The sequence below is a fragment of the Juglans regia genome, chromosome 2 (assembly GCF_001411555.2).
Source record: "Juglans regia cultivar Chandler chromosome 2, Walnut 2.0, whole genome shotgun sequence".
Classification (NCBI taxonomy): domain Eukaryota; kingdom Viridiplantae; phylum Streptophyta; class Magnoliopsida; order Fagales; family Juglandaceae; genus Juglans; species Juglans regia.
The window spans coordinates 25,905,153-26,049,331 of record NC_049902.1 but is presented as its reverse complement, the minus strand read 5'-3'; the positions used below and the strand labels follow the sequence as shown (position 1 = coordinate 26,049,331).

At 34.9% G+C, this 144,179-nt stretch overlaps 9 protein-coding genes across 14 annotated transcripts; 5 read left to right on the top strand and 4 right to left on the bottom strand.

Moving 5' to 3' along the window:
• Window positions 1-47,361: 47,361 nt before the first annotated feature.
• LOC109006139 (homeobox-leucine zipper protein HDG5-like) lies at window positions 47,362-53,712 on the bottom strand. 2 transcript variants are annotated; one of them, XM_035687344.1, is made up of 12 exons: window positions 53,553-53,712; window positions 52,854-53,053; window positions 52,594-52,757; window positions 52,351-52,468; window positions 51,680-51,871; window positions 50,782-51,267; window positions 50,428-50,529; window positions 50,029-50,244; window positions 49,647-49,815; window positions 49,140-49,408; window positions 48,883-48,978; window positions 47,362-48,446 (listed from the first exon to the last, which is right to left on the bottom strand). In XM_035687344.1, exons 2-12 carry the CDS (start codon window positions 52,995-52,997, stop codon window positions 47,964-47,966), a joined length of 2,439 nt encoding a protein of 812 aa, XP_035543237.1. In that variant the 5' UTR covers window positions 52,998-53,053; window positions 53,553-53,712; the 3' UTR covers window positions 47,362-47,963. The 2 variants fall into 2 exon arrangements, with proteins under 2 accessions (XP_035543237.1, XP_035543238.1); XM_035687345.1 differs by lacking the exon at window positions 53,553-53,712 and having other exon boundaries at window positions 52,594-52,767; window positions 52,854-52,915.
• A 5,644-nt stretch (window positions 53,713-59,356) lies between these two features.
• LOC109020175 (protein FAR1-RELATED SEQUENCE 5-like) lies at window positions 59,357-61,771 on the top strand. The gene is made up of 3 exons (XM_035687718.1): window positions 59,357-60,659; window positions 60,786-61,084; window positions 61,478-61,771. Exons 1-3 carry the CDS (start codon window positions 59,357-59,359, stop codon window positions 61,769-61,771), a joined length of 1,896 nt encoding a protein of 631 aa, XP_035543611.1.
• Window positions 61,772-93,417: 31,646 nt separating this feature from the next.
• Window positions 93,418-95,779, top strand: LOC108982618 (probable calcium-binding protein CML18). Of its 3 annotated transcripts, XM_018954054.2 has the most exons (3): window positions 93,418-93,646; window positions 93,718-94,398; window positions 95,350-95,742. In XM_018954054.2, the coding sequence occupies exon 2, from the start codon at window positions 93,883-93,885 to the stop codon at window positions 94,372-94,374; it is 492 nt and encodes a 163-aa protein (XP_018809599.1). In that variant the 5' UTR covers window positions 93,418-93,646; window positions 93,718-93,882; the 3' UTR covers window positions 94,375-94,398; window positions 95,350-95,742. The 3 variants fall into 3 exon arrangements, with proteins under 3 accessions (XP_018809599.1, XP_018809598.1, XP_018809600.1); XM_018954053.2 differs by having other exon boundaries at window positions 93,418-94,398; window positions 95,350-95,779; XM_018954055.2 differs by having other exon boundaries at window positions 93,418-94,398; window positions 95,341-95,742.
• A 437-nt stretch (window positions 95,780-96,216) lies between these two features.
• LOC108982615 (dolichol-phosphate mannose synthase subunit 2) lies at window positions 96,217-101,084 on the bottom strand. 3 transcript variants are annotated; one of them, XM_018954048.2, is made up of 7 exons: window positions 100,922-101,082; window positions 100,516-100,606; window positions 98,703-99,148; window positions 97,861-98,340; window positions 97,690-97,778; window positions 96,797-96,910; window positions 96,217-96,665 (listed from the first exon to the last, which is right to left on the bottom strand). In XM_018954048.2, exons 6-7 carry the CDS (start codon window positions 96,884-96,886, stop codon window positions 96,513-96,515), a joined length of 243 nt encoding a protein of 80 aa, XP_018809593.2. In that variant the 5' UTR covers window positions 96,887-96,910; window positions 97,690-97,778; window positions 97,861-98,340; window positions 98,703-99,148; window positions 100,516-100,606; window positions 100,922-101,082; the 3' UTR covers window positions 96,217-96,512. The 3 variants fall into 3 exon arrangements, with proteins under 3 accessions (XP_018809593.2, XP_018809594.2, XP_018809595.2); XM_018954049.2 differs by lacking the exons at window positions 97,690-97,778; window positions 97,861-98,340; window positions 98,703-99,148 and having other exon boundaries at window positions 100,922-101,084; XM_018954050.2 differs by lacking the exons at window positions 97,690-97,778; window positions 97,861-98,340; window positions 98,703-99,148; window positions 100,516-100,606 and having other exon boundaries at window positions 100,922-101,083.
• Window positions 101,085-101,343: 259 nt separating this feature from the next.
• Window positions 101,344-106,161, bottom strand: LOC108982617. Its single transcript, XM_018954052.2, has 2 exons — window positions 105,899-106,161; window positions 101,344-102,122 (listed from the first exon to the last, which is right to left on the bottom strand). The coding sequence occupies exons 1-2, from the start codon at window positions 106,027-106,029 to the stop codon at window positions 101,657-101,659; spliced, it is 597 nt and encodes a 198-aa protein (XP_018809597.1). The 5' UTR covers window positions 106,030-106,161; the 3' UTR covers window positions 101,344-101,656.
• A 9,851-nt stretch (window positions 106,162-116,012) lies between these two features.
• On the top strand, window positions 116,013-117,036 carry LOC108982616. The gene has a single exon (XM_018954051.2). The coding sequence runs from the start codon at window positions 116,118-116,120 to the stop codon at window positions 116,958-116,960; it is 843 nt and encodes a 280-aa protein (XP_018809596.1). The 5' UTR covers window positions 116,013-116,117; the 3' UTR covers window positions 116,961-117,036.
• A 1,200-nt stretch (window positions 117,037-118,236) lies between these two features.
• Window positions 118,237-119,244, top strand: LOC108982613. Its single transcript, XM_018954046.2, has 3 exons — window positions 118,237-118,584; window positions 118,675-118,719; window positions 118,828-119,244. The coding sequence occupies exons 1-3, from the start codon at window positions 118,314-118,316 to the stop codon at window positions 118,965-118,967; spliced, it is 456 nt and encodes a 151-aa protein (XP_018809591.1). The 5' UTR covers window positions 118,237-118,313; the 3' UTR covers window positions 118,968-119,244.
• Window positions 119,245-126,068: 6,824 nt separating this feature from the next.
• LOC108982620 (binding partner of ACD11 1-like) lies at window positions 126,069-131,183 on the bottom strand. Its single transcript, XM_018954057.2, has 5 exons — window positions 131,028-131,183; window positions 129,490-129,593; window positions 129,301-129,376; window positions 126,960-127,043; window positions 126,069-126,881 (listed from the first exon to the last, which is right to left on the bottom strand). The coding sequence occupies exons 1-5, from the start codon at window positions 131,031-131,033 to the stop codon at window positions 126,321-126,323; spliced, it is 831 nt and encodes a 276-aa protein (XP_018809602.2). The 5' UTR covers window positions 131,034-131,183; the 3' UTR covers window positions 126,069-126,320.
• A 1,957-nt stretch (window positions 131,184-133,140) lies between these two features.
• LOC118347690 lies at window positions 133,141-137,038 on the top strand. Its single transcript, XM_035687717.1, has 6 exons — window positions 133,141-133,408; window positions 133,627-133,711; window positions 133,848-134,043; window positions 134,205-135,981; window positions 136,356-136,492; window positions 136,727-137,038. Exons 1-6 carry the CDS (start codon window positions 133,141-133,143, stop codon window positions 137,036-137,038), a joined length of 2,775 nt encoding a protein of 924 aa, XP_035543610.1.
• The last annotated feature ends 7,141 nt before the right edge of the window (window positions 137,039-144,179 follow it).

Below are 144,179 nucleotides of genomic sequence, written 5' to 3'. Positions count from 1 at the left end.
ATTATTTGTTAAAATAATGTTTTTTTGATATTTAGATGGAAATAAAAAAAATTAAAAAAAAAGCCCTAAAATGGTAATTATCAAACCTAGAATCTATATAATATGGTAATTTTAGTTCAGGTGGCCCAAAAAAGGAGGAAAAGAAAGAGAGAAACATTCTTAATTCTAAAGACTGGATATCATCATCCCCCACAAGTTTCGTTTTCAGAACAGGATAAGTACACATGATAATATTATCCGGTCAAGATATTATTGATTAACAGAAGAAAACGTGCGAACAAGTACAAGGTTTTGAAACTGATGGATGAGGTATGAAAAGCTACACACGTACGTCTCGGCTGAATTAAACAATCAAAAGACAGCTCTCCCCAAACAACCAAACAAAAACAGCCGACAATCTGTACAACAACAATCCGTGCCCAAATTAAGAGACCAATTTGTCTACTCGATCCGACCCTAAAGTCTAAACGCACGCCATTTTACCACCCCGGCAGCGGCATGCATTCACACGGATCCAGGAAAATAAGTACCCCTTATCGCCTCTGTTGGAAAAGAGTCTCAACAGAACTTCATTCTGTCGTTTGGAGGTTGAGCCCCACTCACCAAATCTTTTGATTTTGATTTTTTATTTTTCATTTCCATGCCCTTTTGATCTTGTTTCATATCTAAAAGTATTTTTGTTGAGGTTATTATATTATAGATATGAGATTTTTATTCATATGAGATTTTATCATCTATATACATATGAGATTATTATATTATAGATTGTTAGATTGTGAAAATGAAAATGAATATGATTGTTGGAAGTTATTGAAGATTATGAAAATAAAATAAAAATTAATTAAAAAATAAAAATAATAAAAATAATAATATTTTATTGTTATAAAGAGTGTGACGACTAATGCAATATAGACTTCAAGTTTTGAATGATTAGCTAAAAGTAAAAAAACTATATATTAATCAAAATTTGAAGAATATGATGGCCAATCCAATGCTAATATTTTAAGTTATTATAAGTTTTATTCATCAGACTCTAGACGAGTCAATTTTTTTTCTAATTTTGAGAACTTAAGGTTGTATTTGGATATTGAGATGATTTCAGATGATCTGAATTGATATGTGAATAGTCGTATCTTGTGAGTTTTATTGAAATATGTTTTAATATAAATAAGTTAAGATATGTATTTAAATATATGAAATAATTTACAATGAGTTTGAATTTTTTATTAAAAATTAAAAAAGTAATACATCTAGTTGAAATTATGTTGACATTCAAAGATAGCTAAGTTGTGCAAGAGAATTTTGAGTGAAAAGGTTAATTTATTCCTATTTTTGATCACGTGTTCTAATGACATTTTTTTTTTTTTTATAACTTTTAAAAATATATTAGAATATGTTCACAATCACGTAGTCAATACGTCTAGTTTTATTTATTTTTAATATAATGAATTTACATATTAGAAACTAAATATTAAAATGTTTACTCGATCAATGATATATGATCCTCCTTTCTTTTTGAGTTGCAAATTATTGATCAATATTTTGTAACAAGTTTTATTAGTATATAATACTCAATAGCTGATCATAGTACGAACAATTTTTAGAATATTTATATTGGCAAATTCCAGTTGAGAACATGTTTTTCAATAATTAATTTAATTGTTCTTGTAATATGATCTGTTATAAATATGAACTTTAATATTCATTTATACCATTTTTCCTATTATCCAAAAAAAAAATCACTTAATTATATTATGACAGTATAATATGTTCAGTTCACAATAATTCTTTTACCACAATAATTATTAAATAGAGATCTTTAATTTTTGAGAAGTCTGCGCAAATAGATTACACAATAATAAACTCACTAACTAATGTGAGTTTATGTGATTCGTTAGATCTATTTTATTATAAAAATAACTTTATAATCTGACATACTATATCAAATTATATCAATTTGTAATTTTATTTTTATTTAATTTTTTTATGATTAAAATATTTTTCTTAATTTTTTAGACACTTTCTTTATGCAAAGGCATCCAAGCCTACCAATCTACCTTGGTCCTTGGTCCTTGGCCCTACTCAAATTACTTTTTTTTTTTTTTTTTAAATGGAATTGTTGAGGATACGAGAATTTGAATTTTAGATATTTATTTATTCCTCACCATCTTGAGTAAGAAAATTAGTTAATATTATTAGACAAAAAATGTTACAACTACAAAAAAATTTTATAAAAATAAATTTGTAAATTGAAATAATTTTATGTAATATATTAAATTTACTTTACAATTTAACATATTACATCAAATCATATTAATTTATGGATTTAATTTTTAAAATTCTTTAAAGGACAAAATATTTATTCTATTAGATAACAAAATCAATAACTACAAAGGCATCGTTTGAATATTGAAAGAAGAAGATAAATTTGTAAATAATAGTAAAATAATAATGATTTGATAGTATGATTAGATGAAAAAAATTTAAAATTTAAAATTTAAAATTAAAAAGTTTAAAATGAGACAATCTTACCATCCAAACAGGACCTAAGATTTCTTGATAAATAGAAAAAACAAAAACGAAAAAACATATTTCATGCATCATATTAGATATACAGCTCAGCTCTTGTTGGATCGTTAACGTAAATAATGAGTATTTGGCTCGTGGGTCAATGTCTTTCTCTCGACTTTTCTTTTTTACGGCCATGGAAGGCACCACGTAAAGACTTCCGAAAGAAAGAAAATCAAGCCGAACTTTTCTACTTTAATATATATTTTTAGAAGCCATAACCCACGAATGGGTTCACATTGAGTGTGAAACCCACCAAAGTTCTTGTATTTTAATAATCATCTAACTTCGTTTAGAAGTTGAGTTAATCTCAACTCATCATTATAATTTTTTCAAATTCTAATATAAAATATAATAAATAATTCAACTTTTTCAAATTCTAAAATAATAATAATAATAAACAATAATATTCTAATAATATTTTATTATCTCAACTCAATTCAACTCAACTCACTTCAACTCAACTCACTTCAACATCCAAACCCACCAATACATGGTCAGTGGAGTTGGTTCAGCAACATAATTAAAAGATACTGTTAAAAAATTTATTAAATCATTGGAGAGAGAAAAAAAAATTAACAATCTTAATGGAATTACAACTATATCCATACAATAAAAAACTATATATTTAAAAACCAGCACATGTCTCAACATGTTAATTTATATATATAAATATGTGATTACATATGCAAGAATTTTCACCTAAGAAATCTTTCGATGATTTTTTTTCGAAAATTTTGAAAAAAAGAAATCTTAATATAACTTTAGAGTTATGTTACACAAAAGCTTTATATTTTGTACACCACTTAAAAAATATATGATTTTACTCTTTTATACTCATATTTTATATTTCATGAAACATAAAGATAAAAGAATAAATTCACATACTTTTAAATAATGTGCAAGAATGTGAGACTTATGTATATAATTTTTCATAATCTTATCATGTATTATGATAAAAAGGAAATATCATAATGAAAAATTATTCATCCATGAAGAAATTTAAAAATAATTTTTTTTATAAATTAATGGTATTTAATGCGCTAGATTCTCGTGTAGTTATTATTATAATAAAATAAATCTAATATATTATATTAAGTTATATTAATTTATAAATTTATTTTTACATAAATCTAAGCTCTTCCTTGAAAACATAAATAAATAAATTAATTCCTTCCTGTTGTTTTGAGCTCAATTCAATATTTAAACGGATTAGTATGGTTTTAGACCTAGTTTATTTTCATAATCATTTTTAATACATCACATTTCATTTCATTTAATTATTATAATTTTTTTAAATTTTAATACAAAATAAAATAAATAATTTAATTTTTTCAAATTTTAAAATAAAAATAATATTAAAAAAATATATTCTAATAATATTTTATTTAACTTTTAACTTTTATCTCAACTAATTTCATCTCATTTCGTTAAATTTCCCAAAAAAAAAGATGAACTCTTACCTAATACAGTTCAGTGCCAACTCTGGAAAGTTGCACGTCTTGGTATACACTTTGAAAATGGAAAGTGCCTTTTTAAAAAAAAAAAAAAATTAATTTAATTGGGCAAACAAACATATAGCTCAGTTTCGTGTAAGCTTCCAATACAACATGCCGATTCCCTAATTTGTCACTTTGTCGGTGTCTGATGACCTTTTTTTTTTTATTAATTCTTACTAATTTCAACGTTCATACACATTGTTACTATAATACGTTATTTGATTCCTTGACACCTCAACTTGTCTTGCCCTTTTCTGCCTCACACCTTATCTATTTGCTCACACCTTCTTTTAACTTTCTCTCCTTTTCTTAACAATGCTATTCCAATTGTTTGTTCTTCTTCTTCTTTTGGTTGTTTTGTTTATTTATTTATGGTGAATCAAGAGTACCATTTATGCTTGATGTGTGGCTGTATACACATATATGCAAGTTGGCAACAATGGGATTGGGGTATAAGTCTTGGATTGAGATGATACATATTCAACAATTTTTATAAAGTAAAATTTTATTTTCAAGTTGGTGCGTAACCGTTGATATACCAGATGAAAAATTCTATTATCAAATTGATGTGTAAAGCAAATTCAGTAAAATGTTTATATAGTATAATTTGATTTGAAAAATTAATTTTATAATTTGAATATTACAAATCAAGTCTTAAAATTTAAGTGATATCACTAAATGAAAACTGTTTATTTATGACCAATTATTTACTGCGAAAATGACTATTTTCTATTAAAATGAATCTGTTTTCATCGTAAATAGTCATTCTCGCAAAAAATAATCCATCACAAATGTTCATTTTTCTTGTAGTGTATAAATGATATGTTTTACACACCAATTTGAGAATAAAATAATTCATAACAGATTGAAAAAAAATCTAAAACTTCTTTTGTAAATAAGGTTTTGTAGAACTTGTAAGTAGAATATCATCATGATCTCTACCTTAATTGTATAATCTTCTTTTTTTTCTTTTTCGAAATCTTGTTTCTTGCTTCCCTTTGAAGAACATTAAAAAAAAAAAAAAAAAAAAACAGTATGTTGCCAAACTTACATTTATAAGTAACCTCATTTAGGGGAAGCATGTCTACCCCTAATGCCTCGTAATCATATGATTGGTAAAAATTAACCTTATTATAAACTTACATGTGGAATTAAATTAGTTGTAAACACGGCTAAGCTCTAGGGGTTTAGGGCTTTCATTAATATTAGTCTAAGCTTTTACTTCTAGAAGGTAATATTTAGTAGTGGGGCCGGCGATGAAAAAATAGAAAAGAAAAATTCATTAGTTTTGACCAATTAAGAATCCCTAGTAATGCCTCGTGAGTTTAATACCTTGAACCCATCCAGAAACAAAATTAAAGACGACGGTTGACCATGAGGACATTAGCATTTTAATATCACATGCACTTTAATTTTTTTTTATAGGCATATATATATATATATTATCATACTTTAAGAAAAATGATTTATTTAATTAATTAATAGGAAAGTTAATTCAATCATTATAGTTTTGATTTGGACTGATTCAACCCCAAAAAACGAGGTTTGAACTCGTCATGGTCTGCGCCTAACATCACCATCATCCACCAGTCAGGGCTCATGAGCTGAAGAAGGTTCAGTATTTCGGCCTCCATCTATCAATTCTCATTTATCAGATCTCCCAATTCACACTTCACGGCCAGCTATTAGAATCCAAAACAAAACTCGCTTCTAAAGATCAGTTCACACTCATTCATCATTAAACAAACAAACCAACCCTGGGATCCATATTCCATGTGCTGCAGATCATCCCAGGTTCTTCTAGCTCGATCGCATGCTATTCCAGCGCCAACAGGAATATCATGCAGAAATGTTTCCACTTGGCCGGGGATGTTGGCCGCATGTTGTTCATGTATTGATTTTTTTATTTGATCTTACACATAAAAACAGTTAAAAGGATGATGTTTTGGTAAACAGATACATCGATCTTAACTGTCATTTTAATTAGCCCATGAATGATGATGACCACTAGCTTGGTAGGATGTGGATAGGCTGTCGGTTTCAATCTTGGCCCAAAAACTTTGGATTGGGTGGGGATATGCCGCATGCCATGTCCAATAATATTGGGAAGACTGCTATATATAACGCGCTATTATATATTATTCAAGTTTGATTTTTCTTCTTTTTGTGTGACTCTTTACTAATCTAATCAGTGGAGTAGTGATGCACATCATGAAACTAAATTAATGTAAACAGTTTGCTTTAGATATAAGATGATCATCATCAGCTATCCGTCCCTTCTTCTCTCTAGGTTTTTTTTTTTTTTTTGTCTATGACTTGATGGGCTTATTTCTCTGATTCTGAACTCCTCTAAAATGTGGATGTTTTAAGAAAATATGTTATATGTATATGAAACACGACAAAGCATATGCATTCAGATGAGGTACGCATATTTGCAAAAGCTTTATATAAGTACTATTCGGCTGCATTTAGATGTTGAATTGAGTTCTTTATGAATAGTAATGTGTTGAGTAGTGAAGAGAGTTATGTAGGATCCATCTAAACTGAGTTTAAAGTGTGTTTGAATGTTAAGATGAGTTTAATACTTTTTATGAGAAATTGAAAAAGGTTGTAGGTCACACATAGAAAAATGTTTTAAATTGAAAAAAGTTGTGAGTCCCACGTGTAAGAAGGTTTTGAGTTGAGATGAGTTTAGTAATTTGAAAATTGAGTGTTTAGATGTTAGACTCAACTTAAAATTAGATTGAACTCAATTACTGAACTCTGTTGAGCTCAGTCTAAGTTCAATAACCAAACGGAGCCTTAATGTATCAATTATCAAGAAATTAATTAATGGAGGACAGACCTTATAAATATGAATATATATATATATATATATATATATATATGCTATTTATGAAATTATACTGAGGAAATAATGTCAACTTCTGAAAGTTGTAATTCTAACGAACTAAAACTCCAAGTTTTATAAAATCAAGAATCTTTATCATAACGTGGAATTATGGTCTTGTCTGTTGCATTGTCTAGCTGCCTGCTTGGTTGGTATATATTAGGGTGAATGCATTTACTGTGGCAGCTGTTTGATTGGGTCTTGTGGAGCCGATGCTGCTGTACTGGCGATTGATTAATGTTTGTTCTTTTGGTGGAGTTGCGGCCAAGTTATTTAATTAATGTGGTTGTTTTTGGCCATGTATTTTGTGGTTCCTCTTGTTGATCAGTACTGGTTGTTTCATTGTAGTAACATCTTTTTAAGTTTGGCAGCTGCTAGAGCTATATACCCGAGGAAATCCACCAATGATTTCTACCGATTGTGTAATTTTTTTAAACGTTTTTTTTTTTAAAAAAAATTACAAATTCATTAAAAAATACTTCCTTAACCATTAAGTAAAAAAAAAAAAAAATTTTTTTGATACAAAATTTCGGTGTATGGATATTCCTTACTCATGAAAGTTGGACCAAATACCAAAATCTTAAAGATCAAATACTCTCTCAAACACTCCCTCAAACTTCAATTTATGCCTTGATAATGTAATGAGAAGGTTTACATGGAGATCTTATAAAAGTAAACTTGCAAATTAACATAGCTTGATCATGTAAATTATTAGATCTATTTCACAATTAAAAAACTTTATAATCTGATGTCTCATGTCAAGCCATGTCAGGTTATAAGTTTTTATAAGATTTCTATACAGACCAAGCATTTCTCCTCAAAGAAAAAACCACGTAAAATAGACATGAACACCCACCAGCCAGATTCTGAATCAATCATTCACTACAAAACAGGCAACAGACAACATTCAGATACTCCAACAGTGATGCAATGAAAGCAAGTCCTCCAACAGCAAAACACAAAGAAGCTTCGGACATCAATCAAGACGATGCCCCAACCAACACGGCAATTACTCCAATCAACAAACCCAAGCCACAACCAGAAACCCACCAAGCCATAACCAACCAACACAACTACTCCAATCAAGAGAATAATCGCCAACCAAAATCAGAGCTAGCTGCAGAAACAATCATCTCATGGCCAGAATAGATAATTCGTAGAAGCCCCAAGCTACTTAAGCAAAGCTATATTTCCTCGTTAGGCATAGAAATTAATTAGTTCAAGTGGCTCGGAGGCATGTGCGTACAAGATACAAAAAATAGAAGTACTTGTTTACTCTTAGAATAAGAAATGTCATTTTTTATTGGAAGAAACATGGCAGTTGAGGCCTTTGATACCATATGAAATCTGTAGAGATGATTTTTTCTTTTATATTTGTTTAAGGAAGAGAGACAGTACCCCCAATTTTATTAATAGTCATCACTTTCGGTGAAGGAATATAATGTACAAAAAAAGAACTTGGGGGTTACAAAAATCCCAAACCAAGTCTTAAAAATAATTCTAAAAACTATATTAACTATCTATGCAACACTAGAATGTAATTAGCAACAATACAAACACTAGAGCGTAAAACTATATTAACAACTTATTCAAAAGCAATGAACATGAAAGAAATCTAACAGCTGCAATCTATGTCTAAACTTTGACAGGCCATTTAAATCCAATTTTAACTCACCCCATGCTAATCTAGGCAAAAGGGGAGACAAGAAGAAAACTTCAGACAAACCATTAGTACAAGCTTTTTCTAGCTGATCAGCAATAGATCAATACCTTCTCTATAAGTGTGTTGCAATGAGAAAGATAAAGATTGACCAAAAACAATTATATCATCCCAAACCTCTAAAAACTTTCAAGGCAGAGAAGAAATATGGTCGAACCAGTGTACCAATTCTATAGAATCATACTCAAATACAATATCATTAAACCCAAGCTGTAAACAATATGGTAAACTTTGCTTCAATGCCATTACTATAGCAAACATAATAGTTTCCTCTCCTAAGTGGAGGGAGAAACAAAAAACAAAATGTTGAGGGAAAATTAGTTAATTGGCATATTATTGTGAAAAACTGGTGTAAACCTGTGTTGTAACAAGTGTGTAGTGTGTGAAAGTGAAAAAGGGAGGGCCAACTCAAGTCAGAGAGTTCGCTCGAAGTGGCTCGACATTTCGCTCGAGCGAATCTCAAGTCAGAGACTTCACTCGACATAGCTCGACACTTGGCTCGAGCTAAATTCAAGTCCGAGAGTTCGCTTGACTCGGCTCGACACTTGGCTCGAGCGAACTTCAACTCAGAGAGTTCGCTCGACATGGTTCAACACTTCGCTCAAGCTACATTCAAGTCAGAGAGTTCGCTTGACTTGGCTCGACACATGGCTCGAGCGAACTTCAAGTCAGAGAGTTCGCTCGACATGGTTCAACACTTTGCTCAAGCTACATTTCAAATCAGAGAGTCGCTTGACTTGGCTCGACATTTGGCTCGAGCGAAACTAAGTTCGCTTGACACTTCGCTCGAGCCAATGTTCTAGAAACCTAAATTTCTTAGTTTTGAGCGCCTCTTTCCTTATTGGTATAAAAGGAAACCTTTTGGTCTATTCTTTGGTGTGGAAAAACAGAGCCAAAACCTAAAGTGTTCCAAGAGCCAAAGAGAGAAACCTTTTCCTCACCTTGTGAATCTCTCTTGGACAAACACATATCCACTACACCACACTCAAGATAAAATCTCATTCAAAGTCCATTGAAGTGGACGTGTTGACTGTCCGGAAGGTTTCCAGAGCTGCTGTTGATGCAAAGATCGAGAGGTTCTCGTGGAAAGCTATAGAAGGTTGGAGTTCCGACACTACATGCGTGTAGAGATCGAGTGGGTCACTCGTGATGTTGGAAGCCAAGTTTAGGAACTACAAAGGTTTTGTGAGTGTCTCTAAATTGGTTGTAATAAACTTTTTCTATAGTAGATTTTAGGTGGTGGCTTACACCCGGAGTGGTTTTAGAATTTGAAGACGTTTTTCAAATGAGTTTCCACTTCGTGACCAAATCTCTGTGTTGATTATTTGTATGATTTGTCTCATCTTTTAATTGCTTACTTGTTTTATATTTTATTAGACAAGAAAATTTGAACTGCACCTATTCACCCCCCTCTAGGTGTTGTATGGGATAGAACCACTGCTTTTTCACAAAACCTCCACCATCATCTCTCAAGACACCTGCAAACCCAATCGGACCTGGGTTTCCAAGAGATGAGCCATCAATATTAAATCTCATTTTTCCTACTGGGGGAAGCCTCCAGTGCACTAACAAGGGCCTTCTTATTTTTACTTGCAGCTGATGCACTTGCAAAGCCAACAAAGAGCAAGAATTATTATCTCTTAGGACCTCTTTTGAATTTAAAAAAACTATTCAAACCATGTAACCAATTAGTAACATGATTTATAACTACTTGAGATCATGGCAAGATTCCATTAATCACATAGTTATTCCTTCACAGCCACAATTCCCAGAGGATAATCATTGGTACCAGATGGACCTCTTCCATGGAAAGCTTAACAGGGAGGAGTAACCATAAAGTAGTGCAAAATGCTCCCATACTTCAGTAGCTAATCTCTCATTTTCAAACAAATGCTATACAGATTCTATCTTTGGGGAGTTAGGGAAGCAAACACATTTGGATACCATGGGAATCCACACCCTTGTCCGCAACATCAACTGGTACTGCATTATGGTAAGGATAATGCTAGTCCCGCTCCCACCGCTGGCAATTTTTGTTTTTTGTTTACTTCGTGATTAAGAAAGTGGTTTTTTAGTGATGCTGTGAATTTTTTTTTAAAAAAATATTTAGAAGTGTTAAAAAAATACATGTAAAAAAAAGCAAGAAAAAAACACACCAAAATAATTAGTAGGAACCAGTGGTGGCTGTAGTGCCGCCCTAAAAATTAAAGAAAGTGATACTCTCACCACTGATTCTTACAGCTCGATGTTACCGCTAAAATTTTTTTATTTTATTTTCTAATTTTCTTTTTACTTAGTGATTAAAAAAGTATATTTTAATAATATTGTGATTTTTTTATTTATTTTTTAAAATATTCAAAAGTGTCAAAAAATACATGTAAAAAAGATAACAAAAAGGAAAGAAGACGAATTATACCTAACGGTAGCTCCCAACGGGAGTTGGGAGCGGTAGACGTAGCACCGTCCTTATGGTAAAGCTTCCCTCCAAAAACAGGAATTTTTTGAGGCAAAATATGGTTTCATAAACAAGTAGAAAGAGGAAAAACATCATGTGGACTACTAATTAAATTTCAAGCAGACTTTATAGAAAACTTACTAGAGTAAGATGATATCCAAACTCTCAAATCTTTCCTTGTTTTAATCTGAACTTTGGACTTCAAAACAACTATTTTCAGTTGGTTTCCACCAAGCTGAGAAATGAGATTGATATTTGGCCCATTTGGTGTCCAAATATCTTTAATCCTTAGTTCCGGCTGACTAATGGTAAATCTTTTTTTAGATAGTGAACCATCATTTCCCCAATTTTCAAACAGAAATTAACTTCATGTGTTAGTATTTTTTAATATATAGAATTACTTTTAAAGTTTTTTTAATGTCTAATAATGGTGGTTTCTTGAAAATTAGAAATCTTCTCTCTATAGTTCTCTCTCGAGAAGGTAGAGGTGAAGTAAAACGTCACTCCCTACTCTTATAGGGTAAGGGCGAACTGCAGTCATCAGTCATGGCGGTTGTTCGTGGTGGAGGGGATGGAGGGTTTAGAAGAACAGTGGGACAAGCTACAACTACGGAAAGGGAGTATTCAATTATAGAGGTGGAAGATGGAAGATGAAATAAGATTCTAAAGTGCTTGCCAACAGACTCAAGAAAGTTCTATATGTTATAATCTCATCAAATCAAAGTGCTTTCAACCTTGGAGGTCTCATAACAGACAACATAATGGTGGCATGTGAAGTTCTTCACACAATGAAGACCAGACAAAGAGGAAACACTGGTAGCATGACTTTGAAGCTAGACATGTCTAAGGCCTTTGGTCAAATAGAGTGGTCTTACTTGGAGACTGTAATGAGGAAACTAGGTTTTAGTAAAAAGTGGATATCTTTGATAATGAACTGTGTCACCTCTGTCTCATATTCCGTGTCGATCAATGACAAGCTAGGGGAACGGTTCTTTCCTTTGAGAGGTTTTTGAGACAAGGAGATCCTATTTCTCCTTTTTTATTTATATTGTGTGCTGAATGATTAAGTTCAATGTTCAACCAAGTTAATACAAGAGGAGAAACTAGAGGAGTTTTAGTGGCAAGGGGAGGCACTAGAATTAACCACTATCGTTTTCTGATGATGTTTAGCAGAGCAATGAGGGAAAAATGGAACAAATTACAAGCCATTCTTTACATCTATGAGAAAGCTTCTGGTCAAGTTCTTAACAAGGATAAAACCACCATATTTTTTAGCTCTAATATAGGATAAATAGACAAGAGGAATATCTTAATAGCAACATGAGCATTAGTTTGGGGAAGTTATGAGAAGTATTTGGGGCTTTCACATATGGTGGGGAAATCAAAATAAAGGAGAAAGTTTGGCAGAAGATAAGCAATTGGAAGAACAATTTCCTACCTCAAGCAGGAAAGGAGATCCTTATTAAAGCAGTTTTACAAGCTATCCCCACCTATACATCCTTATGTTCTCAAGCTTTTGGTAGGGTGACAAACAGATGGGGATGTAGAAAGCAAAAGGAGGTTTGGGTTTCAGAAACTTGGGGAGTTTTAACTTAGCCATATTGGCAAAACAAGATTGGAGAATACTACAAAATCCCTCCCCGATGTTTGCACAAGGTTTTATAGACAAATATTTTCAGAACACAAACCTTTTGGAGGCAAAATTAGGGAGCGGTCCATCTCTGATACAGAGGAAACGAAAACAACATAAAAATTTGGGGCCACTAGTGGCTATCAACACCTTCTTCTTATTATGTACAGTCTCCCTATGAAGATTCTTAATGGTGATTCTAGAGTAAAAGATCTCATCAATGAGCAGACTGGAGAGTAGGATGAAGCATTTGTTCAAGAAATTTTTGTGGAAGAAAAGCTGAGCAAATATGCAGTATCACCATTAGCAAGATCGGAGTTGAGAACAAATAAACTTGGGGCCACACTAAAGGTGGCCTTTTTTTTGGTAAAGAGTGCATACTATGTGCATTTAATTAGAAGAAGCAGAGTGCATGGAGAAACCTCAAAAGGAGAATACCCAGGATGAAAGATGGAAGAACATGTGGGAGTTGAATGTACCTAGGATGGTGAAACCGTTTCTTTGGAAATCAGGGAATAACATTTTGCCTACAAAGAAAAATCCTTTTAGCAAGAAGATAGTTGAAAATCCCTTATGCCCTATATGTAAAAAAGGTGAGAAGACTGTGGTGCATGCATTAAGGAGCTGCCTAACTGCTAGAGATGTGTAGATAATAGACTCTAGTCCAGTTAAGAAATGGGCCATCTCAAAAGAAGACTTCCTCAATGGGAGAGTTTGATGAGGAAGCTTAAGAAAGGCAGAGATAGAATGGATAGCAACCACAATGAATTCATTTTATGATCAATTTCATAGCCCGAGAAAGGTGGTTCAATTAGCCAAAGAAAGCATGGAAGAATTGTCTACACAGGTGCTGTTGAAGGGGAAGCCAAAAACAACAGCCACATGGAAGGTTGTGCATTCTTGGAGAAAACCAGCAAGGAATTGTGTGGAAGGCCAACTCGGATGTAGCTTTAGATCCTAAAAATAGGAAAATTGGGATATGGGTCATTATAAGAGATGATGAAGGGGAAATATTGGCTTCTGTAGGTGCACAAAATAGGAATGTTACTCAACCTGTATTGGTCAAATGCTATCCTCTTTTGAGGGCACTAGAAGTTTGCAATGAATTAGCCTTCAGGAAGGTGATTTTGGAAGGAGACGCACAAGTCATCATCAGTGCCATCAACTGAGTAGAGGAAGAATTATCTTGGTATAAGCATATCATAGAAGACATTAAATGTTTCTTATTTGGCAGAGCAGACTAGAAGGTACAGTTTACTCCTAGAGAAGGAAATATAGTGGCACATTTGTTGGCAAAGTGAGCTTTGTCTTATGAAGTTGAAATTATCTTGGAAGGGCTTGCTGTTTATATTTAGTTCTATAATGAGCGATAAACGTTGTATTGTTTGATTGATTATGGTAATGAAATTAGCTTGTTTTTTTAAAAAATAATGGTGGTTTTCTTAAATTCATCATGTAGTCGGTTTGGAGTTATATTAGATTACTCGTTTGGATAGTGAAAATGTTTCATATCATTATTATATATTTTTTAAATTCTCGCACAAAATATAATAAACAATTCAATTTTTTTAAATCTCAAAATAATAATAATATTATAATAATATTTTATACAACTAACTTTTAACTTTCTTCTAAAACTATCTCAACTTATCTCATTATTCAAACCGCACTTAATTATTGGCCATTGAGTGCATTTTTATACTTGATCAGTTGTTGGTCAATTTGTAGCTGATTTGATCTCATTAATTAACTTTGTATCTCTCGTTATGTTTGGAGAAAGTAAAATGCCCGTACAAGGGTCCGAGTAGTTTTAGCTTTTTATTGCCTTTCGTATTAACGTCACCTGCCTCAATTGTTTTATTGTCGTTGTCTTTCCATTCTAGTAGTCTTTTCGTTCTAGTAAATGAACGTTTTACGTTCGGTATTAAATCCTCATTATTGGAATAGAATTAGCGATGGTGGTGTTGATACTTGATAGTCGATTGGAATCTCTTTTACATTGAGGCTTTACTACCTGGCAATTAGTTCTGGTACTATTTGGTGAGAGGTCGCCTAGAGAGATTCACACTGATGACTGTTTTAGAAGCTTGAACCGATTGACTATTTTTCATATGATATAGAGAGAAGTTTTATAGAATAAATAAAAATAAAAATGTGTAGATACTCTTGAGAATTTTTTCCAGATAAGATATAGGTGTTTTTTCTTGTGAAACTTTGGATTCAACCACTTGTGTAGGATTTGTTTGAGGTGTACGACGATCAATTGAACTGTTGTATTCTGGAAGAGACAAAGTTATGATGAGGTCTGTTGCATCAGTTCATTTGAACTTTATCTACCGCAAAGAGCTTGAATCTCCTTAAAGAAAGTGAGATTTTTGTGCCTTAGTCTAAACTGATTTTGTCTCAATTTTAATTTTATTGTAATTTTAATTTTATTTATGTGTTTTTCACCAACAATTTTAAAGAGATTTTATATGAAGCCTACAATAAATAAATACATGAAAGCGTTGGAGATCTCAATAAGCATTTCTGTTTCAAGGAGCCTATTTCAAGAGATGGAAATACAAGGTACTGTTTTTTATAAGCATTCTCAACATCTCCTACATTCTCACGACAAATGTAAATTTAATTTCTGCAAAAGATGGCTTGCCCAAGGGTTAGAATCCAAAAAATAGTCATTTGAAGCAGCCAAAAAAAAAAAAAAAAAAAAAGTAGACCTCACAAAATGGACTTTTCAAGCTAAAAGAATAAGAACCAAAAACTCCCTTCATAACGTCAAGAATGTTTTGTAAGTGAAAAAAGTGAGCATTATGCTCGAATTTGCAAGTTCCAAAAGCGAAAAAATAAGCCTCAAGTTAAAATAACTAAGGAGCCATTTGTAGTAATGATTACAGACATTAACATGGCTCAATTTGTTGAAGGGTGGTGAGCAGATTCTGGTGCCAATAAACATGTCTGCTATGATCAAGATTGCTTAAAAAACTATACTCCATTTGAAGAAGGGAAAACTATTTTGCTCAGGGATTCAAGTAAAATGAAGGTTCTTTGGAGTGGTAAGGTCGAACTGAAATTCACCTCTTGATGTATACTAACGCTTAAAGATGTGCTCTATACACCTTCTATATAGGAAGAATTTGATGTCAAGTCTTTTACCCAACAAATTTGGCTTCCAACAAACTATGAAATCTGATTTATAAGTAATTACATAAAATAGAGTTTTTGTAGGCAATGACTATGCTTGCGATGAAATGTTTAAATTGAACATTGAGAATAAAGTATTGAATGAGAAAAATTCTTCTCATCTTCACTATTTATCACACCACACTCTATGAAAAACATCACATACTCTATGAAAACACCCCTATACCCTCTGAAAAAGGTATAGGTGCGGGTGTGACAGTGAATAGTGGCTGATGCATAATAAATTCCTTTTGTTTATATACTTTCTTCTTTAAATTTTGGCATGCATGTTTATGTCATATTAATATTAGATATGTTGCAATCATGAGTAGTTTAGGATTAATTTCCAAACTGACAAAAGATTTTAAAAAAATGTGAAGTTTGTAGTCAAGCAAAAATTACAAAACAACCTAATAAAAGCGTTGAGAAAATACCAAATTATCAGATTTAATTCACACTGATTTTTGTGAATTTGAAGGAATCTTAACTCGCAGAGGAAATATATATTTTATCACTTTTATTGATTATTTTTCAAAATACACTTGTGTTTATATATTAAAAATAAAAGTAATGCTTTTGAAAAATACAAAGAATTCCTCAATGAAGTTGAAAATCAATTTAGCAAAAAGATTAAAAGATTTAAAAGTGATAGATGCTGAAATTATGATTCAAATGAGTTTTAATCCATTTGTCCAATTATTGGTAATTATCCATAAAACTACTACACCATACTCACCAACATATAACGGTGTGGCTAAGAGGAAAAATAGAACGTTGATTGAGTTTATGAATACTATACTTATTGATTCAGGCAATCCTTTACGTTTTTAGGGTGAAATAATTTTGGCTGCTTGTTATATTTTAAATAAGATAAAATTTAAAAAACTATAACATTTTGAATTATGAAAAGGGTTTAAGCCAAATTTGGGATATTTTAAGTTTAGGAATGTTTAACATTTGTAAATTGTAAGGCTAACAGATCCTAAAAGGCTCAAATTGGGTGTTAGAATTACCACTTGCGTCTTTCTTTGATGTGCAAAAAATATCACATCCTATAGATTTTTTTATATTGATAATGTAAGTTTTGAATAAGTTGATGCAATTCTTAACAAAGAAAATGTTTCTTTTAAATTCAAAAATATTGGGGATCAAGAATCTAGACAAAGTATTGTTTCTTGGACTCTTGCACGATCAAGAAAGACTATAAGTCAAATGAGAGTGATAAATATATTTATAATAAATATTGGGATAATTTTCATGTTATTATTAGGTTATATGTGGATGACTTATTGATATTTGGTTCTAATCTCCATGTCATAGATGAAACAAAAAGCATGTTTAGTAACCATTTTGATATGAAAGATCTTGGTGAGGCCAATTTTATCCTGTGTTTGAAAATCACAATATCTTGTGATGGTATTTTTCTTGATTAGTCACACTATATTGATAAGATATTAAAGAATATAATATGATAGATGCAAGCATTTGCTTACTCCTTTTGATTCTAGTACTCATTTGTTTTTTGTTGAAAATGACAATGATGTAGTTAATCAAGAGGAATCTGCTAGCATGATTGATAGTTTACATTATGTGACTAATTGTACTAAACCTGACGTTGCTTATGCAGTAGTACTTAGTAGGATTACTACCAAGTCAGGAAGAGACCATTGGTATGCAATGGATCAGACAATGAAATATTTATCCGATACAAAATATTATGGCTTGTTTTATAGAAATTATCATGCTGTACTCTAAGATTTTAGTGATGCCGATTGGAATATCTTGAGAACTAAATTCAATGGGAAGAATGAATCATTTGGTAGTCGTAAGAAATGCACTATATATTTTATTTGGTAGCTATTTACATTCATATGGTGTAAGTGCATTCTTCCTATAATGATTGAGAGGAAGAGTTTTATAAAAACTCTTAATGAAAATCTACAACTCTTATGAGTAGGGTGTTAAAATTACAGAAGCACCTTTGACACCTATGTAAGTGTGGGGAGTAGGCCTGCTTCCAATGAGAATTGGACTTGTTTTCAAATTCAATCACAAAACTGAGATTAGCACAAGGTCGTAATGTCCTATCTAATAAAGCTCATGTTAACACTTGGAATGTTATGCATGAGCAATAATATTTTATTTCCCTTGACAAGTTATAGTTCAAGTTTGAAACCATAACTAACTTTAGAGTAAAAATTATTATTTCGCTAAGTGAAGGTTCAACACAGATTATACCTTTACGATGCATAATAATCTTTTTTTATCTGCAAGTATCTCTCTTATTTATATTATTTGTCTTATTAAAATCTAGTGGGGGAATTTGTTATTTTTTAATATATATATATATATATATAGAATTATTTGTAACGTTTGTTTAATGTCTAATAATGGTGGTTTTTTGGAATTCATAGTCATTAAGGTTGGGAATTATATTAGATTAATTGTTGGCCATTGAGTGCAATTTTAAAGTTAAATCAGTTTTTTAAAAAAAGATTTATGAATGATAACGTTGGTCAATGTCCAGCTAATTTGTTCTCGTTAACTTTGAGCCTCTTCTTATTTTTTGAGAAAATAAAACGCCCGTACAAGCCTCTAAGTAGTTTAGCTTTTTATTGCTTTTTGTATTAACGTTGGCTGCCTCAATTATTTTATTGCTTATGTCTTTTCATTTTAGTAAATGAATGTCTAGTATTAACTCATTTCCTACTCCACTTTGGAGGACGCTCTCTCCCCAGGCGAAAAAAACCATTTCTCTCTGTCTATCTCCAAGATTCAAGCCCCTTCCCTGGGACCTCCTCCATTCTATCAACTTTTTATATATTCTGTTTTAGGGTTTTCTTCACAGCGTCACAACAAGTCGATCTCCTACTTTCCGGCATCCTCCGACCAACACGCTCGTCCTCCGACCAACAAGTCGATCTCCAATCGCCAATCTTCAAGTTCGTGGAAGTATTTCACTAATTTGCTCGGCGCGTTCCTCACACGCGCTACTTAGCCGAGCGCAACATCCACGCGCAACCATGTCCTGGAGATGCTTCCGATGACATGCGTGGCTCCCCCGGCATCAGAGGCGTTGGATCCTCTGGATCTGACCCTCCATTCCATTCCTATGGCGGTGTGCGCCGTCATAGCCCGTGTTTATATTGGTCCTTTGCTGGCGACTTGACTTTGTTTCGAGCTGTTATCCTATGTTCCCGCTTTCCTAAACATAGGATCATGTGGAAGTGGGCGTGACAACCTTTTCCAGCCAGTCCAAACCAACAAGATGCTGCACAACCCCTTTTACTACGGCTTTAAGTTGCAGTAGTATAGTATGTTTTATCAGACTATACAAAAACCGCCTCATGCGGCATCCCCTAGTGGGACATGGGTGAGAGCCAATTTATTGGCTCCAGATCCTTCTTTTTTCTTTTCTATGTGATGTATCTGTTGGTTTTGGAATGATTGTAGGGTACTTCCACCCCACTGAAAACTTGTATTCTGTAATCTTTTAGTTTATCTATAAAATACTAAACTTGCTTAGAAAAAAAATGAACATTTAGTATTAAGTGTATCTTTGAGATTGTGGTGGGAAATATAACTTATAGTGTTAAGACTTATAATTTATAGTTTAAGTCATAAGTTCTACTGTTAAAAAATTATTTACTATTTGGTAATCATATATTTAAAACACTTTCAAATATGTTATATTTTTTTGTAAACAAATTAAAAAAATAATTTCTGAGGTAGAAATGACGATTATTTGAATTTTTAAAAATTATGACTATATCTTTGAAAGTTTGAAAGTTGTAATTATTTGAAAGCTGTATGCGTATTTTCGTCTATTGACAATCTTTTTAAAATTTGAATTGTGTTCTTCATTATCTGGAAAAGCATGTTTGAGGAAAAAACGTATTTTTTAGCTTATTTGAGATTAAAAATGCTTTAATATGTAACACCCAAAAAGTATAATTTTTCTATTAAAGAGCTTTTAAGATTATTTAAACACTTTTTAAGACTCCTACCGCAATCCCAAACAGACCCTAAATCCTCATTACTGGAATCTCTTTTACCTTTATTGAGACTTTACTGCCTGGCAATTAGTTCTGGTATTTGGCGAGGTCACTTAGAGAGATTCACACCTATGACTATTTGAAGAGTTTGAATCGATTGACTATTTTTCGTACAATATAGAGAGAAGTTTCATAGAGAAATGAAAATGAAAGTGTGTAGATATTCTAGAGAATTTTCCAGACAAGCTAAAGGTGCTTTTTCTGGTGGTGGTTTGAGCTTAACCACTTGCGCATGGTTGGTTTGAGCTATACGATGATCAGTTGAACTATTGTATCCTGAAAGAGATAAGTCAAGAGAAGGCCTGTTGCACATGGTTTATTTAAATCTTTATCTACCTCAAAGAGCTTGAATCTCCTTACAGAGAGTCAGATTCTTATGCCTCGGTATAGACTGATTTTGTCTCAAATTTAACTTCATTGTAATTTTTATTTTATTACTCTGTATTTTCCTAACATCACCTTCACTAATTATTCAAGTGCTATGCTCCATACTGAAAGGTAAAAGGGGGAATACACAGATGTCCACAAATAAGAGTGAGATTTCTGCAGAGGATATTGATAATGAGCAACTAAGTTTTTAGCATACTTTTGATGAATTAAATCAGTCCATAAAGATGATGAATTTAAAACTAGCTAGGCAGGTTTACAATGAAGGGCCCTGAAGACATCTTGCAAACTTCTTAGCCCAAGACCACCATCTACCATCGGTTTACAAATATGAGCCTAAGATACTCATTTCCTCTTTCCACGCCCTTCATAATCACCCCAGAAAAAACTTGAGAAGGTTTGATGAAGCTGATTGATAAAACCTTTAGGAACATTCAAGCAAGATAGAATGTGTATAGGAATAGATGACAGCTAGCACATGCTTCAACAAAATCAATCTACCCCCTGAAGAAAGTAATTTTCCCTTCCAACCTGCTATCTACTTTTTATTTTATTTTATGTAAAATTAAAATAGTCTCCAACATTGCAACTGTAAGCTTTTTAAAATGTATAGTGCTCCTAAGTACCCTCCCTAAAAGAAGTTACTGATTTTATAATTGTTTTTCTGGAATGCGATATAGAATTGTTTACCAAAAAAGAACTCTTTTGTGGATTTATTAACTGCCTCGATGTCTTTTCATATTTTGCTAGGAACCTGAACAATTTGGTAAGGATACTTCTTGATCCATTTATGAAAATCAATATATCATCAGGAAAAAGCAAATGTGAGATAGAAACACAACCTATTGGTACTTTGAAAGGAAGAATCACTCCATCATGGAGCATTTGAGACAAGCCCCTGATCAAAGCTTCTTCACTCAAGATAAAAAGCAATGGAGAAAGAAGATCTCCTTATCTTAAACCCCTGCCCAAGCTAAGAAATCTCTATGTGTTCCATTTAAACAAATGGAAAATTTTGGTTCTATGAAATATTGCTCTATCAACTTAATCCGTTGAGCAGAAAATCCAAAGTGAAATTAAACTCTGGAAAGATAAACCAATTTACCCTATCAAATGCCTTGGCCATGTCAATTTTGAGAATAACATTCCCCTCTCTAGCTTGCTTAGCTAAACTATAGGTCAACTCCGGGGCCAAAGCAATATTCTCTGTGATAAGCCTTTCACTTACAAGTGCACCTTAATTAGAAGAAATGAACTTTGGTAGTAAATGAGCCTATCTTTCCACAATTACTTTGGAACATATCTTGCATGAGACTTGACACAAGCTAATGGGCCGAAATGAAGAAAACTCTTTGGGTTTCTCCACCTTAGGAAGGAGAGTAATAAGAGAGGCTTTGTAGTATGTAGTCACTTAAGAGACCCTGCAAAAACACTCACCTGCAACCATTAGAAGATCTTAAACAACTACAGACCAACAATATTTATAAAATGCAGCAGAGAACCCATTAGGGCCTAGAGTGGAATCAATAGGAATAGGAAACACAGATTCTTTAAATTCTTTGAAAGTTGGAGGAGCAATGTACATCTCATTATCAGCATCAGTAACCAACTTAGGAATAGATGAGAAAAAATCTTCAGGAATTACCACCTCTTCATTTGATAGAATATGCTGAAAATAGCTTACAACTTTTTAAATGAATTTCTTCTTTGTTATGAGATTCCCTACCATCTGGGAAAATTAGGTTTGAAATGTAGCTTTTTCTTCTTATGTAGGCTAGCATTTGATGAAAAACTTCAAATTTCTATCACCTTCTTTAAGCCATTTAACTATGGATTTCTGTTTCAGAAATATTTCCTCTTGAAGTAACAAATTGTGATATTTCTCTCTCAATACAGATTACTAAGCATGTAATGTATTGGAACAATCTCCTTCCAACTCCATATCAGTTTCCTGAATTTTATCTCTCATTCTAGCCAAATTTTGAAATATGTTACCAAAAACTTGGAAGGTCCAAGATTTTAGTGCAATCTTTAACCTTTTGATTTTAAAGGCTAGCCTATCCAACCCTATTAGTGAACAATTTTGATTCCAAGACTGGTTCACACAATCTATGAATTTAGGATGATTGTACTCCCATATCCTTTGAAATTTAAAAGAGGAAGGCTCACATGTATCAACATATTGAATCAACAGAGGTGAGTGATCTGAGCATGCTCTTTCCAAAATTAAAAGTCTACTATCAGGAAAATTAGAAGTCCATCTAGAGTTTATAACTGCCCTATCCAATCTTTTCCATGTTCTTCTTCCTTTTTTATTACTAAACCATGTGAATTTAGAACCCATGTAATTCATATCAGCAAGCCCAACTTGGTGACTTGGTCAATAAAATTGATGAATTCACTTCTAACTGCAAAAGGTGAACTACCCCTAGTTCTTCATCTACTGAAATAAAAGCGCTAAAATCACCAATGATTATCCAAGGCTTATGCTCAATCTAAATGCTAGATAAAGAAGACCAGAGCTGTATTCTTAATATCCTGCAACATTTTGCATAAACCAAGGAAACCAAAATTTCTGGCCTTGCGCATAGTAGAGAGCATGTCAGATGCTGATTAGTACCACAAACTATAATGAGTTCAGAATCCTCTTTCAAGAATAACCAAATCTTGCCTACTTCTAACTCATTTGAGATCACATTAGGCAAACCAAGCATCCTTCCCACTTTTCTAACTTAAAAAAAAATTCAATCATTGGCTCCAAAATGGCTACAAACTCAAGCTGATAAGTTTTTGTCAAATTTCTCAGACGCAAGAGGTTTTCCTACTTGCAATTCCTCTTGCAGTCCACACCAGGGAGTTATCCATAGATTTTTATGAGATTTGGTTTTGATAACCATACCAAAACCTTTGTTTTGCCTTTCTTCTTCTTCATAACCAAATTTGAAAGTGTTTCCTTATCAGAAAAGGATTCTTGGAATTCAACAATTTCCTCTTCTGGCTGAGCATCTATATTCAATAGTTCAATTGGTCCGTGAGAGTTTCCAAGGAATTCCTCATGAGAATGAGATCTTCCTGCCTAGAAGAATCCACTTCAACTTGAAGGTGACTAGCACTCTTCAAAGAGATCTCATTTACTACCAAGGTTGGAACCAAAGGAGGTTCAACAGACAACTGCTCCTTTGTAGGGGAAATTACTTCAATCATAGAGGAATTTTCCTTTTTCGGCATGTATTTTGAACCATTTTCTACAAAATAAAATCAAGAATCTTCTCTGCTTTATCATCTACTAACATTAACTCCTCCACACCAATAGCTTTTTAAACAACTTCTGTACGGAGTTCTTCTTCAACCGAAGCCACATCAGTATCTTTTGGTTCAGTGAGGACCTGAACAAGTTGGTCCTCAGTTAAAGTTGACAAGCTAACTACACAAGGAAAATGTCCTGTAAATTTTGGTATGAGTCCATATGCAATAAGGTCAGTCGATGTGCAGATACCCAAAATCCCTTTAGCTGCCGAGTAAAATGATCTCAAACTTAACCACAAACTTAGTTACAATGATGGGCATAAAAACTGTCAAGGTAAGCAAACTTGCCAAAATAAGAGCCAAGATGGCCATGTAGGCTTTGTGGCCATGAAACCATAGATGGACATGTCATAAACTAATTGACGAGTAACTTTGATAAAGTCAGATCCGCAAGTCCATGATAACGGAATTGGTGGTTGCATTATGAAAAAGTGATGGCCCATTGCTACCACCAGAACTAGGCATTTTTTAGCAGACAATACATGAGAGAAGTGTAGAGAAACTATGAGTACACTAGCCAATCCCGTAGAGAGAATACAAAATTCAAGAAGTAATCCATCAGATGGAGGTCTCCTGTCCTGTCAACAAAATTAGCTGGTCATTTAAAGTTAGCAGATTCTATGCCTTGTACAACTTTGACAACTATCTTCTATGTTTGTAAATCTTTTATTATTTCCTTAATTAGGATATACTAGCTGTAAGCCATCTTTAGACAGATCTTTTTATGGTAGTTTAGCTGATTTTAAAGGCTGAAGATCAGCTTGTATTCTATATATAATGGGAATTCTCTACCAAGAGAAATATACTTTTGCTCAAAGCTCTCTAAGTTTACATGGCATCAAAGCCACAATTCTGAATCCACACGTCTCTTATCCAACTCAGCCCTAGTTCAGTCTTTGTTCTTCTCACGTCTCTTGTTCTCAAGTCCAACTCAGCCCTAGTTCAATCCTTTGTTCTCGGTTATTCTTGATCAAGTTCTCTAGGCTGCATGTCTTTAGATAAGTTTGATGCCTTCTTGGTTCTTTTTAATGGCAAAAAATACTCAGCATGGGCATTCCACTTCATGATATTTGTCAAAGGCAAGGATCTATGGGGCCATGTTGATGGCAGCAACCCTGCTCCTGACAAAAACAAAGACAAGGATCAGCACACCAAGTGGGAGGTCAAGGATGCTTAAATCATGGCGTGGATTCTAGAATTTGTCTAATCCAACATCATCTTGAACCTTCACCCTTCAAGACTGCAGCCGAGATGTGGACTTACCTGAAGAAGCTTTACAGTTAGCACAACACTGCTCGTCGGTTCCAGCTTGAACATGACTTGGCCAATCTCCAACAAGACATTCTCTCTATCTTTGATTTTTACTCTAGCTTCATGAATCTTTGGGCTGAATATACTTATATAGTCTATGCTACCTTACCTCCTGAAAGTCTTAGTTCTATTCAATCTATCCATGAAACTACTAAGAGGGATAATTTCTCATGAAATTGAGATCTGAATTTGAAGACCCCATGTCTAATCTTATGAATCGAGAACCTGCCCCCTCCTTGGATGCATGCCTCAATGATTCTTTTTGTTAGGAGCAGCACCTTCTCACTCAAACCACCATGGAAAAATGTAGATCCACCTCTGTTCCCGTGGCTTATGCAGCATAAGGCAAGCCAAGAGGCAGGGACATGAGCATTGTTCAGTGCTTTTGTTGCAAAGGATTTGGCCATTTCGCATCAAACTGTCCCAAAACATTCTGCAACTACTGCAAAAAGGATGGCCATATTATCAAGGAATTCCCTACCTGACCCCCCCCAAGAGATCTGAAACATCATATACTGCCTCAATTGCCTCTTCTAGTACTGGTAGTTCTGTGGATACAACACCTCTAACCCAAAGTGCTCCTGCTCCTGTTCAACCCTTGACCCTTGAAATGATTCAACAAATGATCATTTCTACATTCTCCACTTTAGGAATTTTAGGTAAACCCTTATCTACATCACCTCCTTGGTACTTTGATTCTGGGGCTTCCCATCATATGACAAACAATACTCATTTTCTTACCAATATAAACAAATATTCTGGAAATCTCAAGATTCATACTGCTGATGGCAACAATTTACTTATTACAACCACCGATGATGTTTCTCCTTCACTAACCGATGTCTTTGTCTCTCCTGGTCTTACCACTAATCTCGTTTCTGTCGGTCAGTTGGTTGACAATGATTGTAAAGTGGAATTCTCTAAATCTGGTTGTGTTGTGCAGGATCAACAATTAGGGAAGATAATCGCGATGGGGCCTAAAGTAAGACATCTTTTTCCTCTCCAATTTCATTTGTATCCATGTTTCTCTTTGCCCTTTGTCACTTGCAATTCTGCTCATGTTGATTACCGAGCATGGCATAAATGTCTAGGACATCCAAACTCTAATGTACTTTATGATTTGCTAAATTCTGGTTTACTTGGGATTAAAGAGTCACCATCTTAGTGTTGTTCAATTTGATTACAATTCTTGTCGACTTGGCAAAGTAAAACTCTACCATTTCCCACTCATAAACCAAAAGTAGTCCAGCCTTTTGATATGATACATAGTGATGTGTGGGGTATGGCATCGGATACTTCTCATGCTAATTACAAGTACTTAGTCACTTTTATTGATGGCTATAGTTTGTTCACATGGATTTATTTCCTGCATTCTAAAGATGAAATAATTTCTATTTTCAAGCTCTTTCATGCTCATATTGAGACTCAATTTTCTGCCAATATCAAAACCCTTCGCTGTGACAATGGGGGTGAGTACACGTCTCATGTGTTTCAGAAATTTCTGCAAACTAATGGCATAATCTCTCAATGGTCTTGTCCTTCAACCCCCTAACAAAATGGGGTGGCTGAAAGAAAGAACCATCACCTTTTCGATGTTGTTTGCACCCTTCTTTTAGAGTCATCTGTGCCCTTTCGATTTTGGTGTGAAGCTCTCTCCACTATTGTCCATGTTATCAACAGATTGCCTTCTCCCTCATTGAACCACGTCTCTCCTTACACTTGGTTTTTTGGTCACACTCTAAATTATTCTAACATTCGTACCTTTGGTTATGTGTGCTATGTTCATCTTCCTGCACATGAACGCACAAAACTCATGGCTCAGTCAGTCCAATGTGCCTTTCTAGGATATTCTGTACACCATAAAGGTTTTCTTTGCTATGATCCAAATCTGCATCATATTCGAATTTCTACAAATGTGATCTTTCTAGAAAACCAATATTTTTTTCTCCACTCACCACAATCCCATTTCTCTTTCATTTTTTCCTTTTTCCCTTGTTACTAACTCTTCTACAGATCCCGTACCTTTTAAGCCTCTGCTAGTGTATCAACGACGCTCCTCCGCTACCTCAGATCAAACTTCTGCACCTCACGAGCCCCCTCAACTTCATTTCCCCACTTTTGATTCTGTTCTAGCAACTGCACCCGCTCCTCTTAAACATAGTACTCGGGTTCGTAGACCCCCAGATAGGTTTGCTTTCACCCCTCCTTTATCCTTGACAGCCACCTTGTCTTCTACTCCTATTCCCTCATCTTATAAACAGGCAGTGGAGCATGAGTGTTTGCAGAAAGTTATTGAAACAGAACTTCTCGCACTTGAAGAAAACCAGACCTAGGATATTGTTCCATGTCCCCCGTCCGTGAAACCCCTTGGCAGTAAGTTGGTGTTTTCTATCATGCTTTGTTCCGATGGATCCATCGATCGTCACAAGGCTCAGTTGGTAGTTCTTGCCACAAAGCAAGAGTATGGCATTGACTACGATGAAACCTTTGCACCGGTAGCCAAGATGCCCACTGTGCAAATCATACTAGCTCTTGTTGCATCTCAATCATGGCCTTCACATGAAATGGATATTTAGAATGTATTCCTACAAGGTGATCTCAAGGAGGAAGTTTACATGAAACTTCCCTTGGGTATGCCTACTTCCTCACCTAATGATGTTTGCAAACTAAGACGCTCTTTGTATGGTTTGAAGCAGGCACCAAGAGTATGGTTTGAAAAGTTTCGATCCACTCTCCTTGGCTTTTCCTTCACTTAGAGTCAGTATGACTCCTCCCTTGTTCTACAGAGGACGTCTAAGGGCATAGTTGTTCTCCTTGTTTATGTGAACGATATCGTTGTCACTAGTTCCGATATGGAGGCCTCTCTAAGATTCAGAAATTGTTGCATTCTACTTTCCACATAAAAGACCTTGGCCAGGTTACCTACTTCTTGGGGTTAGAGGTGCATCATCGACCACAAGGTATCTTCTTGAATCAACACAAGTATATTTAGGATCTAGTTCAGTTAGCCAGACTCACAGACACTACTTCTGTTGACACCCCCATGGAACTTAATGTGAAGTATCAACGTGAAGAAGGGGAGCTTCTTAAGGATCCTACTTTCTATCGGAAGCTGGTTGGTTGTCTTATCTATCTAACCATCACCCGACCAGACATCTCTTATGCAGTCCACACCATCAACAAGTTCATGCAAGCCCCTCGACATCTCCACCTATTCGTAGTTCGACGTATCATTCAATACATCCTTGGCACACCTAGTCGTAGCTTATTTTCCCAACTGGTTCTCAACTCCAGCTACAAGCCTACAATGATACTGATTTGGTTGGCTGCCCAGACACCAGGAAATGTACTATCGGATGATGTATGTTTCTTGGTGATGCTCTTATCTCTTGGAAATGTGACTATGTCACTACAAGAAAAATGGCATTTTGCGGCGCTTAAATTCGCCGCTAATAATCCATAAAATCGCTGCTTATAATTATTTGCAGCGATTTACGCTGCGCTGAAGGTTCGTCGCAATTGTTGACTCATTTAAAATTTTAGGTAGCAAATCCAAAATAACGTCGCCAATAATTTTTTTTGCAGCGATTTTGTTCGCTGCAATTACTCTAATAAAATGCCGCAAATGTCATCGGGATTTCAGATTAATATCACTGCAAAAGAGTCTTTGCAGCGTTTTAGTTAGTCGCGAATACACTAAAATCGTCGTAGAAACCTGCTTATTAATTACAGCGTTCTAAAAAAATCGCCGCAGCACTAACTTGCGGCGACCTATTTCGTAGCAAATAAGTTCCAACTACATTTATTTTATATGCAGTGAAGCATAATTCGATGCAATAAGTGTTAGTTGCGGCGAAAAAGTCCGCCGCAAAAACTAATTTTAAATCTTGTTTCTTTTCATGTCCAAGTAAGATCGCCGCAAAAAAAACACAATCGTTGGGACTCTCATTAGTGGCGACCTGTAAATTGCCGCAAATGGTCTTTTCATGCACGTTTTACAGCATTATACAAAATGAGATATTTTGCAGCCTGTGGGTACCTAATTTCCTACTCCAACTCATTCCAAATATATGCAAGTAGTACTTTCCAATACTGGAATTTAAAGGACTATTTCAAGTTCAAGTTTCCAAATATTAACCATAAAAGCATATATATACAAATTCAAGTTTCCATCCATGCCAATACATCATTGACTTCAACCCTATACACTGGCATATGGTGCATTAATGGAAGGCAATTAAGTACTACATACTTGGGAGCAGCTAATGTCTTTTACAAGCTTTAAAGTATAGATCAAACATCCACATGCAATATAAATGTACCGGTTAAAACAATACATGAAAACAAATGAAAGGTGGAGTTCATCCGCAACTTCGCACATTGTTGGTTGATTTGCCATGACCTGGGGATTGAGCGGCAAAGATCCACCTTCAATTCCAAGGTAATCAAGTAATTGTTTCCCAGCGTTCTACATTCGCTGTGCAAAAGAAATATTCAAGGTAAAATTCTCCCAAGTGACAATTCATCATCAATTAAAGTGCCCAATAAACAATAGCAGAATTTGGTGGCATGCATTTGATTTAAAACCTTTTTTTTTTCATTTAAATTTGGTTCTGATTCAACAGCTTAATTACCAAAGAACATAACATGATATCCCCCAGACCTAACCATGCAAGACTAGAAAACTGAATGTAACAACATGCAGTACTGCTCCACATGAGAACAAAGCATCTATACATATGCAAAGAACATGACAAACATATAAAAAGAAGACCTTGGTTCTTAAGAGCACATTTAAAATTAAGTACGATATTATATATATAGCTTTATATTTTGGTAATCTAATTAACAAAGGTATTAAAATGGAAATATATCTAGGTATTCATCTTGCATATGGGTTTCTTGGTAGTGCCACAATAGGCTGGTCGGATAATGAGAGGGATATTGCGTACGCTCAAGGCATGTGACATGTTGGTGGATGAGCTTAGGATCCCACATTTTTTGTACCAATTGGAAAACAAAGGTTTGGTTCGTAATGGTCATGGTAGATGGGTAAAACCAACGAGAATATCACTTTGGACATACCTTCACCAGCTTACTAGTGAACAAGATGTCCATGCTCTTTCGCTTGGGACCCAAACACAAGATCATGATCATGTACTTAAAACACAATATGTTGTATAAATTTATAAGCCCTCCTCATGTTCAACACATCTTACAAGATCTTCTCTATCAACAAATTAGCTTCCTTGCACAAATTATAACGTGAAGGTGCTCTCATAATATGATGGCCTAGATCATGATGATCACCTCGGATTTTCGCGAGATTAATGAATAACCCGCAATCATTTTCTGTTTACAAGTGAGAGGTTTTAATAAGTACTATGGGCGGTGATAGGTAGCTAAAAAAAGAAACTTCTCTTCAAGAGAAATGTGCTTAATTTTAGCAAAGAAAGAAATAAGGAAATAACTAATAGATCGGTAGAGAAAGTGTAATGGGCTCCACACACAAAATATGCTATCAGAGATTGAATTGAATAAGGTAGAGGGCTTAAAATGAAAGTAGGAAAGGTGCTTAATTCTAGGTATTCATGTCTTTACTTTAAACTTAGTTAACCCCTAGTATGGTAATATAAACATAAAAACTATCACATACAAGCTATTTAATTAACAAGCTTATATACATTGGGTTGAAACTTACTTGGCTAGGGTTCTTGAATTTGAAGCCTGTTGCTACATCAATATTACTGAACTATGCCACTGCATGTAAAAGCCTGCCACATAATTGAAAACATCAAATAATTACAACCATGTCAATGCATATTTTAGGACTAAAATATTGGATCTTACAAATTTGTGTCTATTTTGTAAATATGCACTTACTTATAACTAGTTATTATTAGCTCGAAATGACTTACCCTTCAATGAATGTAATCTAGCCAACTTCGTTAGAGCTCATTCCATGGCAAATTCAGTCAAAGACAGCATAGCTTTGGTATCTAGCTTGTTGGGTTCCTTGGTTTAGACATTTTCAGCGGACAACACAACAGTAGCATCAAACCCGACAAACTACAACCAAACCGATCTAACAACTTCCTCATCACCCCACCAATGACCTTGACACCTCCCGGTCTAGCCTGCTACATCAGTTTTGTATGTACAAACCTATGAGTACCCAATATTCTGACAAATTTTATAATGGATTCTTTTTTCTAGATAAAGCTGTATGCAAAAGGAAAACCAAAGGCATGGCATGTTGATTATTTATAATAACATGTTTAAAAATATCAAGTTCCTTAAATTTTTTCCCATAACCTTAAATACCACAATAGAAATCTGTGTTATAATATTTGCCATTTTTAGGGAGTTAGTGAAGAAACATTATAAGTTGTATTGGAGGTACTTTATTTTATTTTCTATCCCATTAATAAATAATGTTCATATATTCTCACATAAAATTTGGGTTTAGGTGTGGATTGTTGCTTTCTTATTTGATAAAAAAAGGGGATGGCATGCATAATTATATATAACATTTTAACACTCCTGGATCATGAAGGGCAACTTGCAATTGAAACAGAGAAAGCAACTTCCCAAGATCATTCCCATGCCAAATACTTAGCGTAAGTAGGCCTATCTATCCTTGAGTTATCGATCATAAATAGCATATCATGTATAAAAATTACATAAATAGCATATCATTTGGATAGAAGTGCATACTAGTTATATGCTCGCATAGGGGAATGAATGCATCACCTGCTCGTTCAGCCTCCCATGAATTTGGGCTTCGGAACCATTGCCAAGCATCAAGCATAACACAAAAACTTGTACCACGTACCAGATCACAACATAACATGCACATGGAAGATACTTACAACCAACTCCAGGACACGTATTAGACTCTGGCCAAATCCGACCCCTCCTATTCTACCATGTACATACATGGTATGAATTAGCCTGCACAACAAGCAACCAAATGTTGGTAAGCATGTCAATGAAGTCAATCGATATGTATAGTGAAGGCGGTGGCGTAGATACTTACATCTTTGACTCATGTTCAGTGAACCCCCCCAACATCATCTCATAAAATTTGTACATATTAACATAAGTATTTAAGGATATATCTTGGGCCAAAACATCTGCTTTTCCAACTCAGCTTGCTCCCACAAAACATTTAGATATAACCTCCCATTGGATATATATATATATATCTTCCCAACCCACCATCTTAGTCAAAAAATGCACCCAAAAATTACCACAAAAAAACCCAAACCATCATTTCCCACAAAAATATCTTCACTGAGTCTCTCCAAGAGACTCAATGAGTGATGGGCACGCAGCGAAGATGGCCCTCAACATACGATCGGTTTCGTTTTGTCTCTCCATCATAACCTCCATGTTTGCCTTCATTGACTCCATCTCACTCTTGGAGGCTTCAACATCTTTCTTATGTTTTTCAATCAAGGCTATGTACTCTCTCTCCCGTGCCAATGAGCGTTGTCTCGTAGACTCCTGGATCACCATCTCTCCCAATCCTCTTGCATAACCCGGTCGATGCCCAAGTACCTCTCCGAAGACACCCGCTGCTGCTTCGTCAGTTCGTTTATCTAGTTCAAGAGTGTCTAGCTTTCCCACCATATCCTTCTGCAATAGGACATTAATATCCACTTATGGTCTTTTACCAAGTAATGATAAATTTTTAAGATTCAATCGCATAAAATAGGAAATAAAATTGCATTTAACAAATAAGTCTTATGCTAGAATATACTCACATAAATGTCTTTAGTGGCAGGTGCACAAATTTATCTTTCTTCTTTGACCAGTGGATTTCCTTGTAGAAGTCCACCAAATTTGCATTTTCAGAGCGCTACATGTGTGCCTGTAAATCAAAGATGTAATAAATTTGTGACATGTGGCATGGATAGCTTAATAACTAATAAATTAATCTAACCATTCATGCATGCTATACAAGAGTTATCGCTCATATACCACATAAAACATAGGGATATAGCATACCCCTTCAGGAAAAACACAAATCCTAAATTTAACATCATGTGAGTGTGTTTTTGCCATGATATGAGTTTACAAATGGGAAATGTGTTGTGTGGGGAATAATTTACTTCAAACCTTATACCTTCTGTTCTAGCATCCCCACAAAGGATTTGCGACCTGTTGTGTGGTTAATTTTCAACATATTTCTATTCTCCCGATTTTTACTCGATATTTTCTGCCATTAAAAACCATCAATTTCAACTTAAGTTAGAAATTCTTAACCCCACATCAACTTATGGGAGTTATTACCCAAATTCAAATTCGTTTCAATTGAACACATAGAATGCATACCTGGAAGGCCTCGCTACCCCATCGTTCACAGAGCTTAAACCAGAAGAGGGGGCTGACCAAACTAGTCCCAGTCGCCAATGCCTCGTCGTGGCTACCATATGACATATATATCTTATGCAGTTGGTGGTGGAAGGCATTAAACCGCTTATGAAGCTGTTTAGTCATAGCTAAACGATGATTCTCTAAGTCCCAATCCAATTCAAAATCACCCTGCATAGCCCATTAAAACACTCAGTTTTCAGTAGTGAATTATTATATATAGTCTACATTTTTAATGATCAACATCAAAGTAGAAAACTCTTACCCGAACACGATCGATTAATTCATCCTTATGCGCTTGGGGGTACATCTCTCCATCTAGGGTAGCTCATGTTGCAATGGTGTTTAATGATCCAGCTTAAACGTGTTGTAAACATGTTTGCATTCTCGCAACATGGTGCTGTTTCTCCAGGATTTATCTTCAACAAAACCTTGCCATGCTTATGGAATTTTTCAAATTCAGAACACTTTGCCAGCCCACGTCCACGTCTCGTTTGTGCCTGGTTAGGTATAGGCGCAGACGAGACGTCCTCACCTATATGACTTAATAACAATAAGGTTGTGTTAGGGGTCTCATTTGATTACTTCAATCGTACTTGTTTTAAGAGAAAACTCATAAAATCAACCCGTATCAATGTCAAATATACCGATTTGATTACTCTGAACTGGCTCCGATTGTTCCCTCGGGGAGGGTTCTCTATTTGCCTCAGGTACCAGAATTGGGTTCACACAATGAGGCTCCCATGGTTGGCTTGGGGGCAATGTTTCGTCATCTGAACTGGCGTCGCCAATTCGGACTCCGCTTTGCCTCCGTGCACTACATCTATACGGTACAAATTTCTTGGGGCGAGAACCTCGTAAACTGGGAAGTGATCTACCTGGGCCGTTCATACTCCTCATTCACTCATAATAGGATAAAAGCTATGGACAGTTAACCCAGCCTTTTCCCGTCCACCTGCGATTCAACAATAGCAAACAGTTACTACATTAAACTATTTTAGTCATAACAATAAAAAAGGTTATTTGATAACATTATTAGCAACTTCACATAAGTATCTTCAAAAACTATGCTGAGTCCAGGTTGGACTCATATTAGACAATAGCATTCCTAACTTCTGGGATGAACACTAACCTAATCAACTTAAATTTAGTCTCAGCCATGGAGATCAAACCACATAAAATGCCAAAGATTTTCACCTCAAAGATATTATATCCTTTATTTTATATCTAACTATTTCATTGATGTGAATTTCAAATAAGTGGACATACAACTTCATGAGAGGAATCAAGGATTTTACGCACTTCTGTGTAGAACAATTGGCTCGGTGTTCTAAGGGAATCTCCATCCATTAAACACATGCAATCAGATAATGCATTAAAATAAAACTTGTGAAACTATATATATTAGTGCGTGTACCCTCATCAAGTTGCCTATTCTGACTCAGATTCTTCATTGGTCGATAGGTCCTCTTCTTCTGAATATTCTCAATCACTATAACCATCTTCGGAACCATATGGAACCATTACATCATCAATAAAGTCTGTTGAATTGCTGCATTCACCACTAACTGCCAAATGGCCTCGTGCATCAATGTGGATAGGTTCTATATCAGTCATACTAACTGGAGTTGATACTGGACATGCATCACAATGTAAAAGTGGATAATCAAACGATAGCTCATTTTCTTGGTCGACATCATCATCACTTGATTCGCCATCAAGTTCGTCCATAACACTTCGCACTGGTGGAATGTCATACACATTCCTATCATTATATTTCTGCACAACATACCAATTCCCCTTCAACCTTATATCTCTAATGTAAAAACACTGGGAAGCCTGGCATGCCAACACAAACGGTTCGTCCTTATACCAAGTTATGTCCATGTTGAGACTAGTTAGATGATCGTCTACTCGTACCCCACGCTTCTTATCACCAACATCAAACCAAACACAACTAAACAAGTACACTTGACGACCTCCCATGTAGCATAACTCCACAATATCATTAAGAACACCATAAAAGTCTACATTATTAGTATCTTTGTCACCAATTACCAACACCCTTGAATTTTGTGATCGTCAACGAAGTTCAAGCTGCTTTGTATGGAATCGTTTGCCATTTATAATGCAGGCGGCATATGATGCAACCTCAGGGTCAGGACCACAAGCTAACGCATACAAATCAGCGGATACACTTGGTGGGTTTCCTGTATGTTGGTCCTGAACCTACATGAATATCAGAATAAATTATGAACTTAGAATTTCACACACATAGCATCAAGAAAGGTTAGGTTTATTATAAGTAGATGACTAGCCCAATTGTTGGGACTTGAACCAAGTTGGAAACTCAGTTTGATGCGTACGATCGACAGAATTTGGGTTTGACATCTTACATTTGTCGTAGTGCTCTCTGCATTTGGAGAACATAATCGGCAATCAATATTCGTTATTTACATAATGGACTATGGATATCAAGTTGGTCGTTTAAAAAAAGACGTTGGAAGTCATGATGATTGCTTACTCGAGATAGAGTCCAATCTCAGTGCAGTTGTTAAGGACGTACCATATGGCTAAGGTATGAAGTCTATCTTCTAATTGCACCTTACAGGCTATACCCAATGGACGAAGTTTCTGGTTGAAATTTTTGAATCCATTTATAGTATCCTCTTCTCCACCATCAATATTGAGGTCCGCTCGATTAAACTTCGTCTCAACACCTCGGAGATACATCGAGCAAAATGTCAAACACTCGATGTGAATATAGGCTTCTGTTATTGAACCTTCTGGACGAGTTTTATTCTTAATATACTGCTTGAATTTGCCGAGATACCTTTCAAAGGGGTACATCCACCGAACCTGGTACATAGACAGCTAGGTGGACCATAATATCAAAAAAAGGAGGGAATATCATCTCCAATTTGCATAGAATGGTGACGATATCAAGTTGAAGCTGAGATAAGCGATTCACATCTAGTGTTCGGGAGCACAACTCTTTGAAGAAACTGCTAAGTTCAGTCAAAGACAATGCAATATCACTCCTTAAGAACCCCCCAACAACAATAGGAAGCAGTCATTGCAAAAAAACATGATGGTCATGGCTTTTGAGCCCAGAGATTTTGCAATCACAGATAGAAACATAGTGCGTGACATTGGCAGCAAACCCATTTGGAAATTTAACCTTTGCGAGCCACTGACAGAATTTATTCATTTCATCTCCATGTAATATGTACGATGCATGTGGCATTGTAACACGTATACCTTCACGCTTAAGATGTAATTCTTTTCGGAAGCCCAAGTTCTCTAGGTCACGCCGAGAATTTATGTTATATTTTGTTTTGCCAGGAATATCCATTAAAGTGCCCAATATGTTATCGGGGATGTTCTTTTCAATATGCATAACATCTAGATTATGTCGAAGCCGCAACATTGACCAATAAGGTAGGTTGAAGAATATGCTTTTCTTTATCCAGTTCAACCCATTAGCAGTGCGTTTTCTCTTCCTACTTGTTTTCCCAAATTGGACATCTCCAAGCATTTCTAGTTGAGTTAAGAGACCCTCTCCTTCAAGCAAATTTGGTGGCATGTGATGATCTTCTCTACCGTTGAACAACCATTTTCTTGTCCGCCAAATGTGACTTGCCGGTAAGAGACGTCGATGTCCCATATAACATTGTTTTCTGCCATACTTCAACCAATTGGAATCTGTGCTTGCATTGAAAGAGGGACATGCCAATTTCCCTTTTGTTGACCACCCAAAAAGATTCCCATAAGCAGGGAAGTCATTAATTGTCCATAATAACACATCATGCAACATGAACATTTCCTTAGTGGAAGCATATGTAGGTACCCCATGTTCCCAGAGTTCAAGCAACTCATCAATTAATAGCTGCAAATACACATCAATGTCATTTTCCGGTGATTTTGGGCCAGGGATAATGAGCGATGTCATGAAGAATTGGTCTTTCATGCATAACCATAGCGGCAAGTTATACGGGACAAGAATCACTGGCCAAATGCTATATGGCTTTGCCAGGTTGTTGAAGGGATTGAAGCCGTCGCTTGCCAAACTGAGTCTAATATTGCAAGCATCCCTAGCAAACTAACAATGGGCTTGATCAAATGTCTTCCACTCCTCAGAGTTAGCAGGATGTCTCATACTAGTATCATCGGGTACCCGTTGCTCCTTATGCCATCTCATATCACATGCGATCTTGTTACTCAAAAAGAGACGCTGCAATCTTGGCTTCAAAGGGAAATGTCGAAGCACTTTTTGTGGGATCACTCGTGACCCATGTGTATTTGGCATCCAACGCGAAGCCTTACATATAGGGCACTCATTAAGATTAGCATATTCCTTTCAGAATAAAATACAGTCATTGGGGCATGCGTGAATTTTGTGGTTGTTGAAACCCAAACCTCGCTCCAATGACCTTGCCTCCTCATATGAATTAGGCAATTTAGCATCAGGAAAGGCAAACTGCAGAAGGCTAATGAGCATATCAAAAGACTTAATTGACCACCCTCCGAGCGTTTTAATGTGTAACAACTTCACGACGAATGAGAGCTTTGAGAATTTTGTGCAACCATCAAAAAGAGGACGTCGACCATCCTCTAATAGTTGGTCAAAAGTTGAGTTTGGAGAGGGTTGTGGTATTGATGGCTGAGTTAGCGATGTAGTGTTGTCTTGAGGAGCATCTCTGAATGTGCATGCCCGTATGTCATCTAACATACAGTCCATGTCATCAATGTACTCTTCATCGACTCCAACCCTAGAATTTATGTCGTCATCAATGATGGGAAGTGTCTCCTCCTCCCCATGAAATATCTACTGGGTGTAATTTGGATTGATCCCTTTTATGAACAAGTGAGTCTTCACCTCAAATATAGGCAAGAAGAGGTTATTACAGCATATACGGCAATGACACTAAATGCGATCACTTCCCATGGAATGGTTTCGTGCCATTGTGAGGAAATTCTTAACCCCTTCAGCATATGCAGGTGATACAAGTCTATCACCCAAATTCATCTAGCTTTTGTCCATCTTGCATATAAAAAGAGGAGTCGTCAAATTCATTTATTTGACTCGGTGAACGATGATATGAGAGGTTGTTGGAGATGTTCTATGTACATATGGGATAAGAATGTGTAAAGAGAGATTTATGAGGTGCATGTTTAAAAATCGCCTATTTGCTGAGATTTATTCGCATACTTTAAAGGCATGGTGCACAACTACCAGTAACATATACTTGTCGTTGAAGTACTAGACAAAATCAAAAGAGTAATCCTATACTTGAATAAGAAAAAAAACAGCTATAAACTTGTCATGCTTAATCAAACATAGATCTGGCTGTTCATGCTAGAATAGTTTTCAGCAATTGATTGAACTCATCATGGTTGAACATGACATCATAGGGAACAAATTTATTGCATACTATGAAGAATATTCAAATTAGCTTACTAATTGCTTAAGTTAATTTGGATATTAAGGAACCAATATTCCTTTTAACCTTGAATTTAAAAGATGACCGAGAAAGGAATGTGAAAGAGTATGTAAGAGAATGATCATAATTAGTACCATGCAGGCACAAATAAGTGGCAGGTTTATGTGTGGCCTTGAATTTCAAGTGATTGTAAAGGAACTAATTAAAGAAGTTTCTCATGGTGACTTGGTATCACCAACTAATACATGGTCGTTGAGTATTAATAATTAGCTACTTTGTCCTCTCTCTATCTTTCTAGATAAAATTGTTATTCGTTTGAATTGATCATAGCCATCCTAGCCATCAATACTAATAATAATTATCTTTTCAATTTAATGACAAGGGTTGTATTATTTGTATTTCTTAACAATATATAATAGGTTGCAATGCAAGAGGGATAGACTTGTATATAGGACCACAAATTTTATAATAAATATTTAGGACTCGTTTGGATGTTAAAATGAGATAAAATAAAATAAACAAATAAAATAAATTGTAATAAAATGATATGTGCATGAGTAATAGTAGAATAATATGAAGGAGGGATATTTTATGAGGTTTTAAGAAAGGAAAGAGCAAATTTTGAAAGAACAATATTATTTATAATATTGTTAGAATATAATTTTTATTTTGAGATTTGAAAAAATTATCTAATTGTTTTTTTCAAAAGTCGAAAAAGTTGTGATAGTTATCATGTAATGATTAGATAATAAATTATGGTGAATGAAAGTTAAAGGTGCTTGTAGCTTAGTGATGTTTGAATGTTGAGAAAGATGTAATAAGAAGAGATAAATTGAGAGGAGATTTATCATCTCATCTCAACATGGGATATTGGTATATACTCCCGTGGTATGATGATACCAAAAACCAAAAAAGAAAAGTAACTTTCATATATATATATATATATAATATTTTAAATGAATAGTTATTTAAAATATGTTACATTACGAGGTTAATTAATGGAGATAATAAAATTTAGGATAAAGCACATATTTTCTTAAATAAAAAGACACTAAGAGATATTCTGAAACAAATCGCCGCAATAAAATAATCATGCATGTTTTGCCATAATTAAGGAAATCTGAATCTGTCTTGCCATTAAAGAACTTAGCTTGTTTTGTATAAAAACATCCAAGGTAAGCACCCGCTATGAGTGCTACATATGGCTATTATATATATATATAAATATATATATATTTATATATAGTATATGCTTGTCTTGATTATTATTTATCAAAGCTTAATAATTAGGTACTGCCAGACACCAATTACTATAAATATTTTGCATCAGATAAATGTAATTAATTGATTAAAATACCATAATTACCTATGTCAATACTAGATTCTCTTATCTCATACATCTAAGTTACACACACGTACACATACATAAAAACATATAGATTTGTCCAATAGATCGGTGGATATTAATGAGTTTATGAAAAAATTTAAAACGAGCTTAGAAAATGTTCTTAAAAAATATAAACAAAAATACAAAAAAAGTCTACACCATTCGGCAGAAAAAGGTGTAGAATTTTATATCTAGCACCACTCTCTCTCTATATATATGTATACACACACACACACACACACACACACACACACATATATATATTTATAGCTTCTTAAGAAAATAAAATCAGCTTGTATCAACAATTTAGTCTCAACTCCACTATCACTAGCTAATTCTTACCAGCTTATTCAGAAATTCATTAAATAGAACCATTTTGAAGAGATCATTTCCTTTCAAACATCAACCGTTTTTCTAAGGAGTTTAAAGGATGATCAGATCAAATAATATTTATATAGAATTTGAAAACAAATCAGTTCATAATGTAGCAAAAATGTACTAAATACAACGAGAAATTCATAGTTACAAGTAGTATCACTTTATGCAGTAAATTCTACTACAAGAAAAACGCTTATATGTGATCAATTGTCTGCGATGAAAATTATCGGCCTTTTATCAATATATGTCCATTCTTGTTGCAAATAACTCATGATCACAAATAATTATTTTTCTTGTAATACAATTTCATTCTATTTTCAATAATAGCGTCATTTATCTTTGCATAGATTCAAATACTATTAAAACAAGAAAAATTATATTCCTCATCCTCACACCACACACCACACTTTTTGTTTTCTCTTACACAATGTGTGGTATATGAATGATGAGTAGAAGAATTCAATTAGTTTAAGAAGAATAAAACCCAAAATTTTTTTTTAAAAAAATGTGTTATGTAGTGTATGGGGATGATGAGTTTGGAAACTCTTAAAACAATTCACAAGGTCATATTAATAATCAATGTTCATGAAATTAAGGTTTAAACTCATCTATTGGATTGTGGTACTATGTTGAGAAGAATTGGAAGGGTTTCTTCTTAGAGCATTGAAGATGACCAAAATATCACCTTAGCTTTTCCTCTCTATATATATATATAACAACTTTGTAAAAACACAAATACTACAAAAAAGCTATTTCATAACAAATATTCAATTAAAAAATCTGATATAATTTTAAGAAAATTCAACCAAATATTAAGTCCATACATCATACATGTCCTTATAAAAACTATGGTGATGGATTAATTCCTCATTCGCCTTATGGTTTTCTTAAAATACATATAGTTATTCAATGTGAAAAAGACAAAAAAATATTATAATTAGGTTTCAGTCAGTTCTACTCTACAATCAATTAGTCGGCCAGAATTACATCAGAAGAACTCTGATCAGTTTCCCAAATAGAAACCAGCCTTTCTTATTACCAAATCAAATCGTTCCCATCATGTTGATGAAGTATTTCTCATATTCCTTACGAACAAATAATGATCATGGGGTTCCATATATATACACTTAAGAGCACATACGAAGTGGTCCATTTATTTGGATTCCTATAATCATCAATTAAATATAAGAAACTTGATCAACAATTCATCATCCATCATCCAACCGAATGAGCATAATTTTAACCCATTTCATGTGCTTACAAGATGCTAATGTTGTTGTATTAGGTAAAAAAACAACATCATTGGGTTTAGGAGGAAGTGCTTGTAACTCAAGCATTCTGAAGTTTGCCAGAGTCGAAGAAATCCATACAAAAATTAATATTCCAAACATGATGAAACACTTCCTCCGCTCGAGATTGTCAAATGTGTGTGCTTCTCAAAACCCTAACATGTTTCTACTTGACCCAAACAATTTCATTAAGAACAATGAAGACATAGAACAGAGTAAATTACTTTCGAGACCTCGACTCCAGCCGAGGGGATCAGGAGACGAATGGGACGAAAAATCGACTCCAACCCACTTTGATTAGGAAACGGGACCACACGATGATGAAGAACAAAGCTTTAGGGTGTCGAAAAATTGATACTTTTTTCACTGGTGTGGACTCGGCATAAACTGAGGAAGATGCCGATTAATGGGTTTTCAATGGGGTGGAGTCGCATACATTGCTTACGCTCGAATCACGGGACTGGAGCAGTGGCAATGGTAGTGGTTTTCATTCGGTGGAAGTTGATCCCCAGAAATTTTCAGTGGGCAGCGATTAATTTGAAACTAGAGAGATGGAGAAGAAGAAACTTGGGGACAACAAAGGAGAAAGCGGGATTTGGGGGGAAATGAGATAAATTTTTGGCCTTTTGGCGCCGTGTATCTTATAACACTATTGCAGCGAAATTTTGCGGCATCAAAAGGTTTTCTTCTTTTGCGGCACTTAAATTAGCTGCTAATGTCATTAAAATCGCTGCAGATGGGTAAATATATTTTGTAGCGAACTTTAACCGCCGTAAATATCTTTAAAATCATTACAAAAGGTAAATCTAAATAGCGCCCATTTCGAAGCAGCGTCGACCCACAAAATCGCCGTGAAAATTTGGTTATTGCGGCGATATTATTTGCAGCAAACAAAAAATCGCCGCAAAATACCGTTTTTCTTGTAGTGTGTCTCCAAGTCATCAACTGAGGCAGACTACCATGCCATGTCTGCTGCATGTTCCGAGATCATTTGGCTGCATGGTCTCCTCATAGGGCTTGGTTTCTCCCAAGTCCAACCTACTCCACTACATGTTGACTACACTATTGTCATCCAAATTGCTGCCAACCTTGTTTACCACGAACGCACGAAGCACATATAGGTTGACTGCCACTCCATCTGGGAGGCCTATGACCACCAGATTATCACCCTCCCACATATCTACAGTACTCTATAGATTGCGGATATCTTCACCAAATCCATGACATGTCAGTGCCATAATTTCCTTGTTAGCAAATTGATGCTTGTAGATTTACCAGCATCAATTTGAGGGGGGGTGTCAACGGATTTAGCTGGCCATTTAAAGTCAGCAGATTCTATGCCTTGTACAGCTTTGACAGCTATCTTCTATCTTGTAAATCTTTTATTATTTCCTTAATTAAGATATACTAGTTGTAGGCTATCTTTAGAAAGATTTGTATATGGTAGTTTAGCTAATTTTAAGGGTTGAAGATCAGCTTGTATTCTATATATAATGGGAATTCTCCACCAAGAGAAATATACTTTTCCTGGTATAACCCTACAGATAAGGGAACCCCAACATCCTTCATGCCAGCAACAACACCCAAAATCTTATTCCAAGGCATAACCATTTTCCCATACACATTTTGAAAAATATAACCAAGGCAGTGCATTATAACCAAGACCCTTACTGATTCATGCTAAAAAATGTTCGAGGATTGGATGTTGCCATGAACAACCTTTCTGCCATTCTTTGAATGGATACAAGCAATACCTCTTGCTGCACCTTTATGCATTGACAATTCTGAATAAGCCTTTTTTGTGAAAGTCCTCACCACCATCACCTTTCTCAGTATATAAAAAATCATCATCCATAAAGTCTGTTTCGGAAACTAAAACTTTCCCAAGATCCTCGGCAATGGTGCCAAGCTTCTTAGACATGACAATGGCCTCTTCCAAACTCTTTCTACAAGACACCTTAGAACTACTATTAATTATTATCTGAGTCATCTTGCTTGTCAGAAGCTTAGAGGAGTAGCCAATTAATATGGTAGTTTTTGGCACCCTTTGTTGTCGATTACCTCAATACTAGATGCACCTCATATGCAGAGATTGTCCCTCATTCTCCTCCTCTCTCCTCTTCTATAATCCCACAAGCAACTACAATCCAGTAAAATATCACAAAGAACATCAACCCCAAGAGTGCTAATAGACACACCTTTAACACCCATTTTTTGGAACATATTTTCAGCATAATTCAAATACCACTTAAAAGCAAGAGTAGTCATTCCTAAACTTGGTAAAAAATCAAAATCACCACAGATGTTTCTACCTGGTAGTGCTCTTAAAGCCTTCTCTACATCCAAACGAAAATCAAATACTACAAACCCATCTCCATCTTTCTTAGGTTGTACACTGTGCCCAAACCTTTGGAAAACATTTTCAAGTTCATCTGGCAAGAGTGTCTCACCCATTGCCAAACAAACACAATATCCCCTAAATAAATATACCAACAGACAGTGAGTGACTCTTTCTGGCGTGCTGGGCTCGCGAACGAGAATGATGACGACCATGAGTGAGAGATTGGCACCCAGAGCAAGGTGGACAGAGCCAGCGTGGTGGTTAAGGGCGGCGTCGCAGAGCTTGATGCAGACTACAAGAACAAAGACGAGGTGGTAGGACTCCAGATGCCGCTGCAACGACTTCAGGTGACTGTAAAGGTCATCTTGGTTGGATATCTGGTCCATTGAGATGCCATGGAGGTCTGATCTGGTGGTGAAGAATTAAAAGGGTGGCTCGGACAAAGGCTTTGGGTCCATTACCATAGTAGGGGCTACAATTACTAGACGTAATTTGGGATTTCTTTTGTTCTAGTCTTGGTGTGGGAAATATGAATCGAGATAGAGGGTGTGCTCTTCAGCCAACGGAAGAGTCAAGAAACCCCATAAAGTTTGGATGGACTTCCATGGAGGATGCCATATCAGACGCGGTCCTTTGTTTGGGATCCCTAGGAAGAATTTTTTAGCAGTAGCAGATACCTTGGTGAGGTTTGTACCTAATGGTGTGTTGATTTCAACGTGGTCATTGCTGCATGCTCACACAAGAGTATGTGATGCCGAAATCCATCTCGAATGCTAGCTTTCCTCCTCTTCCGGCAATTGAAGGAGAAGTGAAATATGAAAATGGAGAAAATAATTTTGAATTACTGAGAATAGAGGGAAGGAAAATCTTGGCGGGATCATATTCCTTGGCTCATTCTTCTTCTTCTTGTAACACATGAAGCTATTGCTCCATATTGTTAAATGTTTTTTCAGAATCGTTCCTGCCATGAATTACATTTTGATGGAGAATTTGGAGAATTTCTTGTATTTGTTACATCAACTCTTTGATTTTGTTGAGGGATACAAGAATTTATTTCATGATAGCATAGAGATCGGTGTCTCTCTAATACACTTTGTAACACATCCCAGTTGTTTGCTTAAATTGCTCAGTGACCTACTCACTTCAAGGGTAGTAATCCTCCAGAAAAAGAGAGGGAAAGAAAATAATCATTTTGATTATGATTTTGCCTGCCTTACAAGGTCTCGTTCTTCTACATATATTGATAAAATCAAAATCTTACTCACTAGTGGGCCAAGGCCCAGCACAATTAAAACAAAAGGCAAACACCCAGTCAAACACAACCCACAAGAGGCAAAATAAAATGCAAAGATTTGGACATGGACCTAAACATAACCAACAGGGTTGGGCCCAATCCAAGGCCCACAGTGACTCCGGTTCACTCTGGTAGATGTATTGGATTGTGACACCTCCTTTGGAGAGAAGTCACTGAACCACTTGAATAGTCGAAATGCTCCCTCCCCTCCATTTCATGCAAATCGCTAGTCCAAGCTTTCGCAAAATCTTCTACAGATTGAAATTTCAGAAGCACATGACGCTAATCAATTAAACCAATGACAGACATTTTTTCAAGATTCCACTTTGTAGCAGTATGCAACTTGATTGCCTACATAGAAGGCCTTCCCCTAGAAAACCTCGCAATCAATGAGATTTGCATGGGAGATTCCAAGTGCTTAAACTCCAATGGAGTGAAGAGAACTGCTAGCTTATTATCTTTGGACTAAATTTGTTTATGATGAATGAGAATATATATCAATAATAGAGATAGCGAGAGATCTAGCTTATTTGAAGAATTAACTATAGAAGCATAGGATTTGCCATTTGAATGTGGCCTAGGTTTTCATTTTGTTCCGGATGAACAAAAACTTCAATGAGTCTCTACAAAAATTCCATGAAGAATCCGCTAATAGCTATGAAATTTCAAATGACGATGGAGAAAAGGTTTTCATTGGGTAGAGAGAGCGAGAGAGAATGCAGGTATTTGTTTCTTGCCTTTTCGAAATCTACAGAGTTTAGGACTTGTTTTTCAACCTTACCAAATCAGGGTGAAGACGCTTGCTTTTATAGAGTAATGATTACATGAGTTACTAAATAGAACTATGAGCTAAAATTGAAGACAACTATGGGATGAGATGAGATGAGAATGAGAATTTTGTGAATAATAGTAATATGGTTTCTGAATAGTAGTGAAATAGTTTGAATTAAGCATTTATTGGGTTTTGAGAAATGAGAGAGAAAAAGTTGAATAAAAAATATTATAAAGTTAAAATATTGTTAGAATATTATTTTTATTTTGGAATTTGAAAAAATTGTATTTTTCTTTTTTGTTTTTTGTTTGAAGATTTGACAAAGTTGTAATGATTAGTTTGAAAATATTTGTGTTTGAATAATGTTTGAGAATGAAATGAGAAGAGATGAAAATTGTTTCTAAACATGATCCCCTTGATCAATACGACCACAAGAGATTATAGCAATTGTTATCATGATAACTTTATCTCATCTATCATAATCTTGTCTTCAAATCTTATTCTAATCCTTGTTGATATTCATGATCAATAGGTTCATGTTTATCTTGATTATGAAGTTGTTAGACAGCCACTCATGAGTCAAGTCCTTCCAAGACCGATGCATTCCAAATGATTAATTGCAATATTGTCATTCCATGTCTCGATATTTTGAGGCCTATACCTCCCTTCCAAGGGAGACAATTAAACATCTTTCGGCCACTCCAACTTAGTTCCACCCAAACTTAGACTAGCTAGATAGTACCATTCAGATAAAAAAGCCTTTGCGATTTGTTTCACTCCTTTTGTTTCAAGGACCAATAAAACTGGATAGGAAAGACAATAATTTTGGCAAGTTGCAGTCCCTCTGCATAAGATAATAACAAAACACGTCCAACTCTTTGTCCTTGCCACAATCCACATTTGTCTAACCAGAAAAAAAGCCATGAAAGCATGCACGTACGTATAATCAAGAAGCTGAAAAATTATATCAAGATAGGGAGTTATATATCAATTCGAACACATACGTGGTAGCTAGAGTGGTAGCTAGAAGAGAGAGAGAGAGAGAGAGAGGTATAAAAGTTCTGGATCATGAACACTTAAAACGGTAATATTCAGAATAGCATTGAATTCATAAAAAACAAAAAAGGCCGACAGACAAGCTAATAGAAGTCAATACCCGAACCACCACCCTTGCTGGCTGGTGAGGCCCATCTTTTCTTCTTTTTCTTTTAATAAAAATAAAGAAAAACAAAAGCCTTACCAAAAAGCAAGGGTCATATCTGGTGCGCTCTTGACTTCCCTTTTGGCCTTCTCTCACCCACACACGTTCTCTTCCACTACCATCTTTAATTAATGCAAACCAGTACTGCTACGTACAACGAACCCCACCCTCACCCCCCTCCCCTTCGTCCCACCACTTAACAAAAGCAACATCAACCAGTGTCATTTACTTACAACTTCCCTTATTTACCAAAATACTACATCCCTACTCCTATCTTATTTGACGTCGACCCTTGCTTGCTTTCCCACACTAAATTACCAAGAATTCCCCACTCTTAATTACTCCCCAATCTTCATATGTAAAACAAAAAGATGGATGCATAGTAAGAGCCGGCTGGTATCCTGCAGCTCTTTCTTCTAGGACGGAAAGTGGGAGGAAATTCTGGGTAATTTCTACATTGTGCACCTCCTTAAGCTATTAATGCTTGGGTGGTGCACTAGTGGGTTCAGTGCAAGAGCCTAGAGCACTAGCATTATCAGGGCAGCTGGTTTTGCTGATGGTGCTACTGAGAGCAGCAGTAATCTGGTGCAATGCGTTACACAAGTGGTTGTTGATGGAATTAACGCTCGAGAGGTTGAGCTTTGCTGATGGAATTGTGCTTACAAGATCTTGGACTACAACTGTGAGGAGACAGCCCGAAGAAGTAGGCGAATTTCTCTCTTCGGATGATGGGATATTTGGGTTGCCATCGCCAGAAATATTAGTGGTTTCTCCGGTGGATCCAACTGGAACGATGACAAACCCCATGGGTAGGAGGGGAATGCAGGAGGGGTCCTCGCCGCTCATAGCGAGCTGAATGGAGTCAACGTCGATGGTGGTGTACACAACGAGGCTCCCGGAATCGTCGGTGCAGCTCTCTTGGAGCATTAGCTCTACATGCTGGGATGAGTTGCTGGCCACCTGCATGCATGCATGCAAATAGTGAACAGAATATTCTTTAGTTTATACTAGGAAGGTTTTAAGATAGTGTCTATAAATAATCTATTTTGGTTATGAACATGCATCCACAATGAATTGAAAATTCTATGATGATCATCTGAAAGCACCATATATGCATGCACCAATTGATATATAGGTACCGTACTCGATCTTAAAGTCTCACAGAAATTTGGAACAAGTGATATTGAATTCGGCCTTGATGTGATGTTTGAAACATTTGGAATTCATTTTTTAGGGAAATGCAATGACTGATTAGGCAACGCCAAACAGGGTATCTAGTGGGCTCAAGCTCGACCAGAGCTTTGCTCGTCAAACTCGATCGAGCTTGTCACACCCTACTAATTTAGGGCTAGATTAATGAGAAAGAAACACTAATCACAGTTAAAAATTTCCTTACGTTGATGCGAAGAAGAGAGACGCAATTTCCTGGATGAGAGCCGTTTGCTATATGAGCCACCTCATGCAAGGAATTCCCATTGGAGATAACATCCAGCTGTACAATATATATATATATAGTCAATAAATCATCTTCTTAAATTGGCCAGTTTGAAGATTGGGGTATACACACAAAGAGTGAGGATTAAATAGAAGATTAAAAGGTTGAGGAAAAAAAAAGATCAGAAGAGTGACGAAAGGGTTGCAATCAGTCTAAACCTGAGATCTACGGCGTTCATCTCTCAAGAGACCAAAGACATGATTATGAGGGTACGGCAGCCAAGTAGAGGATACAGCACAGAGTATGAGCCCGTTTGGCTGTCCAGGCTCTGTGATTTTCCTCGTAGCAATTCTAACAGTGTCATCAGGGGAATCTGATAGAGCCGTCCAAATCAACCCACTAGAAGTGCTGATGTTGACGCAGAATGTTCTTACCATTCTTTGAGCCAGCTTCATCAAGTTCTTTCGTGCTTCCGGAGAAGGTATCACTGTAGATGGCAGCATGAACAAGGTTAAATAAGATAATGAAGTCACATGTCCACTTTAAACAAGTAATTTTATAATTAATCTGTATGAACATATTTTTCGATCAATTGCATTGATAATTTTTGTCAGGTGATGTATTAACGAATGCAACTATACATTCAATGACTCGCATGCATAATTAATATATGTTATATCAGAGACACATGATGACAGATAAAGAGGAAAAAGAGTTATAAGAACCTCCAAGGTCGGAGATATTTCGCGCCATCAGGCTTGCTACTCTTTCACATTGTCTCTGCAAGACAGCTAACCAGCGCTGTGCTCCAAAGGCCATTCCACTATAGACGAAGTCGCTAAAAAATTGATGTACCGGTTTCTCCTCTACCTCTGCATGTTCTATCCATGTAACCTGCATAGGAAACCGTACATGAATATAGTGAAGGAGATTCGACACATTGAAAAACCAATAACAAGACAAAAATATACACACATATATATTGACTTAGTTTTCATTATGCATGATTAATGCTAGCTCTTAGTAAAATTATTTCAGTAATATTTCCGAGAAATTACATATATTTTGTAATTAAGCTTTAGCTAGATTTTGAAAAGTAGTACACACCCTTGAGTAGCCATTTGGCATATCTTGAATTAGGCAGCCAGATGGTCGTCTCTTGTATCTGGGAAAGGAAGGCTGAAGGCTATCATGAAAGCTATCAATTGGAAAGTCAACAATTGCCCATGTCCCAGCTTCCTCGGTATTCTGTTGGCAATAACGAAGGAAATGACCCTCACGAGTGGGTACCAAAGGAGAGAGAACTTGCAATTCCGCATACATCTGCCCAAACATTCAAGTAGCTAGCTAGTAAACATGAGATAGATGAGAAATTAATGTGCAATAAAAAAAACTATGGCCATATATAGAATTTTACAATTCTATATACATAGATTCAAACAACAAAGTGCAAGAACAGATGGTACGTAAAATATTTAAAAAGTTACACTAGTAGATTCAACATACCAGTTGAAGAGAGCCACTTGCATGACCAGAATCTCCTGATGATAGAACTTGAACAGTTTTTGCTCTTGAAACAATTGAAGGAAACAATTCCATCCACTTATTCTGAAATCCGAAGGGCGGAAAATAAGTTCCAAATTGATCAGATTGAAGTATACTAAATTATAAGATCAATACATCCAAATTATGAATATTTTTGGCTAAGCTAACAATTTATAATAATCCAGTACCAAATTATGAATTACTGTATATAAAATGTATATAAAATGATCTTATATATAGCCAACCTATTGATCATCGGGAATTAGTGCATGCTTTAGTTAATTAACTTATTGTTAAACAAGGTAGGGGACTTACAGCATCAAGGAAAGCATCGACCAAGGTGATGCTATTCATTATAACAACGGCACTATCACGGCTGGCTTCTGTCCTGAGCTCATTCGAGTGGTGCCTGAGGTTCAAGGGCCATGGAAACATCCTTGCATGCTCCTCAAGATTAAGCACTTCTCTTCCATTTTCGTTGTTACGGATCCAAAGGGGTTCAGTTCCTCGGCACATCTTCACAAGTTCATCCATGGATGAAACGGCAAGCTCCAATGCAATTGGCTTTTCCTCTTCCAATAATAGACCGGCTTCAGGGAAGTGATAAGCTGTTTCCGGAGGCATTAACATGGGCACAGGAGTCATGTCTGTGCATGAAGCCATAGGGTCTTGGAAATGCCTCGAATAGATATTCATATCTAAATCCAATGAAGGGGGCGGCATAAATGTAGCAGCTGCTTGCATTGCTTCTATTGGCCGGCCAGCATATTGTGAAGCGAGACATGAAGAAACACGTTCTAGCTGTAAATTAAACATTCCAATATTTATAATCATCATCAGTACCCCTTAAATATTTCTGCTCCGACTCGATCGAAACTTGCAGTATTAATGGAACCCGCATAAAAACAAAATTTATACAACTTCTAGGATCGAGCACATGACAAATAAGTACTTATCTGATCTATATATATACAGTATGTGAAAGGAATGATTACCTCATAAAAATTAACGATTATGAGAAGTTATTTGGTCTTGATTTTTTAAGTGGATCTTAAATGATAAAAACAGTTTGTAAATTATCTTCAACGGGATGCTAGTTTTGAAGATGTTTTCTCGATATGGTTAAGTTTGATACACAGAAGCGTCAACAAAAAGAGTACTTTTTTCCTTCATTAATTGCTCCTAACGAACAACCAGTACCATACATATATACCTCTTCTCTGAGCCGGGAGTTTTCAAGGCGAAGTTGCTGTTCGTCCAAGCCCATCTCCCCACCTATCATACATGGACCTCCACAATTAGGGCACACGACATTACTCAGCGCCCTTTGTAGCCGGAAATTCTCCTGCCTTAGAGTCTCATTCTCCACTTTAAGGATCGCATTATCCGTCCTGTCTTGCTGTGCCTATCAAATCATAGCAAAGTTTTAAATAATAGACACCTTGCAAACAATATTTAGCACTTAATTCCATCAAACTTATGAACACACACTAAAACCTAGCTAGAATGAAAACTAATATTGTTGTAACCCTAAACGGCATAGCATTCAATGATTCTTGAGCACTCTTTGGGAAGCATGTGTATATTGTTGTACCGGCGTGTTTAATTGCGCGCATCAATGAAATACAGGCTGTACGTACACAAATTAAAACTATATATAAGAAAAAAGTGACCCAACTCAGTAATTAATGAGATCCAGCTTCCTTATTTAGTTGTTTAGGGCTTCAAATATTTAATGTGGCCGGATCTAATCAACGCGCTTCCTTGAGAAAGGTACTAGCTCTAGCCTCTAGGCCAAGGGTTGGCACTTGCAAGGGTTACCATTGAAAATAAAAAGCTTTAAATGGATTTGCGAACTGCCCGCAGTATTCTGATGATCAGTACCTTCATCTGAGTTCGCCGGTTTTGGAACCAGAACTTGACCTGGCGAGGTTTGAGGCCAAGTTCTTGGCTGAGTTTCAGCCTCTGCTTGTCATCTGGGTGTGGACATTCCTTAAACAAACTGTAGAAGAAACAGTTATGGCGTGAAGTGCAGAGAGGATTAGAAATTAGTTCAAATTACTATACATATATATATATATATATATATATATTTATATAACAAGAGGGAGAGAGATCAGTGCGTACGCTTCCATTTCTTGGATCTGGCGAGCGGTGTGCCTGTGGTAGCGTTTGATCTTCTTGGGAAGCTGTTCACTCTCGTGCTCGTTCCCTGACTTTTCTTCAACTTGTTCACTCCCAGACCCACTCTCCATCTCATCCTTTCCGCTCAGAAGCCCGTTTTCTTCTTTCTGCAAGAAACTTGCACCAAATTCACCATATATTCCATGGCACACCAGAAGTCCAAGAAGGGAAATGAAAAAAAAGATATATAATGAAGAACTTACAGCAATCATGGGAGGGAAAGTCTGGAAAGGCATGCCAGGCATGAAGTTGAAACTAGGGTTTTGGATCGGCGGAGACGAGAAGAGTGATTCTGAGGAAACTACATTACCTGCCATGGTTGGCATTACTTGGCAATCCCCATACATTGTTCTTCACTAGCTTCGAAGCTATATGTAACAGAATTTATCCACTTGTACCTGACCTGTGTTTTAAACACAAGATTTTTCAAGATCAGAACTTAAGGGGGAAATTACAACTGGAGTTCTAGGCAAGTGTTACACCGAGGAAAATAGGCTCAGAATGGAAAACCCTGATGCAAATATTAACATGCAGTCCATGATAAACTCGAGAAAAACTCCACAAAACATGACCAAAACGTTTGTGATAGGTCCGGATCATTTTGTAATAGAGAAAAGATGAAAACGGAAGGGATAATGCATGTTCCAAAAACGGCGAAGAGGAAGAGAGATTGTAGCACTCTTGAAACCAATAACATTACCTCTAGATCACAAATGTATTAATACAAAACCAAATTCAAGGTCACTTTGTTTTCAAAAACGGCCACCATGTATAGAGGAACAAAAAACATTAATGCAAAAAAGCTAAACGAAATTTAAAACATTAATCAGTGAAGAAGAAGAAGATCGAGAAGAAGAGTACTGAGAGTAAATTAATTCTAATACACCCTCAACCACACCCACCTGTGTCGGTGTTCTTTTAAACTTCGGAATAACGAAAGAGAGGAAGAGAGAAAATCTGTCCCAGCTTTGCCTCTTGAGTCTTGATCAATCACCCTGCAGACCCCCCCAAAAACACACACACTCTTGCTCTCACAGTTCCTTTTTTTTTACTTTTCTTCGTCCTGGCTCTCTCTCTCTCTCCCTCTCTCCCTCTAGAATTTACAGCTCTGTGCCATAAATCTGGTAATTTATTGATTTACTGTGGCGTGGTAAATGCATATTGACAGAAACGGACCGAACCCCACTTACCAGTCGGACTGTTTCTTCAACACGTGGCAGTTTCTCTATGGAAAGGCAAGCGTTTCTGTCAGCTACCTCAAAGTCAAAACATCTCTGCCTCTAATTCGAACCCCACTCCACGGATCAAAAACAACCCCTGCGAAAACACTACACGCGAGGTTTTAACTCGTTCGTGTGCTTCTCTCTCTCTCTTTGCGCGTGAACATATATATATATATAGTTCTTATATCTGCGAGTTATAGCTAGGGTTCTACTGAGGCGGTAATTCAACGGAAGCTAAGTTTAGGGAAGGGTAATCTTGACGTAGGAGAGATAAAGAGAGAAGATTTCAAGATAGAGAGAAAGGTCAAGAGATCGCAGGTCATGGAAAAGTCAAAGGATCGTGGCCGTCCTTCTGCGTACAGAAAATCTAATTAGTATTAACATACATATATAAGTATTATGGTCATGGAAAGGTCAAAGGATCGTGAGCATGCATGCGTTGGGATTAATTTATAAATCGCGCGTACGTTATGGTTTTCATGATCAATAGATCATATTTAAATATTGGTTACTCGTCCATCTATGCATGCATGGGAATATATTGCGGAAATTAGAAAAGAATAAGAGAATGTGATTATAGTTCAACAATTCATATATATATATATATATATATATATGAGATCATGAGGTTTGACTTCTCCAATAATATGCATGTGAAGTTCCAATGATTTCCTTTTTAGCTGATCACCAAAATCTTCTTTACAAATAGATTGAGATTTGATTGTTTTTCCTTTCCAACAAACAGCTTATTAGATCTTCTGGCCATGCATGATCAGGATCGATGTTCTTTTCAGAATATTTTAGATTGGGAGTACTGAAAATCGAATTATAATAAAATATTCTAAAACAAAAAGATAACTCTTTTCTTCGATCTAAACAAAAAGATTAATTCTGATCCAGAGAAGCAGAGTAATATCTTACTGTTCTATATATGATCATGATCTGCACCATACATGCATGGAGTAGTAGTACGTACAGACGTTGGTCGAGAAGTACTTGGGATATTTCCCTTGTGTGTGTGTGTGTATATATATATATTAATATAAGATCAATATCGCGTATAAATTGATAAATCTGCACATGCAAGAGTAATAATACATACATGTTCCGCACAATCTTTTTAAAAAAGAATATAATTTATTATTAAAAAGTTAATTTTTTTCATATAAATATCATATATTAATTTACTCATTTTTTTGAAAAAATTTAAACATTCTATAATTACAAATATCATTTCTCCGGTTTAATTCATCCCATATTTTTTAATTCGGCTTTGAGTTTCTAGTATAGACATAATAAAATGGTGCATGATCAGGTTTTATTAAATCCAAGAGTGGCTGCTGAAAGTGCTTTGAGTTTGATAAGGAATTACACAGAAGTCAGATTGAAGACAAATGTACAGCTGAAGAAGCATTTTCGTTGGGAAACCCCCCACAGCAGGTTGGCTCAAACTTCATGTTGATGGGGCTGTTTTTGTTGAGTTATATTGTAAATTTGGAATAGGGTGCATTCTGAGAGATGATGATCAAGGGAAGGTGCTTATATATGGCTGCTAGCAAGAGTGAGAATGAGTTTGAGGAGCCCGAAGTTGTTGCGTTAACACTGTTGTATTCCGTGGTCTCCAATTATGTGCTAGAATGGGCAATATCTCACATATTCAAGTCGAATCTGATTGTTTGTTCGTAGTTGAAGTGTTGCAGCAGCAGAATTCTATGGAAGGATCGATATTGGGGCTGTTATATAAAGAAATCATGTTACTTTCTTCACACTTTATTGAATGTAATTTTGTTTCTATTCATAGAGAAGGAAATATGACAGTCCATAGATTAGTTCTCGTTATGCGAAGTATGTGGATGATATTAATATGTAGCGCGCGGGATTGTATTCTAGATTTTATTATCCAAGTCCTTTGACTTGATAAAGGTCTTTAATTTTATTTCTTTATTAATGAAAATTATGTTTTTTACAAAAAAAAAAAAAATGGCCTCATATTTTCTACTTAAGTGTGCGCACCTTAATGCGGAGTTTCGCTCATCATGTAGGACCCACTGATACATAGTATTCTTTTTTGAATAATGCTACTCTCACCACTCCCGGTCCCGCTCCCGGTCCCGCTACATTTTTTTTTATTTTTTTAATATATATTTTTTTTACTTAATGATTAAGTAAGTGTTTTTTAATGATATTATAATTTTTTTATTTTTTTAAAAAATATTTTATAGTGTTAAAAAAATACATGTATAAAAAAATAAAATAAAAAAACACTACATTTTACACTGAGCGGGACTGAGAGCGGGAGAGGGAGCGGGGGCTGTAGCACGGTTCTTCCTTTTTTGGCCAGCTAGTACTGTACCTAATTCAATGATTTTTTTTTTTTTTTTTGAAAGTACCTAATTCAATGATCTATCACAACTAACTTCATTCCTATTTTGAATTCAAGTTTAATGAAGTCCTTAATAATATGTTATATGAATCTTTTATATATATATATATATATATATATATATATATATATATATATATTATATCTTCAAGACCGGCCATTTCTATATCAGTAATGTTATATATGCTTATAATTTTATTTATAATTTTAATACAAAACTTATTTTGTTATTTTTTTTAATTTTATAATTTTCAGTATATCAATAACTGACACACAGAAAAATAAGTTTTTTTTGTAAATTTTTATTAACTACAATTAACATTTTTCTTTCTATATACATATATATATATATATAATATATACACACATATATAGATATGGCAATCTATGGCACACAATTATTCCCGGGCAAAACTATGCTCATCAGGACAATTTAGTTTCCAGTTCTTTGTTCTTTAGTTTCAAAAAGAAAATATATTGGTTAAGAAAAAAAATTAATGATACCAATTCCAATTCCCTTTCTAGTCGTTTATTTAGTTTTATATATATATATATATATATATATATATATATATTATGATCGATCATATTATATTGATGTGATATTGTCTATCAACAAAAAATAAAAATAAAATAAAGAGTAGATGAATATTAATGTTATATCAACACTGTAAGAAAAGAATGAGATAAAGATGTAATAAATATTTATTTATTTTTGATATATAAAAGGGATCTTTTATATTGTTTATTGATTTTCATGAAAATACAAAGATATCTAACTACTGATCCGGTCCACAGCTTGATATTGGCATTGCGGGTCCACATCACAACTGTCATTTTGATGATGATCATGTACTGTTGATCGAGCTGGGATGCAATTTGTGGATACCCAAGTTGCCAAATTCCTTTTCATTTTTCTTTCTTGAGAATATATATGTCTTTTGAATTTCTAATAAAATTCTCACGTATGAAGAACCTCGCGCAACGTAATTGGTAGTTGAAATTGCTGTAGTCTCGGACAACTCCCAAGGCCCCACCCCCAAAAGGTGCAAAAGCAAAGCGAGATGGAAAGAAAAGAATAGAAATTTTCGGTCCCCACAGGATGATGCATGAGTCACTGTTCCATATCAAATCTGCACCACCAATACTGTATCGTGTGCACTTCACTTCTATCTCATTTTTTTTAATAAAAAAATAATATATATAATAAAAATTCTACGTAATCATTTTTACATATTTTTTATATATTATATTAATGTGATTAATTATATTACTTTTTTTAATATAAAATAATTAATTTAACTAACCACATTAGTAGAGTGTATAAAAAATATGTAAAAATGATTATACGTAGCAGAACTCATATAGAAAATATATGTGAATCATACGAAAGTATAAATTTCCGATTAATTAGTATAGAAAGTGATGGGAACTAAGGTGGGTCTAGTCAGCTTAAAGATCATTTACAAGTTTCAGATGGGCCAATTACAAGATCAAGAGCTAAGAAAACCAAGAAAGTAATGCAATGATTGGTGCAATCAACTTGGGACGAGTTTAGCAAGAGTCGAATATTCAATATGGGCTTGAGAGAAGGGGATCCAGTGATCATCCTTCTGAATATTCAAGATGGGCTTGAGCCGAACATGAAATTCCTTAATCATTAGTTACTATGCATGCCCTTTGTACTGATTTAAAAAACAGTTCCGCTGTTAAGCGGTCGGACCGATAATTAAAGAATAACAGCCCTCTAATGATGTGTTGACACGTCAGCAAATCTTGGAAAGTAACGGTAGACTCGTGCACATGGGATAGTTGTCCTTCTTCATGCTTCAGCAAAACTATTCTGGTTAATGCGATTGTTGTGGTCCGTTTGCTTCAGAACGAGAACTCGCCTCCACGTCCAGAGGCAACTGCCACCAGTCCACCACGTCCATGAGTTCTCCGTCAACCACTACGCAACTGCAACCGACCGCAACCGAGTTTCCCGATTTTAGCCATACTTTCCTCGCCACTGGTTCGTCACCCAGTAATTTATTCCACGAGTTCCTCGCCACTGGTTCGTCGCCTAGTAATTTATTCCACTACGCACCGCCATTCCACCGCCCAGTAACGGTTGTCATGGCTGAGTTCAGTGGCTTTGGTGTAGCTCAGGTATTTCTCTATATGCTTTGGTTGTTCATGGCTGACCATGTGTTTGAAAAAATGTTTGAAAGACACATCCGGTCCAGACTAGCATTTGAATTTATTGTGAGATTGCTCTTGGAAGCTAATGTAAGATCTGGGTTGTAGGTAGTGGAATCTCTTTAATTAATGGATGTTCAAGAAAATTCCAATGGAGTTGCAAAACTAGTACATCAATACCACGAAGAATAAAAATCTTTAAGAAGTTATTTGCAAAAAAAAAAATTTGCAAGGCAGAGAAAATATTATTTGTTTTCTTTAGTTTGGGGATATATATTTTTTTTCATCCGGTATTGGTAGTTAGGAATGGTAGATAACACATCTCTAGATAATATGAAGCAATCACATGGTTCGACAAACCTAATAAGGAACAATATTAATTAGTTTGAAGTAGCTCAGGTATTTCTCTCTGTCTCTCTTTGTTTCTTTCATCTTACTTCGGCTACTCTCTCTTTTAATCATTATAGTCCATCAAGAAAAGAAAAAAGAGGAACCAGAAATCCACCAAAAAGAGGCATATGGTTTTCCAAAACTTGCTTGTTCATAATCATGTGGTTTTGTATGGTAGGAACCAATTTATAATATTGATAGTGATGAGTTTGAGGGTGAACTTGAGGCTGAAAGTGTTGAGGTACAAGGTGATGTGAATGTCGAAGATGGGGTTAATGTCGAAGTCGAAGATGGAGTAAATGTGATTCCCTCTTCGAGTAGTGCTCCGTTGGAGCCATTCATTGGTATGGTATTTGAGGAGGTCGAAGATGCCCAAGCATTTTATAAGGCATATGCAAGGCGACAAGGATTTGCAATCTGGACAAATCATACTCGATTGTCGAAAGATGATTAAACTCGTTGTGCAGTAGACTATATTTGCACAAGAGAAGGATTTCGGCGAGTTAGTCGGAAAGACACCGATCGAATAATGCCTGAACCTGCTGAGACGAAGATTGGATGTAAAGCAATAATGAGAATAAAGAAAGATGGTGAAAAGTGGATAGTCAACAAGTTTGTGGTTGGACATAATCATATTTTGCTTACACCGAGAAGTACTAGTTTCCTTCGTGGACATAGGGGAGTTAGTAAAGTACAAAAGAAACTTATTATGACCTTGAATGAGTCTGGTGTACCTACAAGGAAGATAATGTCGGTATTGAGTAAAGATTCAGGTGGTGACTTTAGTGTCGGTTGTATTGGGAAGGATGTAGAAAATTACTTGGGAAGCCAAAGAAGAAAAATATTTGAAGAGGGTGATGCACAAATGCTATATTCCTACTTTCTTGATCGACAAAACAAAGAACCTGGGTTTGTGTTCTCCATGCAAGTTGATAACGATGGGTGTATGGGAAGTTATTTTTGGGCTGATGCGAGATCAAGAGCTGTATACCAATATTTTTGGGATGTTGTTACATTTGATGCCACTTACTTGATCAATATTTATAAGATGCCATTTGTACCATTTTCTAGAGTTAATCATCATCATCAGACTATAATGTTTGGGTGTGCCTTATTAGTTAATGAAACGGCGGAATCATATATATGGTTATTAAGAACATGGCAAGAGGCAATGCTTTGGCGTGCCCCTTCAACTATAATTACAGGTGATGACAAGGCAATGGCTAAGGCAATTGTTGAGGTACTCCCGAATACAACTCATAGGTTGTGTTTGTGGCACATTTTACAAAAATTTCCAGAACACTTAGCCTATGTATATAACAAATTTCCAGACTTTCAAAAAGATTTTCGTCATTGCATCCATGAAACAATTACTACTGATGAGTTCGAGCAAGAATGGAATTTGATTGTGGTGAAGTATGACCTAGGAGAAAATACTTGGTTGCAAAATCTTTACAGCCGACGGGATAAGTGGGTACCCGCCTACTTGCGTTCAACATTCTATGCCGGTATGTCAACAACTCAGAGGAGTGAAAGCATGAACAAATTTTTCAAAGATTATGTTCGTTCAAGCATTATGGTTAGTGACTTTGTGCATCAATACGAAAAAGCTATAGATGCACGTTACTTTAAAGAAAAAGAGAAGGATGTCCGGAAAAAATCTACCCGAGCGATAATGAAGACACCTTTTAAAATTAAAGAGGAGGCATCATTGGTTTATACAAGAAAATCTTTCATGATCTTCCAAGATGAGTTGTTTAATAGTCTACGGTACCAAGCAAGAAGATTGTCTCTAACTGGTGAGGCGAAAACATATGGAGTGACAGTTCATGGTAAATAAACACCTATTTACCATGTGATATTGGAGGGTAGTGGAGAACATACTACATGTACATGCCATATGTGGGAGTTTATGAGGATTCTTTGTAGGCATATCTTGTGTGTTTTTGGCAAGAAAGCGAAGTTAAATAGATTGCCAGAGCATTATGTTCTAGACAGATGGACTATTAATGCTAAGAGTCGACCCATTCTCCACATTCCGTGTTGTGATGCACAAGTGAGCGTGGAAGTAGATGAGCCTACGATGAGAAGAAGCAAGTCAATGATACAACTTTATGACATTGTAGAACTTGCATCCCAATCAGCAGAAAAACACAATCATTTCACACTTGCATTGGAGAAGGTTCACAAAGAGATGCTTGCAATGGACGAGCATGTAGAATGTTCACAAGCAGTGCCGGCCAATGATGATCAAATAGTAAGAAGCCAAGTTGTATTGAACTTTTCACAAACGGTGCAAGATCTTCCACGGGTACCCACAAAAGGGCGTCCAAAATCTTTGAGAGTAAAGAACCCAAAGGAAACACAAATAACAAAGAAAAGACGTTGTAGCATTTGCAAGAATGAGGGATATGTTAAAAATAATTGTCCTTCAATAAGGTATAGTAGTCTTATAGTTATTTGTGTTTTATCACCTTGTAATTAAAGAAGCTAATAAAGATTGTTGTTCTTTTTGTAGGGATTTTGGGCCAATAACAACTGACAACATATCGGAACATTTGGATTCATAGTGCATGCAACTTTTATTATAAAGCAGTATGTGATTTCTTCCCTCTTTTAGCTAAATTAAATTGGTGGGAATATTTGATAGGACACAAATGTCAAACTTACTCTTTATTTGATGCAGCAGGATGCGGAAACTAAAGGTTTTGAGTCATACGAGGAGCAGCTGAGGAAGGTATTCGAGTCATATGAAGGAAGCTATGCCATGGTGTTTGATGTAGCTCTATTGATTTTTCCCTTGGTGACAAATAGAGACACATTATTTGTTATCATGGCAGCACTTCACTGCCATTTATCTTTGTTATCATGGCAACACTTCACTGATATTTGGTGGCAGTTTATATTGTTTATAGATATTTGGTGGCACTTCATTTCCATGTGAAGAGTGGTAGATATCATATTGGTTAGGTATAGGTAAATATATCATGGCAGCAGCAAAAAGAAAGTTTTGAGTTTCGGTATTACCTTCCTTCTTTGCATTTCTGATTAGTTTATACTTTGCTGCAAAGACATCCACATATGTCAGGGATTACTGCTTTAAATTGCTCGAGCGGAACCTTCCAGAGAGGTTCGCTCGATGGGCGCTCGACCTGGCGCTCGAGCGGAACCTTCCAGAGTGGTTCTCTCGATGTGCGCTCGACGAAGCGCTCGAGTGGAACCCAGACAGAGTGGTTCGCTCGAGGTGAGCTTAACGTGGCGCTCGAGCACAACCCATCCAGAGTGGTTCGCTCGATGTGCGCTCGACGTGGCGCTCGAGCGGAACCCATCCAGAGTGGTTCGCTCGATGTGCGCTCGACGTTGCGTGCAAGCAGAACTCATCCAGAAACGTTCGCTCGACCTTCGCTCGACACCTCGCTCGAGCCAATGTTCAAGACAACCTAAAATTCATGTTTTGAGCGCCGTGACTTGCTGGGACTATAAATAGAACAGATTATTTATGTTCTGTGGTGTGGAAAAATAGTGCAAAACCCTAAGTGTTTCAAGAGCCAAAGAGAGAAACCTATTCCTCACCTTGTGAATCTCTCTTTGAAAGATCAACATGTGCCGAGTGACGTTCTGATATGGCCAGAGATCATGTCCACGATTTTTAATTCCTTTGTTTTGTTTGGAACTTGATGCTCATTATCAAATTTGCCGAAAAGTACTCGAAATATAATCAAGTGTCTTCTATAACAGTCCATGCAACACGAGACTGACGAGTTTTTTTTTTTTTTTTCTTGTCACAAGATCAATGCAAACCTCCAAGGTCCAGTGCATAAAAAAGACACTTCGATTATAACAACAAACCTCCAAGGTCATCAATTATAACAACAAACCTCCAAGGTCCAGTGCATAAAAAAGACCTGTCTCATTCCTATTAAAATAAGATTGAAAGCGAATGAACATGTTAAGCTGAAATTCAATTCGGTAGTACAAGGACAACTAATATCACATCCCTGAGTAAGCACAAAGTAATTACAGGACCAAGTATCAAAAAGAAAATAGTAACTACATTAAAGTGTTACAACAAGTACAACGGGTTACATGAGTTGTAGCACTGACCGAGATACATTGTAATTATTTGGATTCATAAAAATTACCCCACAAACAAAAATAAAAAATAACCATGATAAAATTAACAGCTTCAAAACTCCGTTGTATTTCTTCTCCATTGCTTTCAATTTGGATTCTTCTATGTGTAGCAGTTCATGAAGAATCCTGTCGTTTCTCCGTTCAGCTAACTCCAATGCCATCTTACAGCAGCTGTTTTGCTCACTTTGAAGATCAATCCACTCAAAGAAGTCACATTGTTTTTTCTTCTTATAGTTTGGACAATTAAAAAATCTTTTTCCAAAACTATTTGCTTTTCCAGAAATCCGTAGCTTCGCTTGGCAGCCACAATAGCAAAGTGGTCTTTCCAAACTACCTTGGTCTTCCCATCTTACACCCCTAGAACTTGACCCGGACTGAGAACCCGAACTCTTCATGCCCCATCATAATATTGAAGAAACTAAGCAGAAATCATGCTATTAAAGAAAGCCCCCATATCAGTAAGAAGCTATGTTAACAAAAACACATATGCTGACAATTGATAACACGAAATTATAAAAAGTATTAGTGCCATTAAACACCATCTCTTCTTACATTAAAAGTTTGAGTCATATTGAAGGCCAGCCAAAACAGAAAGCTTATCTTAACCAAGCCAACCAGGCTTTACACAAACGGATTCCATATGGGTTCTCTAGATGAGGAGTTACTTGGGAATTTTTTGTACCAAACTGATATCTTTTCTTCCACCACAAAATCAATTGGGAACGCTGTTTACAGATGAAGGATGTTCTAAAATGGGGTAATCTTATCAGGCAGCAATACAAACTTCCTTGTCTCAAAATGCACTAAGCACATGCTTCCTAACACAATCAATTTATCAAACCAATCCTCCAATGTGCAACAATCTTGGTCACGTTAAAAAATATTTGAACATAAAAATAGTAAACCAAGCTGTAAAAATTCTACTCTAATTTGAAGTAAATATTTGTTCAGCCAAAATTATGAAAAAATCCGTAAACAACTCTATTTCAGTTGTACCCGGATTAAGTAAAAAAACTAACTAAATCACTACATTTTGACATTTTGGAATAGGATCAAACACTAGTCTGCTGCATACTAGAGAATAAAAATGGAAAGGTAACACGTACAATGCAAACAAAAAATAGCATTAATCCAAGAGAGCAGATGTTGCCAAGTTTGCAGGAGACCTAAAAAATGCATACAAAATCATACCAGAGACCTAGGTTAGGGTAGGGCATACCAGAGAAATTCCACGAGTCACGGCGTCGAGGGACGTTAAGGAGTGAGGATTAGCCGTGAGGCCGTGCGACGAGATCTTGCAAAATGGTGAGGGTTTGCACTGCGAGAGGGGGTGCGAAATTGGGGGTACTGCGCAATTAGGTGAGGGTTTCGTCGGCAAAATTGGGGGTACTGTGCAATTGGGGAAACTGGGTTAGGGTTTGCGAAATGGGAAGGACTTACGAAGGGAATGAACTCGGCAAAATGGTGGGGGCTTGGAAAAACATATGAGAGTCATAAATTCTGATGCGTGATATCCACATGGTATTTACAGTCTGACTTTACGTGTCACAATTTTATTCGCGGGCTGTTATTTGTTTAAAACAGCCCAACCGGCGTGCAGGTTATCTCTTTAAAAAATTACAACAGCAGCAAGCTTTATTAATTTTTTTAAGGGAAACTATCATCATTCATTCATCAAGAAACTTACATCCATGAACGGATATATTCTGAGATGTCCTCATATCAAACATGACATCATAAACTAAAATAATGCATTTGGAGCTCCACAAGTACACTATTTCCTTTTGTGACTAGTTCGGTCTTCACTACTGTTGATACTCTCTACAGACAAACGTCCAAAAGACAATCCAACCTCACTCTTCATAGAAGGAGATGACTCAACCTCTATAGACAAAAGTTCGAAACACGAACTCTTTTTTTTATTTTAGTTAACAATAAGAAAAGCAAAAAGGAAATCAGTAAGATAGATGTGAAAAATGACGGAATACAGTTTGTATAAACTCCGATAGACTTTGAAGTCTATCTATGATGGCGCATGAAGGCAACACGCTTGTCTCTTTTCAACCACAAATGTCATATCTAAAAAGATCTGATGGTGGTGAGTTTGATGATAATGATCTGATGCGTGTGGCGAGAAGAGCTGCCGCAAGGGGTGGCACTTGAGGATCATTCATGGTGATTTTTGCAAAACCTTCACTTTCCTCTGAACGATTTGCAGCTTGAGAGTCTGCTTGTGCCGCGCGTGACTCTAGGAAGTTGTCGGATTGCTGTAGATCTATCTTTTTTGGCCTTGAATGAAGCAAAATAAAACTAAGCCAAAAGAATTACCTTGACAGATAAGGTGAGTGGATGGAGAAAGGAGGCGAAGGAGAGGGAGAAGAAAGAAGAAGCTGAGACCTCCAATCCTTCTCCTTTGGCGAAAATCAGATTTGGAGTTCTTGATTTTTTACGAGAGAGAGAGAGAGAGAGAGAGAGAGAGAGAGAGAGAGAAGGGGAGACGGCTAGGGCTTTTTGATAAATAAATAGTACTAAAACGACAGACTACTTCTTCCTCTCCTTTTTAATCTTTTTAAAGTGCAAGTTTAAATGTAATTTGATACCGCAAATAATTATATGGGATTAATTTTTTTTTTTAAAGAAAAGACAGATCCTAATTTTATAAATAGTACTCATTACTTTTGACAAGAGAATATCATTTACAAGTAAAAGAATTTTGGGTTAAAAATTTTCCAAAAGCAAAACTCTAGTGAAAACCTATCTATACTATACTATGAGGAGCACCACAACCATAAATGAGTTACATAAAAGTAATTTCAGAAATTGAGAAGTCATGTGATCCATTAAATATACTTTATAATAAAAATAACTATACAATCTGATTAATCATATTAAGACACATCAGTTTGTGAGATTACTTTTATATAATCCTTTTTGTGGTTAAAGTATTTTTCATACTATATATGCTAATTACATCAGTGAAAAGTTAAACAAGCATATAAGGAATTAATTAAAAAGTATAACATGATGAGTAATGATCATTTATCTATTTGAAAGAAGACCATAGAACCCTATTTGATGCAAGAACGCAATGATAGTAGAAAATGGAAAATGATATAATTAAGGAAGTTGTCCTTCAAATAAACCAATACACACCAGCCTAATTTGGAGATCTCATATATGAAATAAACATTAAAGCTAGCTAGCTAGTACTTTATGCTCGTATATAGAAATTTATAACTGCGAATTATAAGGATCGATATTTCTAATTCTTGTACCATGATCAAGATTGTCTTTTATTGTAAATTAACCTGATAGATAATATATATATATATATATATATCATCTCGATCTAGCGCGAGTGTCCCTCTTGTTAAGGAAGATCACAGTGATCTGATCACTCCTCATGTACTTATGGTATGTAATAGCAACGATAATGGACAAGAATCACGTATGTGATCTCTCAGCCTCTATCTAATCAAGGGTAAGATGGCGACATTCATGAAAGATAATCTATAGAAATTATCTGCCAAGATGGCAATGACCAGTACCTATATATCCGGCCAGAAGTTCATTGAGCTCGCTGAGAATAGAAATTTTTCTCATTTTGGAATATTGTAACGATCTGTCTTTAAATATTGTTGATTGCGGCTTGAAATATATCATGTGTACGTACTTAAAGTTTTATATTATATACACTGCATTAATGTACATAAAGTTTTAATTATTTTCTCTCCATTTCGAAAGTAACCTTTTCATGGTATTTTAACTTTTAAGTACAACGTACTACAACAAATTTGATATTCTTAATTTGGGATGGGACGAATTTTCTTCGTCCCCAAAGGTCACTTTTAGCAATGAAATAAATCGTTTTTCTTAGAAAGTCCTAACAGCAATGGTAGCACATATTTCTGTGCGAACAATATCAGCAAATGCAGCACGGATCTCTGTGCTCACAATATCAACAACCTCATCTTAGTCATCTATACTTGTAGCTATTATAGTGGCGGAAGTACATCTCCCTGAGGGTGCAACACTCGTGCTCTCAGTAGGCTCTAACTGCTGCCTAGAATGGAGGTGACCCGTGCTTTTACCCAAGGTGACGATATTTATTGAGCCGATGCTGATGCTCAAACCAAGTAGCCTCCACTCCTGCAAACATAAGTAGTCTAGAGATTGTTAGTGTAAATGGCAGACTACTCACGGGCAAGTACTTAGACCCATCTATAATCCAAAATAGGTAATATAGGGGCAGATCAATCGGATAGTCTCTTGCCAATCGCAATATGAATCTAGCCCGATCGATATTGAAATTCATCGTATGATTCCTTAGGTCTATGTTATATGAGACAATCAGCGCCAACATCCAAAAGAATGTTGTGTAGTCAACCCACCTGATGGCCTTACTGCCATGATAAGGAGGAGATGTATCCTCAACCATTAACCGACATACCTCCTTATTGGAAAACTTGTCCTCTGGGAAAGTTTGCTCCACGAGCTCCTCGATTCCATCGCCTTTTTGAACCACTTCCAATGCAGGATATGCACCGAGCTCACGAAGGATGTGAAGAATCTCAGCTATCTTATTAGTTGAGAATGTAATACTCACCCACCGTACAATGAAGGTGAATACCTCATCTGCAACACCCATCTCATTAACTCCATGATATAACTCGTACACTAGGTTAGCATAGCCAACTCTCAGCTGGTCACAGATGGGACCACATCCCCTATCAGTGAATATAGACTTCAGGGTCCTGCCCTCCCAGATGATGTTGTTGAAGTCACTGAATTTAATGGCCCTCTCAATAAGTATCTACCTGGGAGGTCAATTCAGTGCAATCAACGATGTTCCCTCTAATGACCTAGCACATTTTGATCCAAAAGTAAACATCATGTATAAAATCTACGAATTAAAGAAAACAAACGTTAAGATCAATAAATACTCTAAGCATTCTGAGACACTGGTGTTTTAAGTAGATTTTGTATTCTGGTTTGTGTTCAAACGGACAGGAACGTAGTTCGAACAAGAGATAGAATTCTATTAGACCTTGAATCCAAACTTGAGTTGTGTTTGAACTAATATTAACTTCGTTCGAACAACAAGCAATATGTAAAAAAGTGGGAAGTTGAACACTTATTTTATGTAGGTGTTCGAACTATCAGAGAGTTTGTTTGAACAAAAAAAGTATGTAAACAAGTCGTAACTTGAACACTCATTCAGGTTGCTATTCGAACGAACGTAGTCTTCATTCGAACAACAACCAGATTGGAAAAAATGGAAATGTTGAACACGTACTCGAGTTGGTGCTTGAACTAATGTAAACAATGTTTGAATAAGAAGCAATATGTAAACTTACTATTAACTTGAGCACTTATTTGGGTTGTTGTTCAAACTAATGTAGTATTCGTTCGATCAACAAGTAGTATTTGATCAAAAGTTATTCTTGAACCAGTATTCGGGTTGGTGTTCAAACTCTACTACTTAGTATTCGAATGTATGCAAATAGTATTTGGCAACTTTAAAAGTTCAAACATTTAGAGAAGGTGTTCAAACGTTGGATTTGAGAAGATATCAATGGCTGAGTCAACAAGTTCCCGGAACTAAAACCTGGGTTCTCTCCCCTAAAGAACGATGGGAGTGAGTTTATTCCCTCATTCACACAGTCATCCACGATGTGTGGCAGCCGAAAAATAAAAGAACGGGGTTTTGATTCACAAACAAGATCCAAACCCCATTAGCCAAGTGGTATACGAATATTAAATACATCCATGAACAACGTACCTTTTGGCAGCTAGAGAGGTGTGTGATGGTGGCGGTGGCAAATATGATGGTGAATGATGGTTGGATATTTAAAAAAACGTGAAAAAGATGTGAGAGAAGTTTGAATGATGTGCGTACAGAGGGAAGTATACGAGTATTTATTCACACTAGTTTCCATCCAATTGGATAATTTAGTGTTCGAACATCCAATCGAACTTGTTTGTTTTCAAATATGAGATGAGATAAATTGAGATGAAAGTTAAAAATTAAATAAAATATTGTTAGTATATATTTTTTTAATATTATTTTTGTTTTGAGATTTAAAAAAGTTGAATTGTTCATTTTATTTTGTGTAGAAATTTGAAAAAGTTATAATGATTAGATGAGATGAGTTTAGAAGAGTTGTGAAAACAAATAAGATAGGTCATTCGAACGGTATATTAGGAGTTCGAACATTATACATTACATTTGAATAGTATAGTTTATTTTCGAACGGCATAACATAATTCTCATTTCTCTATGTTATGTACCTGAATCTATTAATCTAATTTATTAATCTACATATATTAGTTAACTTATGATAGAAACTAAAGCTATCGAGTATATGTTTTAGTATATTATAAATATATCTATTATATATATAGTACTAGAAATCCATCAAACTAACTATTATAAATTTAACTATTTAAATTCGTATATTTTTAAATTGCAATAATATAGCATATCATAAGAGATGTATGATTGTATACCATTCAAATATTCAAATCCATTGACTAAATTATCCATAACACAATTGTCCAGATTTTTATCAAACCACATACTAAAAATATAAACAAAATAATAGTCTCATATATAGAAAAAATTCCTAATTAGATGGTGGAGGTATAAGTTTTCCTGACATCATCATCTGCATCTCATTAAGCAAATCTTGGTGTTGAATTGCTAACTCCTCCATTCATAAATCTTATCAAAAGAAACAGAAAATAGCGTTTGGAAAAATCTTTTTTCAAACTATAAATCAGGAGAAGTAGGTTTCTATAAATGAGACTATTATTCCGATAAGTTTTATGAATAGAATATTGATAAATTATCTAAATAAGAAATTCTCAATACAATGAATAAAATGTCTATGGTTGCTAATACTTATATTAACCATAAACTTACTCATGTTGAAATTGTTGACTTGTTAGCCACTGGATTTTCCGGTACTCTTTGTCATTGGTGGGATTAGCATGTTACTGATGATTCAAGACAAACCATCAAAGTTGTTAAGCATAATAATGATGGTATGCCAATGTTTTATAATACTATCTATAAGAGTATCCCTAATGGTATTAACACTTTGATTTACGCTATTGTTAAACATTTTATTGGTACCCCTTCTAATATTATTACTCGTATAAGTGATTATTTGAATAATTTAAAATGCCCTACTATGTCTTATTTTAGATGATATTAAAATGTTTTCATTTCGAGAATAATGCTAAGGGAAGATAGTTTGAAACCTTATTGGAAAGAGAAATTCATTGAGAGACCGCTTCATCTTTTTGTTCATAAGGTCAAATTTGAACTTACAAATGCTACTGGTTGATTAAGTTTGATAATTTCACGTATGGAGATATTATCAGTACTATTAAAAAACTTGGTATTAGCATGTGTAATAATCAAAAGATGTTACAACAACAGCTGAAAAATACCAAAACAGCTAAATATGAATGAGAAATTTTTGTTAACAATTTGGCTTACCTCCTATTGCCATTTCTAGGCAAAAAAGGAAAAACCTTGTTTACAATAATCCTGATAAGTTTTATAAATCCAAAAAACATAGGTCTAAAAAACATGATGATTTTTACAAAAAGAAATATGTTTCCGAAAATCACTTTACTCAAAATCCTACTAAAGGAAAATGTTCAATAGTGGTAAGTATGGTTACCTTAGTAAAGACTGTAATAGCAAATCTGGCAGGATGAAAAAGAGGATAAATCAGCTATACGTTGATAACAATGTTAAGGAAGAACTGACTCATATTTTGGAATCAAGATCTTCTGAATCATCTGGTATCGATAAATTCAGTATAAGCTATTCTAGCTATTACTCTGCTACATAAGAGTCTAATTCTCCTAATTTTATGTTTGGTTGTGAAGGTTCTTGTTGCAAAACCCTTAATATTCTCACTAAGGGTGAAGAACAATAAAATCTTTTGATTACTTTTATTAGCCAAATGACCAACCTTGAGCTTAAGAATGAATATCTCCAAAAACTCTAGAAAATCATGGTGAAAGAGTACCATGAGAAAACTGTTAAAACCAAAATTAGCCTTGATGAAATTGTGGAAAGATTCAAAAAGAAGAAATTCAAAGAAATTTCTATTAATTATCTCCAACATGAGATTGTTTTTATTAAAAATATAAATTGTTGAACTCAAGAGTGAGTTGAACAATATTAAAATTGATAATAACTCTATTAAACAAGAGTTATTGCTTTTGAAAATTGAAAAATAGTTTTATCAACACAATTTTTTCGATATTGATGAGGAAGATGATGGTATTGGCCACAGTCATCAAGAACCGCTTCATGATACCGATAAAATATGTTTAATTGATCGCTTCATTCCTTTAAAATGATTTTTCAAAGTAAAGATTGTTATTTGCCATGAATTTGAATTCAAAGTTACTTTGATTGATTCAGGAGCTGATATGAATTGTATCCAATAGGGTATAATTCATAGTAAATACTATGAAAAGTCCACTGAAAAATTATTTTCTGCTAGTGCTTGTCAAATGAAGATTAAATATGAACTGGATAATGCTCACGTTTGCTAAGACAAATATAGAGTAAATTAGCAATAAACTATTCATATATTGTTGATTTACCCTCCTTGATATAGGATAAATTAACAATATGTTTCTTCCTATGCCAAAAAAGCATTAGGAAGATCAACAAATTTCATCAACAAACTTTTTTTTTTTTATTAAAACTATCAATTTTTTATTATAAAAATTTATCACATAATTGTTCAGATTTTTTTTTGTATTTGATTCCTTGCTTTAGGAAATTCAAATGTTTAGTTTTAGTAGAGATTAAAGCATTCAAACATTTATCAGCATCAATATCAAACTTTGAAGCAAACTCAAACTTTTTTTTTTCTACCCAAAAGGGTTAGTAATAATGCCATCATGTTTAGTAAGAAAATGATATAAAGAAGATATAAAAGGAATGCAAAGAATCAATTTATCAGTCATATTTTTAATAAGAGAAAAATTAATTTTAAAACCGAAGTTGTCTTAACAAACATTAGCATTATTTAATTTATATTTAATCTTCATTTGAGAACAATTAGCATAAAATAATTTTTCTATAGACTTTCATAGTATTTAATAGACTTTCAAACATTGTAAGAATTTGAATTTGTTTGCAGTAGATGTTGAAATGGATTCTAAAGTGGTTCTGGCATGGTTAGATAATAAACGCTGTGGTAGCTGGTATTTGGAGGATTATTGGGAGGAATTGCAACTTCAGATCATTAATATGGATATACGGTTTATGCACATTCATAGGGAAGGAAATGGGGCTGCGGATTGGTTAGCTAAAAGGGGGGCAATTGATGGTGATGTGGTATGGCAGAGTATGGGTGAGGTTTCTCCTCTGTTACGGGGTTTGATTAGAGTTGATAAATGGGGACTTCCTTCTGTTAGGCGGAAGAAATAGATGAGTCTTGTGATTGTTTCTGGTTTTCGTTTCGTGCGGAGTTGTTTTGCGGTTGAGTGGTTCGGGGTTCGGTCTTGTTTTTGCTGGTATAAGCAGGTTTTTTTTTCTTTTCCAGTTTTCGTTTTGCTGGTATGGGTCTGTAGTTTTAGTTGGATTTGTATTTTGTTTTTGGATTTTGGTTTAGATACAAGGGATGGTCTGTATCCCGAGTGTCAGTTTTGTTACCAAGGTTTTCCTCCGCCATAAGTGAGGTTGATTAATAAAATTGGGACGGGGCCGCTAATGGACAGGTGGTTTCCGGCTCTTCTATAAAAAAAAAAAAAATTAATAGGAATTATACCCTCTTGGATACAATTCATATTAGCTTCTGAATCAATCAAGGTACTAGAATGGATTAGCAAACTGAATTCAATTAGTTTTGTAAATAGCATTGGCATGAATCTTAGGAATACTCCATTTATGGAAATCAGGGCAATTAAATTCTTCAATAGAGTAGTCTTCCTTATTAATAATATCAGGGGATAAACTAGATCTGGAGCTAACAGACGAATTGAATCTAAACATCCTATTCATTCTCAATCACGCTAAAACCCTAAAGTCAACACTTACTTATCATGTTTTCTCTTAGGTCTCTTTGCATTTCATATCACATACCTTAATTAACCATATACTGCTCGTGCTCTACACTCTAAACGGGTTTTACTGATTGGTGGTCGGAATTCACTTTATAACTAGGATGCGCAACAGTGACAAGAAATAGACACAATAGAGTAAATGATGAGGATTGAAAAATAGAATATAGAAAATGAACATAAAGAATAGAAATAATATGACTATCACTAGCCAAATTGAGTTGGCTCTGAGGCGGAAGTAAGAATGAAAGAAAATGACCAGATGACTGGAGTTCAAAGGGACCAAATAACTGGATTCAAAATAAAGAATGTGAAATTAAGTAAATACTGGGACCAGATAACTTCAGTCCAAATGGACTAGATGACTAGAGTATAAGTTGTAAGTAAGTAGTAAGTAAATAATGGAAGTAGAAAGAAAGTAAGCAAGATAAAATACTCAAGATACTCATGAATTCTCAATTGAAACAGTCATATTTCTTCATTTAAGATGAATAACAATACATGAAAATATTTAGGAATTACAATGGAAGAGCAAGAGGGCAGGAGAAGAGAAAGGCTCTTAGGTTTTAAACTTCCTAAGGGTTCTTGACAATAAAGTTTTGCCTTTCGATAGAGCCAAGCTCTCCTTAGATTTTAGAGCATTGGCAATGGTGCCAAGTCCAAAATTTGACTAAAAGTTGAGATTTTGACTAAAGCCAAAACTATTGGAAATGCTAATCCATATTGGACTATCAATCTAAAAGTTAAAATAATAATATAATATTAGATATTTTAATAATAATTTTTTTTATATTTTATAAATACACTCAATATATTAATTAATAATTTAATCTTTACGTAAAATTATTATTTCCCAGCTATTTTTTTCTCAACCTAATTATTCAATAGTAGTCATTAGGAATATTTTTAGAGTAAAATAATATTTTGGAGATGAATAGTAGCTGGTCAAATTTAGAGAAATGAATGAATTTACTATAGCTCAAAAGTGAAGCCTTGGAGTTGTGACTACTCCAATGCAGACAACTTTTGAGCTACTTAGCCTAAATTTGGCTAAGCATTGGCATTTGGCTAGACCAATGCCAATGCTCTTATATAGGCAAAGAAAGGCTTACTAGTACAATAATTTTTAGGATGAAAAATAATGACTAGTAAATTTGACTTTTTTACTATTCATTTGACCATAGAAAAGCATCAAAAGCAAGGATAAAGTACTGAAAATCTGTTCGAATGTAACAATTTGTTAGACCATCCATTTGAATCCATAACATATGGTTCGAACGGCAATTGCCCTGACATCAAGCGCAAGCAAACTTGCGTGCTAAAGGAAATTTTTGCTTTTGAATGGACAAGTAAGGGTTTGAATGCTGAAATCACATGGCAGGGGTGGAGAATCATATCCATTTTTCCCTTTATCCTCTACCCGTTCCCCACACCGATAGATAGGAAGATCCATTCCTTAACACATAATCGAGGGCTTGTCTTTTCTTTTGCCTTTATCTTGTTTTCTATAATATATTACTTATTTGGTTTTACAAAGGGATCCTAACATTGCCTTAGAGAGAGAGAGAGAGAGAGAGAGAAAAAATATCTTGACATGATGGTAAATTGTATGCACGTCAATGTTTTAAGGTACCTAGAGTAATTTCATGCACACTCAGAACAACTTTTGTTAAAATTTTAGACAATACATAAATGGAATGATTAATTTGAGAATTTAGAAATTAGAGTTTTACTTCTCCCTTCCCTTAATTTTTTGGTGTGACTTGGGGATTAGAACCCACGTCAATCTACCCTTTAGTATAAATGGAGGACTACCAATTGAACTATAATTTTCACAAATACTTGCAAAGTTTAAAGTACGAACTGAGGACTCCAGCTTTAATATCATGTAAAATCACGGCTTATTCCATAAGGTTAAATTGATGGAAATAGGTAGATTTTATTATTTATTTTATCTCTTAATAGACAATCACTTGAATGATTATTTATATAGAAGAAAAAAATAAAAATCTCAAAGTTTCAGAGTGTGGCCTAGTTTGGATGATGAAAACATTTCATCTCATCTCATTTTATCTCATCACATTCTATCTCATCTCAATATCAAAAAACCACAAACATTTTTCAATTTTAAATTTTCAACTGTTTCATTTAATCATTTACCTAATCATTACAATTTTTTCAAACTTCTACACTAAAGACAAAACACAATTCAATTTTCTCAAATCTCAAAATAAAAATATTAAAAATTATATTAAAAATTATATTTTAACAATATTTTAATTTTATATTATCTTTATTCAACTTTTTCTCTCTCCTTTCTCAAAATCCATAAACATCTCAACTCAAATATTTTATTACTATTCACAAATCATTTTACTATTATTCTCAAGTCATCTCATCTAACTACAAGAGATTGAATTTTTTGAGACAAAAAAATTTTTCTCAACAAACCCAAATTTCGTCTCAAAATATTTTTGGAGATGAAAAATTTTTTGTCTCTATTTTGTATCGAAAAGATTGTCTCAAAATATTTTTGGAAACGTCTCAAAAAATTATTTTTAGGAACGAAATTGGGCGGAGCCAGTTGAAACTGTTTGAACGGGACTTTTTTTTTAGACGAACCTCAAAACATTGTTTGAATGAAATATTTCTTAGTTCAAACCGACACGTCCATTCGAACAATATGAAATTTTGATTCAAACTAATAACCATATTTCATATTGTTCGAATGAATGAAGTGTTCAAACATATTTTATGCGTTCGAACCAATAAATTGTTCAAATGACTTTTGTTCAAATATAAATTATGTCCATTCGAATAGACATTTTATTTTGGGAAATTCTATCTTTTTGAGCTAGATTTTGCATATTAGTGTTGTTCAAAGAAATATTTTATTATTCGAACAACCGTACAGACTGTATTTCTCAGTTGTTGTTCGAATGAGTTAGTTTTTGTTTGAATGAGTTTGTTTTTATTTGAATGGATTTATAAATGATAATTTATTGTACAAACTAGTTATTTAACCTTTGAATGGTATTAATCATATAGAACAGAATTTAATTAAAAATATCATACTAATATTACACAAATTGTAATTCAAACGTCAATTGTTCAAATTTTTTGGAACATCAAAATATAAAGACAATTAAAGAAAAAATAAATTTTAAGATTGTGGTGGTGGCATAGAGTTTTGGGATATCAGGATTTATTGGAATTGTTTAAACATTTTTTGGTTATTCAATTGCAGTCTCTCTTCTAATCTCGCCTCTAAATCCGTTGCTAAATCTAATCAGGTCAGCAACTCTTTTTCCTTGGACCTCAATCGTTCTATCTCAAGTGTTGCTTCCTCAAATTCTTTTGTCTTGACGTCATTCAATCTGGCTCGAGAAGAGGATGATGATGTTGATGATAGCTTCAAGCAACATCCTAGGCACCTCAAATATCCAAAACGTGATCCAAGAACTTGAGAAATTATATGAGCATCGTTGACAGATGATTCATCAGATGGATCCACAACAGTTTCCTTAAGAGATATCATCTTGTCCTACAAAAATAAAAACATTAAAGTTAGTATAAGTAACAAAAATATTATTAGACAATGGAATTAAAGAAATTTAAACTTATATAATTTGTCTGTACTTCGGGACTGGTCCAAACACCATCACGATTTTTATGTATTTTAACATACAATTGGGTCAGATCATAGTCAGCAGAACTTTCTTTTTCCTGCAAAAGGAAAATTTATATTAGAACTTAAATCAGAAAAGTGTATTATATGTTAATGTTTAACGGGGACTAGAATAACTTACTACTTTTTTAGACAAATGATGAAAAGATCGAGAGCCTGCAAGATGGTGTATCGTTAATTTCGATCTATTTGCTTGGTTCACAGTATTCCGTTGGTAAAAAAAAATTATGTCTATATTTTTAATACATCTATCATATATTATAAAAAAAATATAGCAACAAAATTACCTGATAAGCAAGATCTTCAAACATATCACAAACATTCTCTCATTCATTTGGTGGCATTGCTTGGAATAGATTTTGGTGCACTTATGGTGTAGTACTAAACTTTTTATAGTGTGCATGGCATCGACCTTTGTACTTTCAGAATGCATTTGACATCAGTTCCACAATCGTTAATTGATCCTTTTGTCGCCCAAAATTAAGTTCAAATTCGTCCTTTCAAAAATTATAAATAATTAGTATAAACACAAAATAACTTTAAATTAACATGTTATATACTTAGTTGCTTGAGATGTAACTTATTACTAAGCAATGATTTTTAATGTGATCTTTCACATCTTAGGAAACTTTAGACCAGGAGGATGTACCCATCGGTGTATACGTGCGAAGCATACTAACATAAGAAACAAGCCACGCTGCCGAATCTCTGAAGCCACCGATGTGATAAACAAGAATATCAACTTTAATTTTACTAATTTTCCTTACTTTCTCTATGTAGACACCCCTCATAATGCCTCGACCTCGCGTTGGCTTATAACATCTATATATACAGTAATTAAAACATATATTTTAATTAGATTATTTTATTTTATAGATATATATTACTTAAATTGAGCATAAAATGTGGTACTTAATTTGATAAAATACCTTATTCTAGGTCTGGTATGTTGACCCACTTCTGATGGCAGGTGAACCACACGGGGAGTCGGTAATGGATGGAGATGGCGCACATGTTGCTTTGCGTTTGGGAGGCATATTTGTTTGAAATTGTAACAAATTATTATTCGAACAAACATTACGGATATTTATAAGAATAATACTTACAAAAATATATGTTTGAAATTCATTCACTATCAGTTTTGCTGGACCAGTCGCCCTCATCCTCACTAGACACTTCAGTTAATTCATCTTCTTTTGACATTTCACCATCAATTACTTCGTGTTAAGCATCTTCTCTACACAATGAGACCTATCATACTGGTTTAGATCAATAAATAAATTGATGCCTGATTCTTTTTTTTGATATTAGTATTATTATACTAATAAGTATATATATAATTATAATATATATTTATATATAATATAAATATATATAGTATAGCGACTATTTTATATTATAATTGATAATATATAATATACTTTTGGTCTAATAGTTAATACAATACTTATACTATATATAGTACTTATTAATATATAGTACTTATACAATACTTAGTTATTATTATATAACTTATATGAGTATAATTATCATAACTTATATAGTTATATAGTAACTATATATAATATTATACTATACTTCTAATAGTAACTATATACTATACTTGTTACCTTATTATATAACTTATAATAAATATTGTATAGTTCTCATAACTTATAATAATAATAACTATAGTTAGTCACTACAAGAAAAAGCCGTTTAAGCTGCCAAAGAAAATTGTGGCGAGCAGCAATTGGATGGCAGAAATCCTTTTTAACTGTAGTCGTATTTTTCTTCTGGAGAGCGGGTAAAGCACCGCTAAAAAGGCTATTTGCAACGATAATATGTTGCCGCAAATAGAATCTCCCTTTACATCCTCGATATAGCACGTTATTCGCTTTGATAGCGACGTTTTCGCTATATTTGCGGCAATTGTTAACTGCCCGCAAAAGATCATGGTAAAAACCTATACGCGAATTCTCTCTTCTTTCTTTTTCCCCATCTTTCTTTTCCTTCTCCCCTTTTTTTCTTTTTCCCCAGCTCGATACTCCCTGTCTGCTCTCTGTGAGTTTGCTACTGCCCTTCCCAAGCCGTGCCTACTGCCATGCCATCGCCACCTCGCCGAAGAGGTGAGTCTCTCAATACTCCGCTTGTTTCTTTCTCTATCTTCTTATCTATGTGTCCGCGTCTCTCTCTCCCTCTCCTTTATCTCTCTCCGTCCATTTCTCCCACTCTCTATTTCGCCCTAATAATCTTTCTCTCTGATCTCGGTTCTATTGTCGTATGTGGGGGATCTTGACCGGAGAGTGGACGAGGGGCTGCTGCTCAATGAATGGGTCTATGTTTTTCAAAAAAATTTCCTCTCATTTTAGGTATATGTATTGCAAGCATTTCATCCAAGCATAGTGCTATTGCCTTCATCTATGTTTGTTTTGATTTTGTAGATTTGGAGTTCCTGTGTACTGTTTGGGTAAGTTCACTGTTTTTTGGATGTTTTCCCTGACTGATTGTGAATCTATTATGAATTGATTGTAAATCTGTTACAAATTGTAGTGCTTTATCTACATTAGGGACTTTTTGATGTTGAAGGATTGGTTTAGATCAGTTTTTAGACACTGATTTAGAATGGATTGGGGGTTTTGGGAGCTTTTTTGAATGTTGTTTTGGGTAATATACATCCGAGAGTTCATGAAAGTGGTTTTATCTGTATTGCTGTTGAATTTCAGATTTTAATATAATTTCCTTCTCCATGAATTTTGGGATTGTGCTACCTCTAGCTGTGTGAAATATTTAATTCATATCTAATCAAATAAATGCACCTGAGGAGGGTAGTTATCTCTGGAAGTTTGGAGGAAGGGAAAAGAACTTAGAAATTAACCTGGTAGCATCATCGATGGTGATGATCTTCTTTGACAATCATGAGGATTTAGTAAAGGCTGGATGATGGAAAGGATTATTAATGTAGCCAAGATATAAGGCTTTCTAAGAATATCTGAACTAAGAATCTTGTTTTAGTATGGATACCCCTAAACTTGAGCCAAAGTGTATGGTTGCATGCATGCAACCTCAAGAAACTGGATCAAATTGGCAAAGGAGACATGCAGGAACTGCATTAAATGAAATGTGGATTACAAAATGCTAATTAACTGAGTCCATTTCAGAATTTTACATGTATTATTACATTTTCCATGAGTCTTTTGCTCATGCTTCTGTAAGTAAACATAGATTTTCATTTCCTTTTTTTAAAGCTTATTACATTTTCCAAGAAAATAGTCATTTTTTTTATCATGGATGATACTTGGTGGCTACCAACTATGTAGTAAACATTTGACTTGTTTCTAGGCATCCTAATGTGCTAAACCTAATTCCATTGGGGTTCCTTGGTGACTTCTAGGACCCTCTAATCCATGGTTTGTGTACTGATCTTTGTAGAGTGTAATGCCACTTTTGAGCCTCATGTTTGGATCTTTTTTTTTTTTTTTTTGGCTATAATAAAGAGTTTTAGAACAGGTTTGGGGGGTAAGATGAGAATTTTGTGTTTTGTTTTGAAGTTTAAAATATTATGTTTTAATATTATTATTGTTTTGGGATTTGAAAAAGGTGTATTGGGATTTGAAAAAGTTGAATTGTTTATTATATTTTGTATGGAGATTTGAAAAATGTGTAATGATGAGATGAGAATTTTGTGTTTTGTTTTGGTTACCAAACCTGCCCTTAGAGTCTCAAAATGTTGCAACCAACCCTGTGGTGGTGGAATTTTACCCAATATATACAACTTCAATACATGTTGTGTTACAACCAGCCCTGCTGTGGTTGAACCAGCCCTGTTGTGTCTGAACCAGCCCTGTTGTGGTTGTGTTTGAACCAACCATGCGATGTTATTCTCATGGAAATCAATATGTTACAACCAGCCCTATTGTAACATATTATTGAGCCATTGATACACTTACACACACACACACATTGTGTGTGTGTGTGTGTGTGTGTGTATGTATATATATATATATATATATATATATATATATATTCATAGAGATGGATACATAAATATCTAATTCCAATTAATGACAAAGTTTTGCAGTGAATCCAGTCCAAGGAGTGTCCAATGCCATTGAAATCGATGTGAAACAAGGGAATTATTACTTCATTCTCCATTAGCTTTGTGGGTTGGTCATGGCTTCCAATCCAAGAGTTTTCAAGGCCTTGGAAGCTATGAAAAGGTCAAACCAGTGCTGAAGCGACTATTGAAACTCTATGATAAAAATTGGGAACTAATTGAAGAAGACAATTATCGGACACTTGTATATGCATATTTTGAGCTAAAGGAAAATGGTAAACATGATGGTGGGATTGAATTATATGAGTCTTGGTATAATTACTTGATCAATGTGAAATGCACATTATAGCTTTGATGTTGTTTCTTTTATTCATCCCTTGCACTTCTTTACACAGAAAGCATGCAGAGCAAAACTTATCCAAGATTGCATTTGGTGAATCTATTGCAAACATATTTTTGAGGATGTTTTGTCAATGATACTGGTGAAATCTATGTGTCATGTTTGCATCTTCAACTTTTATATGATACCTTTTAGAGGACATTTATTTTTATTCTTTTGGTTAATTTTTATTTTGCTTGGGTTTTGATTGAATTTCCTTGAAATATAAAATTAGTGCATGGCTTGGATTTTGATGAATACGTTGTTTTGCATTTATATTTTTTTTTGGGAAAAATTGTTCTTTGCGGCAAATCCTAATTCGTCGCAGATATATATTTTTTAAAAGGTTTATCATTATTTGCGGTGAATACACCGCAAATAATTGTTTCTGGAGAACTAAGCAAGCGGCAAAAATGATTCTACCATGTGTGAACTCGTTTATTTGCGGCGAAATGATTTCGCGGCAAAAGATATCCTATCCGACGAAATCTGAAGGTCACCGTAACTAATCAACCCAGACGATTTATTCTCGGCCAATTTGCTACGAATGAATATCGGTTGAATGAACTCTTTTGTGGCTGAAAGTATGACTTTTGCGGCGAATACTATTCGCCGCAAAAGAGCATATTTTTTGTTGTGAGTGTTATAATATTATAGAACGTATATGAGTATAGTTATCATAACTTATAATAGCTATAGCTATATAGTAATTATATTAACTTGTATAATTATCATAACTTATAATAGGTATAGCCATATAGTAACTATATATAATACTTACACTATAGTAGCTATATAATTAAGTATTTATAATATATACTAAGTACTTAATATGTTATAGGTAATAGAATAAGTATATTACAAATAATACACTAAGTATATTAAATACAAGTATTATAATACTATTATTAGTATTATTTTTTTACTTTTTTACTTTTTTACTTTGTAATATTAGTATTATTATATATTAGTACTAGTATTATAATTAGAAAAATATTAGTGTAATAACCATTCGAACCGATTTCCTGTCAGTTCAAATAACATTTATTAGTATAATAACCATTCAAATGGATTTTTTACTATTTGAACGAGACGTCACGTACATCATATACCCAATTCAAATAGATTGTCATTTATGTTCCCAGTTCGAACAAAAATCCATCGAGAACAACCAGATCGCCCATTACTCCTCCGCCACTCATCCGTCGTAGCAAGCACACGTTTGAACTTCTAAGAGGTATGGGTCAAATCTCTTATTCTATTGTTTCTTTTTTTGTTCGACTGGGTTGTGTTTGGGGGGGTGGTATGCATTTCGAATCTGAAATCCTCAATTTTAGTGTTTTCCGACCAACTAACACAAAAATAATCAGTAGAAATGATGAGACTTCATTTCTTAATCATTTCTACCGATTAAAACAACGGATAAAATCTAGATTGAGTTTTTTCGTTCAAGGCTGAGTTGACTCAGCCATGGCTGTTTGGCGTATTCCCGTTCAAACGCTCAGTTGCTAAATAGATATATTTCTGTTAAACAAATTAAATTTATTTGAATGAACACAAATTTCTTGTTCGAAAGAACAGAACATTTCGTTCAAATAGAGATTTTCCTAGTTTGAACTATGAAATTACATTACAATGGTTAGTTCGAACAGAATATGTTTCGTTCGAACGAATTATTTCAATTCAGTTTAATATAGTATAATTATTCAATAATATAATTATACAATTATTTTAATTATATTTTTACTTTCCTTTTGGTTAAATAGTATACTAATGGCATCCAGCGGAAGAAAATCTACGAGAGATCAGACCGGCCAAAGTAGTGGAGCAGCTCACGCTCAGGAGACGAGGCCTATACTTGTTGAGCGAATATCATTTTGGATGACTTCTGGATCTTTCATGGGAGGAACGAAGCATACAATCCATCATCACTGACCGGGGATGGACACCAATCTGTCAGTAGCAGGGGACTGCATATCCAGATATGGTCAGTGAGTTTTACCGTGTCATGGGAGAGCATGGCGCTAATGCTTTGTGCTACACCTTAGTGGTTCAAGGAGTGAGTATTACTTTCAATCCCTGCATTATTGCTGAGTTTCTTGATTTTCTGCTCGTGGTCTGCGCATTTCCTGCAGTGGCTACAACGGGAGCAGCGGCTGCACCATCTAATTTGGACACACTAGCCGCATCCTCATTGCTAGCACCAAATGTAGAGCCAGATGCTAGTGAGGATGATGATCTACCTAATGATGGTCTCACAAACGATCAAGTCCGTCAGTTAGTGCGAGACCCTTCGGCTCCTCCATATGATGGAAGCAAGGTGATCCGACATGCCAACTATATAGCATTTTTTAGAATGCTTAATTTGATTGTTGGGTGTAACATCGATCTAAAAAAACACAAGATTGATTTCGGGATCGATCGAGCCAGATTTTTGTTGCAGATAGCACGGGGGGACCCGATTGATCTGGCATTGTATTTCTTCGTCCGCATTCGATCAGAGTCACGCTATTCCAGTGGAAGTAGTCTACCATTTGCACTGTTAATATCTAACATCTTACTCTGATGGGGGGTTACAGTGGGACTAAGCAGAGGTCATCAGTGATGGGGCCCCTTAACAAGATCACATTCAGCAAGAGCAAGGCGCACTTGCATAAGATTGCACCAGAACAACTTAGTGGCACGCCGACCGATCTAGCTTCTAGTAGTACTTTTGGTGTTGAGAGACAGCCTACTAGGGCTACTTTGGATCAAATACGAGCTCTGTTTGTGGAGTTCGTTGAGCCCATCATGGAGAAGGTTTGGGATCTGGATAGACGCATTAAAATGTTACAAGAAGATTTTGATCTGCTTAGCAAATAGATCGTTTTAGTTATTATTTTACTTTTTTATGTTGTATAAAACATTATATATTTGGGATGTAATTAATGTATGGTTTTTATTTTTCGTGTTTGCTACCTTGTTTATTTTTTTCATTTTATTTACCGTTCATTATAATATAAAAAATGACATTATCTATAAAGTTATATTTATATAAATTTAATATAAAAGAAATCACTATAAAATTTTGAAATTAATTACATAAAATTAATTTATGAATTTATAAATATTTTAACTTACCATAAATCATAGTATATAATATAAAAACATTTTTTATATTTTGAAAATGATAACAAATTAATGGAAAAAATATATACACAAATTAATTATGATAAACAATTTTTATATAATTTCCAGCTAAATTAGTCGTTTGAATGAATAAATATTGTGTTCGAACTGGTTTGAACAATATTTTTTTTGTTCGAACGGTAAAGGAACCTTGCCGCCACATTTTCCACCAAATCTCATCCGTTCGAACAAATAAATTTAATTACATGATCGCTCACGTTGCAATTTGCATGAATTAATGAACAATACACCCAATAGATAAAAATAAAATAAATAAAAATAAAAAAGAGAATCACCAAGGAATTGAACAGTACCTATTCCCCATGAACTTCCCATTTCTTGCATCAACAAAAGAAACATTAATGCCAGAGCAAGAAGGATTCAGACTTAAATCCCATCTGTCTATTCCTTTAACATATGCCAAAGACTGCATATTCATTTTCAAACTCAAACGAGTCACGCTACCTTTCCTTTTCTCCTCCCTAATCTCGCTGAGAACATGCTTCTCCAAGTGTCCGTAGGGCTGCCCTCGATCTACACAACCAGTAGTACTACTCGTATTGAACCCAATAGAAACCCTTTTCTGCTGCTTCTTTTCAAGGTTTATAGATCCCACCAAACCACACGAGACTGCATAACGCTCGTTGTAGTACACAACAACTTCAAAGGGCTTTATATGCAATTTACAATCATCATATTGGTTTTCAAACGTAAAATCTGCTCTCCATTCAGCTTCCAACAATTTCGAGGCTCTGATTCTGAAGTTTGATACAGAAAATGAGACCAGATGTATCACCAAAGGTTTTCTTGATTGTGGGCTGTTCTTTGATATGTAAGTATACAAGAATGATAAAGTCGGTGCCAACAGCAGCAACACAATGATGATGGAAAGAACAACAGAACTGTTTGAAGCCATGGTCGTTTGTGAAATATTCAGAAAACCCCACAACGAAGTTGCCTTTCCTCCCCTCGTGAATATTCGTTCTCGAATTGGAAAATGGAAAGCACATTTCCCTTTTGGCCATGCATGCAGATGATTACGAAAAAGCCAAAAAACAAAGGTGTCTAACAACTGTTTCTGGTGTTATATAATTATGAACATTCCAAGCAACTAAAACAGTTTTGACCAAAGTTTTGTTTTTTTGAAAGAAAAATATTATTGGCTATTTTAATTTCCCTTTTAAATTACCACCGGTACTGAAGGGAGGGATGCCAATTATCTCTAACCATATCATAATATGAAGTCAATTTAATTAAATTGAGACCGTTGATTTGTCAGTCAAAACTGCATGTCTTTTCTAAACCGAGAGCTCATTTACTAGAAGAATTTAGATATGGTCCAGTTCATGACAAGCAGTCAGTTAATTAGTTTCAATTTCATGTGATGGCTTCATTAATTGCTGTCTGCTCTGTATATTCACCACAAGTGTGAGCTGCCAAATATAGAATGAGGTTTGAAATTGATATTTTTCACAGCCTCGATCCTTTCATTTCATCGTTCTGCATGTGTCAACCTTGTCCTCTAAATAATTTCCCCGTCCATATAGAAGGATGATCAGCTAATCGTCAATCCTTCTCTGACGATTAGATCAAGGCAAAAAGGGGTGCTAGCTAGCTACTAGTTTGTTGCAGGTTACTGCCACAAAATTGGTGGATTTGGCCATCTTGACATGTAAATGGTGCTATTTGCATGTTATTCTTGACAGAGGAGGGGATGATCAGTGGATTGATGCGAAAATGGAGGCTGGGAAAATCTCAAATTCAAGCCTCGATCTGCTCTCTACTAATTTTAATCAGTTATATATAAGAGGAAAGAAGATGGAATTTTCTTAATGAAAGAATTAGAGTACGTACTAGTGCTCTTTACGTACCAGCTTCTTTCGTAATGATCTTTTAAATTATTTTAAATTTATGATTATTTAAGTACACAAAAATGAATGATTTTAGCCCAATAAGAGTAGAGCTATTGATTCGATAATTATATATAAAGAAACAAAAGACGAAATGTTATAAATAAAAGAAGTCGAAGTGGTACGTACTTTTAAACTTTTAAATTCTATGATCTTTCATATTATTATTTTAAATTTATGATCATTAATTAACATGTGAATAGATAATGTGGCTTAACACGAGCCAAGTTATTGCTTGGAAAACTATATATATATATATAGAGAGAGGTTATATAGATCATCATCTACATGATGTAAAATTGGACCCATATCAAACCTAATTATGTGTCAAGTCCAACTAATCTACTACCAGATGTTTTAGAAACATTGAAAGTAATGCACCAAAAACTTGAATTAATGCACGTACGCTGAGTATAGTAATGATACAGTTTAATTACAATTCTTTTACAACTTATTTTATAATTAATCAATGTGATTATCTCACTGCACTAAAAATAAATTTTCAATTTTACAAAAGTATCCTCTTATACAGATTAGTTATAAAATAAGAAACCTGATGTAGACACAAAGAAATTATACAAAAGTAAACTCACAAACTGACATGGTTTCATGGAATCCATTAATAGATCTACTTTACAATAAAAATAACTTTACAATCTGACGTATCACATCAAAGTACGTCAATTTGTAGGTTTACTTTTGTATAATTCCTTTGTGTCTAAAATATTTTCCATAAAATAACTGTAAAAAAATATTCTTACCTTCTTAAATTGGAAAAAATTATTTGTGACAAGAAATACTCCATGCACCAATAATGCATAAATCACAAATGTGGTTCATATATTAAATGGAAATTATAATCACCTCTTCAATTTCAAGTACTTCTCGACAATGCAAACTTCAACATTAAATTATTCTTTTTTGAGTAAATTAAAATAAATGAGACAAAACATTTATGATCAATCCTCTTTGATTACTAGTAATAACACAATTAAAACTAAATTGTAGCAAATTATTGATACCTCGAAAGTGTCACGATACCATTATTCAATTTTGACAATCTTCTTAGTTTGGCTTGGATCATTACAAGAAAAAAGAACTATTGTGACGATTTTTATTTGGAATGAAATGAAAATTGTTTCAAAAAATGAGATGTAGGGATGAATTTCAAATGTCAAAAAACGCCATACGGGGTTTACTGTCCGAACACATTCGGATGGTATCTTTTGGGACGAAAACTTTTGTCCACAATAAGATAACCATTCGAACATCCAGAAAAAACATTCAAACAAAATAAAATAAGCATTCAAATGGAAATTATATATGGTCGAACACTAATTTGGCGCATTTAGTGAAAAAATTTAGCAGGACATTGACTTAAAGTTCGAACAGCATACAAAAACGTTCGAACTTTAAGGTTAAACAATGTTCGAACATATATTATTTATGATCGAACAGTAAATTGGCGGGTTAAGTCAATAAATCTTGGCGAGACATTGACTTACCGTTCGAACATATTACTATATCATTCGAATGGTAAGTTAATCAATGTTTGAACGTAAAATAAAGTGTTCGAACTGTAGTTAGAAGAATGCTATTTTACATATTTTAAAATTTTTATTTTTTTTATTTTTTTAATTTTAATTTTATTTTATTCTTGTTAAACTAATTGAGTTGTTCTATTTATCATCCATACACCATATATTTGTTATAGGAAAAATAAAAAAATAATATAAAATAGGTGAAGTGTATGGCGTGTGTGGCGTGTACTGAGGATGATAAGTAGAATTATTCTTATATTAACTAATAATTTATATAAAATTTATCAATTAAATAATAGGAATAATATAAATCAATAATTAATCCAGAAAATATAAAATAGATTTAATTCATAGTTAAATCAAATTTACAAAACACCAGATATTGTCCATACTAAAAACAAAAAAATATATATAAATAAAGATAGAAACTACTATGATCCTAACTTTATGCAAACATCCTCGATTGCAGCTAAGCGTGTATCTATCTCTGTCAGTCGAGTAGTGATCGTGACCTGAGTTGCAGTAATCTGTGTACGTAACTCAGAGATGCTAGCATTAATCTCTGTACGCAACTCAAACATGGCAGTACGGGTCTCTATACGCACTGCATCGATCACCGTTGATGTGTGTCCGCCGATCTCTGCACACAGTATGTTAGCCATATCCTCATGAGTAGATGAGCATGATGCCTCGACTTGAGTGGATGCCTCACCAGTCGATACTTCAGGATCTCCCGGCATCTCTTTGAATATCAACCCGATCTGAAACAGGTCCATAAAGACGAAATCTCGAGTGTCTCGTAATTCGTGACAAGGTGGTGCTGTTGATCGGTCTCATCAGCTCCCATTTACACTCAGCAACATTTGGCACAACCCCAGCATATAGCAGAAATAGGATGATCATAATCCCGAATGGCAGTATATTTGTCGTAATGTATCGGGCCTATGATAGAATCATATCGAATATATATCCCACAAGGTCAATAGGAACGCCACGAGCGAGGCGTATCATAAATTTCATCTGATTCATACCAATCTCTATCTTGTGCTACCGATGATCAATATTGTTGGCGATTATCAAATTCAGGATCTTGAAGAAAGAAGATAGATGTGCCTACTTCATGCTCTTCGTCACTTCATGCTCTTCGTCCCATCATGCAAAGGAGCATCTAGACCAACAACCAAGTCCATGACCTCATGATCAGCGAGGGCATCGAGCTCATCTATATAAAATGATCCATCGTCCTAAGCTGTCTTCGCATCACCCGAAGGATCAGACTCTCTAGGCACCAAGTTCGGATAGGCATTGCACAGTCTAGGAATACCGAGAAATTCAACGAGTCCGTCAGCTGAAAATATAACTGGAGCTCCTCGAATAGAGATTGAGTATGCCCCTCCGTCATCTGGGCGGCACCACTGAGCCATTTATAGAACTCATCAACGATGTCAATATAAGATACGAGCTCTCATGCTTCTTCCCTCTGATCTAGGATTAGTGTCCAACCACGATCGTTGAAGACTAATTGTAGGAAATGACCCTCCCAGATAAGAGTCACAAAATCAGAAATCTCTACTTGCCAAATATTGTCATTCAAACGCTAAATGAAAAGTTTAAACCTTTCCAGCCGCCGTCAGTCCCTCATTTCCTCTCTTCTCCTTCAAATTTTGCGGCACAGACTCCATTTTCTCTCTACAATTCTCGATTTTCTTCAAACAATCCTTCATTTTATGCACATTACAAAAAGGGATGCACACTTATATTGATTAAATGTATGACTTTTGTTAATCATAATTGTACATTAACTAATTTTCAAACAAATTATTGATTTTATAGTTTATATATATATTGTGTAGGTGTTTATTGAAGTGTTTGGAGTTGCACACCAATTATTTGAATGTATGTTCATGTTTTGTATATATAAATGATGTTTTTGTGTGTTTATTTCTATTGTGAATTGATTTGTGATGTTGTGAATTGATTTTTGAGATTGTGTTTTGTCTTTGGTTCGCGTCTGGAATCTAGGTTGCAACCGTTCAAACACTATAATGTTTCGTTCGAATAGATTTTCCTGTTCAAACAGACTTCTACATATTCGAACGATTGTACTCCTGATTTATATATGCCGAATGAAAAAATTATAAATAATATTTAAAAAAATAATTAATACTTAAATTAAAAATAATACTTAAAAATAATTACTGAAAAAATTATAATTAGAGATTAAAAAATAAATAAATGTAAATTATAAATAATACTTAAAAATAATAAACATAAAAATGATTAGTACTTAAAAAATACTATACTTAATAATAATAATAATAGTAATTAATAATAATACATAATACTTAAAATACAGGCATTTTGTTGTATTGTATAAATGTATTTTCGTGTCTTGCATTGTTGTTGTGTGATATTGTCGCATCTTGTATGTTGCATCGAAATAACCCTTAGACTCATTCGAGAGTTATCAATCATATTGAACGGTTGATTGATAACTCTTGAATTGTCCATAGTGGACAGTTTGAAATTGTAAGATCATTATCGCAAACTATCTAACTGTATCTTTTGCGCCCAACATCATGATTTTGGTAGTCTTCCAATATTGTTCTCTGGATATGCAGTTTTGGTTATGGTTCATCGACGTATTATTCGTCGGTGCATGTGACCAAACAAGCATATTTGGAGAACTATGGGGGGATGCTGTCGAAATTTCGTTGGATGTGACAGATAGTAGTTGGTAGATTGGCGATTATAATCTTACAATTTCGAATGGGATAGGACCAACTACCCCGTGAAAGGAAGAAGTTGCACAATGTTTGATAAATGCTTGCTTGTTGATGCACGTGACTGTTTGTAATAGGGTATTAGATATAGATAAGAGTTGGATGCTAGTTAGATATCATTTGGGTGAGGATTACAATATATATGCTGAAGTTAAGAAACTTTTGGAGTTCCCATCCTGTATAGTTGATAGTGAAGGTCGTATTATATGTCCATACCGACAATACAAGAATTTGCATTCTCATAAGATAGACTTAGTGAGAGAGCATTTGTTTGTCAGAGATATTGGCCAAGGTTATACTAAATGGGTCTTACACAGAAAATCATATCCAACATCATTCGAGTCTCGACACGAAGAATAAGACATTGATGAAGATGTACATCCAGAAATTGTTGGTGATGAATATGAAGAGGATATGGAGTAAATGTTGGGTGACATTGGTGCATGAATATTTATGGATGAAGGTGATACAGACGCATCAAATTCAAATGATTCAGGTCGTAACAATTTTACAAGCTTGTGGAATGATTCACAGCGTGAGTTATATCCAGGATGTAGAAGGCACATCAAGTTGTTATTTACAGTTAAACTACTTCATATAAAATCCATGTGCCGAATATCTATTACAATTGTTAATATATTACTCGAGCTGTTTAAAAAGGCACTTCCATCAGACAATATTTTATCTCACAACTTCTATGAAGCAAAACAGTTATAAAGAGGACTCGGGATTGACTACAACATAATACATGCATGTAAAAATGACTATATGTTATTTTGGTGAGAGAATGAACAGCTGAATGAGTGTCCCATTTGCCATGAATAAATATAGACAACTGAGAAGCAGAATATGCCGCGAAAGGTTGTACGCCACTTTCCATTGATACCTAGATCGAAGTTGAAGATTCATCATGCAGGCTCAAGATCTTTCTATCGCCTCTCTATGAAATTGGTAATATCTTTTTTATTTTTTATTCTATATAGTTTATTTTTTAGAGGTACTAATTTTAATATTGATTTTATATCTTAACAATGTCTCTTGTAGCAAGAGTCGGGCACCAATTATGATCTGACAAAATTATATGTTGTATCACATACTGATCGTAATGGAGAGTGGACTCATCCTGATGCTCATGAAAATTATGTGAGTATTATAATCTATTTTAATTAAACATATTTGAATATTTGTGAACATATTAATTATTTATGTTGTGTGTAGGATAAAATGGTTACCCTACGTGCTGAAACTGCGTCAGATCAAAATTCATCAATAAGTGATGTTGAAATTTTTACTCAAGTTTTAGATCAACGTTCAGGATATCTGAGAGGTTTGGGTCGCTGTGTAAAACCTTCTAACTCTTCCTCAATGTCAAGTACCTCTATAGCGTTAGAGAATGCGAATTCTAGGATTAAAAAATTGATTGCAATACAGCATGAGTTAGAGGTTTAATTGGCGAGACAAGCAGACATGAAGATGCACATCAAACAGCAAGAAGAATAACAAGAAGAGTTCAAGAGAGATATGCAACTCCAAATGCATATGCTTATGCAACAGTTCAGGCCTCCAAATAACTGATTTTCGTATTTTGCATACATAATTTTGGGATTTAATTATAAAGGTATGTGCATATGACATTATTACTATTATTACTATTTTATTTATTTAGTTTGGACTTATGTTTACTTTTATTTGTATTGAACAATTTGTAATGTATTTTTTTAAATATTATTTAATTATACCTATTTTGTTTTAAATTTTTTGTTAAAATAAAACATTAACCGTTCGAACAGGATACATCGGAAACAACCGTTCAAACATCACATGATACCGTTCGAACGTATGTTAACTGGAAAATCGCTCGATCCTTTTATTATACGTTTGAACATCTTACTCAATCCGTAAAAATATAATTTCCGCTTGATCATGAATTTGTTTGTTCGAACATTCTCTCATGTCTATTTGGTCGAACGAACTAGTATCGATCGACCACCCATGTAGGATATATTTGAACGTTTTTTGTTGGCATTTAAACTTCTTTCTAGGATGAAATTAAGTCGTCTCAGAAAAAAAATAAAATAAAATAAAATTGTCTTTCGAACATGTTCGAACGGTCCAACAAATTTTCGTCCAAATACCTTTTGAGATAGTGATATTAGGACGACATTGAGACGCTTTATTTTCATTCCACAAAAACCCAATTTTTTAGGACGAAAAGTTTCATCCCAAAAGACATGATCTGTTGTAGTAGATGTTGAGTTGAGATAATCTCATATCATCCATTCTCAACACTCAAATACTCAAATACAAATACTTTTTAATTTTAAAATTTTAATTTTTTAGTCTAATCATTACAATTTTTTCAAACTTTCAAACAAAACACAATAAATAATTTAAACTTTTTCAAATTTTAAAATAAAAATTATATTTTAATAATATTTTAACTTTATAATATTTTTATTCAATATTTTTTCTCTTATTTTTTAAAATCGCATTAAATATCTTTTAAGTCAAACTCAAACTATCTTTAACTCAAAATAAATTTCACAAACCCCAGCCCTTTTAAAAAGCAGTTGCGGAAGTCCTGTATGTATATCCGTTGCACTGGCAGCATGGAAGACGTCGGCATTACCCACGGAATTCCCGCCTATTTCTTGAAATCTTCTCGGTAAAGAAAAAATAAGAACGAAAAAGAAAAAGAAAATCATTATTAAAGTTACAAAATTAAACATCAATCACGTCCTTGTCCTTGGTGTTGACCTTTAAGCAAACGTTAGTTATTTCTCAAAGTAAATTTAAAGAAACACTCATGAAGTTTTTCTCATCTTTACCTTTGGAGATCCTATTCTTTTGTGAAATAAATCAAATTACTGGATCCGATAATTTGGCGAGGTAAACCCATCAAAAGAGGAGGAAGAAGAACGATATCCAAGTAGATCTCGGATCTTTCAAAGCTTCCTTGCTTCAGGGTATACAAAGACAGATATTTCTCTCTCCCTCACAAATCATATATAGGAAAGTGCAAAGTTAAGAGTGGCTCTGTTCGTTGATTCCTACGAATCCATTCAGAGACAAGAAAAGGGTATGCCTATATCTTTGTTTCAGTCTTGTTGTTGACCTGGATACAGTTCTAATCTGCTGATTTTGGTCCAGAATCTTGTGATTCAATCGTTCTGTGTAAAAAATCAACTGTAGGACTGTGATTCAAGGTTGATCATATTTATAAAGAGTTAGAGAGGATAGAGAAAGAGAATGTTTTGGAGAGATACTTAAGTGGAATATTAGGATTGCAGAAAAACATCGATTTCTATCCTTGACATGAGCAACAAACAACCAGTTGAGTTAGACGACGAGCAAATCGCAGAGCTGCGTGAAATCTTTCGTTCTTTTGATCGGAACAATGATGGGAGTCTAACACAACTTGAGCTCGGATCGCTCTTAAGGTCACTTGGTCTAAAACCAAACCCGGAACAGCTCGAAACCCTGATTCAAAAGGCTGACAAGAACAGCAACGGAATGGTTGAGTTCTCGGAGTTCGTGGCGCTTGTGGCGCCGGACCTTCTTCCGGCTAAATCTCCATATACAGAAGACCAGCTAAGGCAGCTGTTTGGGATGTTTGATAGAGACGGAAATGGTTTTATCACGGCTGCCGAGTTGGCTCACTCCATGGCCAAGTTGGGCCATGCGCTTACTGTGGAGGAGTTGACGGGGATGATCAAGGAGGCCGATACAGATGGAGATGGGAGGATTAATTTCCAGGAGTTCTCACATGCCATAACTTCTGCTGCATTTGATAATTCATGGTCTTGAAATGAAACATGGGATTTGTTTTTGGTAAGTACTTTTAATTTGATCTCTTTCTTTGTGCTGCTTTTTTTTTTTTTTTTTAATGTAATTTTTTCTTGGCATATGACTTTTTGCGAGTGTTGAGAATTGAGATTGCTAGGAATACCAGTGGGTCGTTTTTGAAAATTTGAAAATAAATCTAAAATGATTAGTTTGGGAAAGTTGGCGTCTGTATTGTATTCAAATATGTAATAATGCTTTACAGATAAGGTTTTATCATCAGATTACGACCACATTGTAAAATAAAAATTATAATTTCAATATAATACTGATCTAATCTTGATTTGATCAACTCAAGTTTAACTGTCACTTTGATCCATTACTTGCATTTAAATCTTCAAGTGCAGCCTGATCTGGACTGCATGAGTAATCTGATATTCTTAATCTTGAACTTCAAAATCAAAACCAAGGGATCGAGCTGGTGACTGAGAGCTTGTCTGAGAACTTCATCTTGAAGTGCAGCCCGATCCTTTTAACACTTCTGATATATGTTGTAGTTTTATCATGCATCCAAATGCTCCAACGTACAATTAAAACATTGGTTAAGAGCCAGCAGCTTGCTTTCTGTGCTAATTTATTCCATATTTTCATTCTCGTTCGTGCTGATCATGGCGCTTCTGCAATCTTAAAATTACAAGATTAGTCAATGATGCTAATTTCAATTATGTAATAAGATCTGCACTAGGCCAAGCATATTTTATTGCTTTCTCGTTCATATACCATACATAGCAAACACCCTATATATGGTTCTTAGGCTTAGCTTGGAGTACTTGGCTTCAGTAAGTGCTCGTGTTTAATTCAAGCATTGTCTGTAATTTGTAGTGGCAGTTGGCTACATTTGAAAACTCTGAGGTTGCAGCTTTGGTCCTCTGCAATGAAAGAGTACCAGGTTGTTTTTTCATTTTAATACGTTTGTGTTCACGTTCTTAGTTCTTGCAGGTTGGACAAACTTTCGCGCCCGCTGCATGTCGATGATCCATTCGGACATGCTCAGAAAACTAACGAGGAGTATAAGTTTATGCAGTGGTTGATTCCTTTCATTCATGAACCATATTTTTGCATGACAAATGCTGCAGCATGTATATATTCCTTTCTGACATTATAATCCGTTAGTATATATGTTGGGTACGGTATTGAGTCAGGAAGTCTGTATTTCCTCAATCTCCTCCCACTTCTAATTAGTTCAAGATATCTTCCAAATGATCTTTAGGTTTATAAGCACTTCGTTTTGATTAATTTCGTCCCTTTGGTTTTAGAGATATTGCGATGATTTTTGCAGTGTTGGCAACTTAGCATCATTGATCTTAAGTGTTTTCATTGAAGCTCAAAACATGAGAACAATCGTGTAATTCGAATTTATTTATTTCTTTTTGTTGAATCAACCATCTTTTCTATCACAGTAATCTTTCCATGTATAAAAAACATGTAAATAAAATTGAGCTAGAAACTGACAGGAATTTTATTCCCAAAAAAAGCTTGAACATCATAAACTCTTTTTTTTTTTTTTTTTTTGCACCAGAGACCTTTCTACTTCCACTTGATGATCTAGATACAAGCTTAATTGAGTTACACAGAAATGTCGAAATTAGCTAAGAACTCAGAGTAAATTGAAAAATAGAAATATAAGATGCAAATGCCTTGAGTTCCAAAGCAATGATATAAGTTAACAATCCTACGATTTGTCAAACAGCCCATAAAAATTTCTCAGTAATTATTCTACACTCGAAGTATCTCGTTTAGTATCAAGTTGATCAATTGCGCTACCCAACAGAGCACACCAAATGCAAGGAAAACAATCATGCGATCTGTGGCGTGATAACAACCATGGGCAAATCATAAGCAAATTGCAGTACATTAAGCAGTTCACACATGAATTTCAAAAATGAGTTCCAACCCTAAAATGATATGACGAAATGTGAGCTTCAGATAGTAGTAGAATGTAGAAAGGATACAGATCTATTCACAAAATCAGCATGCTGCAACAAATCCAAAAGTAAAACACTCAGCCAGATTAGAAAATGTTCTAGAATAAAGGCAAAATGAACAAGATAAATAAGTTACATCTTTGAGTTGCTGTAAAAAATGACAAATAAGTACTTCCATCATGCCTTCTTCTTTTGGGATTTGAGCATCACAAATCCAATGAATACACATAGTAAACAAAGAAGTACCACACCCGCAAATACAGGTATTAGTATAGCATATTCTTGTGGTAGGAAATGCTGGTGGATGAAGTGATCACTGTCTACAAATGGCTGTAAGATAACAAGAGATGAATACACAACATTAATAGGAAGTTCTTACGGTACAGTATGGTTCTTTAGTTTTTGTGTATATTAAATAAAGAGAGTTCGAGAGAGAGAAATTAAGTTGAAGGCAAACTGACCAGAATTATGACCCAGAAAGTATAATATGTGAATATGGATAAGCTGACAAAAGATAACAGAAGCCCAACTGCTCTGTCTGCTAATTCCATTTTGATGTCTGTGGCTTTCAGTGCCTGTAATGTAAGCACAGAGAAGACAAATCAGGAATTTCATATGTTGTAGGCAGACACTTTTATCAAACATTAACAAGCACCCTAGCATCAGATACAAAAGGTAGCTGTAAACCCCCCACCCCCCACCCCCGCACCAAAGGACATCCTACACACCAACCACAAAGGAAACCATAACAAGAACAACATAACCCTGAAATTGGAGGGAAATCATAGCCTTGGAATTAAATATTCAGTTCCTAGGTATATTAATGAGATTGGAATTGAAATGTTCAAATTCCAAATCCAGACACTAGTTATAATTTCAATTCTGAGCAAACAAATGAGTAGGACTGAGCTCCAACTCCGACAGAGTCAGAGTAGTCGTTTCCGGCCTCCGACTAGGAGGACAATTCTTGCTCCGACTCCAATCAGAGGTCGAAGCTCCGACCATTTATTGGGCTAACTCAAGGCCCTTTTTCGACTTCAGGGCTCACCAAAGCCGAATTCCGAACCTATAAAAAAAATAGTGAAAAAATAATAAAAAAACTTAAATACAATAGTTCAAAAACTAAATAACATGTAACTATAAGTTATAACAGTCTCATTTATTACAACACTGAACATTGAGTTAGAGATAACTACATAAACACTAAACAGTAAACATTGTAAACAGTTAACAACACGTGCACTTGTGCAACAAGGATTTCACTCAATGGTCATACTTGAAATGAAGATAGAAAATCGCAATCAATACAAGGAAAAAAACTGAGAATACGGTAAAAGTAGAATTTGATTCTCACCAATAAAAGGGGTTCTCTCTAGTCCACAGTCCCTCAACTCCATCCCAACTCTCAGTCATCGGTAATTATGTTAGGGTTCACAATTAGGTCTATAAAATCATAAAAAGTAGAAGTTAAATAAATGAAACATTAAAAATAATTAAATAATCATTTAAAAGCATATAAAGTTACCCGATTCAAGCTTATAGCTCTCAGCATCAACGCCAATGATATCTAGTCCAATGGGCATTTCGCTTATTCAATTCTGTGTGCAAACGAGAGGACCTCCACGGTTGATGGTGAGAGCTCCGATAATCATCCAAGACGCAACCTCCAGTGCTAAACGCCGACTCTGAGGCAACCGTAATGACAAGAATGGCTAGCACATCTCGAGCTATACGGGAAAGGACTAGATACTTGGCATAATTAACCTTCCACCAAGTTAATAACTGAAATACATCACTAGGTGTCTCGACAGCTTCCATAAAATATCATTTAACCTTAGATGTACACTGCATAATATTCCTTGTTGCAATGAGTTGATGATACTGTTGCATAATACGATGGTCTCTAACCCGTACGGATGGGTCGGTGTCACCGAAGGAAGTTGTCGGCCCCGTCAGCCTCGAATGTGAGAAGCTACCAACTGCAGATGAAGGCTGACAACTATTGCTGTAGTGATTATATAAGTCATCAATATCACTTTTTAACACTCTAATAAACTCTGCAGCCTTCACTGCCCCGAGGACGGAATTTATCCAAAATTCTAGAACGACCAACTTATATCGGGGGTCAAGGATCACAGCCACAAATAGTAATTATTTATCTTCTCAATATTCTCCTAATATTTATCATATTTGGTCTTCATCATTGTAGTCATAGCAGATAACAATCCCCTAGAATCAACACAACTATTTTTCAAGTGGAAGTGAAGCTCCGAGAGCTCACTGAAGTACAAGTTCGTAGTCGTATATTTAGATCCAGATATCCGCATAGTTATGTCATAAAAAATTTTCAAGAATTGAATAAGGTACCTCACACTAGTCCAATCATGTGCGTCTGGCGCACCGAGCCCCTATCCTGCCAGCTCCAACAAAGCATACCACAAGCCCCCATCCTCGACCTCCATCCGCTCAAACGCTCTTTGGTACTTCCGTGCCACATCCAATATCATGTATGTAGAGTTCCATCGAATCGAAACGTCCAAGCACAACATACTAGAACATCCAATTTGAAGTTGTTTTGTTATTGCCTTAAACTTGGCAAGCCTTTGAGGGGAAGCCCTCACATATCGCACAATACTGTGAACTCTGGTAACAGAATCATCAACCTCTTTTAATCCCTCAAACAACTATGAGGTTGATGATATAAGCAAAGCATCGAATATGAATAAACTCGTGCCGACGAATGACATCATCTTTCACCGTCGTATTCTGCTTGAACCAATCAATTGCAATGTCATTGGTACTGACATTGTCAACTGTAATACACAAGCAATAAATTCTTACTTTATTCAAGATATATATACCGTATTAATGTTTTGGTAAGTGAACACAAGCAATTCCCAAATTTACTAAAGCGTCAACCAAGTTATTCCCTTCTTTGTAGGTATGGATTAATTCAAAAGGAAATAAAGAATGGATGGTATGTATATTAATTCACATTTCAAATACTTGGAAAGAGGTTCTTATTTTTTGTTAAACCAATTCGCAGCAAGTAAGAATCCATCTCCACAACTAATTTTAAAATTTGAAGCTGATAGCATGATAATAACCCCAATGGCAATAAAAACCATAAATAATGATTTCTAATCAAACCCTATGGGGTAGCTCAGCTGGTCCGGCCTTAGGTTTGCTCCCCAATGGTCATCAGTTCGAGTCCCCTTAGGGCCACTAGAGGTTTACCTGGTCGTTAACTTCATGGCTCCGTGGGATTAGTCGAGGTGTGCGCAAACTGGCCCGAACACCGTCAGTTATTAAAAAAAAAAAAAAATGATTTCTAATCATATCCCCAACAATTTCAATGGCAGAATTCCCTTTTGAAGCCCTATCAATTAGCATAGGATTGTGAATGATGTATTTGGACTTGAGCTTTAGCAGCTAAGGTGTCTTTCTTGCAAAAGCTGTGGTCTCTCACTAGTGATTCACCAATAAAATTAGTTCAAAAAACAAAAGTTGGTTAAAATACACTAAGCCTGCAGCCATTTACAAATGAGCAAGGAAATAGGCAACTGCTTGCATATATTGCTACAAGGTTTATTGGGAGTTCTTTTAAGTTTGAGACATGTGAGGCTCCTGCTCATGTACTCAGACAACTGAAAACTCATCTCCAACAGCAGGAACAAATCTGTAAGGGTATGCTTACAAAACAGACATGGTTCAACTAACCCAAAACTATAACTTCCATGGTTGCAGTGGTGCAGCAGTTGCAAACACATTTTGACTGACTTTCAGTTGGGATATATCCTTCATTTAAGGATCACCGAGTGAAACAGTTTCATTTTCCAACTTCCTTTCACAAAGCACAACTAGTATTGGTCCGTCCGGTGGACAACTAAACTGTCTTTTGCAAGAGTCTTTTGCATGCTCTTACTTGGGTACTATTCTTTACAACTACACTGGTGCCATTTCAGTGATTTCACGGTGTTCCACATTTACAAGCAACCTAACATTTACAAGCAACCCTAGCAATCCATTTCACAAACACCTTCCCTGCATACTCTTCCACTCCACCAGAATCCATTCCATTTTACATTTACAAGCAACCCAACATCATGGCAAAAAATAAAAATTGCGAAATTTAATTAATTTAGGGCTCGGAGTCTCGGACTACACTAAGTATACTTACCAGTTATGGCATTGCAAAGGCTGAACGGCGTAGACGACGGCAAGATCAGTGGATCACGTCAGCAAACGGGAATGGAGCAACAGAGAAGGAGCTGAGTGAGGGGAACAGAGAAGATTCAGAAGAATGGAGAGAGTGAGGGGAAGAAGAAGGAAGAAGGGGGTCCTGCATTTTGGACCACTACAACTTTCAAATCCTGAATCAATTCTAATGAAACATAATTTTCTACCACCAAAAACCACAAGTTAATTAGATTCCTTACAAGTGCCCTCACTCGTGCGGCTTCATCAAGAAAGAGAGAGATGACTTACATTTAATAAATAAATAAGAGAGAGAGAGGCAGTCCTCACAATCCACATCGTAATTCCATATGTGAATCAAACGAACGGAAAAGGAAGCTGTAGATTACCTGTTAGTCCTGCCGGAGAACGTCGATGGAAAATTTTTTGTTATATCTTGTAGAATTAGCTTCTGGCAACGATCAGCCGTTTGAAGAACGAATGAAAACTTTGAAAGGGTCTTACTTGGGTTTAGATAATCGACCCGAGGACCCGTGAGTCTCGGGTTTGGCTTTGGAACGTGCCTGCGCCCTGCCCTCTTGTTATTGTGACGAGCTTCGGAGTTTATTGAGACGAACCGCACCAATAAAAATATATAATGTCGTAAACGTAAAATCTTGATTTAAAAAAAAAAAAAAAAACAATTTTTATGCACCGAAACGAAAAAAGAAGATATGTTCATGCTCATAATAATTGGGTGATCATGTAAACGGGTCAACCGGATTTAATTCGAGTTCGTGTTAAATTGATTCAAATGAGAAACAGCATTGCATTAGAAAATGACAAGCTTTTTCTTATTACTAATACGTCTCTGATCTCAAGCAGCAGCTAGTTCTCAGATAAAGAGAGTGAATATACAAAAACCATGGAGAAGATAAGGAGGAAAAATCTTCATGGCGATGAATCATAAAATTGTTCTAGCCATCAGTTTTTCGCATTGTCCTACCATCAAACTCAGAAACCAAAACCAACTCTTCTGTGGTTCGAAAGTCTTTTTGCTCTTGTAAGAAACACAGTTTTGATCACCTTATAAGCAACCTTCTCTAATTATTTAAATGAAAAAACAGAGATTCTCGATTTCACATTTAGTTTTGTAGCATCCACTGCATAATGTCTTTCCGAAGACCTCCTCCCTCCGACCAACCTCTTGAATAATCTGATCTTAAAGCTTCCATCCCAGAGAAGTGCCTATACTGGGTCATAGTCCCAGCCGGCTTTGGTGGCCGCACCATCATTGAAATGGTTGGAAAAGGCTTTGGCAAAATATTTCTCGATGAAGTAAACAGCTGCCTAGCAGAATCCTGTTTTCTCGATGTTTGGTTCCCAACAGGAGGTTTCAGATTGGAGTTGTTCACCTGCTTTGTCATACTCAAGCCTGACCTAGCACCATCAGAGGGTTCCCCAGGAGAAGAACCACGAATCTGAGCTGATGGTTTCATTCGGTCAAGCCATCTCAGAATCCAGTTACCGACATTCCGACCAACTTCTATGTCCCTCTCTTGTATGTTATGGTGAACCTTGACTGCTATATTAAATACAGCGCGTGTTCGTCTGTGAGAGGAAGGAAAATTTTGTAAGAGTCCTGGTGATGTCCTTGATAACAGTTCCAAACTAACAGCACCCGTGAAATAAATAGGTAGTTTCCAAAACTAGAAAAATAGCAATAGTAGTAGTCCAAAATAAGTAACAAATACAGCTGTTGTATATTTAAACCCTAACACCAGTGTAAATTGGCCATTATATTTTTTAAAGTTCCCAGAGAAAGTTGTTGGGTTAGAGAGGCTCTGGTCCCTGGACTTCCAAAAAATACCAGTGGACCAAACCCAGCTTGTGATTTAAAAATAATGTGCTTCAATACTTTTCCAGATGACAAATTGACAAAGAAGAATGAACCCTTCTCCATTCTCCTTCATGAAGACAATATTAATGGAGATAACTTTCTAATCTAACTTGTGGCATGAAAGAGATTGATGGAAGTAGGTTACATATTCAAGTACTTCTGATCTGATCAAACCCCAGAGAGTAAATTGTTTACACTCCGCCAAACAAACAAAAAAATGAACAATAAAGAAACTTTAATCCAGGCAACCAAGATATATATCCAGCATATGTGATTAAACATGGACAGGGTTCGATAACAACCTAATACAGGATAGGAGCAATATCGGATTTTGGGTTTCAAAGATGATAAAGGGAACAGAAAAAGTCTGATACTTTTAAGTATAACTTTGTGCATTTAGAAGTGTCACAATGCTGTATCAAAAAAAAAAAAAACAGGTGTCACAATGATGATGATAAAAGATAAAAGTGCATTGTGAAAGAAGGCTTCATTGCAGCCACAAAACCTAACATAATTAACATGAAGGAACTTGCAAAAGTTCTTTTTTGCATTAAGGGCTAGGCAGAGCCCAAAAAAAAGATTCTTTTTTTTTTTTGCAAGTCCCAGTGATGCCATATTCTTGCAGTTTGCATTGTTTAAAAATTAATCTACGCCACATCATCTATCCTGTATATGTGCAATGTCTTCATCTTCATATCAATGTGTGAAGACTTATGCTACGGCTAAATATGTAAGCCCAACACCTCATTCAGTTTCAAAATCAGCAAAAATAAACCATAGAAAGTAATAAGGATTTGCAGCTGGCACCTGCTGAAGAAATTAGCATTTGCATGTTTCATTGTCAAAATAATTGTGAATAATACATTTTATTATTCACAAGGCTCAATAATGGTGAATACCACAAGATGGAGGAGTATTAATTGTACAGAGAAAACCAAGGTTTCTGTTACTGGAAAATAAATTGGAGGTGTATAATAAGCAAGGTTTCTGATACCAGAAAATCTAGAGAAAAGCAAGACAGTGAGCAAAACAAGAAAAAAAAAAACCCAAAGAATAGATCACACACATAATCCAAAAGAAACCCCTCTAAGGGACACACAATCACCACTCAAGGACAATTCCCAAGAGATACAAAGTACGATAACCCACTCACCCCTCAATGGAAAAAATAGCCTAGAGACGTAACACTGAAAAGAAGAGAACTCCTCTTCAAAAAGGCCAAGGGCTAAGACTCCTACTTTTCAAATGTTAATTGAAAATACATACACAGCAAAACTTTACATAGGCCAAGTTTGGAGTGGTCTCCAAATATAAATGAGAATTACAATAATATCGTTAAACTTGCAGAGAAAGAAAAAGATACAAACACCAATATACCCTGAAACGCGAAGAACAGACAAAATACTTGTAGACAAAGCAAAAGAGATAAAGTTCCAAAAAAATAAACCCCTTAAAAAGACAAATCATCTATCCTACAAATCCATGTCAGTTTCTTACCCCAACAATGGAGGTCTCAGATTCTACTGACCCTTTGGCCTAGCTTTTGTTCTTTATGACCCATCAACTAATAAAGGACAACCCTTAAACCCATTGGTATTCATTGCCTACTTACATCAGATTCATGATAAGGATAGCATATAGAAGTAAAATGGCAAGGATGTGGAAGCAGAAAGCATATACTGATAGTGAACTGTTTTTGTTTTCTCTAGCTGGACTGGCAAAAGAATTGTTGACTATCGTCCAAGGGGGTACTGTCTTCCTCGGTGTGTATAAGGGGTCGGCAACAAGACTCTTAAACCAAACCACCAACCATAATAGTCACTTTTAAAGGAGTCGTGGACATCACGGTAATTGCACTGTAAAGTTCCATTAAAGATTAAAGCTCCATCTCAATGCTCCTATAATCTCACTAAAGTCAAAAGTGATTTTTTTTAGGTCAGGTGCAAGTCAAAAGTAATCTTCATAATTTTCATTAAAACACAAACTGACAAAGTCAATCAGTGGGGGAAAAGTAATCCAACAAAAAAATACTGCAGAAACTACATACTTGGACAACAATTAAAACTGTTAGCCTGCAAGTCGTCTTAGACCCTTTTTTATTTAATCAAGAGTGTAATTTTGTCATTATGTTTTTCAAAAATATCAAGGCGAAATTCCCATTAGTAAAAATCTATTACCAATATAATTTCAAAGCCAGTTCTTATGTTTCTATTAAGCCAACTCATCATTCATCTAATTAATTTTATTCTTATATTATTCCCTTAAAATTTATTACCTGTTACATATTTAATTTTGAAAGCATTAACTCATCATTATTATTAATCATTTTATATTATTTATCCATCTCCACTATGCTCAAGAGAAAAAACCCTTCATGTCACATTCTAGCCATATATTCTTCCTTTTCATACATTCAATTCATATTCTTGTGTCGCCTATTTCCACCTTTGGTGCGTTTGGAGTTGTCCAAAAGGACCATTTTTTAATTAGCGCATTTATCACTACTTACGAGTTATAATTTTTTATGAAATGCAAGATGAATTACTTAAGTTTACCGAGAATCGTGAATTTTATAGCTGCAAAGAGAATTAATGAACTAATTATGGTAGGAAAATCAATAAATCCGATATTGAACTCCTTTAGAATGACTAGCATTATACAGTTGCTAAAACACTCACCTAAACAAGCATATAAAACTATGCGAGAACTCTCCAAACTCAAATAATAGTTATTTTAAAAAACAAAAAGATATAGACAATATTTTGCATACAGCATACATTTGCCTTCTAACTTCTATGTAGCTGCATGCTATATTCTTAATACGAAGTTTGCTTACGAAAAAAAAAAACTACCAATAACCATCACATAGAACAATTCTCATTCTTGAAACTATAACCATTCCCACGCATCGAGCGGGTATAGGACTAGTATAACTAACAACTCAAGCTGCCTCTTTAAATAACTTCACTGTCATAACTCCTTGAAAATTAATTATTCTTAAAAAACAAACATAAAAAGGAAGAAAATTAATGGAAAGTTATTTTGAACATCCCACAAGTAGCTTATCAGTGTTTCTTTCTCCCTTTTCCCCTCTATTTTTGTTTCGTTTTTTCAATACATCAGACCCCAGATTTTTACATTCACTAATAATACATGCAATATTTATTGAAAAATTAAAATCATAATTATTAATTACGCACAAGCACACGCTCAGAGTATCCTCGCGCAATCTAGTATCTAAGCTTAAGCATTGTATTAGAACCCATTGATTCAGATACCAAGCTGAATGATCCCAAAATATAGAGTTTATTCTGAATCATATGTTTAACTAATCAAATGTTCGAATCAAAGTGGACAGGTGCCGCCGACCCCCTAGAGAGTTCCACAACGACCAATATGGTAGATATTAGCATGCATACACTTCCACACCCAGCTTTTCAAACAATGATAAAGAAGCCGATAACGCCACAGACGTAAAATACGATACCTGTAAAGAAACTGGCGGATCTTAGGGCGCTTAGGGCTGATGACCTTGTGTTGAATCTTCAGAGCAAGCCTGTACGTTCGCTTCAGACCCAAGAAATACGCAGTAGCCAACGTGATCTCCCACAGCACCATTCTTTCTGTCTCTCTCTCTCTCTCTCTCTGGGGCTCTCTGTTCGTGTTTTGAATTAGTTTACTATTTATTTGATCCTTTCGTTTCTCGCAAGTAATTCCTATTTCCCTGTCTGAATTTTCCGTCTCACTGGCGTCGCTCGGTCCTTGTTAGCTAAGAGCTAACGTCACCGATCACAGGCGAAATCGAGACCGTTGTTTTTTATCTGCTCTATCCGAGCCGTCGGCTTTATCTTTTTTACCTCCTTAAGCGGCTAGCTGGGCCAGGCTTCTGAGAGTGACAAGGCCCAAAAACTTTGATGTTGCAAGATGACCCGTGGAAACTTGGAGAATATTTTCGGATACAAAAATTTGATGGCATCCTTCCGGTGCCTTTGTGCGGACATTTGTTTTGGATCTTTACTATAAATATATTTGAAAGAGTAACCCTATCTATATCTAAAAAAAAAAAAATTTATAAATTAATGTAATCTCATCTAATCTTTTAAATTTATTTTACAATAAAAATAACTTTACAAACTAACGAACCACATTAATTTATGAGATTATTTTTGTATAATTTCTTTGTAGCTAAATTATTTCTCTATTTCAAATGAAGAGTATTTTTATAAAATAATTTATAAACATAACAACATTTTATATAAATATTCTCATTTTAAAATATAATATATATTAAAAATTGTAAAAAACAGTATACATGTATCATTACTCATTTGTTTTAAAATTTATTATCAGCAGCTTTTTTTTTTTTTTTTTTGAGGCAATTATATTTTTTAAATGCCCGTGTTTTATGTGTTGAATAGATGCTTTCTAAATATACCTAGAAATAGTTCAGATCGGATTAGTTTTGAGGTCATCTTGCAAAATAAGAAAGACAAATTTTTAAAGAGTAGTGTTAACTGTTACAAGCTTACGTGTACTTATATTTTTATTTATAATTTTATTTATAATATTTATTTTGTTAGTTTTTTTAAAAAATTTAGATTTTGAATTTAAAATTTCATAATTTTCAGTATATCAATAACTGATATGTGAAGAAGTAAATTTTTTATAAGTTCTTTTAAGTACATTTAGCATTTTCCTTTTTTAAATAATAAGTGTTATTCATCATTTTTTATTATCATCGTCCTCTTCTAATATGGCGTTAAATGAATAAAGAATTATATATCATTCATTACTTATCATCTAATCATGTAACTCGTATAAGAGGGTGATGAAAATATGGTAATTAAATGGAAGATGAATAGGTTTTTTTTTCAAATTAATCGGCTTGTAAGGACTAAGAGGATACTCTAAGAATTAAGCCAAGTTAGTAAACTATTCTAGCATGAATAATGATACATGTATAACTATTTATATAACCATTTTTTAAATTGAGGATATTTATGTAAAATGATATTATTTTTATAAGTTATTTTACAAAAATCTCCATCATTTAAAATATAATTGTATAAAAAATTACAAAAAAAGTTATATGTGTATCATTTTTTTCTTTTTAAAATGAATCAAAGTGAAATGACTCAAGTGAGCATGAAGAGGAAATGCTGCTTCTGTTGTGTTATGTACCTGATTTTTGTGCAGTGCCCCTTAATTGAGTTTTTCTTGAATTTTGGTGCCTAGCTTGTAGCTATATTTTAGAAGGAGTAGTGATAGCTTTGCAATCTATTGACAATTTAAATATAATTTTAAATATAATAATATTTTTTATTATATTTAAATCTATCAATCACAAGTAAAATTAAAATAAAATCTAAAATAATATTATTTTATTATATAATTATAAACAAGTTGTAGAAAATGGGCTTGGGCATTTGTTGTTCATGTGGTGGGCTCCATGAATGGGCGTAATCGTCTCCTTTTTAGTTCTCGCGCTTCTCTCGACCGACATATATAACCATTCGGGTAAGGATTATATTTATGTGTTTTTTTTTTTTTAAGTTGTTTTATATATATATAAATATATATATATATATTAATATTTTTAATATTTTTAAAAAATAAAATAAATTTAGAACATCATTAAAACTTTCTTAATCAAAAAATAAAAAAATTATTAAAAAATACTTCCTTAATCACGAAGTAAAATAAAAAATCATAAAAAAATATTTTTCGGTTGACAGTTTCGGTTGACAATGCCTCGTCTAATGACGTCGTCTTGAGATATCTGAAGACTTATCTTAAAGAGGCAAATAAGACATTCTTGGGTGGTGAATATTTGTATGTTAGATGTTCTGCACATATCTTGAATCTAATTGTGATTAAGGGGTTGAAAGATGTCAATGACTCGGTTGTAGGGCTGTATAGAAACCGACAGCACCGGCCGCCACCGACGTGAACCGACCGGCCCGTCAAGAACCGGCCCGAACCGGTGGAGAACCGGTCTGCGTGCGGTGGAAATTTCAAGAAACCGACGTTCAGCAGTTCGGTCTCGGTTTGAAGCTGGATCGGACCGCTGAACCGACCAATATAATAAAATCTTTTTTTTTTAATATACCCTTATCAAAACGGCGTCGTTTAGTTAATAAGTATTACAACAGATACCGGAAAGACGACGTTTGGCATTAAACCAAACGGCGTCTTTTTATTAAGGACGTAAGAAAAAAAAATAAGTCTAAAACGACGCCGTTCCACTTAAACTTAAGTGGAACGGCATCGTTTCGTTAAGATTATTCTTCTTTCCCGGTCTCCTTCTTCCCGAACTCTCCTCTGTAACTCTCTCTCTCTCTCTCTCATATGCATCTCTCCCTCTCTCATTCTCTCTCATAATTCTCTCAGTAGAACTGCCAAAGAACCGACGCCGATCAAGAACCGACAGAGAACCGCCTCGATCGGTGTCCTCCTCGCCATCGACCGGTTACGGTCGGCGCCTCACCCATTTTTCCAGATGTCGATCGGCGTTGGTTTTGCCCAAAAATCGCGCCGACGACGTCGATTTTCAGCCCTACTCAGTTGCACGAGTTAGACTAGCTGTGAAATTTTTTAGGTCTTCTCATTTTAGATTGGAGAAATTCAAGATTGCTGCGAAGAGTGTGGGCATAACATCAAATAAGGGTCTTTGTACTGATGTTCCTACCAGATGGAACTCAACTTTCTTGATATTAGAGGAGGCCCAAGAATATAAGGCAGCCTTTCAATTATTGGGTGATGAAGACATCCAATATGTCAAATACTTTAATGAGCACGAGAGTTTAGAAAAGCCTAATGATGATGATTGGGAGGTAGTTGCTACTTTTGTTGATTTTCTCAAGCTTTTTTACGATGTCACTTTGAAGTTATCTATTTATTTACACCCTACATTCCATGAATTTTGTCAACAAATATGTAAGCTGAAAGAAGAATTAGACGACATGTGTAGGGGTTCCAATCTAAGGATGAGGGGGATGGCATTGACCATTAGGGTCAAATATAACAAGTATTGGGGAGATTTGACTAGACTAAATATTTTGTTATAAGTGGCAGTTATTCTTGATCCCCGTCTAAAAATTTCAGGTATGTTATATGGTTTGAGACTTGCGCATGATCAGACATGGACTGATCTTATTGGTGAGCTGATCCGAGATACCCTTTATAAATTTTATAATGAGTTTAAAACAATTAAGAGTGGTACTGCATCTACTACACCTACACCAATCCCAACACCTCTTCCAGACACTGGGCAACAAAAAAATGTAGATTGGTATGGACTAAGACCCTCGCACATAATCTCACAATAGTCCATCAATCTACGGAGGTGGTTTCAAAGTTAGCTAATTATTTTTCAGGAGATCTTATTCAAGATGATGATGATTTTGACATATTAGGATGGTGAAAGGCAGCATCAAAAAAATATCTCATCCTCTCTGAGATTGCCCGTTGTATGTTGTCCATCTCTATTAGCACCGCTGCCTCGGAGTTTGCCTTTAGTACCGGAAGGCGCATATTGGATCCTTTCCGTAGTTCATTGTCTTCTACAACTGTGGAGGCATTGATATGCACACAGAGTTGGACGATGGGAAAAGATATTTATGTTCCGGATGTTTTAGATTTTAAAAAAACCGACGAAGAGAGTGGTGATCAGTCTAGATGTGGACCATCTGATAATTGTTGCTTTTATTTTATTATTTTGATTTATTTATATTCATTTCAATTTCATCAGTATTAATTTTAGCATTGATTGTTGTAACAACATATGAGACGACTCAGACGATATATACCTCTATTGCAATATGTGTGCTCAAGCCTAAAAAAACTACCCATCCGGCCGTCCCAAATGTCACAGTCAAATACCCAAACAGCTCGCCTCTTTTTTTAGATTATTAATTTCTTAGAATATTGAAATTTGAATCAGTTGTACGTATTATGTATTTGATTTGTAATTTTGTAATGTTGATACAATGTCTCTTTGACACTTTTTGATTTTGTAATTTTGTAATTGTTTAGACTTTCTATTTTATTTTTGTAATAGTTTAGTTATTATTATTATTATTTAGTTTATTAAGTAGTAGACTTGTAATCTATAGTAGTACTTCATTAGAGTCTTAATTATATAAAATTGTGTATGTATATATTATTTTTATTCATATAATTTTTTTTCTTTTTTACACTCTTTTTTTTTTTGAAAAAATAAATTCTATTTTTATGAGCCCAAAATGACCCAGTAGGGGGGGCGGCGGATGGAGGACCCCCTCCATCCGCACCCCGTTATCCAAAAAACACCCCCTAGCCCATGCAGGGGCAGGGGACGGGGTGGGGGCTACCCCGCCCCGTAGGGGGTGGGTAGCACCCATACTATCACATTCGGGATTGTAAAATCAAAATCGCCAACCTACCAACTATTATTTGTCACATCTAACAAAATTTCGGCAGCATATCCTCATAATTCTCTAAATATGCTCGTTTGGTCGTGCACACTGACGAGTAATACATAGATGCACATTCACCAAAACTGCATATCCAGATAACAATAAGGTATGACTCTACCAAAATCATAATCTCGGATGCAACAGATATAGTTTGATAGTTTGCGAGAATGATCTTACGATCTCAAACTGTCCACTCTGAAAAATTCAAGAGTTATCAATTAACTGTTTAACATGATTGATAACTCACGAACGGATCTAAGTTTTATTTCAATGCTAAGTAGAAGATACGATATTAAAACGCAACAATAATAAAAAAAATACAAGAATACAAGATGATACATTATATATTATAGGTATTTTAAGTATCTTAAATATATCATGGGTATTACTTATTAGCTTAATTATACATTATAGTTAATTTTAAGTATTAATTAAAATTTAATTTTATTATTTGTTAAGTTAGTCCTCATAGTTTAATATTAATTATTTTTTATTATTTGTTAAGTTAGTTTCTATAGTTTAATTAATACTTAAATATTAATATGAATTTAAGTATTAATAATTCTTATGTTTTTATAATATAATTTTAGCACATTTTAAGTAATTAGTTATAAGATAGTTTTTACAACTATTATCTTTTAAATATTAATATGAGTTTAAGTATTAATAATCCTTATGTTTTTATAATATAATTTTAGCACATATTAAGTAATTAGTTGTAAGATAGTTTTTACAACTATTATCTTTTAAATATTAATATGAGTTTAAGTATTAATAATCCTTATGTTTTTATAATATAATTTTAGCACATATTAAGTAATTAGTTGTAAGATAGTTTTTACAACTATTATCTTTTAAATATTAATATGAGTTTAAGTATTAATAATCCTTATGTTTTTATAATATAATTTTAGCACATATTAAGTAATTAGTTGTAAGATAGTTTTTACAACTATTATCTTTTAAATATTAATATGAGTTTAAGTATTAATAATCCTTATGTTTTTATAATATAATTTTAGCACATATTAAGTAATTAGTTGTAAGATAGTTTTTACAACTATTATCTTTTAAATATTAATATGAGTTTAAGTATTAATAATCCTTATGTTTTTATAATATAATATAATTTTAGCACATATTAAATAATTAGTTGTAAGATAGTTTTTACAACTATTATCTTTTAAATATTAATATGAGTTTAAGTATTAATAATCCTTATGTTTTTATAATATAATTTTAGCACATATTAACTAATCAGTTGTAAGATAATCAGTTGTAAGATAATTTTTACAACTATTATCTTTTAAATATTAATATGATTTTAAGTATTATTAATTCTTACATATATATACTATATATAATCTACTATAATATTACATGTTTATAAGATAGTTTAAGATAGTTTTTACAACCGTTCGAACACGGTAATATACTATTCGAACATATTTATACGTTCGAATGGTATATTATCACGTTCGAACATGTTTATCCATTCGAGCGGTATATTACCACGTTCGTACGGTCTCAACCCAGATTCCAAACACCAGCCAGTTCAAACAAGACACAATCTCATAAAACATCATAAACTCATATTCAGAAAACACTACAAACATTCAACATATATACTTTGAATAGCAATCATCTAACAAACATACAACATATATACTTTGAATAGTAACCCTCTAAAAAACATACAACATATATTTCGAATGGCAACCCTCTAACAAACATATTTTGTGTTTAATCTAATAAACACCTACACAATATATATATATATAAACTACAAAATCAATAAAAAAAAATGATAGATTTAAAAGTAAAATGATAAAGAAAGCCATATCTTTAAGCAAAATATACTAAACAATCCTCTTTGTAAAATGATAGAACGAAAGATTGTGTAAAGAAAATGTAAGATTTTGGAGAGAAAACGGAGAAAAGAGAAAAAGAGGAGATAAAAATGAGGGACTGACGGCGTGCGGGAAGATTATAAGTTATGGCTAACTGTTCGAACATAAATAAAGTGCGGTCGAAAGCAAACAAATTTCAGTGCGTCAATTTTCCCGCTCGCACAAATTTCTTCAAGGCTGTTTGATCGGCTAAATATTACTTTCAAACGGTATAGTTGGCATGGTATTTTCCCACCGCTGCAATAATCCGTTTGAACTATAACATTCGAACGGTAATCCAGAGTCATTAATTGGCGGTATATTTTCTCATCACTGCAATAATTCGTTCGAATGTTTTTTTCATACGTTCAAATGTAAATAATGTATTCGAACGGTTTATGAATACCGTCCCCACCATTTGAAAACGAGAGGAAACGTTTGAATGCACATCAATTGCCGCCGTCTGCCTCTGTAATCAGCACCTATGTCAAACATTCTTCCTCCCAAGCAAAGGCATGCATTTTTAAAAGTTATTTTACCGTTTATTTTATGATTTTATTGTTTTATTCGTTTTCTCTAAGAAAATTATATTTTTTTCATCAATAGTTACCGTAGAACACCTCAAATCCACCGTAAGATATTTAGAAATGAAGATTAGTATGTGTTTTGTCGAAGAAACTACATAATCGATGCATTTTATGGTGTTTTCATGGTCGCTGAGTTGACTCAGCCATGGCCAAGCTCGATCTAGTTTCCATTCGAACGCATTCAAACGATTTAACCTTGACGTTCGAACAATTTTAAAATGACAATGAAATATTTAGCAAAAATATCTTCCAACTCCTCCTTCCAAAACCCAACTCCTCACCATCTCATAAAGAGGAGAACGAAAACGCCACATAAACTTGATGGCCATAAGGTCCACTTGGTCCATAAAACATTATGCTCTGCCATCGTAGATCTCGCCGTTGATGGCCATGAGCAAAGGCTTCTGGAGGTCGTATCTGTCGTAGATCTGGCCCTTGATGGCCATGGCCCTTAGCAAATCTCCCTCGCTCTTTCAGTCACATGGCCTTTGCCTGATTCCTCTGTACAAGTTCTCTAGTTACACTTCTTTTCATTTTCTGCAAGTTGGTTTGTTTTCTAAGCCTTATCACTCCTCATTGTAATATTTTCTTATTTACTTCAAGGCATTTTCCTTCTCCATGATATCTGTTTTGGACTAAAGCATGAAACGGTGGCGTTTATTTATGCCACGTGGGTGGAGATTATCCCACGATTTCTCTAGCCGGTTGCCTTTAGCATTTTTCTAAAAAGATTCTTGTAATCTCATCAAAGTCATCTCACTAAAATTTCCCTGATTGAAACCGTAGACTTTTTTATAAACGTGAGTGACAAGGGTGCTTATGAGCAGGATAATGCGACGAAGCTCGAGGATTAAGAAGGGTGTTTGTCCCACATTTCCATCATTAGATTTTTATCTGCTATGTTTCCGGCCTTTAGCATATTTTTGTCATTATGTATAGGTTACTCCCCATACGGGAATGTGGTTCTATTAGGCTTGGGCAGAAAACCTGTGGACCTGTCTCGTCTGAATAATCCGAACTGACCCGACCGATAAAATGTGAGCCAAATGTATTTACGGGTCAAACTCGTCAAATGTCAGTTTGAACCCCTCTAAAGTGCAAACTTCGGATGCTCCCTAGCTATTTGATCCAACGGTCACGGATCAACCTTTTCTTTCTAACATAAGCCGAATGCCATCTGTACTTCCAGACTTCCAGTTCCTTCTTCGCAAGACACAACTAGAAACAACCATCTCTCAACACGAACAACCATCTTCCTCGCATATCTTCATCTTCTTTGGCGATCTGTGATAGGGAGTCTTGCCCGAGAACCAGCCTGTCGTTGTCAAGGACAAACTCGTCTCCAAGATCACCGAGAAGAAGATCAAAGAGGCCGGTGAGGCCGTGGTTCTCACTGCTTAGGAGGTTTTGCGATTTGTGGGTTCAGATGCTTTGGGATTTTGTGTTTGATGGTTTGATTGATTTGAACTTGTTTTGTTTGTTCTTTTCTTTGAGTTTGTTCTTTGTTGTAGTTTTCAATTTTGAGGTCACAGAAAATGATTTTGTGGTCAATAGCAACGAAAGATCATCAGAGATAATGATCAATCAAAGAAATTACAGGTGTGTAAATTCCAAACTCTCGTTGAAAAGAAGAAATCTAGAGCTTGCAAATTTTCTGTTTGATGATTTCCGACACTGCCATCTTTGAAAAAAAAGAACATTAAAAAAAATTTAAAAAAAAAGGAAGGAGATGATGATGAAGAGAGGTGCTTATCAGACCCGACTGTCAGCGGGTAGGGTCGAACCAACTTGGCATGAACTGAGGATCGGGTCGGGTCGGGCTCAGATACTATGCGGTTTGGTCGGGTTGCAGGCCTAAGTTCTATATAGTCCAGATTTGAAACACTATGGTTTGTAATGGTTTTACCGACTATAGAGTTGTGACATTGTGACTTATGGATGTCACTTGATGCCGTGTTTAGGCTTATTTGGTTTTCCTCTTATACTGATCAATTATAGAATTATATATATTTGCCCTTTATTTTTTCCATTTCGGACTTAATGCACACGTATGCTAAGCATACAAGCACACCAACATCTATATTCGTTGTGGGGTGTGATCCGTACAATATACATAATTACATATTGACACCGATACTCAACCAAAATATTAGCAAAAATTGTGGGCGTCGCATTAATTCGCAATAAAATGTACCTCAAATTTTAAAATTTTTATTACACTTATTGATGTGGTACATCTTAATTAATTTTATACATAAAGAAATTAGGCCGAAAGAATCTTTCAATCCTAAACAAGATGGAGTGGTCAACAGGTCTGCTTGGATATATAAACGATTTTATTTCATCTTATCTTATCATTATAATTTTTTTAAATTTATACATAAAATTTAATAAATAATTTAACTTTTTAAATTTTTAAATAATAATATTATTAAAAAATAATATTTTATTAATATTTTATTAATTTTTATCTAAAATTATTTTATCTTTACCTTATTATGAAACGGAAATTTAATGGAGCCGAGTCTTCTCTAAGCCCAAATAGACAAATCATTGAAGCCGGAGCGGAGAGGGCACCTAGCCCAACATGAGGATTCTCGTTGACTACTCGAGCTTTTGTTTTGTGTTATTTTGTTTTGTTTTTGTGCCGAAATACTTAAAATTTGACCATCACTTCCCCGAGGCCCAAAGCACCTCTCTCTCTCTCTCTCTCTCTCACTCTCTTATCTTCTCCATCTCTGGCGGCGGCTTGTTTTCGATATTGAAGCATCTCCATGACCCTCTTTCTTCCCCAAACTTTTCCTTCAATTCACTTCACTGTTTCTTTTCCTCTCCGTCTTGCGAAATGCTCTTCCAAATTGAGAACTAATTCAACCCCAAGACCAATCATCAATGCGACAATCCCAGCTAGGGACCGAGTCATAGACTTCGGAAAGCACAAGGGAAAAATGCTCGGAACCCTCCCTTCAAGCTACCTCAGATGGGTCTCCAAGAACCTCCGTGCCCGTGACTTCGAGGACTGGGCAAAGCTAGCCGACCAAGTCCTCCAAGATCCAGTTTACAGAGATCGGATCGAGTGGGAGTTAGCGGAGAATCTACTGAATGGCAACATTAATGATAGTTCCTTAAGAAACGAGAGTGTGGTTTCGGAGTTGTTAGAAATTAGTGAAAGGTTCGGTTGGGATAACGAAGATAAGAGTGGCTGGAGCAAGGTCAAGTTTGAGCTTTTGGGTACCTCTAAAGGTGGTAGAATTCCAAGAGCCGGCAAAAATGGCGGAAAAGAGACAGACTTTGGCTTGAGTAAGGGTAATGATCAAAAGGTGGTTGAGGTTTTATCAAAAGGTGAGGAGAGGAGGAGAGCGAGAAGACAGAGACTGAGGACGAAGACAGGAGCGACAAGGGAGGAGGAGCTGGGAATTAAGAAGGAGAGCATTATGAATGGTGGGTTTGGAAATAGGGTTTATGGGAGAAGTGATGAAGATAATGTTATGATCAGAATGCAGAGGGATAGAATATTGAATGGTAGAGATGGGATGATAATGGAGAATAATAATAATCCATTTCCTGGACGTGAAGCTCTTTTGAAGAAGGTGCTCAACCATAAAAGATCTTTGTAAATTGTAATTTCTTTTCTTTTCCTTTTTGTTGTGTGTAAATTCTGAAAAATATTTACATACAATACTTTTTCTTAATCTTTTATATAATTATATTTAATAAAATAATAATAATATTTTTATAAAATAATGTATAAAAATAAAATCATTTTATAAAAATATTCTCAACTTAAAATATTATTGTAATTGAAAAATGATTGATTCCATTCCCTTCAATTAACTTTTGTATAGAAATTATGGAAGAGAAATTGTACTTTTTTATGTATAGAATAGAGGGTGATTGATGGTACGACATTGGGTGGGGTGATGCCAATGATCAGAAGGGGATGGATGTGTATATAAATGAAGGAATACCCTTTTAAATCCTAATATTACTCATTCCAATTCACATTTGAACATATGATAAATTTGAAGTTACTAATAAATTGCGACATCACCATAGTATGATTGGAGATGACGGAATTCAAGGTAAAGAATAGCTCTTGTAATATAATTTTCCTTTCTCAATAACATTAGAATAATATATATATATATATATATATAAAGGGACTAGTGAAAATAATTGAGATGTATATGAGATCAATCATAAAAATAATTGATTTAGACACCGTTTGGATTCAGAAAGTGTTTCATCTCATCTCATCTTATTATTATATTTTTTTTAAAATGTCATACAAAATATAATAAATAATTCAACTTTTTTAAATCTCAATTCAACTTTTTCAAATTTTAAAAAAATAATAATATTAATAATTAATATTCAAATAATATTTTTTCAATTTTTATCTTTTATCTAAAATCATATTATCATTTCATCTCTGAATTTAAATTAGTCCTTAATTATTAGTCTTGTCAGCAAGATTAGAACAATAGGAATAATTTTTTTTTTTTTTATAATAAAAGGAAAATATCTTATACATATGAAAAATTTGAATTTGAAACTCTTGATCTTGTTTTTTTTTTTTAAAAAAAAAAATAATACCAAGCAATTACGTGGGATTAAGATTCTTTCAATTTACCCTTAGAAAAAAAAAATGAAGAAATAAACACAAAAAGAATTAATACCCCCGGGCCCAGGTGACAGAAAAAGCCGAATATCCATTGCTCTCCAAATCACAGAGACGCGCCCCAATCAATACCCGCACATTTTGGCCGAAATACCCTCATTTCAAATATTCTTTAAAAATAAAATAATTAATTAATTAATTAATTAAAAATTTAAGAAAAGTAAAAAGGAAGAGAAGAGGTTGAAACGAACAGCAACAGTCTTTTTAGTATTAAAAACCTTGACCACACCTGAACTTCACTAATAAGTAATAAGCAACCCCTCTCCCTCTCCCTCTCCCTCTCTCTACGATGCATAGACAGTCTCTGGGGTCACCAGTCTCGAAGCTCCACGGCCATGGCGGAGCCAAGGACGACACCCTAATAGTCGAAGAGCCAAAGCGCAACGACAACCTTTATGACGACAACGAAGACGAGGAGGAGTACAAAGCATCGAAACCCCCCCGTCTGTCTTTGTCGCCGCCGCCTCCGAGGCCCGAGAAGTTCGTCCACGTTATCCCCCTTCTCACCCTTTTCTGCTTCCTCATCCTCTACCTCTGCTCCCACAATCCCTCTCAGTCTGGTAAGTCTTCGTCCGACTTACAATCAACCACCTCCCCGTCATTTCTGTTTGTTTAATCCTTGCAGTTGGATTTCGGTTTATTTGTTTCAGATTTGGCTCAGTTCAATGGATTTAAGAGACCAGCGAAGCACATAGGTATAATGCACATTCTGATTCTGATTGTTCTTTAATTAGTCGACTTCTTTTCCGTGTTTTTGCCGTTTGCTTATTGACTCGTTTGCTCCGACTTCTTCTAAAACTCAGACGAGATTAATAACGATGTCGATCGATTTATTGATCTCCAAAAAGGCGATGTTTTGGCGATCCGAAGCCTCCGCAACCTGCAAGAGCTCGAAAAACGCTCCCCGAAATCTCGCTCCCACCGAAAACACGCCGATTTCTAGGCCGCATTTTCTCCCGGTTGTCCTCATCTTCTTCACACCCCCCGACTCTCCGTCTGCTCTATCTGCGGTACCGGGTTCTGACCACGCGATTGTCTCCGTAGAAACCACACGTGCGTTTCGTCTTCCCATATCAGTATTATTATTTATTTAATTCTGGCACGTGTATGTACATCCGATTGCAGCATTGCTAAAATGCTAGGCTTGTTATATTTTTGTTTTGGATTTGTAGAAATATTTTCAAACGGACAGAATAATCATCTTAAAGAATTTCCAAGTTTTTCCTTTTTTTTTTTTTTATTAAAAATGCAAAAATGCGATTTAAATGAGGAAAAAAATGAAGCATAAAACAAGGCAAATAACGTTTATAACTCAGAAGTGGCGTAGGATAAGCGGAGCATGCGCTGGTTGTTTTTGTTGTCGTTGTTGAGATACAGCTGGCTGTTCGGACCGTTACTGCACCTCGTTTTGCGGTTGGAACGCCAGCTGGAAAGCTGTGCTGGTGGTACCAGGTGCTCCCAGTTTCAGTACCCATGACTCCTCATCCTGAGATGTTTCTGTGAACCTCACAACGGGATGGTCACAACTTTTTGTGCTCCGGGTCTTTCCTCCACTCACACAGTCACACGTTGGCAAAGTTGCCCGTGTGACATTAAGCATTCAGGCTTGTTTTTCTTATGGATTGTGTGTTTTTACCTTACGTGTCGCAATCTGAAGACGGTTGCACGGGAGAAGAAGAAGCTCAGAATATCTCGAAAGTGTCGGTCACTCAAGGAAGTATAGCTGTACGTACTGCGATTTACTTAAATTTAAAAAAAATAAAATAAATAATTGGTAGACCTTTCTTTAGGCTTTAGTGTTGTGTCGACCGGGGGAAGGACCGGATTGGACACGGATAAATAATAGACATGGTGATAACGATCACGTGCCACGACATTATGACAGGTGTCGTGATATAACCAGGGTGCAGTGCTTCGGGTTGATCTTGGTTGTCCATTGCAACGATTGTATGTACTACTAAAGTGTAACAATTATATTCCCCGAATTTGATGTTATAATTTGGTGAACATGCATGATGCAATAGACAGACACTCATATGAAATATATTTATTCCCCGAGACATTTTTTTTATACATTTATTCTAAGATTGAATAATAATACTATCACCGCTTCCGCATATCCGGATTATGTAGGGAATGAATGCCATTTATTGTTATTTTTGTTGTTTTGTTTTAATAATATTAAAAAAAAATTTAGAAGTGTAAAAAAATACATATAAAAAAAAGTCAAAAAATAAAATACACCAAAATAATTAGGAGTAGCTCCCAGCGGTGAATGTAGTTTAAGGAAAATGACTTTTATCACTGGTTTAATAATATTATGATTTTTTTTAAAATATTTAAAAATATAAAAAAATATATGTAAAAAAAAATAACAAAACAAAAAGATGAATTATACCTAACGGTAGCTCCCAACTACTGGGAGGAGCGGTGGACATTGCATCGTCCTTCTAGATTTTCATATAAGAAATGTTAGATACAATTATGATTGTACAAGCGTTACATATTATTTTTAAAAAATAGTGAGGTTTATTATTATTATTATTTTTATATAAATCATATATTTATTCATTTTTTTTAGTACATTCTATATGTGTAAATATTATTTCACTTATTAAATAACCTACATGAGGTGCATTCATTCTCTCACATGATGCGATGTTATTAGAAATTAATATTTATTTAAGGCTCTAAGCAATTTTAACGGTATGCCATTTATCACAGGATTGGACTGCTGCTGCATTATTCATATCGTAGAAATATCTAATAATAGGAATGATAATCGTGTGGAATGTATAAGTATGGTGTAATTTTATAGAATTTATATAAAAAATAAATAAATTATTTAATAATAAATTTTAATTTTTTTCAAAACGATTACATAATAGTTGCACGTTCAAAATTGTATGTATCATTCATTAATCATCTAATAAATGTAATCAATATTTTTCCTTCTTTTTCAAGGCCAAGAAGTGTAATGCAAGATAATTTTCTATGGCACATGTAAGGAGAGAACTAAGTTTTTCTATGTTTTCTTTTTTATTTATGTACTTTCTTCACAATTTTTTAACTCTACAAAATTAAATGCGGCTAATGAGCAGTGCTTGCCAAAAGCATAGAAATAGGAAGCAGTTGCATAAGTATAATGTGGACGCATGTAGATGAATTGAAAGCTAAGTTTTGTCAGTGATTAGATAGAAAGGAAGAGCAGTCGGCAGTTTGGCTTTGCTATCGCTGATAACTTGGTATAGACTATAGAGTCCGTGTAGTCCGTTAGAATATTATTTTTAATATTAATATTATTTTAAAGTTTAAAAAAATCAATTATTTATTATATTTTATATAAAATCATCACTTGTTTTAAAAGTTTAAACCGATGAAAAAAATATATTTTATTATTTATTTTATATATTAACAAAAGTTAAAATAGATTAGTTGAAATAATTAAGATAATCATAATTTGGAACCAATAATATAAGAGAATTAAGCCTTTACGTAGCAGGTAAGGTAAGTTGAAGGTGTGATCTTTTTAAGCGAAATAATGGAGACTATGCTATGATTAAGATGGGAATAGAATAAAAATAAAATAAATGGTCCCTCTTCATTTGGAACAAAAGCAAAAAACAAGTGTGGCCCCCACTATCTATCACGAGGTGGTCCAATACGACACATCATCACATGAGGTCGTGATTATTGTACTCAAATCACAGTCTAATGTTCATTCTGTGATTATTGTAGTCATTATTGTAATGAGTAAATATGTTTTGGAAAATTGAGATTTATCAAGAAGGATGGATAAATTATAAGAATTAGATCAACCAATTATTTTATTTATTTTATTTAAATAATAAGATTTGATTTATAAAATTTATATTTTAAATTAAATTATGTTATATAAATATTTTATTATGTGTAAATTATTTTAATGAATTTTTTTTAAAGTACTTCAAACAAATCATAAATAAAGGTAAATTTTTAATGTATTCATTTTTCAACGAATCTATTCCCATTTTAATGAATCAATTTGAACTTGCTTACTAAAAGGGAGAGGAGAAAACATTATCTAAATATTGTCCGAGACACGTTTGGATAGTGAAAATATTTTATTTTATCTTTTTATTATAATTTTTTTAAATTTTTATATAAAATATAATAAATAATTTAATTTTTTAAAATTTTAAGACAATAATAATATTAAAAAATAATATTTTATTTAATTTTAAATTTTTATCTAAAATTATCTCATCTCATCTAGCACTATCCAAACCTTGTTTAAATGTGGTCCACCTACGTGTTGAACATTCTATTTGTTTTTTTCTAAAGAATTTTTACTATTTTTTGTTTCATTAACGACGAAAGATGAGGACGTGACAAAGTTAAGCCTTTCAATGGCTACTGATCTTTTGTAGGTTTTGGATTTTGCAACGTCGCATACAAGGGAATTCAAGTGGTGTGGCCACTACGAAAAGATGGCAACTTTCCTATATTAAAATGCCTATTTAAAAAAAAAAAAAAAATCCACGGAAAATGAGGATAATTAATAAAATTTGGGACACATTTCCTATTCCTTAACAAAAAATGCCATGAAAAAAAGAAGAAAATTGATGTTCTAAACTTTGCTAAATTCCAGCAATTTTTATTTTATTTTATTTTTTTGTGCGTTAAGAAGTTCTCCACATGATTTGGTACTCTAAAAGAGAACTACAATTTATATACCCGACTTTTCATTGTTTTTAAATTCACATTTTAAATTATTTAATTAGATATTTTGCAGGTCGAAAAATAGAATATAGAACACAATTATAAGGATCAAATCATGACAGAAGGTGTAGATCATGGCTAAGATTTGAAAATATAATTAAAAAAAACAAAATAAATTATTTTCAATAAAGGAAAATACAAACAAGTACTAGAGTGTCATAAATAGAGTAATATTACTAGATACAGATCAAGACTATGAAAACGTCTTACACTTTATTCGAAAAAAAATAAAGTATAAAGTATACTATTAAAAAATTTATATTTCTATGCGAGTACGTGAGACTTATACATTCTGTAAGCTAAACTCATTTTCTACCTTAAATATTGTTGTCCATCAAAAGCGTTATCTTTAAGTGGGGGATCAAGTGGGTGGGAGTAGTTTTGAATCTTTTGATTCTTTGAAAGCTTGAGAGTCAAGAATTTAAGATAGTTTTGTTTTTGAGTAGCAGCAAAAAGTGGATGAAAGCAAACTCAGCAATGTTTGTCCTTTGGCTTTTCATTCTCATTTCAAGGATAAAGTTTCCCAATAAACTTTATAACCTTTAATTCTCATTTCATCTGCAATCAAAACATTTATTTTTTTAAAGAGCTACTACCGTGAGGTTTAGATAGTGAATTGAGATAAAAGTTAAATAAAATATTATTTTTTAATATTATTATTATTTTGAAATTTAAAAAAAAATTAAATTATTTATTATATTTTGTGTAAAAATTTAAAAAAATTATAATGATTAGATGGGGTGAGTTGGAGGCATTTTTGTATCAAAATCGAGCCTAAATAAAAAAAAGTAATCTACATGGTTTGGTTTGATGTTAAATTGGTACTTCATCTTGTGGTCTTTAACCCAACATTAAAGCAACTTTAAAATACTGTAGGGAAAAAAAAACAAAGTTGGCATATAAAAAGTCAGAAGATTTAAAACAAAAATAAAAGCTGAAAAAAAATATATAAAGTCAAAATTTAACTTGATTTTTGATATTCTAAATGAAGAACGTGAGGATCTTAAACTTGTAAGAAGAGAAATCTTGATAGAGACAGAAACCGATGTGATATAGAGTCATTATTAGATGATCTCGAAATACAAAAGTGATATTTTCATGCTATTTATATTATGTTATACAGTCCCAAATATCTGTGATTCAAAAGCTATGCAACCTTGACAAAATACATAAACCGAAGTTCTATAGACTCATTATTAAATGATCTTGAAGTACAAATAACGATCCTAATATATATAGAAAAATTTTATTCAGTAACCTTACACCACACACCTGCTGAGTAAAATAACTCATATATATATATATATTATATATATATACACAAAAAAGTTGTGTAAGCTTCAGCACTTTTTCTCGTCTACATGTCTCTCCATATCATATATGACTTGTGATAATAATTTCAAATCACATATACAGACACTACCAACCGATACTAACCAACAAACCGACCTCATTATTCACTGATTAATGAAATGGGAATTTTCTTTTCTTTTTTGGGTGCCAAAAGATAAAGCCATGCATTTTATAAAGGGACAAGGCACTGAAAGAAATGATAATTATATAGCAAATATGCATATATATAGATAGATAGATAGATATAGAGGCTCCATGGTCTCGAGATTAGGTTTTCTCCATCATTAACTCGTGTCTTATAAAATCCACTGTCTTGTTTGGTAGTGTATGTTCAAAATGTATTTATAAAACAATCTTAATTAGGAGGTTAATTACACTCGGATTGCCTTGAGCTTTCGTTCGTGGGTCCCTTGGTGCCCAAAACTAATGATATACCAATTGATTGAGTTATCACAGAGTGATCTTTTTTTTTTTTTTTCCTTTTTAATTTATAGATCAATCAATTTATAGATTAACTGTACTGAATCCTTCTTCAATCAACGCATTTTTTTTATTTTTTTTTATTTTTAAGAAGATTCTTATTTCTTTTCATTCCTGTCTCTTCTGTTTTACATTCGTCATCTTTTATATTCAAGAGAGGAATCAATGATTTTTTTTTTTATGGGACGGTCGATGATGCTTCCTTTCTTTATGGTCAAAGTGTGCTTCAATGTTCAGTGGAATGGTTGATGTTTGGACTTTTAAATTTTTAATTTTATTTCTCCGTTTGCTTACGACAAACTCACTACTACATTTAATTTTGGGAGTGAATGTATCGAACAAGTGATACACTTGAAAACATGTAAGAGTACCGAAAGTAGTTTTCAAGTATTTTTAAGGACATAATACTATAATGTCCGACGCACAAAGCACAAAAGTTTGTATGTATTCGAGAAATTAGTCTAGAAAAAAAATAACTTCTTATACTTTTGTTAAGAGAAAGAACAACAAAATTATTAGGGTGTTATTCAATTACCACATGTTTTTAAGGAGCAGCCCCACCAAAGGAATGAACTCCTTTCCTTAATTCCTTTCAACTAAGCTCTGATATTAAAAATGAGTTTAGATATCAATTGCTTTCTTACATGTTTGGGTTTGGGCAGCCTTTTCGCAAGACATCCCCCGAGTCCAGACATCATTGACATGTTTGGCACCCAGTGCTACGCAACCAAAACATTCACGTCTTGGTGCCACCTACTATCATGAGTTATGTTGAGTTAGGCTTGATTTCCTATTGAAAATACCATTTCAAAACCTTGGCTTGACTGTTGTTCGATCCTAGCTCGACTATGGCTCGACACTTAGCTCGAATGAGTGCCTACCCTAAACATCCGCTCACTTGAAACCTTGACAGTCAGCTCGAACGAGTGCCTATCCTAAACATCTGCTCGACACACACTTGATGTTTTGCTTGAGCAAATGTTTAGTTTTAGGGCTTCTCACGCCATGGACTATAAATACATGTTTTTCTCATGTATTTTTCAAATCATCAGCATCCGTATGCTAGAGAGAGAGAGAGAGAGAGAGAGAGAGAGAGAATCCTTTTGTAAAGAATCTTGAGTGTTCATTTATTGGAGCTTAGGAGTTAAGGATTTTGTGATTGATCTCTTGAACTCCACTTTTGTTGATAGTGAATCCGTTGAGACCGACCCCGCCAGTGGACGTAGGCTCACAATGAGCCGAACCACTTAAATCTTAGTGTTCTTTGTGTGATTGTTATTATTTATTTTGTTTGCTTCCGTTGTTATATTTTAAATTAACCTTTTGACAACCAGTTAATCCCAACAAACAGTCCGTATATATGCGAAAACATTTTTTATAAAGGGGAAAAAAATACCGAGCAAATATTTCGATAAACCCCTACCCCCCAAAAAAAAAATATATATATATATAAAGTCAAAGAGAATAAAGAAATTAAATAACAAAACCCAAAGAAAGATATGAATAACAATCCCAGGTTGAAGAATCGTGAGCATTCAATTTGACATTTTCTTCTCATAAAGAAAAGTCAAACCAAATGCAATCACGACCAACCATTTGGGGAAATTTGTCCTACAGTCGCCACTTTCACACTATAAAACACAGCAAGTAATCCAGCGAGATTCCAGAGTTCAAACAATTTGTATTTACAGTAAATAGCAAGTCAAAGGATTAAACCTTGAGCAGGTGATGGCTTAGAAGCTTCAGATGCCCTTGGAGTCTCGGAAAGATGAACCTGAGCATAGTCATCAACCATTTTTCTTTTCTGTTCCTCTTCAACAATTCCCACTTTCTCTTTTGTTTTCTGGCCAACTTCTTCAGCTGCCTTTGCAACCTTGCTAAAAGCCCCTGTCACCCATGAAGCTCCAGTCAATACATATCGGTTCTTCATTATTGCAGAACCGGCACTACTGACCGTCTGCTCTGCAGCTGCAAATGCTGTTTTGGTTTTCTCTGAAACCAGAAATTTCTGATCCACTTCTCGTACTTTGTCACCAACCACAGATGCTCCAACACTGATTTTCTCACTGAACCCAATCTTTTGGTCAAGAGAAGTGACTTTGGCCGTGGCCGTTGAAGTTAACTGGTGCTTCTCATCAAAGCCCTTTGCTTTGCCGACAGCATCTTTTCCTAAGATAAAACCCTTAGCAAGCATACTGCTAACTACATCCTCTGCCTTTCTAAAAGCAGATTCAGCACCACCCGCTGTTTTATTTTGTGTTGCCTGCAGACATTTGAGCAAAAATCAATCAGGGTCAATCTAGATTGTGCAATAGATAGTAGTTATGACAGAGACTCTTACAGGGGGTGTAGCAGAAGCGGCAGGCGGTAGCTTGTATTCTGTATCCAGAGTTATGGTGACAGACAGATCAACTATTGTTGCTCCCTGAGATAAAATTCAGTTGTAAATGAAACTTGTTTGTATGCATAGAAGAGTGGAGACCCATGTATATGTAATGTAATGAAATGTGCCAATGCGTTGTAAGATCATCAATTTAATGTAGTAAAAAACATATAGTAGAGCAGCATGATGCCAAATATACAGTCAATTGATTGTTCTTCCCACTGAATATATGTTTTTTTTTATTGGCACCGGGTGTCCAGGAACAGTGTCCCGACTAATCCTAGGGGTGCACAAGCCCTCAGCAAGGAGTTTCTCGCAAGTGCACCTTGGGTAATTCAAGGAAAAAATCCCCCAGTCCGATGGCCCCTACTGATTGTTTGCACTGAAGGGGATTTGAACCTTAGACGTGGGGGAGCATACCCCCAAACCCAAGGCCTTTACCACTTGAGCCAACCCCTAGGGGTTCCAATTGAATATATGTAAAGCATGATGAGAGTTCTTCATCCATTATATACTACTCCTACATCCTCACTAGAGGGAGCACAGTTTATGATACTTGGAAAATTCAACAAAAACAATTTAAACATGTGCCATAAAAGCCTATCTTTACTATATATTTTTTTGATTGGTAATTTATTATCTATATACAACACAAGAAACTAGTACAAACATGATAAGCAGTTGACCTCTTATTATCATTATATTTTGATAAGTAGCCAGTTGACCTCTTATAGAGGCTATCATTATATGAAATAATTGAGAGAGAGAGAGAGATTTGCAGCACCGTGCCCCACATAAATCTAGTGTCCTCACATCCAAGTCTGCCAATCTAGGACTCATAAAGTCTTATCTTTCATCCAATCAATCGTGTCATTGCACTCCCACAATCCACTTATCTTTCTCCTGCACTTATAGCAGCTTCAGTGAAATAATTTCTCCTAACAAGTACACCTGTTGATTTTTCTCAACGAAAACCAAACCATTTACAACTTGTCCTCATCTCGTGCAAAGTCGGTGCAAGATTTTAGATTTTCCACAATAGATTTGATAATTATCTTACTATTATCATGTTATCACTCAGCAATCTCAACATCTCCATTCTGATTACCATCATAATGTTTTATTTTTAAATGTCTTTCTTATATTCCAAGCATTATTTGTTATCAAGAAACTACATATGTTCTAGGCTGGGAAAAGACTGATGTAGGACTACCTAGGACTTTGACCTGCCCAATATGGCTAGAATCTAGAGGACACGAAGAAAGGCCAAGATAATTTGCCCAGCCCTTTGATGTGCCCCAGATTTTTTTCTTGTCTCGTAATCGCCACCGATTTTAAGAGGAAATCAGGAAACATGCATAGAATGGAGACATTGGGTATCTTCCATGAAGATAGATGATCTAAACCATGACATGGTTACAACAAAAACATTCTCCTCGAAGAATGGAGACCAAATACCAGGATTTCACAAGAACTGTTTTATAAACGAGAATGAGTAATAAAGCACACTGGCAGCAGCCTTTCCCCTTTGTTGCTGCTATTCCATAGACCTTTTTCTGATAAATAAAAATCATTATTAATAAGTGCAAAAGGCAAACTGGCCCATAGATTCTTCAGCATTAGTATTGCTGGAGATGTTTTTTTAAATCAATCCAGTTTCTTCCACTTGCTTTCTATCTCAATTAAAAAACTCAGTTTCGATCAGACATAATTAACAGCCCACTTTTACATCCCCTAAATAAACAACCAATCCCTTGAAAGTCTTAATGTGGACTAAATGTAGGTGAAATGTCAAATGGCCATGAGTTTACGTGTTCTGATAGAATTTTCATCTTTTATTCCTACTTGACTTTCCTTTTTTCCTGTATCTTTGCTCTACTTCAGGAAATGACCCCCCCCCCCCCCCCCCCCCCCCCCCCCCAACACCCCAAAATGTGCAGCATTTCTTAAGCACTCTTAATAGAAAAAGAAAAAAGAACAAACTTAGTTTGAAGTATCAAAACTAGACTCAAATCCTTCTTAAGCTCTTCAGAAATTCATATTCCCAGTTCCCACTAACTTTAAGGACCACAACTATGTACTGCTAGCTTCTTGGTTGATTTACTTTCTTCTTATTATTACTAACAGACTACCTCTAATCCAGGTTATACTAGATCCTAGGCATATTACATGTTTAGAATTATCATCTTGGTAATGCATTTTCCTTTAAGAAAATTCATCTTTGAAATATTGGACACAAAACAATTTTGTTGTCCTTTCAATTTTCTTCGTAAGAAAATATGTACTTAAGTGAAATTACCGAAAGAAGAACTGCAGTCTCAGCTCCTTGTGAATCCTTGAAGGTAACATAAGCAATTTGAGACCGCTCATTATCACTGCATAAGCATTTGATAAGATTGTTATTCATATAATAATGATCTGAAGAAAGTTAGAGAGAGCAAGAGAGAGAGTTTTGGGGGGGGGCAACAGACAGGACCAAAATACCAACCTGCGCATTTCAACATAGTCAATATCACCAGAAAAAGAAAAGAACTCCCTGATGTCTCGGTCAGAAGCTCCTAAGGACACATTGCTAACTTTAACAGTTTTTATCTGCAGTTAGAGCACATATGTAACTAACACCGCAGAGGAAAACTAGTACAGCATAATAGATTATGTTTTAAGGATAAGAAATAAATAATAGAATCACTCAAAATCCAGCAAAGCAAGGGCTCATACAAGGTTAGAAGTTTTTTTTTGTAAGTCATACAAGGTTAGAATTTGAGAGTGTTGATTCACCAATTCAAAGTTGGAAAGTGAGAAGTGAATATCCATTAGAGCCAAAACATGGGAGAACATAAAGAAAGAAAGGTGATAGAAAGAAATAAAGAGAGAAAGTGATTTCTTCTGTATGAAAGTCAATGCTTGGGTTGTAAGAAAAGTAGATGAATGGAAGTATCTTTTTAAGATTTCTCTTTCATGATTAGTGAATCTCAAATTATGATTTATGTTAAACAACAGTTTACCAATGCGATGCATCTTGGCAAGCCCACCTAATGCCATGCATATTCCATTTTTTAATGTCATGCCTCATGACATGTTTTTTGTCAGATTTGGCAAAAATGGTGCTGGGCGGTTCTGAGCTCAGCGTAAATGGAAAGGAAACAGAGCAAGGAAAGGAAGAATCAATTCTGTATAAAAATTGCTACCTTCTCTATGCTGTACAGTAATGAATTTATAGAAAGAATCAACTAAGCTATGTAATGAAAAAGTACTGAAATATCCCTAAACGAATATACAAATAGCAAATTATTTGCTGGAAGTTTGTTGGGAATTCTGTTGCATATTCCTTGAGGCGTTTGGCAGTGTAGCAGCTGGTATATCATTCTGTAATACAAATCCCTCTAAGGTTGCCTCTTTCAAAATGAAATAATTAGTATAAAAGGGAAGTAGCTAACCTTCCATCAAATAGTGCAAGTTCCAATCCCATAAATCACAGAGGTCCCAATCTATACCATAAATTACTCAATAACATTTTTTACTATATAATTATTTGGCTAATACAGAAGAATGACCGTCCAAATAGTTTTTTTTTTTTTTTTTTAATGTCGGGAACCTCTCCAAGGCAGAGTTTTTCGGACTCACTCCTGCAGAGTAAACTCCAATCCCGTGCACCGTACCATCAAAAGTTTATCTACACGGAACTGGTTAAATTACTGACTTTTCACTAAGATGTGTGGTTCTAAAAGATTGTTTGGTGTTGAAGCTTGGACCTTGAAAGGAGTGATACCTTAAAACCAAGGCCAATCCTTGGAGCTCATTACCAATCTTGTTTCACCAAATCATATAGAACCTCCTATAGCACAAAATATATTGAGAGAAGCAATAATAATCGTACGGATCTGTGCCAAATCCGTGAGTCAAACACCCAACTTATGTAATAAGTAAACAATCGATCGATCGAGTCCTAAGAAATCACAACAAAAATACAAGCACATACATGGAGGGAGATACGGAGAGGGAGAGAGAGAGATGAAAGATACTAACCGACATCTTAATATTGATTCCAAGAAGTAAGAAGCAGAGCGATTTTATTTGACACTGTTGAGAGTCTGAAAGAAAATCCGAAAATGAGGCTCGACTCGAGGTAGGAGATCGTTTTTTGAAGATGGAGCGAGGAGAGAAAAGAACGTGGGCTTTGGGTTGCACGTGTGAGGAGTGTCTTCGTACGTGCCGTGTATCCACCCCTAGGTAACGGCGTCAATTAAACGGGAGGAATTCAGTTGGGGTTTGGAGGACTTGACTCTTGAGTCTTGATTCCCCTTCCCGTGTACGATACGTTGAGTATTGGTTTATGCATTTTTTAAAAAGTCAATGTTAGATATAATTTTAAAATGTGTATTATTTTTTTGTAAAATGTTAGATTTATTATTAAAAAAATAATTTGTTCATTTGAATATTAAATTTATCTATTTTTTTTAAAGAAAATATGCGAGACTTGCATACTCTAAAACTATATATATTATTTCTCTTTTCAAAACTATACAACATTTCCTATCTTGAAATTTCATTTCTAAACATTAATCATACATACTAAATTTTTCTAATTTAAATTTTTAACTTTTTATTTAAGAATAATTTTATTTAAAAGCCTTTAACACCACTTATATATCGAGTCTTAATGGATCTACGAATAATTCTATTTAACTCGAATCCATTAACTTCAAATTCAAAACCACTAAGTTCGTGTCGTGTTTATGTTAAATTCACGAATCGTATTATATATTGTCGCCTCTACATATAGTCACCTCTGGATAACTGTATCAACTAATAATTTTTTATTCCAGCAAAAGTAGGAAAATAGTTAAAATTTCATAAGCCATTTTTAAAATAAATAAATAAATAAAGCTACAATTTCATAGTTTGCAATACAATTCATAAGCCATTCTTGTCTCAACAACAGGATTTTTAACGATTGATAAGCAAACCTTTATTAGAGTATCTTCATTAGTTTGGTCAAATTCATCTTTAAAATTTAGTAACTATCACATTTTTTTATATTTTCTTATTCTATTTAAATTCAATCTCCACATTAGATTATCCATTCACTCTCTATATAATAATAAAATATTATTAATTTAATAATTTTTTTATTTAATTTATTTTTAGCATATTTTGTATCTCTACCAATTAAATGTTAATAATAATTATATTCTAATTAAATTAATATTAAAAAAATCATATTTTCAAAAGTCATTTAATGCTAATAAAAAAATATTTGATTAAACTTATTTAAAATTCTATCTAAATTTTTTAATTACAAACCAAATAGTATTTTTGCTTGAAGTGAAAAACTAATATTTTAATATTTGTTTGGATTGAGAAATTAATATTTTAATATTTGGTGAATCAATTGTGGTTCTTCATATTTAGCCAACCACTGTAGCAAAAATATAAATTATTTTAGATTTACCTAATTCAATGTGAGATGTTTTTACATCAATTATGTAAATTTTAGCCAACCTCCTCATTTGGCCAAGCCAATGAGAATGCTCTTAGAGAAAAACACTTTGCATAAATAAGCGGTTACAAACTTCTACAACCACCAAAACTTACAAACCATTTTTGTTACCGACTATAACCAGCATAGCTTACAGTCACTTAAATTTGAACGTTGCTAGGGGTACAAGCGTTATTCGGGGACTAACGTGGCAGTGGAGGGTATGCATGTTCAAGCATTTACACAATTAAATTGAATTTATGCTTTTAGTTAACTCCATGGTTAGGCCAGCAAGCATTTAGATGGAAAGTTTATTTATATATATATATATATATATATATATCTATATATATATATTTTAAAGTGACTTCTTTTAATTTTTATATAGTTTAGGGACTATTGTTCTATTCGAGATGAGACCTGAGGACTAAATTTTAAAGGGTAGTGACCCCCCATTCTCTAATGCATAATTAAAATCTTTACATGCTCCGGTGATCACGGGCAATTAAAAAAAAAACCGTTTGTTCATGTTTCCTCTTATGGTTTTCACAGACCATTGGGGAGGATTTTTCCCTTCACCTCTTTGTGGAAGGTGTTCTCGTCTTGCTAGGCAAGCATTTTTTGGGTTTGCATTTCTGGTTTCCTGTTGAGCACTCATCAATGGCTGAAGACATCACCAATTTGTGGCGCTCTTTTAGTCTCACGAATACTGAACAAGATGGTGTTGTTGTCACTAATGAGGAACTTCATCCTACTCTGTCTAAAGGCCAGTTCGGTCTGATAGGAAAAGTGGTTGCTGAACAAAGGATTAATCGAGAGGGCTTTAAAAGTACCATGGAAAAAGTTTGGAAATTTGTTCAGGATCTCACAATTACAGAAGCGGGGGACAACTTATTTATATTTGAATTTGGTTCCCATGGTGATCTCTGTAAGGTTTGGGAAGGCCAACCCTTGTTGTTTGACCAACACCTTATTTGCCTCAACCTTTTAGATGAACTTATCCATCCCCGTGATCTTCCTTTTAACTCCACCCTGTTATGAGCCTAAATCTAAGGAGACATGTAAGGGCTACATAGGCAGGAGAATTGTTTGTTTAGCCAAGATTATTATTGTACATTTTTATTCCGTTATTTTAATTGAGTCCAGACCCAGTCAAATGGGTTGTTAGAGTTAAGGTCCACGTTGTGAGTTGGGCAGTTATCTGTAACGCACCAATCCGTGCAAATAGGAAGTTTGTTTCTGTAATGCTCTATTTAAATTAATTTCTGAGATGAATGAAACACAGAAAATAAGTTCTGAATTGCTGTGTGCAACTAGGAGGTCACTGGCTCCTTGAATTGTCAGTATTCTACCTGATTTAATTACAGAAATCATAACAAGTTGGTATCAGAGCCGCGTTCTTGCAACATGGCTGAGGGAACACGTTTGTCACAGCTTGTTGAAGCAGTTACGACTATACATGGAGAAACTGCTTCTTTGAAAGAAGCACAGAAACGACAGGAGGCACTTATAGAGGGAGTTTTACAACAGCTTAATAATCTGGCATCAAGCTATGATAGCTTGGTACAGATAACTACTAAGCTAAGTTTAGGAGAGGGAAGTTCTAATAATGCAAGAATGAATGCTAATTCCTTATTTGAGGGACACGGTGGCATCCAAGCAAGAACACTCAGGTTGGATTTTTCACGTTTTGATGGGGGGATCCCAGTGAATGGATTCTGAAGGCACAACAGTTCTTCACATACTGTCAAACGTCGGAGGATCACAAGCTGCAGATTGCTTCTTTCCACATAGAGGGGAAGGCGCTGACATGGTATTACTGGTTAATGGAGTCTAGTCCAGCAGCAAATTGGGACGACTTTTTGGTAGCTCTCCGCATCAAGTTTGGACCTTCGGCATATGAAGATCTAGTTGGTGCATTCACTAAATTAAGACAAACAGGGACTGTAGAAGAGTACCAAACAGCATTTGAGATCCTGTCAAACAAAATCACAGGGGTAAGTGAAGAATTTCGTATAAGTACTTTTCTAAGTGGATTAAGGGATGAACTAAGGATTATTGTTACCATGTTTAAACCAAATACCCTCTCTGCTGCCTTTGGGTTGGCTCGGTTGCAAGAAGAAGAGGTGGGTAGGAAACAATACCCTTACCGTAACCCACATAGCCAAAACAGTCCACATCCAAACACCCACAAACCAGCTCCACTCAGATTACTAGGTCCAAATCCAATACCAAGACTACCAGCACCTCCACCACCAGACTCACAACCAAATCCAAATGTTCCTAAGAGATACCATTTTCCCATAAAAAGACTTAATCCTAGCCAAATGCAAGAAAGGAGAGACAAGGGGTTATGTTATAATTGTGATCAAAAATACCAAATAGGACATAGGTGTAATTGGCCTAAATTATACCTGTTAGAAGTGCTGGAGTTGGGAGGGGGAGATTATGAGGAAGAGGAAGGGGAGGAGACCTATGCCCAGGGTGATATGGGAGTTGACCCGACAACACAGCAAGCTGAATTGCTGGTCATTTCCCTACATGCCATAGCAGGAGCTCCCTCACCAAAGACTATGAGGTTAGTGGGGAAAATTGGGAAAAATCCAGTTACAGTTCTTATCGATACTGGCAGCACACATAGCTTTATAGATATGAATGTAGCAAGAAAAATAAGGCTACCAGTGGAAGAAAGCCACTTGGCAGTCCAAGTTGCTAATGGAGCAACTTTTCCTTGCCATAGTTGCTGTAAGGCAGTGTTACTTAGGCTGCAAAGTTGTGATATTTTGGCTAATCTTTATTTGTTGACATTGGGAGGGTGTGATGTTGTATTGGGAGTAGATTGGTTGAGGAGTTTGGGAACAATCCAGTGGAATTTTACAAATTTGAGCATGAGGTTTCACGTTGAAGGGCAACAACTGTTGTTTCAAGGCTTAAAGCCACCTGAAAACTCTCTGGAGGAGGAACTAAAACTGAACAAAAATACTCTGGCCGAAGGAAGAGGCATTTGGCTGCAACTAATGGAGGCAGGCAACTCTAAGGGGAAGGCACCTGTAGATCCTGCCCTACAAGTTGTTTTAGACAATTTCCAAATAGTGTTTGCTGAACCAAGTGGACTCCCTCCCCCCAGGAGTCATGATCACCAAATCCAGCTCCAAGAGGCAGCCAAACCCACTTGTGTTAGGCCTTATCGTTACCCCTACTATCAGAAGGAAGAGATTGAGAAGCTGGTCAGGGAGATGCTAAAGGCTAGAATTATTCAACCTAGCCAAAGTCCTTATTCTTCACCCGTTCTCTTGGTGAGGAAGGCAGATGGAAGCTGGCGAATGTGCATTGACTATCGGGCTCTAAACAAAGACACTATCAAAGATAAGTTTCCCATCCCAAATATAGATGAATTGTTAGATGAATTACATGGTGCTGAACTGTTTTCCAAGCTGGATTTAAGATCAGGCTACCATCAAATCAGGATGAGTCCTGAAGATGTGCCTAAAACTGCCTTTCGTACACATGAGGGACATTATGAATTTTTGGTGATGCCCTTTGGGTTTACTAACGCACCATCAACCTTTCAGGGGTTAATGAATAAGATATTCAAATTTTATCTCCGAAAATTTGTATTGGTTTTTTTTTTTATGATATACTTGTGTATAGTAAATCTGTGGAAGATCATGTGGCTCACTTAAAAACTGTTTTGGAAGTTTTGAGGCACCATCAATTGTATGCAAAAGCTTCCAAATGTGTGTTTAGGTGTCGAGAAGTGGGGTATTTGGATCATGTCATCTCACGAGAAGGGGTTAAGGCAGATCCCTTAAAGATTGTAGCAATGGTGGAATGACCAATACCTAAAAACCCTAATGCTCTAAGGGGATTTTTAGGATTGACTGGTTATTATAGAAAGTTTGTGAAAGGTTATGGGAGCATTGCAGCCCCCTTAACTGCATTATTGAAGAACAATTCTTTTAGTTGGAATGAAGAGGCCACTCAAGCTTTTACAGCTCTTAAAGTAGCTATGGTAACCCCTCCTGTCCTTAGATTGCCAGATTTTTCTAAACCCTTTTTGGTGGAGTGTGATGCTTCGGGAAGAGGGCTGAGAGCTGTTTTAATGTAGTAAGAGAGACCCTTAACTTATTTAAGCCAGGCATTAAAAGGGAAGAATATGTTTTTATCAACTTATGAGAATGAATTATTGGCTCTAGTTTTAGCTATAAAAAAATGGAGGCATTATCTATTGGGGCACAATTTTAAGGTAAGGATAGACCAACAGGCACTAAAACATCTGCTGGAGCAAAAAGTTGGAACTCCATTCCAGCAAAAGTGGGTGGCCAAGCTGTTAGGCTTTGATTTTAGTGTGGAATACCGAAGTGGGAAGGAAAACAGAGCAGCAGACGCATTATCGAGGCTGCCCACTGAAAATGATGGCTTTGACCCACAGGAGAGTTTAGCCATCTGTGGGGAAGCCAAAGCAATCAGTGTGATCAAGGCAACTTGGTGGGAAGGGCTCCAACAAGCATACAACCAGGACCCTCAGTTGCAACAGCTCATTAGCCGTTGCCATTAGGGTGAACTAGACCTTCACAAGTACCAGATTCGCGGAAGCTGGTTATTTTATAAAGGCAGATTGCACTTGGGAACCCTAAAGCCTTACCAAGAGTTTGTGTTATAGCAGTACCATAGCAGCCCTATGGGAGGACATACAGGAACTCAGAAAACGCATGCAAGAATTAAACAGGAGTTCTTTTGGCATGGAATGCGCAAAGACATCAGAAAATTCATAAGAGAGTGTGATGTATGCCAAAGAAACAAAACAGAGAACCTCCACCCCGCAGGACTTCTACAGCCTCTGCCAGTACCAAACAGAGCATGGGTGGACATTAGTATGGACTTTATTGAATGTTTGCCCTTATCTAAAGGATACAGTGTTATCATGGTGATAATCGACAGATTCAGCAAGTACATCCACTTTATTCCTCTAGCACATCCATACACAGCAGCAGTAGCAGCAAAACAGTTCATGGATAATATATTCAAACTACACGACATACCACAAAGCATAGTCAGTGACAGAGATGCAATCTTTGCTAGCCAGTTCTGGAAAGAAATTTTCGGTATGTGTGGGACAAAGTTATTGATGAGTTCAGCATACCATCCTCAAACAGATGGCCAAATTGAGGCAATGAATAAATGGTTAGAAGGGTACCTGCGGTGCTTTACAGGCGATAGACCCAAAGATTGGGCCAAATGGTTGGCTTTAGCCGAATGGACATACAATACCTCAGTGCATTCATCCACAAAGCTTAGCCCTTTCGAGGTCATCTATGGCCAAACCCCACCACAGCTTTTGCCGTATGAGCCAGGGTCAACAGCAGTGCAAGCTGTCGAAGAAGAGTTGAAAAGCCGAGATTTTATCCAAGCCTTAGTGCGTGAGAACCTGCAAGAAGCTCAAACTAGGATGAAACATTATGCCGATAAAAACAGAATGGAAAGAGAGTACAAGGTGGGCGATTGGGTCTATTTGAGGTTAAGACCCTATCGGCAGATGACAGTAGCAGTGAGGAGGAACTTAAAGCTCTCGGTGAGGTATTTTGGCCCCTTCCAGATCATTCAAAGAATTGGCAAAGTGGCATACAAATTAGATCTACCCTCAGAGTTAAGGATCTACCCAGTATTTCACATAGCTTGCCTTAAAAAGAAGCTCGGAACCCAGGTGAGTCCAAGCCCTAGCTTACCGTCGATGATGGAAGATGGAACATTAGCACCTGCACCCAAAAGTGTTAGCAAGGAGATTAAAAAGAAAAGGGAACCAAGCTGGTATGGAGTGCTTAATCCAGTGGGAGGGATCGAATGAAGAAGATGCAACATGGGTAGATTTGGAAAAGCTGCGACAAAAGTATCCAGAACTCGTGGGCTAGTTCTTTTGAAGCGAGAGGCTGTGTTATGAGCCTAAATCTAAGGGGACATGTAAGGGCTACGTAGGTAGGGGAATTGTTTGTTTAGCCAAGGTTATTATTGTACTTTTTTATTCCGTTATTTTAATTGAGTCCAGACCCAGTCAAATGGGCTGTTAGAGTTAAGGTCCACGTTGTGAGTTGGGCAGTTATCTGTAACGCATCAGTCCGTGCAAATAGGGAGTTTGTTTCTGTAATGCTCTATTTAAATTAATTTCTGAGATGAATGAAACACAAAAAATAAGTTCTGAATTGCTGTGTGCAACTGGGAGGTCACTGGCTTCTTGAATTGCCAGTATTCTACCTGATTTAATTACAGAAATCATAACACACTCACATTTGGACCCAATTCCACAACCTTCCCTTTGCTTGTATGAATTCCATAATTGGACATCGACTAGGTTCGATGATCGGGACTGTCGCCCATGTCGCTGTTGATGATTCAGGAAATAGTTGGGGTAAGTTTTTAAGGGTCCTAGTCGAACTTGATTTGAGGAAGCCACTGCTACATGGGACAATGTTGACCCTACGAAATCAAAAGGTTTTCATGCCTTTCCTTTATGAGCGTCTTCCAAGGTTTTGTTTCTCCTATGGGGTTATCATGCATGGTGTTTCTGGACGTATGCAAAGGACTACAGTTGCCTCCTCCAGTGCTACCCTTTTCAAACAATATGGCTCTTGGTTTCTTGCATCTGCCTCATCTGCGAGATCTGGTGTTGGCCAATTCATTACTGGTGTGACGCCCCCGACCTTCGCTTGGGATGGAACAGAGACTTAGAGCATTGGGATATGTAATACAAAGTTACATACTCTCGTATATTACAGTTAATATGCAATGCATCCTACAAGTGCAACTACTAGAATACAATATTCGAAGCGGAATAAGGGTGATTAGTTATAACTCATGCCAAAATGAACTAAAACATCCTAATAGCATTAATAATCATCATAGGTTCAAACTTAAGGATAAAATCTCCTTAATACAAAATACTTAATTCAAGTTCCATAGTTAGATCAACTATTTCATACGCTCTGAAATATGAAGAGATAATGCTTATGAGCATCAAAATTATATCTAGTCTTCGCTCATGGTCTGACTCCTCTTCAACCATTTGTATCCAACGGTCCCTTATGTTCATTCTCTACTAGTCCTAACACAACTTCTATCATTCTGAGGGGAATGATAATGGGTCCACAAGGGTGAGATTTACTTGAAATCTTAGTAAGTTAAATAACTAACTTGCACAGAGATAAGATATGCATAATTAATGATAAACATGAGATGCACACAATGATATGTAGAAAAAAATCCGTATTTGTTTCCCATCCAGGTTCCTCAACATTTTCAGAAAAACTCTGATGCACTTTCTCTTTCAGAGAACATTTTCACTTTTTCATTTAAAAAACATGACATTTTGAAAAAGAACATTTCATACCTCATTGCTTTCAAGAATCATAATATTTCATCTTTATTAAAAGCCATCATTAACATATGTATAGTAGCAACACGATTCCCCATATGCACCGTGAGCACCTGTCGGTGACCGTAGCACAACTCATGTTGACACTACGTCTTTGTCTGCAGACATCGTTCTCAATGTATTGGTAATATAACATAACATCAACATAACATCATAACATATATACCCACCAGTATTAAGTATCATAACATTTGACTTCGTTCCGGCGTTCTTTAAAAAAAACTCATTCGAAGCCCATTGATTGTCCTTCGTCAACCTAGGTGTTACTACTCCATTCTTAAACACTCTAAAGTGGACAGAGGAGTTTTATTAAGATAATTCCTCATTCTAACCTTTGGGGTTGTGACAAAAATTATTTTCATGCAATACTTTGCAAAATGTATTTCATGACATGTGCATATGTAGCAAGCCTTCATATGAAAATGACATTTATATGCAATATGCTAAAAATGGTGAAAGTCTCACATATCATGTAAACAAGTAATCAAATGCTCAGTGATATATCATATGATGTTTCATGCTCAAAATGACATTTAATATGAATGTAGCGTTTATACAAAATCATAAATAAATTATCTAAGAGTAAGTTAGAAACTAACAAATTATCTAAGAGTAAGTTAGAAACTAACTTACAAACTTCTCGAGTTTAGAAATATCGTAGCGGCTGAAATCAAATTCGTACTAAGTTAGGATTTGTACTACTATGGAAGACATTGATTATGCCCAAAGAATAACGCAGTAGTTGTAGCACAGCTTTAGGGTGTCGATTTTACAGAGAGACAAATTAAAAGAATAGTAGAAGGAACAAAGAAATTAAAGAAAAATATTAAATGATTAATGGAGAGCAAATATTATTTTTAAATGCAAATTAAAGTTAAGCAAAGTGACTAATGGAAAAAAATACTCAAATTTGACGAACAATAAAGCGTCAAAGAATCCCTTGCACAAATCCGGTATTTTAATTATTCTTAATTCATTGAATAACTCAATTGGGAACTTAAATCTCAAAATTCACAATCGGAATGTATAGATTTATAAATCAAAATTAAACCAAATGTAACATTTTGAAAAATCATTCACCACTTTTAAAATACGTAAATTATTATCACTATTGAGAAAATCTAATGACGACAATATACTTAGGGAGCAATATTGCAGCAAAGAATTAGATCAATATAGGTAAATAATTGATCCAAACGTAATTAAAGAACTAATCCATTTAATAGAAAAAGTATGATTGAATCCATAAACAGAATAAATTCTATGATTACTCGGAGAAGAAAACATCAACAATGAATTGAGAATGATAAAACAAAAGAGTTTTAGTAATTGAAAGCTAAATACATAAATTAATAATAAATTAAAAATATCATCTAATATGTAAGTTCATCTATACCTTTACTTGAGAATTTAATTACCCATAAATATAATAGACAACAAAAATCTGAAGAAAAAAATAGAACAAACGATAGTCATGGACATTCTATTTCAGATCTGTGTGAGCGTCCCCCAGGCCAAGCCTAAAAACATTCCCCCTCCTTTCCCACGTCTCCCCAAAACAAAAATGAAGTAAAAGCAAAGTAAATTCAAAACTCTCCATTTCTTACGTCTCAAACCCAAAAAAGAAGTCAAAATCAATTCAAACTCCTCATTTCACATGTTGCCTTCAACTTCCCCTTCAAAATCTCTAGCTTGCATCTAAAATAGAAACTCCAAACAAATTTGCTCCTTCATGTTCGTGTTTCATTCCAGCTTCTAAAGCCAAACCGTGTACATGTATTTTGAGAAAAATAAAGCCCAAAAACTACTGAGTGTTGGGTCCTGCGTACAATCCTTTAATTCAAATAAGAGCCATATTTGATGAGAACCAAGGCCACGGGTTCATATCAGTATTGAATGTTGATTCCTTCACCTATATATATGTTGCTATGCATTTTATTCCATGCGGCTACCATCAAAATAAAAGCAAATGTAAAAGTCGAATAGTAAAGTTCCAAAAATGTCAAGTGTAAAGCTCAATTGTAAATTATCTCTCACAAGCCAATAATGTAATATTGGAGATTTAAAATATCATAAAATCATGCTCAAATATATCTCAGTGTGAATAGATATTAAATTCAATAATATAAATTATATCTAATTATTTCTATTCACATTTTAGTATTTTAATTCAATAATAGAGTATTTCGAGTGCACTTTCGTACACTCATCAGACGTTCATAATCAAAAGGTTTGAAAAATATATATTTACAAAAATAGCCTTAAACTCTCAAAAATTGCCACTAAGGCCTTAATTTTTCATTATTTGCAAACAAACCTCAAATTTAACCAAACTTCATGGAACTCATATTTTTGATATTCTAAAACCATCTATACTCTTATAATTGTAAAATTCAAAGTGGAACTAGCTCAAACATACACAACCCATGGTATGCACTCTAGTTGATGCCTAAGTGTATTTTCAACTATTGATCCATATGAATGCATACATATAAAATTTTTTTCAGTCTCAAATAATCACTATAGTCTTTAATGACATGATAAGGGCTAAATCTTAGGTGAGCAAGTTCATCCCAATACTTAATCATGGCTAAAAACCTTAATCTTCATTAATGATCCATTAATCAAGCATCATGCTCTTAGCCTAAATCACCAAGGCATGCTTTCAAAATTTATCCAAAATATGTATTTTCATTCTTATCTCAATCTCAAGATCTTCTAAATGCTCATTGATCAAGTTTAGGTGAAATAAATCAAAATTTCATAAAATAAGCATGATTTAATCAAAACCGTGCATGCTTGATGATTAACACAAGGTAGAATTAAAACCTATCATTGCATGCTTCTAATCTCAAAGTCAAACATTCAATGATCATTCTAAGACATTAAAAGTCATATCAAAATATACTAAGACATGTCATAGCTAAAAGTTTTGCTTAAAACAATTTAAACACTTAATTCATCCTTAATGAACCCAATTTTGGATTAAGAATGATAACATTTTCTAAACTCAATCAAAATTCACTCCAACACTTGAAAATAAGACTTGACATGTAAACTAAGATCTAGGACAAGAAAACTTACAATTTTCGTGGCCCACTCAAGCTCCTAGCACAAGAACTCTCAAGAACTTCCAAGTACACTCAAACTCACTCACCTTTCGATTTCTCTCAAGATTAGGACTCGTTTGGATTCGTAAGTGATCTCAGCTCATCTCAACTCATCTCAGCTCATCTCAGCTCATCTCAACTCATCTCACTACTATTCAGCAACTTTAACTCATAAATCTCACTACTATTCACAACTCATCTCATTACTATTCACAATCCATCTCAGCTCATCTCAGCTCATCTCAAATCATCTTCGAATCCAAACGTCTCCTAAGGGGGAAGATGGCTCTCTATGCTTAAGGGGAAGTTGGAGAGGAGGTGTGGAAGAATGAGAGGGTGAAGGGGATTTTTATAGGCAGCCAAAGGGGACGTTGGCCTAAACCCATGGGATTGGGTGGTGGGGTAAGGTGTTGAAATTTCAGATTGTGTTCATCAGTTTGTATCATCTTGTGTAAGAGGAATAGTGGCTTAAAATCACCATGACCTCATCAAGTTAGGTGCTACATTGAGCCTAAAGAAGTTGGTCTGGTCGTGGTGCAGAAAAAAAAAAGAAAAGAAAAACAAACAAACCATGGGGCTGATGAGTTCAAGGTGGTTTTCCTTGGACATATTTGATCATGGCACTTGACTCATCCCTTTGCCTCTTCTTCAAGGTTGATTTGTGCAAGTGTAAGGTCACTTCTTGAAGACTTTTTCAGGTTGTAGAAGGTGGAGGGTTGATTGCCATGTGATCATAAAGGAGTAGCTCCAAGAAGATGATGCAATGGAGGGTGGTTGATGAAATGGAGTTGTGCACAAAGGCCATTCGGTTTTGGTGCCTTCTTTGGGTGGAAAAACTTGGTCAAATGCTCATGATGGCCATGAGCACCTCTTGGATATTGGGTGGTGATGGAGGTGGCGTGGGTTAGTGGCTCAGCCATGGCAAATTGGTGGTTGAAACTCAACCAATTCGGTTTCTATCCAACTAGCTTCCTAGGTGCAATCAGTTTTGGCTATTTGGTTTCATTTTTTAAACTAATTTCGTTGAAGGCTTGGTCTGGGTTAAAAGGGATCATATGAGGTGTTAAAATACCATAGTGACCTTGTGAAAAAGGTACAAAAAGATTAGACTTGAGGGCAAAACAGTCAATGCACACAAATGGTACACATGTGTGCCAATTGGT

Coding starts and splice junctions, on each gene's coding strand:
- LOC109006139 (XM_035687344.1), bottom strand. CDS start 52,997: ATGTATGGGGATTGCCAAGTAATGCCAACCATGGCAGGTAATGTAGTT. Junction 51,268..51,679: donor ACTCCCGGCTCAGAGAAGAG/GTATATATGTAT, acceptor TTTAATTTACAG/CTAGAACGTGTTTCTTCATG. Junction 50,245..50,427: donor CAAGTGGCTCTCTTCAACTG/GTATGTTGAATC, acceptor ATGTTTGGGCAG/ATGTATGCGGAATTGCAAGT.
- LOC109020175 (XM_035687718.1), top strand. CDS start 59,357: ATGCCTGAACCTGCTGAGACGAAGATTGGATGTAAAGCAATAATGAGA. Junction 60,660..60,785: donor ATATGGAGTGACAGTTCATG/GTAAATAAACAC, acceptor TTGGCAAGAAAG/CGAAGTTAAATAGATTGCCA. Junction 61,085..61,477: donor CGGCCAATGATGATCAAATA/GTAAGAAGCCAA, acceptor AATATTTGATAG/GACACAAATGTCAAACTTAC.
- LOC108982618 (XM_018954053.2), top strand. CDS start 93,883: ATGAGCAACAAACAACCAGTTGAGTTAGACGACGAGCAAATCGCAGAG.
- LOC108982615 (XM_018954049.2), bottom strand. CDS start 96,886: ATGGAATTAGCAGACAGAGCAGTTGGGCTTCTGTTATCTTTTGTCAGC. Junction 96,666..96,796: donor CTTTCTGGGTCATAATTCTG/GTCAGTTTGCCT, acceptor GTTATCTTACAG/CCATTTGTAGACAGTGATCA.
- LOC108982617 (XM_018954052.2), bottom strand. CDS start 106,029: ATGGTGCTGTGGGAGATCACGTTGGCTACTGCGTATTTCTTGGGTCTG. Junction 102,123..105,898: donor ATCCGCCAGTTTCTTTACAG/GTATCGTATTTT, acceptor TTCCTCTCACAG/ACGAACACGCGCTGTATTTA.
- LOC108982616 (XM_018954051.2), top strand. CDS start 116,118: ATGACCCTCTTTCTTCCCCAAACTTTTCCTTCAATTCACTTCACTGTT.
- LOC108982613 (XM_018954046.2), top strand. CDS start 118,314: ATGCATAGACAGTCTCTGGGGTCACCAGTCTCGAAGCTCCACGGCCAT. Junction 118,585..118,674: donor CCACAATCCCTCTCAGTCTG/GTAAGTCTTCGT, acceptor TATTTGTTTCAG/ATTTGGCTCAGTTCAATGGA. Junction 118,720..118,827: donor GAGACCAGCGAAGCACATAG/GTATAATGCACA, acceptor TCTAAAACTCAG/ACGAGATTAATAACGATGTC.
- LOC108982620 (XM_018954057.2), bottom strand. Junction 129,377..129,489: donor GACTATGTTGAAATGCGCAG/GTTGGTATTTTG, acceptor ATGCTTATGCAG/TGATAATGAGCGGTCTCAAA. Junction 126,882..126,959: donor CCGCTTCTGCTACACCCCCT/GTAAGAGTCTCT, acceptor AAATGTCTGCAG/GCAACACAAAATAAAACAGC.
- LOC118347690 (XM_035687717.1), top strand. CDS start 133,141: ATGGCTGAAGACATCACCAATTTGTGGCGCTCTTTTAGTCTCACGAAT. Junction 133,409..133,626: donor TGGTTCCCATGGTGATCTCT/GTAAGGTTTGGG, acceptor AATTGAGTCCAG/ACCCAGTCAAATGGGTTGTT. Junction 136,493..136,726: donor CAGCTCTTAAAGTAGCTATG/GTAACCCCTCCT, acceptor CACAATTTTAAG/GTAAGGATAGACCAACAGGC.